Source organism: Prionailurus viverrinus, chromosome C1 (assembly GCF_022837055.1).
Source record: "Prionailurus viverrinus isolate Anna chromosome C1, UM_Priviv_1.0, whole genome shotgun sequence".
NCBI classification, from domain to species: domain Eukaryota; kingdom Metazoa; phylum Chordata; class Mammalia; order Carnivora; family Felidae; genus Prionailurus; species Prionailurus viverrinus.
In genome coordinates, this window is record NC_062568.1 from 162067626 (window position 1) to 162189521 (window position 121896).

Here is a 121896-nt window from a genome sequence, read left to right on the forward strand (position 1 = left end):
AAAACTGCCTACTTATCACAAAAATAGGACAAAAAGCATCATCCACATCCTGCCACTTGCCCTTCCCTAGTTCATTTGCAGACATAATACCTACAGAGTTAGCATATTTATATCATAGGTACAATTTGGGCAGCTGATATATTCCTTTATGGCTGGGTGGCAAATGGATTTCATCTCTTGTCCTGACTCTGTTTAGCCTACCTGGGCAGCTGACTTAAAAGATCCTAGACTCAGCAGGTAAGTGTGGTGGGACAATTCGTGTTTTTGCCATTGACTCATGTTATGGAGAAAGGACAGTGTGGGAGCACACAGACATACTTGCTTTTCTATATTGTCAATGTTTGTGGTAGTTGTCTGATAATATCATCTGTACCAATTCTTCCCATCCCTGGGGGCATGGAAGTCGAGTCTATTTCCCATTGAATCTGGGCTGGCTTTTTGACCAGTTTTGACCACTAAAAGGCAGTGAAAGTGACACCGTGACTTCTAGCCCTTTGAGGTTTGTTTTTTTTTTTTAGTTTATTTATTTATTTTAAGGTGGAGACAGAGAGAGAAGGAGAGAGAGAATCCCAAGCAGGCTTCTTGCTGTCAGCACAGAGCCTGACATGGGACTTGATCTCACAAACCATGAGATCATTACCTGATCCAAAATTAAGAGTCAGACACTTAACTGACTGAGCCACACAAGTGTCCTAGTCCTTTGAGGTCTTAAAGCCTCTTGGGATCTAGCCACCATGTAAAAGAAATTTCAGTTGGACTAGATGGGAGATCCCATGGAGAGAAAGAGAAGCCCAGTCAGCCCCAGATGTTCCAGCCACCTCAGTGTAGCACCAGGCACGGGAATGAAACTACCTTGGTTACATAGCCCACACCAGGTTCCTAGCTAAATGCAACCACATGAGTGACCCCGTCAGTATGACATGCACCAGAAGAATTTTCCAGTAGAACCCAGCCAATCCACGGAATCATGAGAAATAATACAATGTTGTGGGTTTGACCACAATTTGGGGTATTCTGTTACATAGCAGTAGATAACACATATGACACGATTATTTTACTGGCTGATTTTCCTAATTGCCACTTTAGACCATCAAGTCACCTCTTGCATAACATATTCCCTGACCCTTCTCCACCCAGATGTAAATTGCAATTCTCTATTTTGTGTCCCTTCTGACTCTTCAGCTGTCTCCTCTCCTGGACTGTGGATTGCTGGAGGCCACTGTCTGGATTTCATTCATATGTGTACCACCAGCTGGCATAGTGAGTGGTAAGAGCTCAATAAGTGTTTGATGAATGAACCCAATTAATAAGTTTACCATTGCACTGTGTCTTCCCTCTGCTTGCACTACTGCCTCCCCTCCCCCATGCACTGGCAAGTCTCCCTCACTTCACCAAATCTCTTATCAGCAAGGACTTCCTCTACCGCCATATTCAAAATAGCAACTTCCTCTATCCCTCTATAGCCTTTTATCACTTTTATTTTCCTTGATAACCTGTATAACTCTCTGAGAGCTTATATACCTATTTCCGGCATGTCTCTCCCCATTAGACCGTAAGCTCATGATGTCAGAGACTTGTTTTATTCACTGCCATGCCCCAGTACCAAGAACAACACTTGACATCTAGTAGGTGTTCAATAAATATCGTTGGATGAATAAATAACTTAATATATGTATCATAACAAGAACTACAAATTTTGGTAGTTTTCTCACTTTGAATTTGGGCTGTCCTGTATTTCAGCTTTGAGCCTTTGTGGTAGGCATGGTTAGCACACACCAATATCCAGTTCTCTCTTCCTGCCTGGGCCTATAGAAGACTAGTCATCCCAACAATTTTGCAGTTAGGTGTGGCCATGTGAGTAGATCTAGCCACAGGAAGTGAGGGGAAGTGACAGCTAGCACTTCCAGGCTGAAGCACAGCTGAGAGAATGTGTTTTCTCCACAAGCTCTCACCCTGCCTTATGTTGAGATGATGGGGACACCAAATCAAAGGAGTGTGGGACTGTGGAGACACTGTATGGAGAACAGCTGCCCTGGAGAGTCGCCCATAACCACAGGGGACTTTTCATGAGTCAGAAATAAACTTGTGTTAAGTCACTGAGATTTTAGAGTGGGCTGTTAGTACAACAGCCTAGCCCAACCTGATCCAAAAGAGCCTATTTGGTTCAAATTCCTTTAAATCTGAGAAATAGATGAGGCACATGTGTGGGAAGGAGGGAAAGAATGAGGTGTTTCCATCACCCAACTACTAATCTACAATTTCAAAGCACAGAAGTGCAGACACTCAGAGAAGTGTCTGCTCTGAGCCAGGCACGATGCCAGATCCTAAGCGAGGCACTGAGGAAACAGGGACCGATTTGACCCTATCCTTCTCCTCACAGAGCTCACAGACCAGTAAGAGAGACAGGCATGCTACTAAAATATGATGGAATATTGCATGGGTATAGTTCTACTATGTACAAAATGCTCAGAGCACACAGAGGGTGGGACAATTCTTTCTGCCTGTTTCCGTATTAAGGTCACTCTGGGCTCAGCTGAACAGGCACTGTTCCTAGAATACTCACAGGAGCCAGAACAGGTCAGACTATGTCTGGCAGTTAAAGTGGGCAAACAAGAAAAGGTGGCAAAGTTTTCCTTCCTTCCTTATCATCCCTGATGTTGTCTCCTGCATTCTGGCTCTCCTTTCCCATGTGGAAGGCCTCCCCTGGCTCTGCATGTCTTCCCTGAGGCCTGTCCCCTAAAATCAAAGCTCTAAGCTGCTGTACTAGTGAGGATTCTCCAGAGAAACAGGGTGATTGATTGATTGATTGTAAGGAATTGGCTCACGTATGGAGGCTGAGAAGTCCCAAAATCTATAATCACATTGTTGGAAACCCAGGAGAACCACTGTTGTAGTTCTAGTCCAAGTTCACAGGCTTGAGAATCAAGACAGGCAACAGTGTAACTTCTGGCCTGAAAACCTGCAGTCTCAAGACCCAAGAAGAGCCAATGTTTCAGTTCAAGTCCCAGGGCAGCAGTCAAGCAGGAGTTCCCTCTCACTCAGCTTTTTTTGTTCTATTCAGACCTTCAATCGATTGCATGAGGCCCACCCACATAAGAGAGTGCAATCTGCCTTACTCAGTCTATTGATTCAAATGTTAATCTTATTCAAAAAGAGCCTCACGGGCAAATCCAAAAAATATTTGACCAAATGTCTGGGCACCCCATAGCCAGTCAAGCTGACACATAAAATTAGCCATCGCAGCTGGTGACACTTGTCCTGCCTGCTTTCCCATTGATTTACGGTCAGTTCACCTTAGGAAGCAAAAAGGAGAGGAAGAGAATCCAATAAAACATTGCACAATGACAATGAAAATAAATCTCATTCATTTAGTGGCTATGGATAGCCAGGCATGTTAGACACATGCTCTCTAATCTTTGTAACAACTCTGCAACATGGGAAGAATGAGCCTTATTCTCTAGAAGGAACTTCAAGGTCAGAGAGGTTGAGTACCTGGCCCAAAGTCGCACTACCAATAAGTCATTGTATCTGCTAGTGGCTCTTAGAAGTCTGTACAGCACAGGCTTCTATCTCCTGCCCTGTGATCCCTGCCCAAGATCCTGACTTTCACATCTGTTCTGCCTGCTCTGGAGCCCTATGGTTATAGTTTCCTTCCTATGTATGTGCAATAGTGAAGTAAAAAATCCCAGCTACCTGCCACTTAATAAAAGGATGTGGTCATGTCAGCATGAAGACAGAAGGGCAGTAGATCAGCTGATTGCAAGAGTTTCAGGAACTCATATTCCCTGACTTCTCCCAGCAAACTCACCTTGCTACTTCTGCAAAGTCATTAATGGAACAGCTTCTGGCCCGGAAGGTGCCTTCCAAGGGCACCCATGGGAAGACAATTCAGAAGCTAGTGCTCTGATGACAAGGGTCTTCTGTATCTGTTGCCCTTGAGCCTGGAGACCTCTATCATTTCTGCCTAGGTTAGTTTTATAGACTCTTGAGGAACCATGAGGCTGCCACTTTAAAACAGCTCCTTACCCTTTATTCACTGGTCACTTCAAGTATGTGATCCAATTGCTTCTCCAATTGGAAACAATTAAGGAGGAGGTAGTGAAGTCAGCCAGCTGGAGTGCAGGTGCAGGTGGCCTCAGGAAAAGTCAGAAGGACTGTTGTCACTGTACCTTTGGGTGCACAACGAGAGGACAATGAGTCAAAACATAAGCATAAGCCAATGTCTTCACCCGTTCTGGCTGCTGTAACAGAAAACTGCATAGTGGATGGTTTATAACAACAAAAGCTTATTTCTCAGAGTTCTGGAAACTGGAAAGTCCAAGATCGAGGTTCTGGTGGATTCGGTGTCTGTTGGGCCCATTTCCTGGTTCACAAACAGCTGTCTTCTTGCTATAACCTGACATGGTTAGAGGGGAAGAGAGGGCCCTCTGGGACCTCTCTTTTAAGGATACTATTCCCAGTTCACGAGGGTTCTGCCAAAGGCCCAACTTCCAAATATCACCACATTGGGAATTAGGTTTTAACATATAGTTTTAGGGGGCACAAATATTCAGTCAATAGCAAGCAAGGAGCACAAGATCTTTAGGAACAAAACATTTTTAGTGTTCATCTTCTGCTGAGAAACTGTTAGCCCAAGAACCAGGACATTTCCTTGGTTACAAAATTAAACTCTGTGAGGGTAAAGGGCAAGATAAACATGCCATTCTAAGAGTTTCTGAGGACAAACCCAGCGACTGTGTGTGTGTGTGTGTGTGTGTGTGCGTGTGTCTTTAAAATAGTTCTTACCTACAATTGCAGTTGGGCCAAGACCAGAACGCTTACTCTAAAATCCACACAAACACCATGCATCCTCCATTTCATCCAACGTCACCTGTACAAGAGGCACGTTTAGTATAAGAAAACACTTATTCTTCCCATCTGAAATACAAGATCTTGGGATTTCACAGGGACCTTTTGAGCAAAATCTATAACCAGTGATTTTTCAGTCTTTGTTTTGGACTCCAAACAAATAAAAAAAATAAATATTGGTGTTTCTACCAGCAACAATAACTCATTATGGCGTAGACATAGGGTTTTACTGCAGGATGGGAGGGTGGGGTGAAGAGAGGACATGTGTGAACTAAACAAGCCCCTCAAATGATTTGGATGCACAATGGAGAGATAATTAGCGTGGACTTCTACATGACACAGATCCTAATAGGGGACTGCCTAGTCCAGCTTCGTAGACCAGACAGATCTCACTTTATTTCTTCTTTGTCTAATTTAAATTTAAACAAATATTTATTAATAAGACAATTAAAAATAAACTTGAATCTCTTTGGATCACTCTCTGTTTTCTTTTTATCTTTTCTAGAAAATGAAACCAGCCAGGAACTGCATTTGCAGGAGGACATGGACTTTGGAATCAGAGAGATCCAAGCTTGAATTCTAGTTCCTCTCGAGGCAGGGCACTAAATCCCTTGAACCTCAGTTTCCTCATCCTTGGACCCAGATAATCCTATCACCTTTTAGCATTTGAAGTGTCTTTTATGCAACAGACACTCCCTAAATTTTTTCTGGTCTGCTGCTTCTCACTGTAGGTTACCTCCCAAGTACATTTCTAAGAATTGGCCTGTTGTATATATTTGTCATTTTTAATAGCTCTAGAGTATTCCATTGTGATAATGTCAAAATTTGCCCTGCCATTTCTCCAGTGGCATTTGGATTGTTTCTATTTTCCTTTCTTATGAATTGTACTGCTATGAACATCTTTAGACAGATTACTTTTTTCTCCTTATTTCCGTGAAATAAATTCCCAGCAGTAGAATTACTGGATCGAAGAGTAGGAACAGCTTTGTAGCCCTTGTTATTTATTGCCAGATGAATTTTCATCTTCTAAGAAACTGTCATCTGAGAGAGCCCAGCATATGTGGTAGATATTACGAACGGTTTCCATCTGTCACTGCTGTTCCTGTCACAAGACGTACTGGAGAAACCATTCCCAGACTCTCAAATCCCATGAAGGGCACTAAGTGGTAGGAAATGTGGAGTAAATAGAGAAGAAATATAAAGACCTGGAATGTGTACAGATGCAGGGCTGGGAGAGTGAAGGTTGATCAAGTTCTCTGCATTTAGGGATTAGGATATGACAAGACCAAGTACTTTTGTCTGGACATAAAGGGTGCTGGGGGACAATTCTTCAAATAAGTTCATGTTTACTCTTTTTATTCTATATACATTTATGAGTACTTACCTAACTTAACTCACCACCGGCATTTATGTGGTGTCAGAACCTGCCCACCCCACCCCCACCCCCGCCGCCCCCACTCACTTTAAAGTTTGAGAAAGGTGAGAGGTGAAAGTCTGGCCCTGCTTACCAAGGGCTTCTTTCTACTAAGATACTGGAAGAGAAGAGACTTGCTTAAGAAGCTAAGGAAGCCACATTAAGGGTATGAGTAGAGCCTAAAATCAGAGGCAAAGAATAAAACTGAGGTACAGAACACAAACAAGAGCTTCCCTGGGATAAGCAAATAAAAGAGAAGCAAGAGTGACGGGGACATATTTGGAATAAAGGAGGAAACTGGACAGGAGTAGGGGTGGAGACGGGGGTAAGACAATAGTAAACCAAGGCAATTTCTTAAAGCTTTTTAATAGTGCTATTCAAATCTCAAATATCTTTGCCAATGTTGTTTCCTGCTTGATCTATCTATAACCAAGAAAGCTGTATTAAAATAGTGAAGGATTTGTTAATAACTCTTTGTAGATCTAACAAAGACTTTACATATTTTGAAGCTATGCTCTTAGATAAATGGGTTTTCAACTATCTTCCTGATAAATTGAACTTCATAGTATCATGCTAAATGATTATCTTTTTAAAGTTTTCCCCTCAAAGTCTATTTTAATTTGCATCAATATCACTAACCCTGCTTTCCCTTGGTTAATATTTTTCCTGTTATATTTTTTTCTAGCCTCTGACTTTAAAACTTGTCTGTGTTCATACATTATAATTGAGTCTTTTATGGAAAGCATGTGCTAAATTTTGGTTTTATATAGCCTGAGAGTCTTTGTGTTTTAACAAGAGAGTTTAATCCATTTACATTTATTTGGATTACTGATTGATTTGCATTTATTTCTACTCTCTTATTTCTATTTGTCTATTTTTTTCTATTTGTCTTTTCTATTCATACCACTTTTACTGTCTTATGCCCACTCTTCTTACCTTCTTTGGATTAATTGCATTTTTTTCTTTTATCCATTCCTATTCTTTTCACCAAAGTTAAATAGTTCCATTACCTTTTTCTCAAAAAATACCATGTGCTTAGAATGCCTTAAATCTGATCACCCACTTCTCCACACTTACACACTATTTTTGTCCATATTATAGTTCTATTCTCTTTGCCCCAAACAGACATTAGACATTATCATTATTTTGGAAATTAAATGTTTTCTTGGTTTTGTCTACAAATCTACCAAAATCTTTACTCACCCTTATCTTTCTTCAAAAACATCAATTGCTTCCAACCACACCCATCCAATTCCATTCTCTTCATGGATGTTTTCTCCTTATTACCCAAACACCTGACCCATCACTGTATGGAAGTACACTTGTATACCTTCTCAGTTTACCATGGGGAAAATTTTAACGATCACACTGCCTCCTTTTGCCAGGAAAACATATGCGCTTTATCTACCATGAGTGATGGCATTCTTATTGCCAGCAATCAGCTCAAAAGTTTCATGTTAACATTTGCATTCTTGGACATTCCAGGAACTGTCTGCTGTGGGTCAGATTTCCTGGAAAGCAGACTCTGATATGGATATTAACATATAATAAACTTACTGGGGGAATAATCTCAGAATAAACACAATGAAGGGCATGAAAAAGCAGAATTAAACTGAGGGAGAAGTTAGGGTATTGAAACACTCACAGCAAAGTTCTCACCTAATCCTGGATGGAGCTCTGGAGCTTGGATGGATCTTCAGTCTCTCAGGACCCCTCAGAAAGGGGGTGTGACCTTGGACGAGAGCAATGTTCACATAAGTTTCAAGTCAAAGAGAAGGAGAGCAATGAAGCGACAGCTTGAGGATGTGGTATGGTCAGGAAGAGATTTCTTTATTTTTTTTTAAGTTTATTTATTTACTTCTGAAAGAGAGAGAGTGCGAGCAGGGCAGGGGCAGAGAGAAAGGGGAACAGAAGACCTGAAGTGAGCTCTGTGCTGACAGCAGAGAGCCTGATGTGGGGCTTGCACTCACAAACCATGAGATCATGACCTGAGCCAAGGTCAGATGCTTAACCGACTGAGCCACCTAGGCACTCCAGGGAAAGATTTCTTTAAATGAAAGAAATGTTAGCACTTTTTAGGTTAAAGGTAAGGAACTAGAGGAAATGGGGTTTTCCAACCATCAGGAGGCCTGGCAGTGGGAGGGAGGCCCTTTGCTGAGACACTATGGCACCGTGAGAGAAACAGCCTTGAAAACTCTGGACCACTAGGGAAAATAACTCTGTGTATGAGTGCAGATGTGCATGTTTGAGAGTTACTCATTAAACAATCGTGAGAATGGAGAGGTATGCCTGAACCTCACACAGATGGGGAGATCTTGAAGGGAACCAGACCTAGAAAAGAATCTATGCTTTCAGGAAATATACAATTTAAAAAACCTGTTGAACTTACTGAATCACTATTTCCCAAACTTCTATGACCACAGAACTTTTCATTTTTCTGGAATATCTGTTGATGTGTCTCATAGCATTCCTCAAAACATAGTTTGGGAAATAATGGGCCAAGTAACAACCTCAAGACCTTACTCAGTCTTCCAATGACCAATTCATAAACCAGGACATAAATTGAATGAAATAGAAGGCTGATTTTAAAAAAACACAACTTTTTTATTAACGGTGTTTCAATTTGGAAAACATTTACAGAGTGTCTATTATGTACTAGAAACTGCTCTGCGCCCTAAGGACATGGAGATGACAAAGGCAAGAAGGGCCTTCCTTCCACGAGCTGGCAGCCTGTAGGGGGTCTCAGGTGGTCTCTAAATAAATGTTACACTGAGCAGCAGACCCCTTGATAGGAAGACAGACCCTGGGTGACCAGCATAGAGTGACCTTGCGTGTTCAGACATCGCCTGGACACCTCCCCTTTGTGACGATGGCTCTGAGGAAGGAGAAAGGCACAAACCAGGCCTTGGTGAGGTGAGTTCTGGAGAGTCTGCAGAGTGCAGGGGGAAGCCAGGAGTTGGGGCAAGGGTCCACCCAGACTGATATTGTCATTATCTGCTCACATAATCCCAGCCCAGGCCGGGTTTCTTAATCTCCTGGAGCTTCTGTCTCATTTGCAAAATGACGATAGTAATAATTCATCCTCACAAGGTCTCCATGAGGATCAAACAGGAGAAAAGGGATGTGAAAAAATTACGTAAACAGTAAAGCACTCCACAAAGAGGGATCTTATGACTTACTTATTCCTTCACAAAGTGCATTTCAAAGAAAGCTAAACAACTCCCCCAAACTTTCCACTCTCAGGGCTATTTTTATTTTGTGATTTTCCAAGCCTCAAAATGAAATTGAAAAAAAAAAACCCAAAACCTTCCGCGGCTGCTTTTTATATGGTAGTTTATAAGAGTCAGGATGAAATAGAAATCATGATAGCACAAGGCCCCAAGTTTACATTCTCAGAGGGAGGCCAAGGGCTGGGAGTGCTGATGACTTTAGAGAGGGCAGCTGAAATCACTAACGCCAGCCCCGCTCTAACCAGCCTATGTAGTTTTAAGTGGTCTAATCAGCCCTGCTTTTCACAAACACAAATAAATAAAAATTGACATTACATCGGGCAACAATATGGCATGCCCTGTGCAATTAGAACCAGCTGAGTTTATGCACCCCATGGTTTACAGAGAAGGCAGCCATGCACTGCGCTCTGGGGACAGATGTCTATGTGGCTTCTTAACACACATGTTCCAGAGCAGTGGTTCCCAATCCCTCGGGGGGATGCAGACTTCTTTCAAATGGCTCTGGGGATCCATATGTTGCAACAGTCATGTCAATAGACTAGCTAAATATTGGCTCCCACATATACGTGGGCAAAATTTTCAAGCGTGCATGCATCTACTATAGGCTTTGTTCTTCAGGTATTTTCTCAATTAACTTATACTAAAATCACAAGACTGTGACATGGGGATGAAGTCTTATGTTAACAAAGGGTTGTCATGCTCAAAAAGGTTGGATCCCATTGCTTTAATGTGACAAAAGCCCCAGAATTTATTAAAATCAAATTTGAGAATGCTGTGGTACATGGAAACAAGGAACAACAGGGGTCGGAGAAAGAACAGGTACCAAAATTTGTTCTGGAAGTTCCAAAGCCTGGACCTGCTCTTGGAGTCAAGATTCTTCTGCACTATTATTCCTTTTAGGCCATATCTGGTCCTGGAGCCTTGCCTTCCTCCAGAGGGAGTTCCCAACTGCAGTGAGAGTGGTCTCCCTAAAATGCATATCTGAATGTGACACTCCCCAGCTCCAGAAACTCCTTACTACCCTGGGCACAGATGGCTCACAAGGCTCTGGCCAAGACCTGCCCCACTGCCCTGCCTCTCAGACCTCATTGTCCCTTCACACTCTCCACTTAGCCACTCAGCCCCCCTATTGATATACCCCCACCTCACCTTCTTCATTTATACGCATTTATACCCTCAGCCCCCCTCCTCACCTTTGCCTGAATAACTTCTACTCTCCCAATTTCACATCTCAGTTTGGAAGGTTTGCCAGAAGCTTCTGCCTCAAAGCAGGTGTGCAAAAAGGAAACTTCATTTAGAAAGGAGTCAGGAGGCCAGCAGGAGAAAGCACTCACAGCCTCCCATTCCTTGTCATTTGCAAACCCAATAGGAAGAAACCATCTGGGTGAGGTTACCACTTTAGTATCCCAGTAGGAGGAAGAAAATTTTTCCTCCTCCCCCCTTCAACAGCCCAGCCAATAAGAGCCTGTCACAGCTCAGCCAATGAAAAATCACTGTGCTTCAAACTCCCAGTTTACTCCAATGGACTTTTTGTTTATAACAACCAACCTTCCCCTCTTCCTCTATAAAAGAGCCATCCTCTCCTTTGTTCTGTGGATTTGCCTATGGTTGTGTCATAGCTTGCATTGTGTATTGTACATTATATTGTAATTCTCAGTTATTCCCAAATAAACCCTTTTTTGCTGATAAATAACTGGCAATTTTATTTTTTTAAGGTTAACAGGTCTGTGTTAGTTAGCTCTCCTATAGATATAGCTTCCTGTACCTGTGTCCTGGAAGCATGAAATGAACCTGATTCCTTAACCATTTCTCCATTACCAGACCTTAAACTTCATGAGGTTGGGGTCTGAGCTTTGTTCCCTAGTGTAGCAGAAGGTCAATAAATAGTTACTGAATAAATGTGTTTCAGCACTTAGCCCCATCACATCACCTCACATAGTCAACCACCTACTCCACAAGCCCAGAGGTCCTGGGCACAGGTACTAGCTCTTGTTGAAGAACAGAGTAAAGGCTCTCAGAAGGTTTTGACATTGGTTACAAGCTCTTTGAAAAAGAGATGCTCTAGTTGGGGGGAAAAGTTGACTTAGTGGAAAAGACTGAAAAAGAGACCACTACAGCTCTCTCTCTCTCTCTCTCTCTCTCTCTCTCCTGAGTCACTCACTGATTGAAAAACTACTGATATTCTCTCTTGAAGTCCTAAGATGCTACTAAAAATGAAAGTTTCCAGTTTACCCAACAAGAGAGGGGCAGAGCTCAAATAAGAACCCAGGTCTCCCAACGCCAAGTTGCTTCCTTTTTGCAGAATGCCACGGTGCTTGAGCCTGTGTGCACACTTCCCTGGAGAAATTGTACCAGCTCCCAGAAGTAGCATATGTGCCCTTCAGCCGGAGACTGCCTTGGTAAATACGTATTGCTCCTTGACTTGCAAAGCAAATATTTACCCAAAACCCACATAGCGTGGAGCATAAATTCCTGACAGCCCTGGGCAGTTTCTAACTCACTTATCGTTTATTTTTAATTTGTTTTTTAGTGTGTATATTTTCTGCATTAGACCTGGAATAAACAAGAGTTCAGAGCAGAAGGCTAGGGGAACTGAAAAGTGGTTTTTACTAAAAAACCCTAGTCCGTGCCTATTACCTCTAAATTCCAGTTTCTGACAAGTCCATGAGTGAAATCAATCAAGTTTAAGTGGAGTCAGTGCTCCATGTAAGGGTGGTCTTGAAGGCAATGCGACATGCCGAAGAATTAAGGAGACACAAGTAGCTCAGAACATGCATCAGATTGAGACTCGGGATATCTGGGTTCTGGTCCTGCTCTGTCTCTAACTACTTGGTGACACAGAGCATGTCACTTAACCTCTCTGAACTTCAGTTTCTTCAACTGTATAATGTGACTAATGATGTTCTACCTAATTGACTGTTTTCTCAAAAGACTGAATTGAAGGTGAAGTTTAATATGTATCCACCAAGTATTTATCAATGGCCTACGAGGAGCTTGGCAGTTCTAGGAACTGAGAAGACAACAGCAAACAAAATGAAATTCTGTCTTCAAGGAGCTTTCACTCAGTGTGGGGCAGACAGATGATAAACATAACCTAAGGAATAGGTCTGATGCTAAGCTCTAAGAGGAAAAATCATCATGATAAGGAAACAGAGGATGATGGGGTGGGGTGCCATTTTATAAAGGGTGGTCAGTAAGAGGCTCTCTGATAAGGCAAGTCCTGAAGGAAGTGAGGGAAGAGAATCTCAGGCAGGAGGAAGAGTGAGAACAAGGATCCAGTGGCAATGCTTGGAGTGTTCAAGTAGGAAGACAAAGGTTGCTAGAGCAGAGTGAGAGAGTGGAGAGGGATAGCATATGGGGTCAAGGGGAAAGGTTGGGGCTCCCCAAATTTAATATATATAAGCATCCCTGGGGGCACTGGGAAAGGTTGTCTGAGATCCCCCCCCCCCGCCTTTGTAATAAACAGTAGCCCAGAATCTTGCATGTGCAAAGGATTCCCTAGACCACAATCAACACCATCCCAGCCTGACTCAGAAAGTAAAGCACTTCCTAGTCACTAATGAACATGTTCCTAGTCACACTACCTCAGCTCATGTAAATTACATGGTATAAATTTTAGCCCTTCTTTAGATATGGACGCTGTGTCTTAGAATCTGCAGTTCATCTGCAGAACTTGACATTAATTTGGACATTGTTAGATATAGGCACGAGGGACTGAGCCACTTCTGCCTTTTTTCATGAGGCAGGCTCTGGTTCTTTGTGTGAAATCTGGCAGAGGTTCCCAGTTTTGATCCCTTGCCTGCCAGTATCTTGCCTGTCTGTACTTCCCAAGAATCAGAGAAGTATATTGGGCCTGAGTCTTGATCATAGCCTGGGAGCAGTTGGAATCCCTAGCAGGTAGAGGGGAGTCATCAGCAGGCATGCATGGGCCGGGGTGGGCTGGCCAGGGTGGGCCCCGTAGGAGTGATGCAATAGGCCAGCCCAGGGCTCCACTGTGATGAGGGAAGGATTAGACCTGGTCCAAGGATCACTGAGTAGGGCTTGGAGGGAAGGGAAAGGAATATTTGTACTAAGTACCTACCGCTTCTAGGCAGTGGGTTAGGCTGTTTTCATGCACAATCTCATTAAATCCTCACTAACCTGCAAAATAGAATTACATTAGTAGTTTATGGAAGAGAAAAGTGAGGTCCAGAGAGGCTGGATGAGTTGCCCAAGGCCACATAGTTATCAGAAGGTAATTGGGGGGATTAGAATTGGGGGGATTAGAATTCACTGACTCCAAAGATTGGCTTCTTTCTAGGCAAGACACCACAAAATTGCTTTGAAATGAATGACTTTATCATGAGCAGTTCAGCAAAGACCTGTCTGGAGATGGATAGTTGAGGCAAATCCTCCTCTTTGCCATCCCAGTGGTCTGGAGAGATGGCCATATTCTCTGGACAGATTTAGGGTTCAATAGAGGAGAAGGGTCCATGTTCCCTAAGGGCTCTGTTAATCTGGCCCTTTAAAGGGGATGCCCATCTCTTTACCATCAGAGCCCTCATCCTTGGTGTCCCTTTAGTCTGGGCAGGGCTTCTGGCACTGGGCACCTATTCCCCTTCACATCGACCCAGCACGCAGCTACCCAGCCAGCCCAGCTGGCTGACTCAGAGATGTTGGCCTAACTTTTGTGTCTCCCCCTGTCTGAAACACTGACTTGTTTTATAACCATCTGCCTCTGCTTCCTTCTTCCTTCTTGGGCTTGTTGGCACTCACTCCCATTTGCGGGCACCCTTGTTAATGGAATATCATCTGCAAATATGGGAATCTCTGCGCCAGCCCCACATTGTTGATATCTCTGGAGTCGTTTATAAAAATATCCCTGGCATTCCCTGCCCGACATGGTTCCATGTCATGCTCTACTTGCAGGCAGCTTTGCCAGCTTGATAAGGAGCCCTTTATTTGCCCTTTAGGGAAGTTATGACTCAGATCACCAGCTTTCCTTCCCTTTCTAGAGCTCATGTTATCCATAAAAGGGGCCATTATAAAGGTCATGGAGAAGATTAATCCCAGTCCTGGCTTTTAACGTTAATTTATTTTTGGGACAGAGAGAGACAGAGCATGAACGGGGGAGGGGCCGAGAGAGAGGGAGACACAGAATTGGAAACAGGCTCCAGGCTCCGAGCCATCAGCCCAGAGCCTGACGCGGGGCTCGAACTCCCGGACCGCGAGATCGTGACCTGGCTGAAGTCGGACGCTCAACCGACTGCGCCACCCAGGCGCCCCGGTCCTGGCTTTTAAATATTCTCTTCAGGACAATAGTAACTTCAGGACAACTACTTTGATTTGGAACCAGTTAGCTTAACTGGAGATGGGTTATCTTAGTGACCTGTCTACACATCTTGGGACTGGCTAGTTTAGCAAGACGCTAGATTGCTCAGCTGAAATCTGGTTAGCAAAATCTTGGACTGGTTAGCTCATATTTGGATTGGAAATTACAGCTCAGGGGTTAGTTAATGTATTTTTCTAGCTGATTAACTCAAGTTTCAATAACACTGGGCTTTGGAAGAAAGAGTCTGATCTTTATCTCTCTGAGAATAAGTCAGCACCACTCCTCTAGGTTCATTAACCACATACCTCAGGACTAACCCCCAGTAGCAAACATCCTGGGGCTGAGTATGAATGGATCCCTGAAACACATCAGCATGAAAGGAGGAGCCACTCCAAGTACAAGCCCAACCTTTAGCTCATATTTAGGAAATTGGGTCTCTATTATCTTTGAACCTCAAGCAAGGCACAGGTAGAAAAGTGATGGCAAGCAAATGAGATAAAGTTCATCTCCGCATTTATTCAGTGGTGCTTACTGAGCATCCAGCCTATTCTAGAAAGTGTGCTAGGCACTGAGAATACAGACAATACAGTATTGTGCACACCATTTGATATTTCCCAGCCTCCCTTGCAGTTAAGAGTGGCCATATGATTGAGGTTAAGTCAATGGAATGTGGGCAAAAGTGATGTGCAACACTTCCAAGAATGGCCTATGAAGGCTTCTCCACAATCCTCCACTGTCTTTTGTCTTGTGTTTGCCAGCAGATGCAGAAGGTACAGAACGGGACTCAGAGATCCTGCAGAGCCATAAAATGAGGAAAACCATAAAATGTATGGAGACTAATTTCCTGATCACTGCACAAAACAGAGGCCTCTCCTAAGCCACTAAAACTGAGGGATGGTTTGTTACAGTTTTAATCTATCCTGACTGATGCACTGCCTTTCATATTATACTCATCACTTTCTCAGACGACTTGGCCTCTTTTTGTTCCAAGAAAGACAGGCCATCCAGAGAGTTCCTTAACTTCCTTCTGCTACATCCTTGACTTGTCTATGTGTCTTTACCCTTGCTTTCCCCATCTGCACGACCCTAGAGGATGGATCCATCAACCCAGGGGCTTGATTCCATTCCCTCATCTGCTTTGCACCTACATCTTGTTGACTGTCCTCTGCCCCCCCACCCCAATGCATTGAACCCTCCTCTCTCCTTAAAAAAAAAAGAGAGTCCCACCTAGAAGCTGGGTAGTTGAAGCAAGTCATCCTCCTTGTCATCCCAGAAGTCTGGACAGATTACCAAATTCTCCAAATAGACTTAGGGCCAATGTTCTTTGAAAGCCCCATTCATCTGGCCCTTTGAAGGGGATGGTTCTTTCCCTAGATAATGTTTGTAAGAGAGGGCTGTTTATCCATCCTGTATCTCACTAAGACAACTGACCTATGTCTCCAACCCTTCACGATCTGATTTCTGGTGAATAGGCCAGAGTTACTATTTCTACCTTATCGGTCATTGATGCCTTAACCTGCAGCAATCTGGCTTCCTCTCTTGCTGTTATCCTGATACTTTCATGCAAAGGTCACTAATGACCTCTAACTGTCAACTCCGGGGAATTTTTCTCTGCCTCTTCCCGCTTAATCTCTCGAAAGCACTTGACACCTGACCAGCCTCTCTTCTAACTCACTCTTGTCCAACATTTTCAACTCTTCTCTCTCCTGGTTCCTTCTGATGCCCCTAAATGGAGGAATGCCCTTATGTTCTTCCCTCTGCCAACTATTTTCTCTCGAGATCCTCTTGGTTGGAAAATAGGGCTATTACCACTAATAATAGTGATAATAACTAGCATTTATTGAATACAAATGTCAGACAGGTGCCAGCATATCACATGTGTTATCCTACCTCATCCTAGCAAGCACCCTCTGAGGTTGGGGTGCTGTAACCCCATTCTACAAATGAGGAATCAAGGCAAAAAGCTGAATTAAGGAACTTGTGCAAGGCCACTGGAGATGGAACCAGACGAGGTCAGTTCCTGCCCATAGGTGTCTTTTCTCCACATTTGAAAAAGGAGCCCCCCTTCCTCTGGGCAGATGCAACCCCGATCCAGAGAGCTTAGTTTGGCAAACACAGAGGGCATTTAGCCCCAGTTGCCTCCTTAGTGAAGCCCCCACACACAGGGCCCAAAGTGCAGGGCTGTGCCAGGCACTCATGGAGGTGACCCTCATACCCTTGGCTTCTCTGACTCCAGAGATGCAGTGCCCCTAACAGCGTCCTCTGTCGTTGACCTCACAGGGCGTTGCAGAGATGAAAACTAAATTGGTCACAGATCTAAAGCTCTTGGCTCGGAGTTGGCATGTGAGGAATACATTATATAAGAGAGTTACTATCATTGTCATTAGTATTCCTATCACCATTCTCAACCACCTCCAAAGTCTCAATAAGCAAACTCATCAAAGACTTAATTACATCCACTGTGCCAAACAGTATGCTAGGTGCTCAAGTTACAAAGGAGCAAAACACTGTTCCTGCCTCCTGGAATTAAAAATCCAGCAGAAGAGAAAGGCACACAATGAATTAAAGTAAAAAGTAACAAGTGCTATAACAGAGGTGGTACAAAGTGTTGTGTGAGCAAAGAGGAGAGAGCACGATGCCAGCCTGGGGAAAGGATCCACACCGAGGCAGCTTTGCTGGCACCTTTGAAGATCAGGGGACATTTCACAAGCATTTGGATCACTAGGAGGGGCAATCCAGAGAGGGGAAACTGCATAAACAAAAGCATGCAGGTGGGCAGTTACTTGGTATGTGTGAGTTGGAGTTTGTACTTGGCAACGGGAAGTCATTGAAAGTATCTAAGCAGGGCTGTGACATAATCAGATCCTGGTTTTAGAAAGAAAGCCTAGCACCTAAAACCATGTTTTGCACATAGTGGTGCTCAATAAACATTTGATGGATGAATAGATGGATGGAGGAATGAAAGAATGAATGAGCGACTCTAAGGAAACCCAACTTTGCCTCCTGGTGTAAGCACTGACATTCCATGTGAATTTCAAAGTCCTCTGGGGTTGTGTAAACATGTATGCTCATGTATTTATTTTAATCCACTGTGGAACAAACTTGGACTCAGATGGAGAATGTTAGCACTAGAAGAGTCCCTAATGAAGAATTGTTCCTGTCCAACCCTTCCAGCCCAGAAGCTGAGGCCCAGAGAGGGAAGTGGTTTATTGAAGTTATTTGTCTCATGAGCCAGTCACAGTTTTGGTTGGCTGTCCCTCAGTCTAATGATTTTTCTGAGTTTCTTTCTTTTTTTTTAAAGTTTATTTATTTATTCTCAGAGAGAGAGAGAGAGAGAGAGAATCCCAAGCAGATCTCATGCTGTCATCACAGAGCCCAATGTCGGGCTCAAACTCACAAACCATGAGATCATAACCTGAGCCAAAACCAAGAGTCAGATGCTCAACCGACTGAGCCACCCAGGCACCCCTGTAAGTTTCTGACTTGAGAGGTTCTCCATTCGGGGACCTTACCCTCTGTTAAGCATACCTTTTATATTTCTACTCCATGCCTTGCTTAGATGTCTGTGCCCTGCCTAGAATGCCTCCTTTTCTATTCTTTCCAAAGACTATCCTTCAAGGCTCTTTTCCTCCAGGAAGACTTCCCTGACTACCTTGGCATGAAGTAATCTTCTCTTCCACTAGCAGTAGTTCTTGAATATTTATTATGTGCCAAGAATCATGCTCGGCAATTTATACCCTTTATTACACTTTATCCTTACAAGAACCCTATGAAATATGGATTATTGTTATCTGCAGTTTACAGAAAAGGAAACTGAGGCACAATCAAGATAATAAAAGCTAATTATGTACCAGAAGCTGGACTAAATACCTTTCATGGATTGCCTGCGTTGTTATATGGATAACAGCACTGTTATTATAATTTCCACTTAACTGATTAGAAAACTGAGGCTCAGAGAGGTGACCTTGTCCAAGTTGCCAGAGATAAGGAGCTGGTTCCAGGATCAAACCCCGTATTCTGTCTCTATAGCCCTGTTGGCTTCCCAGTGAGGTTAGGACTTATGCAGGGCCAGCCCCCAATTCAGCAGAGCCGAGGTGCCCACTGACCTGAAAGCTCACACTGCATCTCCTGTGCTAGCCAGTCTTCCGTGTCCCAACTATCCACCCGAAGCACCCATGTGGCTCTTTCCATTGTTATTAAATAGCATGTCTGCTCCCGTGTTTTACTCTAGCTGGATTGCAAGTGACTTCTGGATAGAGAATATGCCTTGGAGATCTGATTATCCCTCAGGACCCCCAACAAATTGTCACCAACACATGGGAGCTTATGCCCTATTGGTCAGTTGATCGACTAATGAGACAACTCAGCGATGGAAATAAATCTTGCACCTTCTTGAGTATGGAGAGGTTTGTGGAAGGCAGCACCCCAAAGCTATACTGCAGAAACAGTGGTTGCATATCCCATTTACTTTCCATACCCTATAAAGTAGATCCCAGAACAAAAACGTTCAGCTTATTGTGATGTGCTCAGTTTGTAAAAATCTTAAAATTTCTATTTCCTTTGAAGGTGGATTGCCTTCTTTGAATGCCACACCATAGTTGCTAGAACACCACCAAGTAGTTGCTCTCTAAATATTGCTGATCAGGGGCCCCTGGGTGGCTCCCTCGGTTAAGCGTCTGACTTAGTATCATGATCTCATAGTTCAAGAGTTCGAGCCCCACATTGGGCTCTGTGCTGACAGCTTAGAGCCTAGAGCCTGCTTCAGATTATGTGTCTCCCCCTTCTCTGCCCCTCCCCCACTCATGCTCTGTCACTCTCTCTCTCTCTCAAAAAACAAATAAACTTTAAAAACGTTTTTAAAAAAATAAATATCGTTGATCAATTGGTGCATAAGGACAGATTATATCTTAACACTGAGGAATAGATCAGGTTTTTATTAGGTTTTTGGTCCCCTGGACTCGTTATTATAGCCTAAATCCCACTGCTTTCACACTGGACCTGATTTCTTTATGTGAATTTCCTTCCTCACTAACATAAAGACCTACTCCCTGAGAACAGACTGTAAAGTTTTGAAACAGCTTTCTATGAGAAAAAAAAATGTATATATATTTTATTGCCAGACTTTGTTTTTCCAGCTTCTCCATGAGGTTAGATGTTTCCTGTAGGGTTCCTTCTCCAGGACAAGCCTTAATCCATCGTGTTGTCGCCCCCTACTGGTGACAAATGGAGGGTGACTTGCTCTGTAAGGTTAGGGCTTGGAGCTTCTTGCCTGGAGTCCGGATGCCTTTGCAGCTAAGAACATTTTGTTTTCGATAGTAAATCTGCCAATCAGAGGCAAACGTGCTTCACCTAAAGTTTTCCCCCATTCTCAGAGCCCTCCAGCACTAACTGTACAATAACTCCTACTTTCAGTTTATTGTGATCATATCCTATATTCTCATTGCTCAGAGCTCCTTCTGAAGAATTCCATTTTGTTCATCTTTGTTTCTCTGCACCTAGCACAGGACCTGAGCCATAGAAAGTATTCAATAAAAGTTTGTTACACACGTGTATGCATAACCAAATGAAAGCACGAAAAGAAGGGAGGGAAGGATGAGGGAGGGAAGAAGGTGGGAGAGAGGGAAAAAGGAAGGGCATTTTTTAAAGACTTTGTTTAAGTGTATTTATTTTTGAGAGAGTCCAGGGGAGGGACAGAGAGAGCAAGGGAGAGAATCCCCAGCAGGCTCCTCACTGGCAGTGCAGAAAAGAAGGGAGGGAAGTTGGCAGGGAGAGAGGGGAAGAAGGAAGGGAATTTTTAAAAATATTTTTTTAAGTTTATTTTTGAGAGAGAGAGAGCAGGAGAGGGGCAGGGAGGGGGGGCGGGAATGAGAATCCCAAGCAGGCTCCACACTGCCAGTGCAGAGCCAGACCTGGGACTCTATCTCACAAACCATGAGATCATGACCTGAGCTAAAATCAAGAGTCTGACACTTAACCAACTGAGCCACCCAGGCGCCCTGAGCATTTTCTAAGCCTCTCAGTTCTGTGTGAACTACAGAGAGCCACATTTGGTTTACAGAATCATTTAGTTATCAACAAGTGCTTCAGAATTTTCATCAGCAGGTTCTAAAATTAGGGTAAAACTGTGTTTTTCCTGTTTCCCTTTCTCCTGTAGTTGAGCAGAATCAAAAGCTTGGTGTTACTCAAATTGTGGTCATTAGACTCTCAGGGTCACAGGCTGTACTTTTCACTTTTTTCCTTGAGGCTTTCAGTAATTGCACGGCAGCCGAGGCATTTTCTCTTTTCCAGAAGGAAGAGGACACTAGCCCTGCATAGCTGTGGTGGACATTTGTAGGTCTGGTGTCCAGCATCAGCCCCTGTCTATTAGGGGACTGCCTGCTGGAGTAGCCTGTGAGGGGCAGTGCCCTGCATTCCCCCAGTCCCCTGGCAGCCATGGTCCTAGTATATAGCCCGATATCAGCCAATTTATCATTCTTGCCCTTGATTTGGACTCCTGAAGGGATGGTGCAAAAGGAATGGTCATTAAAATCCTTTTGTAGTAGCAGCTCTTGTGGGGAGCAGAGGGGTATCTTTGGCCACGGTGGCCATGTCTGCATCAGGAGGCAGTGAAAGAGTCCCAGCTCTTGATAAACAGCGGGGGTTAGGGTTCTGGCTTCTTGGCCCTCTGGAGCTGTCTGGCTTCTAGCCTCTCTTCCAAGCATGGTCCTCCAGACTTTCTGAGAAATCTGTGAGCCCATATAGTCTTCCAATCAATTTCTCTTTTGACTCAATGAAACAAGAGTCAGTTTCTGTTACTAGCATCTGAAAAAAAATTTAACTAATACAATAGTAATCAAAGGGAAAAGAGAAATCAAAAGGGAGAAAGAAATAGAAAAAGAGAGAAAAAGGAAGGAAGGAAGGAAGGAAGGAGGGAAGTCCTCTGAGCAGCAAATGGGTGTGTAGCACATGCTCAAGGCATAGTAAGTACTCAATAAAGTTGGATGCAAGGAAAGTCCCTTTATAAAAAATTAATGTAGTAGAAGATGTTTGTTTGGTAGTCTCCTAACTCGGTCCCCATCTCAGTTCTAGGGGTCTTTTAGGGGCAGGGAAACTCAAGTCAACTATTAACTAGCCCTTGCTACTCAAAATTGTGTGGTCCACAGACCAACAGGAGCCACCTGGAAACTTGTAGAAATGTGGAATCCACCCCCCTCCAAACCTACTGAATCAGAAGCTGCCTGTAACCAGGCCCCCAGTGATTCATACACACAATACAACTTGAGAAACACCGATCTGAGATCATGATTAAGTGACTTGCCCTCTCAAGCCTCAGATTTCTCATCTATATAATGAGAATAACAATCAATAAGACCTAACCCATGTATAAAGTAGAAACATATGAAATTTTGGTATTTAGCCATTTTGACCTAAAGAAATGACAGTTCTACATGGTTCAATCTAATACCCTGCTCTTAGGATTAAATAAAATTATCCATAGAAAGTGTTTACCACAGTGCTGGTAAGACCAGGAAATATGTCCCCAGCCTGAGTTCTGGCAGAATTTTTTCAATTCATGTTTCACACACTCAGTACATTGGAAGTAAACTCCAATAATTCTTGGATAGAAAGGGATAAGGTGATGAGTTAATTGACATAGGGTGAAAGCAAATGATTATTTTAATTCAACATTATTTCTCATGCACCTGCTCTGTGCCAGTCATTCTGCCAGTTGCTCAGGATACTGAGGACACCCCAACAGCCAGGGTCCCTAGGAGAGAAAGACACCAGACATATATTCAGCCATATATTCATGCAACAGTGGAAAGTCACTTACATACATTCTCTCATTTCGTTCTCACATAACCACGAGGTGGGAATTAGCTCCATGTGTGCATGAGAACTAAGGCTGAGAGTTTAACAAATGTCCAAGGCCAACAGCCAGGAGGTAATAAAACTACATTTAGAATCCAGACACGGTTAGCTAACCATTGAGCTCAACTGCCACAGTACGTCACCATGGTGGATTGGAAGCTTTCTTGAGAGCTTTGACATCTTCTCTCTCAATCCCCTTGCCTCTCCTGACATCCAATTCCAATTTGATAAAACATTGCCTCCCACATCAAATGGCTCGGGGACTGGACAGGGACAACTTGTAATTCTGGGACAAGGATGCAAACACAACATCAGTCTGGCGGGATTTCCTGGAGATCTGTGCAAGGTGTTGTAGACCTCCCTGAGTATCTTTTTGCCTCTCCAGCTTCAGATGCTTTAGAATTTTCAAGTCTTTTCTTTATTTCCAATACATTGGAGTCCCAAGACCCCCAAGCAAAGTTGTATCCAAAAGCCTGGAGCATGAAGAGTTACCACACCTGGGTACCCTGCCATTTCAAGTTGCACCCATGGGTTACATCGTCAGCCTTCACTGTGGCCTTTCCAAAACAGATGCAGTGTGGATTCATTCAGCTGGTGGAAAAATACTGAGTGCCAGCTGTGGCCGGTCACTGTGCTGGGGCTGACAATACTGCAAGGTAGCAGATGCTGTTGGTACCTGCTTTTATTCCCTCAGGCCTTCCCATTTCAGAGTGAGCTGATCCAACAGACACCCATGCTTTAGGGTTTTTTAATTTTTTTTTTTAACAAAGGGAATTTGCTCTGCCTATATTCAAGGCAGGACAGACACGTCCTGGAATCAACACCCCCTGGAGAAGCCCTGTACCAATGATTTGTGGGAGATGGCGTATAAATACTCAGCTACTAGGCTCCTAGAGCAGGATGAATCTAAGCCAGGTATTCTACATTAGCTCCCAGTGTTCCTCATTGGAGTCAGGCTCTAGCTTCCCACGATGGTGAGGTGATTGAAAATGCATTCTTCATTTGCTTCCTTCCTTTTCCTGTCCAGCCTCCCCACTCCCCTACTGGTGCTGGGATCACCTCCTCAGTAAACTGTCTACATTTTCCTGGTGTTAAAGATGGCCTCTGGGAAAAAGCCAATCAAGACAAACTGCATGAAACTCACACCCTTGCCCGCTCAGGCAGCAAACACTTGTTATGCCTTTCAGATTATTATTCTTTGGTTTTATTCCAAGTTATTAAATGGGGGTTGCAATTTCCTATGGATAAATATTATGAAAAATTATGGTTTTCCTATGAATAAATACTATTTACAGAAATAACTCAATTACTAGGACTGAAGCAGAATCAATGTTCAGGGAAATTTGACAAAATTCTGTCCCCCCTTTCAGAATTTGTGATTCTCTCTTCAGTTTTCTTTGCTGACTTCCTGAAGTGGACTTCTTAAAGAGGGACTTTAAAGGATTTTTTAAAAAATGTTTTAATGTTTATTTTTGAGAGAGAGAGAGAGAGACAGAGAGTGAGTGGGGAAGGGGTAGAGAGAGAGAGGGAGACACAGAATCCGAAGCAGGCCCCAAGCTCTGAGCTGTCAGCACAGACCCCGACATGGGGCTTGAACCCACAAGCTGGGAGATCATGACCTGAGCTGAAGTCAGATGCGTAACAGACTGAACCACCAAGGTGCCCCATAAAGGATTTTTAAATTTAGATAAAAAAATAAGTCATAAGTTCTCAATAAACAGCACTAACAATTCTATGGTTTTTAGAACCTCATTAGATTATGAGTTTCACAAAAACTCAACAGTAATTGGCAGGGGAGAGCAAGGAGCATTTTTCATTCCTGGTGATGTCATCTCTCTTAGTAGAAGCAGAAGCAACTTACATTTTGCTAATTTAGTCCCTTGTGAAGATCAGCATCCTGACTGGCCACTGCCTGTCCTACTCCTTGATTCAACTCCATCTGCCCTCGTGGTTCTCTGCCTTCCTTTTGGTGTCCTTAGCTCTGGCATTAAGAGAGTCTGATCAGCAGGAGCTCTGGATCTCCTGGGCCAAAGGTCAAGGTAAGTCCTGCACATCAATCAGACGTAGGACATGGCTTCAGCATCTGCCTTTCTCTCCACCCCACCCCTATCTCTTCCTTAGATGCTGGGTGGGAGCTTTACCGCTGTCAAAACAATCTGGCAAGGGCCACAATGACGGCAAGAACCCCAGGACATGAACACGGGGATTCAAAACAAGCATGCATGTGGGAGCTCTGGCCTAAGGCAGGGGTCTCAAGAAACTTCTGAGCAGATTTCTGGCTTCTTTCTTCTTGACAACTGAGAGAAGTGGGAGAAAGATTGACTTGAATTAGATCTGACAACTATGGAGTGTTCACTACGCCCTTAGCACTGTATTGAAACCCCATGCAGGGGGGACGAGTGTAAGGTGTGCTCTATATATTTGAGGAATTAATAGGCTTCTTACCAGGGAAATGACTGATTTATACACATTAAACTATTCGTTAACAGCCTGAATCTGAGTCAGGTGTAGTACAGACTTTTTGTCCAATTTTTTAGAGAGGAAGGGGCAATGGGAGAGGAAAAGAAATCACTTGTATTAAGCATGTACCACCTGCTATGTAACTTACATTCAGTTTCTCATTTAATCTTCCAACCACCTTATGAGGTAGATATTATCATTATCACTATTCTCATTATTGTTATTATTTCCAATTTACAAATGAGGGAGCCAGAGACTCAGAGGGAACAATTTTTTCACATAGTTATGGAGGCAGCAGATCTGGGATTTAAGCCCATGTCTGTTGAATCCCAAGTCTTGTGTTCTTTAATGTTACATCCAATCCAGAGTTGCACTGAGCTCATTTGGATTTGTAGTGAGAGAAGACTTCAAGGAAGATGAGGGACTTGAACTGAATGTGAGAGCTGGGTAGGATTTGGATGGGCAGAGAGGAAGGGGAAGTCGTTCCGAGTGAGAAACAATAAGAGAGGCAATGTGTCATGAGACATTAGCACCTAGAAGAGGGCCTGGTACATGGAGGACTGTAAGATGGATGGATAGATGGCTAGCTGGCTGGCTGGACAGATGAATGGCTAGATAGATGGACAGACAGATGGGTGAGTAGTGGATGGATAGATGGAGGGGTGAGTGGATGAGTAGGTGGGTGGGCATTATCAATATCTCAACTTGAAAACCAATGTCGTCCCTCAAATGTGTCACCTCAAAGAGTCTGTGGACATATTCCCCGGAGGGTTCCGACTGCCTTTAGAGTTAAGATGGTGCGGTAGTTAAGATTAAAGACTTTGATTTGAATTTATATTTCACTATTTCCTAGCTTTATGACTTTGAGAAATTTTCTTAATCTCTCTGGCCCTTGTTTCTTCCTCTGTTTAATGAGGAAGATACCTTATAGCATTCTTTGAGGGATAAATGAACCAATGCATATAAGGCTCTTAACATAGCACCTGGCATTTAATAAATGATAAATAAATCTTAAAAATAAATACATACTGTGAATCTGATTAACCTGGGAACTTTTTGTGGCCAGAGGCCTACCTAATAAGCAAAGCCTATCATTTGTTGAAACCATTTTCAGGGAGGCAGAAGTAGTTTACAGTATGCTAATTAAGGCTTCTAAACAAACACACGACAGGCCAGAAAACAAAACTGCAGGCCATTCAGCTTCTAAAATCCAAAAGACAGTTCAGCAGAGCAGGGACTTCACATTCAGAGACTTCTAAGGTACAGCTATTTTGAAATGGGAAGTCACCCATTATTTACTTTCATGACAAATCCATGGCTTATGAGTGGGAAAGAATCATATCACTCTACACAGCCCAACAGGCCATGGTAGCCAGAGGGTGGTCCCAGTGTGGAGCCACAATAGAATTACCCAAAGTACAGGACGTGGCCATGGACAGATTTAGGGTTGTACAGCTTGAAGCTTATAAATCGGGGAGATCTTCTTCAAGAAAAACAAGAAGAAACTATATAACTATTACACATTTTAAAAAAACACATGATCCCATCAACACATGGTAAGGGTTCTTTCCAGGGCCTGGGGCGGGGGGTGGGGGGAGCCAGTGCAAGTGAGGGAGTCTGAAGTTTAAGCTCCATTAGCCTTGTGGCGCCTCTGCCTCTGGCTGTAGGAGGTGTGACCTGCCTCTAAGTGGGACTGTGTTTGCCCTCAGCAAATATTATCTAGTTTGGATATAGACCTACAGAGCCTTAGAACTGAAATATTACCTCAGAAAGTAGCTATCTAGCCCATTCATTTTACATATGGGGAGACAAAAGTAAAGTGTTTTGGTCAAGGTCACACAGACTGGAATAATTAGAGTCTAACAATCAAATGAGTTCCATGAGAGAGACTGCACCTTGGAAAATTAAGTATGCCAATCTGTTAACCTTTTATAAATGGATATTTTCCATACAAATCAGTACCTATTTTTTTTCACAAAAGGGAGAAGCATAGCAAAAATATATAAACCTATAGGCTATGCAGGCAATTGAGAATACCTTTTAATAATATTTTTCAAGACTGTGATGGGGAACCCTTCTTTGTTGCATGGAACCATTCATGCACACAAGAACTTTGAAGCACTAACTTAATTTGGGAACCCCTGAAAGAGAGCCCAGGGCAAGGAGTTTGATGCAGGAAGTTTATTTGGGAGGTGAGAAAGAGAGCAGGAGGCAGTGAGAGAAGTGGGGAGGAAGACAGAGGAGGAGGTAACGCTAATGGAGGGTGTGAGCTACTTTCTGCTATGGGCAGAAACTTCTGCTGGGGACTCCCTGAGGAAGTTTAGAGAATACACCTCAGGATAGTCCCACTAGAAGATTGAAGGACTTTTTTAAATTTTATTTTAATGTTTTTATTTATTTTTTGAGATAGAGAGAGAGACAGAGCATGAGCAGGGGAGGGGCAGAGAGAGGGGGAGACACAGAATCTGAAGCGGGCTCCAGGCTCTGAGCTGTCAGCACAGAGCCCGACGCAGGGCTCGAACTCATGGAGTGTGAGATCATGACCTGAGCTGAAGTCGGACGCTCAACCAACTGAGACACCCAGGCGCCCCTTTAATTTTATTTTATATATTTTTCAAATTTTTAACTAATATCCTACACCCAACATGGGGCTTGAATTTACAACCCTGAGATTGAGAATCACATGCTCTACCCACTGAGCCAGCCAGGCGCCCCCAGAAGATCAAAGGCCTCTTATCCATCAATTCCCATTCCCTCTGTTGAAGTTTGCCCCAGAAGCATGACCTTCCTAGATCTTTTGGGTTCTGCCTGTACCTTTTTCTTTTTCCTCTCTTCTCCCCTTTCTTTTCCCTTCCTTTTCTTTCCTTTGCTTCCTTTCCCTTTCCCTTCCTGTTCTTCACAAAAGCCCTAAGAAAAACTCAGCTTTGCCCACCACAGAACTGCCCACCATAGCAGCAGCTGAATCAGAAGCAAACTAAGGAGATGTGGCATGGGGCACTGGAAGTGTTTCTACACATAGCAACTATTTCCAGCAGCCATTGTTTGTCTAACCGAATATTTGTTTTAACCAGGCTGACCTATCCACATGTTCCAAAGAGGCACGAACATACATCTCAAAGCCATGAATCAGTCATTTAATAAATGTTTGTCCCATGCCCACCATGGTCCCAGTATTGTTTTAGGAAATGGATATAGAGTGGTGAACAAGACAGATTTGTCTCTTCTTCATGAAGTTTATACTCTGGTGAAGGGAAGGGGATAAAGAAAGAAATGAATAAACAAAAACACAGTAAAATTATTTGCTAGTAACAAGTACTCTTCATGCTGACAATTGCAAGATGGTAATGGGATATGACTAGCTACTTCAGAATGATTGGTCAGGGAAAGCTTCTCTGAGGAGGCAACATTTGTCTCAAGAGAATATTGGCAAGGGGGCCAGGGAGGGAGGGGATTCTGGAAAGAGGAAACAGCTAGTGCAAAGACTTAGTTCAAAAGGAAGTTAGATGTGTGAGGAATCAAGAGAGGTCAGCGTGGCAAGGGATACAGGAGTACTGATGCATAGGGGCACTTGTACCCCAATGTTAATAGCAGCACTCTCAACAATAGCCAAATTATGGAAAGAGCCTAAATGTCCATCAACTGATGAATGGATAAAGAAATTGTGGTTTATATACACAATGGAGTACTACGTGGCAATGAGAAAGAATGAAATGTGGCCTTTTGTAGCAATGTGGATGGAACTGGAGAGTGTTAGGCTAAGTGAAATAAGCCATACAGAGAAAGACAGATACCATATGTTTTCACTCTTATGTGGATCCTGAGAAACTTAACAGAAACCCATGGGGGAGGGGAAGGGGAGAAAAAAAGAGGTTAGAATGGGAGAGAGCCAAAGTATAAGAGACTGTTAAAAACTGAGAACAAACTGAGGGTTGATGGGGGGTGGAAGGGAGGCGAGGGTGGATGATGGGTATTGAGGAGGGCACCTTTTGGGATGAGCACTGGCTGTTGTATGGAAACCAATTTGACAATAAATTTCATATATTGAAAACAATAATAATAAATAAATTAAAAATAAATTTAAAAATTAGTTTAAAAATAAAATCTTATCGGAAAAAAAAAAGAGAGGTCAGGGTGGGAAGTTGAAGGGGCAGTCAGGAAGAGACCATGTGAGGTTTAGTGGGTAGGGCTAGATGTTTGGAGTTTATTCTCAATATGTTGTGAAGCCTTTGGAGGGTTTAAACAGGGGAGTAACGTGTGGTGACTTTGTCTTTAAGAGTTCACTTTGGCTGCCTTGTGAAGAAGTGAGCTGAGGCAGAAGCAGCAGCACCATTATATGGAAGCCATTGTTGTAATCTGGATGGGGGATGGGGCCTTGGGTTGTGGAGGTGCTCATAGAGAAAAGTGGAGAGTTTAGGATATGTTTCTGAGGCCAAGGTGATAGCACTCTTAGATCCATCAGATAGGAAAAACTGAAGGATAATGCCTAGATTTTTGGCCTGGGCATATGGAGGCCTGGGGATTATTTAGTGAGACGGGAAAAACCAAGTGTACTAGTTTGGGTTCTCCAGAGAAGATATAGATACGTGTCTATATAGATAGACACAGACAGAGATGAGATGATAGATAGACTGAAATAACCAGAGAGAGAGAGAGAGAGAGAGAGAGCACAAATTACTATAAGGAATTGGCTCACACGATTATGGAGACTGAGAAGTCCAATATCTGCAGCTGGCAAGCTGGAGACCCCGGAGAGCTGATGGTGTGGTTCCAGTCTGAGTCCAAGTCCAAAGGCAAGAGAAGACTGATGTCTCTTTTGGAAGATAGTCAAACAGAAAGAAAGAATTCTCTTTTTTTCCAGGATGAATACTTTTCTATAAATGAGGGAAAATAAGCCACATATTTTGAAGAAAATATCACTAAACTTTACAAAGGACATATCTATAACAAACTATTTCTATTTTTTTTTGTTTTGTTTTTTGTTGCTTAGTGTATGGGGAGCTAACATTGTTTCTTGTATCAGGTCAATGTCTTAGATGATCCATTCAAAAAAAAATCACTTAGTCTAACCTGATAAAATTGGTATCTTTCTTGGGGCACTTGGGTGGCTCAGTTGGTTTAGCATCAGACTTCAGCTCAGGTCATGATCTCAGGTTCAAGCCCTGTATCAGGCTCTGTGCTGACAGGTCAGAGCCTGGAGCCTGCCTCAGATTCTGTGTCTCCCTCTCTCTCTGCCCCTCTCCTGTTCACACACTCTCTCTCCTTCAAAAATAAATAAACATTAAAAACATTAAAAAAAAATAATGGGGTACCTGGGTGGCTCAGTCAGTTGAGCGTCCAACTTCGGCTCAGGTCACGATCTCACAGCTTGTGAGTTCGAACCCCGCGTCAGGCTCTGTGCTGACAGCTCAGAGCCTGGAGCCTGCCTCAGATTCTGTGTCTCCCTCTCTCTCTGCCCCTCCTCCGTTCATGTTCTCTCTCTCTCTCTCTCTCAAAAATAAATAAACATTAAAAAAAATGGTATCTCTCTCGTCCTAATGGAAACACCAGTGGCACACACTGAAACCATATTTCTGGATCTGACCATGCCAGTTTGGGCAGGAGCAGCAAGAATAAGAATTCTAGCCACATTCTCACAGATGAGTCCAGTACAGCTGTGGGTGATAGCATCTTGCTTTCAGGGTTGCAACAAGTCAAAATAGAAGGAATTCTTTCTTACCCAGACATTTTTAAATGTTTTATTTATTTTTGCTTAGAGAGAGAGAGAAACAGAGTCAGCAGGGGATGGGCAGAGAGAGAGGGGGACAGAGGGTGTGAAGTGGGCTCTGCATTGACAGCAGCAAGCCTGATGTGAGGCTCGAACCCACAAACCATGAGATCACAACCTAAGCCAAAATCAGATGCTCAACTGACTGAGCCACCCAGGTGCCTTACCCAGACTCCAGACTGAATGAGGCCCACCCACACTGGAGAGGGCAATCTGCTTTATTCAGTTGACTGATTAAAATGTTTGTCTCCTCCAGAAACACCCTTATAGACACACCCAGACGTAATGTCAGGACCAAATATCTGGGCACCCAGTGGCCTAGTCAAGTTGACACATAAAATTAACCATCATACCAGGGAAGAAATAATCGGGTCACCATAGTATAAAGGATCAAGATTTCGGTCTGTACCACATAATATGAAATGCCTAAGAAACACTCAAGTAAATGACAAATGGACAGTGGGATATAGAAGCTTATAGTTCCGGGTAGAGGCTTGGGCAGGAGATGTGAATTTGGAATTCACTGGTTTACAGACAGTTTGAAGTCAAGGAAGTAGACAATACCACTTAGAGAAGAAGAAGAGTCTAAGACAGACTCAGTCTGTTAAGTGTCCAACTTAGGCTCAGGTCATAGTCTCCCAGTGTGTGATTTCGAACCCCACTTCGGGCTCTGTGCTGAAAGCTCAGAGCCTGGAGCCTGCTTCAGATTCTGTGTCTGCCTCTCTCTCCGCCCATCCCCTGCTCGTGCTCTGTTTCTCTCTGTCTTTCAAAAATGAATACACTTAAAAAAAAAGAGAGAGTGTAAGACAGAGAGCCCTGGGCACTCCCCCATACTCTATATACATTAGTTTTGTGGGGTTGCTGTAACAAAGCATGGAAACAGCAATGGCTGCCTCAGCTATGCAGATATAACTAGATTAAAGATCTTGAGATGGAGAGATTATTCTGGATTATACAAGTGAGCCCTAAATGCAATCACAAGAAGGGTATTTGACACAGAGGAGAAGGCATTGTGACCACAGAGACTGGAGTGATGTGGCCACAAGCCAAGGAGAGATGGCAGGCCTCAGAAACTGGCAAGGCGAGGAAGGTTTCTTCCCTGGAGCCTCTAGAGGGAGTGCGGCCCCACAGACACCTTGATTTCAGATTTCTGCCCTCCCCGACTATTGAGAGAATACATTTCCGTGGTTTTAAACCACAGGTTCATGGTGATTTGTTACAGCAGCCCCAGGAAATAATACACGGTATGACTCATTGCCCAGTGCTCGGCCCAAAGCATACCGCAGCTCTGCACAGTTGCTCTGATGGCTCACTGTCATTGTGGTCTTCTGCTGTGTCTTGTCTCCATCATCCCTGTCTGCTCACAATTCCTGCTCCCTCACGGCACAGGCTTACACTTAGCCCATCCATGTCTCTCCCATTCCTGTCTGTATTAGAATCTTCTAGCTTAGACAGCCATGGCTTTTTTCACTGCTCTTTGTGGTTCACATTTTGCCCCAGGGCACATCAGTTTGCTGGACAGTGGAGAGGTTGGCTGTGCCCTTAAGTCAAGTGCCCCTCTGTGGCGAGTGTCCCTGGCCTGACAGAGATGGAAGATGAACGGATGGTGGGTCACTGGAGCACATATCTCTCCCTCAGGGGCTATGGACTGTGCGTGTGGCAGAGGATGGGGTTGCCAGATCTGGCTCAGCTCAAACGTCTGGAAATTTTTAACCAAAACAATAGGAACTTGGTTCTGAGGCAGCACGTGTATACCGAAGGAGAAAATGATCCTCAAAGAACTAACTCTTCCTAATGAGGAATTACCAGAAACTTAGAGGTGGGCCAGAGTCCTCATTAAATATGGGATTCTTCCTCCATGTCATGTTTATGTTCAGTTGTGGGGCTACAGCTATTTGGACAAGGGAGAAACTGATCTTTTTGGTTCAGCTTTCCAAATGAACAACACTTGTGTTGACATCACTAAAAAATTGGGTGGCTGAATGAGGCCAGTCTACTTAGTGAGCTTCCTGGTCTACTGACCTCAGCTTGGCTATACTCCAACACAGAGCTTCCAAGATCACCTGGGGATCCAGTGGGACTGGGGCAAAGAGTCTGTGTTTCTAATGAGCTCCCAGCTGATGCTGCTGTGCTGGTCTAAGCACTTAAGTAGCAGGGCTCTGGGGCAGATTGGTTTCTGAGGACTCAGTTCCACGGATGTTTGTAGGTGTGCCTTGAAAAACATAACTAGATCCAATAATTTGGGGAAACAGTGGGTAAAGAAAAGTTCATCAAGGTCCCCATTTTCAGGACTTCTTGCCTGCCTACATGCCTGGTGCTGCCAGTGGGGATCAATTATATGCAGTGGTTCCCAAATTTATTTAACCACAGCATCTTCATCCCCATATATCTCAAAGACTAGGATGTTATAAAGTATACCCCTGGAAATGCTTTTCTGGGAACACATTCCTTACCCCTTGCTTTTGGCTCAAGACACCAGGGGGGAATCTTTAACAACAGGAATGAACAGGAGACTGTGTTCGTGGCTTCAGAGCCAGACTCTTCCTTCAGGCAGAGACTTAAGTCAGAGAGGTTAACGCTCTGAAGACTGGAGAATGTGTACAGTGCGGTGGCTGGAGTGATACAGACCTGCGTTTTAATCCTTGCTCCACATTTACTAACAGTACGACTTTGAGCCAGTCATCCTCTCTGAACCTTGGTTTCCCAATCTGTAAAATGGGAGTTCTGGCATATTCCTGTTTTGTGAGGTTAGGGTGAGAAATAAATGCATGTTGAGGACTCCATATGTTGCCTAGTACATAGCAAATGCCCAGTGGAAGCTCTTAGTATTAGAATGATGCAAAAATGTCACCACATTTCACATGCACCCCATTTTTTTACTCCAGTTTTTTTTTTTTTTATTTCAAGAGAGAGGGGGAAGGAGACGGCGAGAGGGAAAGAGAAAGCACAAACATTCTGACTTGGAAGGGAACTTGTGCTTTGAAGCTGACAAGTATAATTTGTCTTGAGACTGCCAAGCTCTTGGGTTGAGCCTTCATATTGGAAAAAAGAGACAAGTGAGATTAATCTGGGGCCTTCATTACTTACTCCATCTGGCCTGGCTTGGCACAGCCCCTTCCCTCTACAAACCGATTACTCCTTCAAAAGCCTCAGCAGAGTGGCCTCTAATGGGTTCTGACACGGCAGGAATGGGGCTCACGCAGCACAGAGATAAGGGCCCCAGCACCAGGGCCAAACACTTCCAGCACTACGGCCCAGATGCTCCACCACAAAAGAAAGAAATGAACTGAAAAGGAGCCAAGGCCTCTGGGCCCGGGGAGATCTCAGGATTCCTGGGAGACCTGGTTCCCCACAGCGGGAGCAGCAGCAGCAAGGCTCACGTGGACGGGACTGGTGATGTGGATTATCTGACTGGGGTGTGTTCCAATGACTATGGGCACTTTTTAATCTGACTTTACAGTCACACTGGGGATAGGAAAGTGCTTGGGGGAAGTGAAGAAGGTTGTTGTTTTTAGACATCCGCCAGTGAAAAACTGTTGAGGTGTTCTCGCATTTCCCCCAGGTGCATGTGGTCCCACAATGATGGCAGTGGGTGGGGAGTGGAAGGGGGAAGGGAACTGATGTTTCCTAAGCACCTACCATGCTCCAGGCAGGGTGCCAGGTGGTCTGGATTCTGCTGGCTCCACCACTCTGCACAATCCTGAGAAGTAGACATCACTACCCTCTATTGAGAGAAGCTGAGGTGTTTATTCTGGGCTACCCAGTAAGCGATATGAATTTGAACTGAGGACTGTCCACCTGTGGGTCCATGCTGGTCGCTGGGCTATTTTGCACACTCAGTAGCAGCCTTTGGATTTGAGAGAAACTGTAAGGTCGCTGTCCCACAGCCTCAGGAGGCACAGACGCAGTGTCCTGAGCCTTCTCTCCGAGGAGGTTGTAGGGCACAAAGGCTGACACCCTGGGGAAGGTGGAGCTCCTGAACAGAGCAGCATCCCAGATCGATCCATCGGTGCATCAGGAGCTTGTTTATCTCGGACCGGGGCACTGCCAGTCTCTGAAACAAAGCTGTGCTGCAGAGCTGCTGTCAACAACAGCCCTTTCAAAGGGCCATGGACTTTGGCTTCCAGGACAGGAGGGTCAATGTCCAGCAAGGTAGCTCCCATGCCTCGGAGAAGCGACTTTAGAGGCTTGATGAGCCACAGACTGTACAACACTGCCATCTCCTGGGAGCAAGGCCCACTCTGGCCTGGCCAGGTAGAAATCTGGCTCAAAATACCTGATTAAATCAATCTTCCCCCAAGGAGCCTTTTATAGTCCCATTATGAATCAGGACCCCCCTTTTTTCGTTAGTTACCAAAGCCCACAGAGACTGAAAGCATAGGCTTTCAAGTCAAACAATGAACTGTTCATTTTTTTCCTTTGGCAAATATATTTTTTAATGTTTTTTATTTTGAGAGAGAGATGGAGCAGGAGTGGGGGAGGGGCAGAGAGAGCAAAAGAGAATCCCAAGCAGGCTCTGTGCCATCAATCAGCACAGGGCCCGACATGGGGCTCCATCTCACGAACCAGGAGATCTTGACCTGAGCTGAAATCAAGAGTCGGACCTTTAACCTACTGAACCACCCAGGTTCCTCTCACTTGGCAAATATTTACTGAGCACCTATTTTATGCCAAACACTGTGCTAGGCACTGAATACACAAAAATGATCAAGACAAATGGTCCATAACTTCGTGAAGCTTATATTCCAACAAAGAAGATGAACTGTAAATAAGAAACAATCTTGTTGTAAACAAGGAATGTGTTCATTATTACTGTGATGAGTTTAGAAGGAAGAGCACAGGGTGAGCAGGAGTACTTAATGCTGAAGGGGAGACAAGGACTCTGGTCTAGTCAATCAGTCAGGAAATCCTTCCCTAAGGACATGATCTATATGCAGACACCTGAAGGATGTATAGAAATATGAGAAGCAAAATGATCTAGGAAAACAACATGTGTGAAGGCCCTCAGACAGGAAGGAGCCTGGAACATTTGAAAAACTGAGAGTGGGGCACCTGGGTGGCTCAGTCGGTTAAGCAGCCGACTTTGGCTCAGGTCATGATCTCGCGGTCCGTGAGTTCGAGCCCCGCGTCGGGCTCTGTGCTGACAGCTCAGAGCCTGGAGCCTGTTTCAGATTCTGTGTATCCCTCTCTCTCTGACCCTCCCCCATTCATGTTCTGTCTCTCTCTGTCTCAAAAATAAAAATAAACGTTAAAAAAAAATTTTTTTTAAAAAAAGAAAGAAAAACTGAGAGTTCTATATTGATGGGCCATCAAGATAGAAAAAAAGTGTATGTGAGGAGAAATAGGCAGTGACCAGATCACACAGGGTCTTAGAATGCCTTGTAAAAGGTTTGGCCCCATGTTGGTCAAGTCTCTTTGTTAACATATGACAAAGACCCAATGCAAACTAATTTAAGTGAAAAGGCAATTTATTGGTTCGTTAAGTTGGGAAGTCTGGAGTTAAAGCATCAGGTAGGACTGAATCCAGGAGCTCAAATAGTATCATTAAGACTTTCTTTTCGGGGAACCTGGGGGGCTCAGTCAGTTAAGCATTTAACTTCAAGTCAGGTCATGATCTCGTAGACCATGAGTTGGAGCCCTGCATTGGGCTGTATGCTGACAGCCCAGAGCCTGGAGCCTGCTTCAGATTCTGTGTCTCCCTTTCTCTCTGCCCCTTCCCTATTTGCACTCTGTCTCTCTCTCAAAAAATAAATAAATTTAAAAAAAAAGACTTTCTTTTCAACTAATTGTCTCTGTTTCTGCATTTCTTATTAAGTAGGCCTAATTTTCTTCTGCACTGACAAATTCTGTCAATCCTGTAGGAAAATAGTAACTGATATTCACCAGGCCTACATCTTCACAACCCAATGGTCCAAAAGAAAATGAAAGTTACTCCTCTATCTCCATTTGGAAAATAAAATCAGGGCAAGACTCTGATTCACCCAGCTTAGGTCACATGGCTACCTATTAGACCAATCACTATGTTCATGGGGATGTGTCACAATGATTGGCTTAACATGGGCTATATTCCTTCCACTGTAGCTAGAATGGGGGTGGGAGGTGAAGAAAGGAAAAGGGAGGCCACCATGCCTGACCTCCCCAGGGCCATATGGAATATAGGAGGAGTTTCTCCCATGGGAAAGTGGTGCTTGACTGCAGAAGAGAAATGGGAAAAATGGCGGGATATATCAAAACACTGACAAAACAATATCATAATTGGCAGAAAACTATGAGAAACCACTGAAGGGCTGTATACAAGTGAAAAACAAGGTAACATTGTGTTTGTTTGTTTGTTTGTTTGTTTGTTTGTTTGTTTGAAAGACCACACTGGATATTGTAAGGTTAAAATGGAAGGGACAAGAGTGGAAGCAGAAAGGACTTCAGATTCTAGGCAAACTGAAACACTTCCCCACTACCTAGAAGTTATCTAGAAAAGCTCAACAAACAATAGCAGAGATCATTTTAAATGCACAACAGAACTTGCCAGAAAGTATGAGAATCCTCATGGGGCAAAGACAAAGAGGAAGCTGAAAAACAGGGTTAAGTGAGTAGCTGAAGCAACAGCTCCCCAGGAAAGTTCTTCCAATCTTAGGTAACCAAGAGACTTATATTTTAACAGTCATGTGGTGAAAGGAGAAAGTCTTGGGCCTGCATGGATGGGTATTAGATCTGAGAACCTTCTTCCCCCTATACCCATACCACACATAAAGCTGGACATGATAAAATAATGGACCAGGATAAAAAATGCACCCATTGCCACAGAGAGATAGTAGCATGTGTGTCTTGGCCTGGTCTGTGGATGGAAAAAGCCATCCCCTTTGAGACTTTATAAATATGAGTTTTCTCATGGGTTTGGGGTTGAAATTCATTCCATTTGCATAGTCCTAGAGTCTTCAACTTTAGAAAAGGCTCCAGACTTGTCACACCCTTGTGGTACCTGGGAGAAACAAACACAGAGCTTCTCTGGGGACCCTCAATCCAGGATGCACCCAGAGGGAAATCCCACTGAGCATATGCTCACAATCCCATGCTGAGGTTTTTAGCTGTCCCTTTCCCCCATGATCTTCAACCGGCTGCAGGCCACTAGGGCATTCCTGACCCCTTCCCAACCTGTTTCTGACCTTCCTAGTTTCTAACCTCAAGATTCCTCTTCCTACCATGGCCTGAACGGAGCCAGCTATAGCCCTGATATTTACATCAGTTCTTGAGCTGGGAACAGCTACCTCCCTCTCAACATAGCTATGGAACATAGTTCTATTAGTTAGGAAGCCTCCGGCTGTCCCCAGCGGGCAATTTTTCTCTGCCTCTTAGACCTAGCCTGGCATTAGGATGCTACATCCTGGTGTGACCCCGCATGCATGATGCCCCAGTCATTTTGCCCTGCCCTACACACTGGACCATTACAGAGGGAACAAGGGAGAAAGACATGACAATCAGGGGCATGCTCTAGGCTGGTCTTCATCCCAGTTTGTGACATCTCATGGAGGTGGTGTGGCCTGGTGGAGCCTGGGCTTCTCCTGGCACCAGAGCCCTATTCCTGGCCAAGCCTGAGTCTGGCAAATGTTAGACAGTGGGTGTGAGAAGCCACTACTGACTCTACCCACCTGAATTGAGGAGTGTAATCTCTGACCGTGCTCTGGGAACCCACTTTCTTCTTACACCACAGCCTGTGGCAGTGAGGCCTGCTATACGGAATGCTGGCACTGACTTCTGAGGTGGAAACCAAATAACTACCTGACTTAGAAAAACAGGTCCAACACACCAGTCTTTGTGAGAAGAGAAAAGCCACAGAGCAGGCCAGAAACACTAAGGGAGTTGGTTGGCGGCTCCACCCTGCCCTGCAGTGGGGAACAAAGGGCTGCCTGCCTGTTTTCCTGAGAGACAAAGGCCAAGCCTTCACAGCCATTGCCAGGTCAGGATTCTCTACCTGGGCTCCAAAAGGCCAGGAAAATAACCATGTCGAGGCACCCATCCCAGGCATGTTGAGAGTGTTGAGGGTGGTGACAATAAGCTCCATGAGCTCACACATGGAGATGTGCTTTGATAACAGCAGAGGGCAGAAAGGTTGGTTCAGGCCCTGGGCTATGCACCTTATATAGATGCCTTGGGCACTCCATTCCTTCAGCCCTCACTGCACACATACATCTGACCCCCTGCCTGTTGCAGGGAATTGCCATTGTTTGTTTTACCTTTGTTCTTGAGTAGTATATGGCTTCCAATGTAGTGCAGTGACTGGGCACATAGCATAGGCTCCATAAGTAGCCACAAATGCATTCGAGACCTTCATTTTCTTGCTGCAGACAGAGGAGGTTAGACCCTCTCTCTAAAGGATATTCTTTTGCATACAATTTAGGAATGCAGACTCAAATACCAGCAACAAGAGTTCAAAGTCTGGCTCCACCATCCAGTATCTAGGACTTGAAGCAAGTTATTTAACCTCCTTATGTTTCCCATATGTAAAATGGGCATATTACAGTACTTACCTCATGAGGATGTTTGTAAGAGTGAAGTGAGGTCATCTTTGCAAAGCACTTAGCATTGTGCCAGGCCCATAGTGGGAACTTGGCAAACATCAGACTCTGAGTTTTTTTTAGCATTTACATATATTTATTTCATAATTCATTTGTGCATTCAATCATTCATTTAAAAGCAAAGTGGATTCAGAGCACCATAGCGACATAAATGAACAAAATAGCCTTCATACTGGAGGATCTTGTGGTCTAGGGGCATTTACTTTGTGTTAAGAGCTCTAAGAACACAAAAGGCCACATATCATACAATTCTATTTATATGAAATTCTTAGATCAGGCAAATCCATTGAAACAGAAAGTAGATTTGTGGTTGCTAGGGGCTGGAGGGAATGGAGTGAGACTGCTAGTAGTTACCAGGTTGTTTTAGAGGGAAAGAAGGTGTTCGACAATTGGACAATGGTAACAGTTCACCCTCTGCACAACCTTATGAACACACTGGAAACCAATGAATTATACACTCTGAAAGAGTGAATTTCATGGAATGTGAGTTATAACTCAATTTTTAAAAACAACACTCTAGAGTCTGACTGCCTGCCGCTTAAAGCTACTGGACCTTGGACAAGTTATACAACCTCTCTGGGCCTCGGTTTCCTCATCAGTAAAAAGGGGATAATAATAATCATCTAATGGAACACTGAGGAAAATAACTCACTCACCATGCTGACTTTATCGGTGCAATTTTATTACTTCCCCTGGAATGGGAGATCTCTCCCAATCCTTTCTCTTCTAGTCTGTATGTTTCTTTACATCTGAAGTGAGTCTCCTACAGGCAGCGTGTAAATGGATCTTGGGTTTTTATCCATTCTGCCACCCTGTGTCTCTTAGGAGCATTTAGACCATTTACATTTAAAGCAATTATTAACAGGTATGTACTTATTGCCATTGTGTTCATTGTTTTCTGGTTGTTTTTGTAGTTCTTCTCTGTTCCTTTCTTCTCTTGCTCTCTTCCTTATGACTGATGACTTTCTAGTGTTATGTTTGGCTTTCATTCTCTTTACTTACTGTGTATCTGTTATAAGCTTGGGGCTAATAGTGACCATGAGGTTTATATAACATCCTAAGCATACAGCTTACATCTATATTAAGCTGATGGCCACTTAAGTGTGAACACATTCTAAAAGAACTTTTTTTATTACCCTCCTCCACATTTTATGTATATATTGTCATATTTTATATCTTTTAATTGATAACTTTCTTACTTCTAATTATGGCCTTTCATTTCCCACTTAAAGAAGTCCCTTTACATTTCATGTAAGGTCAGGTTAGTGATGATGAACTCCTTTAACTTTTGTCTGGAAACTTTTGCTCTCCTTCAAATCTGAAAGATAGCCTGGCCAGGTGGAGTATTCTTGGTTGAATATATCATGCTACTCCCTTCTGGCCTGCAAAATTTCTGCTGAGACATCAACTGATAATCTCATGGGGGTTCCCTTGTACATAATTGTTCACTTCTCTCATTCTGCTTTTAAAATTCTCTTTATCTTTAACCTTTGACACTTTAATTATTGGGTGTCATGGTGTGAGCCTCCATAGGTTCATCTGGATGTCTGTTTCCTTCCCCAGCTTAGGGAAGTTTTCAGCTATTATGTCTTCAAATATGTTTTCTGCCCCTTTCTCTTTCTCTTCTCCTTCTGGGACCCCTATAATATGAATGTCTGTTTACTCAACATTGTCCAAGAGATCCCTGACCCATCCTCATTTTTAAAAATTCCTTTATTCATTTGCTGCTCAGCTTGTGTACTTTCCACCGACCCTGTCTTTCACATCACTGATCCATGCTTCTGTATCCATATCTACTACTGATTCCCTCTAGTGCACTTCTCATTTCAGTTATTGTATTCTTTAACTCTGATGTTTTTTTATATTTTCTCTTTGTTGAAGTTCTCATTGGGTTCTTCCACTCCTCTCTCCAGCCCAATGAGTATCTTTATGATCATTACTTTAAACTCTTCATCAGGTATATTGCTTATCTCAGTTTCATCTAGTTCTTTTTCTTTTCTGAGGTTTTGTCTTGTTCTTTGGAATATATTCTTCTGTCTCCTCATTTTGCTTGACTTTCTGTGTTTGTTTCTATGAATTAGGCAGAACTGCTACTTCTCATAACCTTGAATGAATGGTCTTGTGTATGGTCATCCCCAGTCTAGACTGTGTAAGCCTGGTGGCTGGAGCTGTGGCTGGAGTGGGCTGGGAGTTCTAGGACACTCCATGTGGGGCTGCCCTGGTGGGACAGCTGGGGCTTTAGTGGGGGTGGGCGTGAAGTGGTCTCAAGGCTTTCAGTAGAAAGAGTGTCTTGGCAGGAGAGCTGAAGCTTCAGTAAGTGCAGTGAGATACCCCAGGGGGTTCTATGCAGGGGGCACCTAACAGGACCACTGGAACCGAGCCAGGAATGGCTGGGGGTTCCCAGGGTACTCTACACAGGGGGTGCCCTGGTGAGGCAGCTGGAGTTGAAACAAGCATGAACCTGGAGCACTCCACTCCAGGGATGCCCTAGAAAGCTGTCTGGAGCTGAAATGGTGTTGGTCTGGAATGTTCAGGGTTCTTTGCACCTGTGTCACTTTGGCAAGATGGCTAGAGCTATACACTAAAGAGGTATCCTGAGGAAGCAGGCTGGCAATGGTGCCCAGTCCCTACTCCCATCTATCAAGGTCAAAGGGAATGTAAACCATGGCACTTGCTAGCCCCTCTGACCAAGAGAGAGTTCTAGCAGCTCCTTGGCTTTTGGGTTCTAAGGATGGTACCTTTATATTCTAGTTGCCATTTTAAACCATGTTTTTTTTCCTGTCCCCCCCAGGGTCTTCTTACACCACCATTTGGGACCAGAAGACTCTTTACCAGTGTGATTTTAATGTGATGTATTACAAAAAACTTCCAAATTGCCAAGCAGAGAATGACAAGAGTAAGATCCATTTAAAGAAAAAAAAAACTTTTATAAACATATTGCCTAGGTTATGTCACATCACACTTAACGTGATCTAATGGGAAATATCCAGAGCTTTGAAACCTATACCACTCCATAACTTAAGCTCTAACTTCCAAAGAAAAGCAAGCAAAGGCTTGACCTGATGATCTGGAAAATTTTACTCTGAAGTTAAATTTTTCAAAAGGAGGAAAGCATCTGGGCTTTAAAAAATAATGCCTTCTTGAAGTAACAGCACCTTGAATTAGTATTTCAAAATATGAAATTTTCAACCATATTTAGTCAATTTTTCTCTTATATTCCCTGGGACAGAAGGTAGCATAAGGCAAGTACCCATTGTTAGCTCTAATTATTACACTGCAGGAAGTTCTCTGCAAAAGGTGTGGATAGATTAAATATGAATGAAATAAGTGCTGAAGAAACATGAGAAAGAGAGGGACCAACTGATGGTGGCAAGGAGTCTTAGGTCCACAGAGCATTTTATTCATTCATCGGTGCATCACAATGATGGAGATGAAATCTGAGAGGTAGTGATGAAAAGCAAGGACTTGACTTACTATGTTTTAGCTGAGATCTGTCACTTATTACAACTGTGACCTCAAGCAAATTACCTAAACTCTCTGCACCTCTGCTTTTTCATGTAGAAAAAGGGAATAAAAATTACATGAAAAGTGTGCAATTAAAAAAAAAAATCCTGGCAGCCTACTGAAATAAGGGTCAGAGCCAAATTTAAATTGCACTGAGGTAATAAAGAAATGTGAATTTTTCTTGCTTGAGTTTATGGACTCACTACATATTTACCGAGTCTCTTCCATGCACCAGGCATTGAACCAGACTTTGGGAATACAATGCAAGACACCATTTTTCTCCCTGAGACATTACTGTAAGGAGGTACGAAGTATTGTGGTCACCCAGAAGAGACTTACTCCTGGCTAGGCAGATCAAGCAAATTTGTTCTTGTCTTACCTCAAATTCTTAACAGAAATCCTGATTACTCTAGCTCATCCTTTTGAACCAAGCCACAGGTCATGTGATAGGTTGCTGACTCGAGGATTGGCTGCCCTTGAGTCAGGTGCTCACCCCTGGTCTAATCAGCTGTGGCCAGGAAATGTGATGGTGGCTCATGGTACAAAGTGTGGTCATACCCTCTCCCCCATCAGAAGCTGGTTTCTCTTAGAAGAGGAATGGGGCACAGCAGACCACACTGGGGCACAATAAGGAAAAATTTTCCAACAGATCTAACAGTGTGTGCAAAGTCGGGCCAATGTGGAAAAATATGAGATATTTGGGAAACTATGAAGATGGGAGGATGAAGAAGTGGATTGTAATTGGAGATAAACCTGGAAAGGGAGGTTGGGGAGGAGCTAACTGGGCTGAACATTGTCCCCTTGCTATGGAAGTCAGGACATTCTTTCACTGCAGGACAGGAGTGAGGGTGGTGAGAATCATTATCCCACAAATGCTCACCATGGGCCACTCTGGTTCAGAGTCATACTGGACCCAGGAACGGGAATCCCTGGTCACTGTTGTCAGAGGTCCTCTTCCCACCTATCCCCCCCCTCCCCCCACCAAAGAGTCATTTTGAAGGTAATCCTTTTTTCTCTGGAAATTGCTAAACGATAGAAAAGAAAATCTGCCTTGAGCATACAGACAGGAACATAAACCTGAATTCAGGGGTTCTGAGAGGAGCTGTTCTTAGGATGCCAAGCACTTTCCCCACAGAATAACCAGTACCAGACTGATTCAGGGAGATGCGGAGATGTGGCAAGCTCCCGAGTCTTTCTTCCATAAATCAACCACATTGCAAGGGGTGATCTACTGATGACACTTAGGACCCCTGAACTTGGGCATTGACCTCTTCCCAACTATAAGTTGTGCATATATGTGTCTCTACCACTACCATCCATCAGAAGAAAACATTATTATCAAAGTGTAATAAAATTTTATTATCAGTTTATCTTGCCCAAACCATCACTAAAAAAAATAATAATAATCTGAAAAAATAAATTTATTTTTCAATGGAAATAACCAAGGCCTTGGTTCTAGCTCTAGGTTTTACCTGGACTTTATAGTCTGATCAACTCAGGTTCAAATCTCAGTTCTACCACTTGCTAATTTCAAACTCAGGCAAATTACTTAATCTCATACAGTCTCCATTTGCTCATTTGTAAGACGGAGCTAATAATTCCCATCTTTCAGGTTGGGATAAGGATTAAATGACAAGGTGTATATAAAGTGATTAAAGGTATCTGGTACCTAAGAGGTGATCAATATACGTTATTTGTAGTAGTAATCTGTATGATTTGGGACAAAGAATCTGATTGCTAAATGTCGTGTTCACTGCAAATCTGTTACACGGCACAGCTGTGAAGATTAAATGAGACAGTGAGTTGAAGTGCTTGGAAAAGTGCTATACAAACTTTAGAATTCATGAAGTCACATATGGAGGACTGTTACAGCCAAGGCAGCAAAGTGGCAGATGGGAAGAGTCAAAATGTAGAAAAAAGCTGGGACCATGACCTTAAGATAGTGAAATCAACCTCTAGTCCACTTCTTAGTTTAAAAATACCACTAAAATTATTTTATTAGTATGGTTTAGGCTGTTTCTGAAATCAATTGTGATTCATCTCATTTAACAGTAATTACTAATTTTCTCCATATTGTGAACATATTTTTCATCAATTTACAGACCGGCTGTTCTGTAGGCTTCCACACCCTAGGTGAAGTGTTTGTTAAACATTGTAAAGGTAAGAAAGTAAGAAGATTCCCAAGTAGCAAATAAGTTTTTATTCATACCCCCACTGCAGTGATTAAAATTTTTCGGTAATTTTCCCCCTTTAAATTTAAATTTTAGTTAACACACAGTGCAATTGTGGTTTCTGACTACTATTTCTTGTCTAGTGTATTGTGTTGAGTTTTCTGGAGCCCTGAGCTTAGTAGAATCAGTGCTGCAATCAATTTGTCATGTCTGTCATGGGTATGGGAACGTGAGATGGTATCTGGAGCCCTGAGTGTAGTAGGAACGGTGCTGCAATCAATTTGTCATGTCTTTCATGGGTATCAGAATGTGAGATGGTAACACGTGTCTATACTCAGGTAAGTGATGGATGCCCCTGGTGATAATAATTTCTAAATTAAATTCATTTTCATACTCACATGACTCAGAATGGTATATTCACTGGAAGAAAATCTGAAAATTGTGACAGATTGTATTTTCCAAAGATGCCTACAAGAGCTCCTGTTGCACATGTTCTGCTATAAATGACCTTGCCACCCACACCCCCTGCAAGAATAGGTAGGATGTAACTCACCTACCCTTGAATCTGGGCTGGCCTGAGTTGGTCACAACCAGTAGGATATAGCAGAAGTGATGCTACATGTCTTCCACAGCCAGGTGGGAAAGGAAAATATAGCTTCTGCCTGACTTTCTCAGTACACTTGCTCTTGGGAAGCTCCCTTTTAGAAGCTAGCGCTGTGCTGTGAGAAACTCACGGTTAAAGAAGTCATGAGCCAGAGAAGCAGTCAATAGTTCCCAGTGTCTGGGAGCCTCCAGATGATGCCATCCCCTGGGCATGTGAGTTATTCCCCAGCTGTTCCAGTCTTCTCAGTGAGGGTCCAGACACTGCAGATCAGACAAGCTTTTTCCACAGTGCTCTGATTTCCTGACCCACAGAATCCATGAGCATAATAAGATCGTGCAAAAGTTTACCACCACTAGATTTTGGGGTGCTCTGTTATACAACAATGGTAAACTAGAAAAAGAATCCCAAACACCCAAAGGATGGACATGGCAGGTCTGCCTTCTCCCTCGTCGTGTTTGTGAGACTCTGTAAGACCCTGTAAGCTCCCAGAGTTTCCATCTCTTTATCTGGGATAATAATAGCCCTTTTAATCACAGTACGAAAAATGAAGTCAGAAAGGAACGGAGACAGAACTTTTACAAAATAACACTGTCGTGAAAAGCAAACAGATCGCTACTCTTAACTGGCTTTTCTGTCGGCTGGACAGCAGCCCTCTGAATCACAGAAGACATACTTTTTGGAAAATAGTTATTAGCCCACACCCACAAATCCAGCTTAATAGATCTAGGTAGAGTCTACATGTGGTGAAAAACCAAACCAAAGCCCTCAAAAGGTCCCCAGGACAAGCAGACAGACATGAGACACAGTCTTGCTGGCAGTGACCTCACTCCTTTTGTGTAATGACATGCCAAACTGTAAGAATGGGTCTTGCTCTCATAATAGGAATAGAAGAGCCTCTCACTCTTCCCCAAGTACATGCTGTGTGTGCCAATGGTGTGAGGCCCGGGGCTGGTGTACCCACCTTGCCTGTCATGGCTTTCTTTCCGTGAATCTGCTCAGAGGCAGTCTTCAGGGCCTGGGGCTGCCTTTGTTGACTCTACTCCTTGAAGAAAAATAACTCCTTTCTATATTCAGGCTAATTTGGTAGAACTCTTCCCCAACTATACCCCCAATTAACGTTTGTAGCAAGGAGAGATAAAATACTTTTTAACATTCAAATTAAGTTTTACTCAAAGTGACCATGACACGTGTATCTCCCATCTGCTGCCAGTAGCCATCCTGACCCTCTGTCCTGGGTGCTGTCTCCCTTTCAACCTCTAATGCTTTATTATGAAAGATTTCTTGGTTAGAAGAACATTCACAAGCTGGGAAAGTTGGTCAACTAACTTGTCACCTGCAAAATGAAGCTACTCGTACTCCATGGGCTGGGTGGACACAGGGGGGTCACAGCAAAAGTCGCATTCTGCCACGCGACTAGATTCCATTCACTCTTTCCAGAAACTGTTCACTGGACTTTTACTATGTGGTGGGCATAGGGCAAGATCCTGGGTTAATACTGACAAAAAGCCAGTCCCCAGGAGCTCGCAGGACAGTGGGAGAAATGGAAAGTAAACAGGCTATTAATATAGGGCATGGTAAGTGCTGTGAGGAGGGTTCTATAGGAATACCTGAAAAAGTGCTCAAACCAGACTTTGGAGGCTCAGGGAAAGGTTCTTGGAGAAGACAGTATCTAAGGAACAAGCAGGAATTGGGGGGATATCGTGGAGGGTGGGATGGAGGGGAAAAGGGATGCAGGCAGACCGAAGAGCAGCTACAGAGACATGGAGCCATCAGAGCACAGGACTTCCAGAGAACCATGGGTGGTTCTATACGGCTGAAGTACCAGCCATAAGGCCAAGGGCAGAGGACAAGGAGTTGGTGGGGTAGGCCACAGGCAGGACGTCTGGCCTTATTGGTGACACACACAGGCACTTGGACTTTACATTTGAGAGAGCACTTAGCTGATGACGAGGGGAATGGATCAGAAGGGGCAAGAATGAAGGCCAGAGGCCATGAGGGAATCTCTGCTGTAATTCAGGCAAGATGCAGTGACTCCAAGCATAACGGTTGACATTACTCACATCATTACTCTTGCTGGGAGTTCAGAACATGAAAACATGAGGGGTATGTCTCCTACACTTTGTAATATGTTTTCTAAAGGATTCTTACACAGTAAGGCCAATATTTGTCTAGTAGATGAAAAAGAAACGCAGAAGAATGCAGCATGGATGAACTCCGAGGCAGAGGAAGCAGAAGGACCAAGGCCCCAAGGCCTGGCCTCCCCCGAAACACAGTGAGCTTAGCCTTTGTTTTCATTCTCTGGGGCAAGGCCCATCCCCTGTATGCCTGGCCATTTTCTGGACCTGGGGAACATCCCTGACATGGAATCTGCTTCTCCAAAGTGAAAGCAGAAATGTCAAGAGGGAGGGGGAAAGTGAAATTTCAGAGTTCAGCCCCAAACAGTTCCAACCCAATTTTCTCACTGTAATCCTCACCACACCCCAGAGAAAACAGGCCTGACTCACAGACCACATCAATCCTGGCAGGCGGGGAAGCTTGGCAGCAGGCCGCTGGCCAGCCTCTCAGGGTCCCATCCCCCAGCATTCCTGGTGGGCGCATGTGTTGGGGTGTCTCTCTGGAAGCCAGAGGGAGGAAAGGTGGCCCTCACCCATGCTCACCCCCACTGCTCCATGGCTCCAGTCACCTCCTTCTTCCTCCCCTGAGCTTTTAACTCCCAAACCCGTAGCCACGTGGGGTCAGGGAAAACAGCTGAATTATGATCAGGGATGAGGAAGAAATTTATAAAGTCATTCTAGGGGCCACAGACCTGGGAGTGTCTGCAGCTGATTCAACAGATGGAGAGGCAGAAAAAAGGTCATGGAAAGTAAATGAGATTCTCGGTCAAAATTCCACTTCCATCACATGTAGCTGGAAACCAGGGGCAAATGACTTGAGCTTCTGTTCTGCTTCAGTTATCTGAATTCTAGAACCGGAATAATAACATCTTGCTTGCAGGGTTACTGGAAAGCTTGTAGCCCAGCATCTGAAACTGAACAGGTGCTCAGAAAATCTGGAGTCTAACATCAGGTATTGCCTACACAACTCATAAGGCATTTATCCTGTTCAGTCTTCTATTTGTGCTGACTTCATTCCCTTTGCTAGTGTCACAGGCAGCTGGAGCGTAGCAACTGTGTGTCACACATTCCTCCCTTCCCATGGCATCTCACACTCAATGTGGGTCAATACATATCTCCTGGCTGACTAATATAACCAAGTATCAAGATCCCAGGGCCAAAGGGAGGGCGAAGACAACAATGGCAAAACGAACTTTCTGGCACTGAATGCTCACGGTATGACCCTTTAATAAATAAAATACAGGGGCATTTGTGCAAGTGCAAAAAACCTTTCTTTCACCTGTTAGAAGCAGCGAGTCAATAGAAGGGGCAATACAAAACACTGGCAAACCAGGCAGGGCTGAGCTTCACAGACTGGGGGCATGTCACTGCCATCCAGCAGTGAGACAGTGGGCAAGTAACTAGACTTCATCTGTAAAATGGGGATATCCAGAGCATCTACCTCATAGAGTGATTGGGAGCATGTAAAAAAATATACACAAAACACTCAGAATAATGGCTGGCATTTGTTCGACAAATACTCCTCTTCCTCACATCTGGGTGAAAGCTCAGTTCCATCTGCTGGACTAGACCCTGTTGCTAAATGGCAACACTGGAAATCTCACCCCAGATGGAGACCCTGTCACCTGGAACGGGGGGAGTCCACTCTGGGTCGGGGAGGGGTGCAGAGCTGGGCTGCCTCTCTGGAATAGTCTGTATGGTAAGGTGACTTTGTGGAAATGCCCTGCAAAGCATAAATGCATCACAAGTATTAGTGTTACAACTTTTGTTTTTCTGATACTTAATAATCTAGAAAAAATAGTATAAGCATAATCCCAGTTCCCACTTGCTGGACAACTTACCATGAACTAGATAAACTGCCCACTGCTTTTCCCAGGTCCACTCACTGAATGTTCTCAATGACCCTATAAAGTTGGGACTACTTTCATCTCAACAATTTTTTTTAAATAATTTTTTTAAGTAGGTTCGACGCCCAATGTGCAGCTTGAACTCACCACACTGAGATCAAGAGATCAAGAGTCGCAACTCTACCAACTAAGCCAGCCAGGCGCCCCTTCATCCTAATTTTAAAGATATGGAGAATGGGGCGCCTGGGTGGCGCAGTCGGTTAAGCGTCCGACTTCAGCCAGGTCACGATCTCGCGGTCCGTGAGTTCGAGCCCCGCGTCAGGCTCTGGGCTGATGGCTCGGAGCCTGGAGCCTGTTTCTGATTCTGTGTCTCCCTCTCTCTCTGCCCCTCCCCCGTTCATGCTCTGTCTCTCTCTGTCCCAAAAAATAAATAAACGTTGAAAAAAAAAATTTAAAGATATGGAGAATGATATTCAAAAGTGACTCAAAGTCTCCAGTGGGATTCAAACTCAGGTCTGCTGGCTCCCAAGCCTATGCTTTTAACTATCACATTTTACTTATGGATTAAATATATGTGTTTTAAGATGAGGAGGATGCCAGTGGGCTTAAAATATCCAGCCAAATGCCAGTAATCCTACTGACGTATTCTGAGAGCTCTACTTCTAGCCCCTCAATAGGCATTACGGCATCTCAACACCATAAAGCACACGGCAGTGCTTTGCTATTTAAGATCTCCTGAAGGGGAGGCTGGGTGGCTCAGTCAGTTGAGGGGCCGACTTCACCTCAGGTCGTGATCTCTCGGTCCGTGAGTTCAAGCCTCGCGTCAGGCTCTGTGCTGACAGCTCAGAGCCTGGAGCCTGTTTCAGATTTTGTGTCTCCCTCTCTCTGACGCTCCCCTCTTCATGCTCTGTCTCTGTCTCAAAAATAAATAAAACGTTAAAAAAAAAAATTAAGATCTCCTGAAAATCTTGCTTTCCTTCATCCAAATTAACCATGTCAAGTTTATTTTACCCACTTCCGATGGATCCAGGGCTCAGTTGACCCTGCTAAGATCTGAAATTCCAGTTTTCGAGCATTTCAAGGATTTCAAACTTAGCACACAGAATATTTTGTTTTCTAGCTAGGACATCAAAACAAAATACAACACCTTCCTTTAAAAAAGAAATCTATTGGGGCACCTGGGTGGCTCAGTCAGTTGAGCGTCCGACTTTGGCTCAGGTCATGATCTCGCAGCTTGTGAGTTCGACCCCTGCCTCGGGCTCTGTGCTGACAGCTCAGAGCCTGGAGCCTGCTTCGGATTCTGTGTCTCCCTCTGTCTCTGCCCCTCCCCCGTTGGCATTCTGTCTCTCTCTCAAAAATAAACAAACATTAAAAAAAAAAAACCTTAAAAAAATTTTTAAAAAGAAATCTATTTTCTTTCTGAAATTGAAAGAGCATTTTGCTGTTAAGAAAAAAAAAGACATCAAGAAAGAGTAGCTTATTTTGCTTTAATATCCCAAAATATTTGTGTGACTGGGACTATGTTGCAAACCACGGCAGAAATCTGTAGACAAGTACGTCTCACTCTGAGGAAAGAACTGACTGGAGAGAAGGCACCAGAAATTGCATTTTGCTGGATCACATGTAAACAGTTAATGGGGAAAGAATTCACAGAAGAGAACAAAAGCTGCAGTGTCCTGTCGTTGGTACATCCTAAGGATGAGAAATGGCCTCACTAGCTGATGCTCAACCTCCATCTCACATTGTAGTCAACAGAAGCTGGTGCTAGGGAGACAAATACCCACACAGCAGCAGGGCCTAAGGGCACAAAAAGGAGGTGGCATTAGCATAAGCCCCTGGGTCCTCTTTTCCTCTTTCCCACAAATGGCGGTGTCGCACTAATGTGCCTGCCATTCATCAACAACTGGTTAGTGGAAAAAACGAATCCTAAAAAGCCTGGGTGAATACGCTTTGCTTCTGTCCATGCTCTTCAATCAGATGACTTGGAGGGTCCGGGGTGGAGGGACGTACCGCATCTGGCCTGTCTTCTTAGGTGATAACAGTGGGTGCAGTGCGTCCCGTCCTTTCTTGGAGCTGGGACACCTTCAGAGCAATGGAAATAAGGGGAGCCAACATGACCTGAGGGAGACACAAGGAGAACCTTTTCCATTACTTTCTCTAGACACAGATCCATAGCTCCAGCCCTCGGATTACCTACAAGACCCACAAGTCTGACGGCCTACTCCCTACTCCCACATCCCAAAGACTCTGCAAGTCTAAGCACAAAGATGTGTCTTTCCCCTAAAACCTGCTTCCAGCATCCCTATCTCAATGACTTAACACCACAGTCCATCAAATAAAGCCAATGAACAGCTAAGAGTTACTCTTGACCCCTTCTTCTCCCACATTCCCCTTCTCCAATCTATCAGGAAGCCTATGTGACTTTTACCTTCTAAGTATCTTTCAATGGCCGCCATTTCTCTCCACCTCTCCCAGGGCCACAGATCTTTCTAAATCAATGTTCTCTTTCTTACTTGGAACAATGGTGCTTCTGCTTCCATTTCTGCATCCTCTAATTTGTTTCCTACACTGTATCCAAAGAGATCTTTTCAAAATGCAACAACACTACCTTCCCATCTACCTCTCACTTGTGGGGGGGGGGGGGCAGAGGGAGAAGAGAATTTTACTGTTACAGAATAATATAAATATGTTATAAATATTATTTATAAATATAAATATTATTCAATATTTTTTAAATTAAAAAATATATTTATCTAGCTAAACTTCCCATTTTACAGATGAGGAAACTGATATCCAAAAAGATGAAGCGATTTCATCAAATGTCTCAACGGCAGAGCCAACAGTAGTTCATTTCCTACTGCCTACTGTTGCTTTCCCTAATCTTAATTTCCACCAACTCATTATTCCTGGGTGAAGGCAACAGAAGCAACTTCACATGCTGACCACACTGCTTGCCATTCCCCCTGGGGCTCCCACAGTCCCAGAAAGTGTTGAGGCTGATGCCCAGCAGCTCCAGATTAAGGAAGGCATCTCCTGGCTGGAACAGTGGTACACCTAGGTATTGTGAGCACCTTATACCCTTCAGAGCCTCCCACCTCCTCCCACTTCCCTCCTACCCCCTGAAGACTATGGTTCAAAGAAACTGATCTTTCACTCATTCTTTGTATCGACCATGTGCCAGGTATTAAGACAAAGAAAACAATTCCCTTCTTCCTTTCCTTTTGCTCTGTCATTCTGTGGGTCTACAATACAGACACCATTGCCTCTGTTAAGTTTTAGGGATACCTATAGCACAGCAGAGATCTGGCAGTGATTGAAACTGGAGTCTGGCCACTGTAAAAAATATAAAAGTGAAGCATCCTCTCACCTCCCTCCTTTTGTAATAACAACAACTATCAGAGCCACGGTTTCTCAAAAGCTCATCCTATGTGCCAGGCACAGTATTTATAATTTTGCATCCCTCACCTCCTCAAATCACTATAATGACCCTATGAGGCAGGTAGGATTCTACCAGGAAACCAAAGCTCAGAGCACTGAAATGACTTGCCCACAGACACACAGCTACTCAGGCGGCAGGAACTGAATTTAAAACAAGATCTTTCTAACTCCAAAACTTATGCTCAAAACCGCTATGCCAAGGTTTTCCAAATGAGCTTCCTAGGATTTTAATTAGGTGTCAGAGGAAAAAAGGCTTTGTGGAAAAATAAGCATGGTGAGATGCCACTTAAACAGGTGTCTTCACCAAAAGCTTTCTCAGAGCCCTTAAGGCACACTGCGTATTATGTGAGGAAGGGCTTAATGTACCACAGCACTTCCTAAAAATTTTGGCTATGGAACTCTGGTTGGGGGAGCATTTGTCAAGACCAGTGCATGAGGAACAAATGAGGTGAAAGTCCCCTGTGTGCCAGTGTCTCCCCCCCCCCCCCGGCTCCTCCCCTTGGGTGGCTGTCCTCCAAGTTCTCTGCCCCACCCCTGGCCCCAGAGTCCCTCCTCACTCTGACATACTTCTGGAGACTCTTCAGGTAGGGCTGGGAGCCCAAACCACCAGGCTGCAAGTCTGCAGGTTCTTCATAAAGACCTTTATTTCTGGGTCATGAAACTGTCTGCCCCACCACCTAGCGTGTGCTCTGCCAGAACAGGCAATGAGACCAAGCAAAGTGGCAAATGACCAGTGACAGATCAGAACATTGGAGGAGGGGCTGATTTGAAGATTAGTTGTCCTGAATCTGCTGCTTACTGGGCATGTAACCCTATTAACTGCCACTTAACCTTTCTCTGCCTGTTTCTTTATCTGTAGTAGGGGTAATAATAGCGTCTACCTCATTTGAGACTTAAATGAATCAATCCAGTTGGGTAATGGGTTTAGAACAGAGCATGGCAAATAGAGAGTACTGATGTAATTGTTAGCTAGGACTGCTGTTAGGATGTACTGAAGGAGACATGGAGAAAAGTGAGCACATGTGTTTGGCCATTTGAGAAATGGGTTGTGATGACACAGACTCAGTGCAACCTCTATCATTCCCTCCAACAGAAAGAAGTAGCCTGGGCACAAGGCTTGGGCATTACCTGGGGGTCCTGGTAGATCTTGGCAATGTCCTTCTCATAGCTGTCGATATATAGTCGAACGGTGGCCCCTGCACTCCCAGTGCCGCTCAGTCGAAAGATGATGCGAGAACCATCTGCAAAAATGAGCCGCAAGCCCTGGAGAAGAAAAGCAGAGATGTCTTCCCCACATGCTGGAAGGGAAACTGAAGGCTGGAAAATTACAAGGGGTTCATTTTGGAGATCTAATTTCACCCATACGTGATCAATTGGAGGATTAGATTCTTGATAAATGGCAGCAGTTAAGCCCCATGAGTCTGCCTTGGTCAGCCTGTCACTGCATCCAGCCAAAGGGGGCTGAGCTCATCAGGGGTGGGGGGGTAGAAGCATTCCCAGGGTCAGTGGGAGATCTGACCTGGGGCGCAGGGATGCTGGATGACACAGGCCTGCCCTCCCCACCTCTCCCCACTTCCCGTAATTTATGGACTAACCATTCCAGTTTGAAGCCTGATAAATAAGTAAACAAATAAGCCACTAGATGCAGAAATCTGATCCCCAGATCAGGAGGAAAACATGGACAGAATGGGCTGAAACCAGAGCAGATGAGATTCCAGACAGATGAGAGGAAGAACTCTTTGCAAAATACTGATGGAGAACCTCAAAGAGAGAACAGGAGGCCCAGATGGCAGAAGCCAGCTCTTCCCAACCTATCAAGCAGGATCCTGTGATCAATCTCCCCACCCATGACTGAGGACTCAAAGCCCGGTCCATGTTGGCGCCATGCCAGAGCCATGTCCCTGACCCCCTGCTGCCCTCTTTCCCCGCCCTGGCAGCGTCTCTCGTCCTCAACAATCTTGCTTCAGGGGACCTGTGGTTGAAGACTAGGGTAGATACTCTGTGGCGACAGGTAGGAAGGTTTGGCAAGACAGTTATCTGAGAACTCTCTAGTCTTTGTGAGCCTGTCATTCTCCCATACAAAGAAGAACTTTGCATAAAGCCAAAGACCAGCCAGAGGGAAAGACACCGCTCCTCACCTGCTACTGGTCACCCAACCCCATCGAGGGCTTAAATGTGCCATTTAGCAGTGAAGACAGTAGATGAAATGCACACAGTACATTCCTGACTCTGTCGTCACAGGGGGGATACAGCTAACTCCCGTTTACCATATCTTGCTTTCTAGAAACATATCGGGTTGGTCTACCCCATCCAGACCTTCAACGTGAAGCTTCTAAATTCTTTTCACTTGATGGCAGATGCTATATCTACTCCACAAGATTCTCCCTCCTACCTGGTCTTTGATCTAAATGCCCAGACTTTCTGATTATAGAATGCAAAGCTGCTGAGTTCCTCCTCACAGAGTGCAGAGAGCAGCACACGCACTCATGCTGACATCCTTCAGTTCCCCTCCTCCCTCCTCGCAGGTGCTGGGTACATGGCAGAGTTGGGGTTTACTTTCTCTAAATGCCCACTTTCTCTCTGAAGGCTTCTCTATAAAATCTTCTACTCTGCTCGGCCATCCCCTGGACCCCACCCTCTCCCTTTCCACAGCCACCCTCTACTCCACCCTGGGCCTCTCTTTCTAATTATCCCAGACATCACTTACAACCATCCACACTGGACCCAGAGTTCTCACAGGGGCTGAAAAGGCATAGGGAAGAAAGCCCACTGTGCTCCTATTTTGAGGATGGGAGACTCCTGGCACTGAGGGCCACTGTGACCATGCTCCATCCACCCATCCACTATCTGCTCTCCAGAAAGGCACTAAATCAATCCTGCAGTACATCTCCTTCAAAGCTGTCAGATGCCTTGACAAGGACCAGGCCAAAAATCTGGGTCTGTCAGGAAAAAGCAAACTGGGGAGCTGTAACAGAATGTTCACCTCCTTTATTATCTCTGCTTCTCAATTATTAGTGGGAAGTCCATCCTGTGACAATAGAACCAGAGGAAACAGGACGCCAGGCCCTAAGTGTTTGTGAGAAGCCTTGAGAAGGGCTGACCTAGCCTGCAGCCTTGGGTCCCTGGCACCCACTGAGGGAAACCCTAACAGCTCTGTCTCCATCCAGACACAGCCCAGGCTCTCAACTGTGATTATCTAGATGAGCGCTGCTGTGTTAGGATTGGCTGCATGTCACATGCTATGGGTAGTAATAGTTAACATTTCTAAGTCTGGAATGCCTCGTCATTTTTTTTTCTTCTTTTTTTAGAAACTAGAACATACCATAGGAACGTCTATGATAACGACACTCTTGCGGCTGGCATTGTGCTATCATCTCTTGAGAGAAAAAGGGATTGATACCTAAGGCAGCTGTTCACCTTTTCACCTTTAGATTCTAGAGCTTCTTTCTGCACACGCCTTCAACACAATGCCTTACGTGGGATTCTGGAGGCTGTAAAAATCCCTCTGGAGCTGAGGCTAAGAATCCCAGGAGGAGGGCATAGGGAAGTGCATAGAACCAGGGCAAAACCCATTTCCCTACGAGTATGTTTGCATGTTGTGTGTGACCCAGCAGAGAACTGTCAACCCCAGGAAAACAAGGCAGCAAAGGAGAAATGATCGAGGGGCTTTTTTCCTTTTTCTCGTGAGATTTCATAGATGAGGCTCTGAGGCCTCTCTCCCAATTCACATAAATCTGTTCCTACCTGATTCCTTGAAATGCTTCCATCCACTGGATCACTGTATTCAAAGTTGTCAATTTTCTCCACAGTGTAAACTTTATCACCCACTGGGAACTGTTTCCCCACGAAGGAGCGATCGGATATCAGGGCCTCCAAATCCTTCATCATTTTGTTGGCACCCTCAGCTTCCACCTCCTCATAGTCATACCTGCAAGAAGTCACAAAGGCGGGGCCCCAGGCTGACTTCAGATCACAGTAAGTAGATTACCACTTTCTTCATCATTTGTTTGGCTGTCCCCCCAAAACCACCTAACTTCAGAAGAAGCTGGCAAAAGGCTGACCTTGTTCGTCTCTGGGGAGGGAGCAGGTCGGGGATGAAAGGAAGGCTTTGCAGGATTTCAGGAAAGGGTTAGGAGCTTCTGAATAAGCAGAAGACTCCCATCTTGGCTTTTGTACAGAATAAGCTCTCAGAAGCTTCAAAGAAAGGCTTTTGAGAGATTCTATCTAACATTTAATCACCACATCCTGAGGAGGTAGAATTAAATGCAATGTTATCTCTAGAGAACTCTGCATCAAGGAGCATATGACTCAGGCACTTCCCTTCCAAACTCCTAGAGCTTCTTTGGGATAAATGCTGGGCCAGCTCCCAGTCTGGGACCTGCCTGAGGCTGCTGAGATTTTGGCCAAGGAGAGTTCCAGTCTCCACAGGAGCTTCCTAAAGTAAGGCCAAGTTTTCACTGACCAGATGGAAGGAGTCAAACCCTAACTCTTTACATCTGAAACACCTCTGTCCTTTCAGTGAAGGTGGATTCTGGTCCAAAGTGCTTTGGCTTCATCCCCACAGAGGAGGCCTGGTGTGGACACAAAAGGGTCAAAGCAAAAAAAAAAAAAAAATCACAAAAGAAATTCTATAACTGTTATTATTACTCCAAGAATTGTTCTGGACTTCTTTCTTATGAGGTTAAAGACTCTTACAGGTGGATTTTTCTTGACCTAGTAGCACACACCCTCTTGAGAGAGTTATTTTTTAGAGGCTCAAGACAGCAGAGTCTATATTTATTTGTGATAGTGAAACAAATATGATATGTGTAAGATGACACCTCTGAGACATGAGAAATACTGGGGAATTAAGGCCAACCTGTTCTGGCTCCAGATTCTATGAATCAAGGACAAGAGTCTCCTTAATCTTGAAGTCAGCTCTTTCCCCTAGTTAAAATGATAAACAGCAAGAAATTACAGCCAGGTGTTTGTGCTTTACATCTGTGACCTTTGGGTGTTTGAGGGAAGTGTTCTATAAATCCTAGGCACAGAGGGGTATAATGGAAAGAATCTGGGCTTTGGCCATAGAGCACGCGATGAATCTAGCCCCTATCGGTTACTAACTGTACAGCTATGGGCAAGTTGCTTCATCCCTGAGAATCTCAGTTGCCTTATCAAGAACTGCTTTGAGGCTGATACGAAACAATGCAGCTGAGGCGCCTGGCACTTTTGTTAAATAAATGAGGGTACAGTGGAGTCTTAATTAGCCATAAATGTAGGTTCTAGGGACTTTATTTGAAATACTTATATAGCAATTATTTTACATTGATAAAAATATGTTAAAATGGTTTTTAGATGGAGACTTTTAACTGGTTCAAGAGTGACCCTTTCCTTCTCCAAACAAACCCTCCTAATCTTATTCCACTCTGGCTACTATTCACTTGTTAACTCATCCATTTATTTATTCAAAGCATATTTACAGGGGCACCCGGGTGGCTCAGGCCATTAAGTGTCCAACTTTGGCTCAGGTCATGATCTTGCAGTTCATAGGTTCGAGCCCTGCATCGGGCTCTGTGCTGACAGCTCAGAGCCTGGAGCCTGCTTTGGATTCTGTGTCTGCCTTTCTCTCTGCCCTTCCCCAGCTCATACTCTGTCTCTCTCAAAAATAAATAAACATTCAAAAAAAACTCAGGGGCGCCTGGGTGGCTCAGTTGGTTAAGCGTCCAACTTCGGCTCAGGTCATGATTTCATGGTCCGTGAGTTCGAGCCCCGCGTCAGGCTCTGTGCTGACAGCTCAGAGCCTGGAGCCTGTTTCAGGTTCTGTGTCTCCCTCTCTCTCTGACCCTCCCCCATTCATGCTCTGTCTCTCTCTGTCTCAAAAATAAATAAACATTAAAAAAAAAAACAAAAAAAAAACTCAAAGCGTATTGACAGTGTCACTACAAGTGAGGTGTTTGGTGATACCATAAAGAACAAAAACAGAAATGGTCCTGTCTACATGACACTCTAGGCTCTAGAGAGTTCATGACTGCCATTCTGAATTACCACGTTTTTCTGGTTGTTAGAAAGTAGAGATTCTTGCCTTGGTTTCCAGGTACTGTTCCAGTACCACGTGACAGCTATTGCTTATACCTTCCTCAAACAAATAACTTTAGGAAGACAGCAATGAACTTCTCCAAGGTTGATAAAGGGATTCTGATTAAGGACGCTGAATTGCTTAAGGTTAAATTCTTACTGACTATCCAGAGATCGTGGACTATTCAATCCGTGACATATTTTTTAAATTCTCCAATTTAACTCACCTATTTTATAGAAAAGGCAACTGAGGTCCAAAGAAACTACATCTTTGCATTTCTTACATAAACAATTCATCTACTCTCCTTTTTCTCGTATTTCCTATGTAGGAAATATGAGAAATTCTAGGAAAAATTTTGTTAGATTTTTACACTTACCAGGGGAAGGCAAATTGGAATTAGTGAAAAGCACTACTCAAAAAAAAAAAAAATTAATGCTTTTTAAAAACAGAAGTGTGCATGGCAAAGAGGAATTACTAAGTATTCAAAGTATTTTGTTCACTGCTGAATCCCCAGTGCCTGGAGGAAAGTAGGTACACAGTCAATATTTATTGAATCAATGAAAGAAGTATTGACAGGTATGCAACCTTTGGGGACCTATTTTAATGAGTCAGAAAAGTTGATTTAGACTAGGCATAATTGTTTCCATAATTTCAAAAAAATAAAGTTTCCATACTTTGAGTGCCACAGAGTTTATAAAACACTTTCGGACTCCTATTTCATTTAACCTACTCAATGGCAGACTGTTATTTCCATTTCTACAAATGAAAGAAATGAGTACAGTTTTCTGTTAGAGAGAGGCTAAGTGACTTCGCAGTGCACTAAGGGGCAGAAATAAAATTCTAATCCGTTCTTCTGAATTCAAATTCAATGCAATTATCATGTCTACCTGCAGGTACATTTAAAAATTTTTTTAATTTAAAAAAATTTTTAAAAACTCTTTAGAGAGAGAGAGCATGCATGAGTGGGGGAGAGGGGCAGAGGGGGAGAAAGAGAAACTTAAGCAGGCTCCACACTCAGCACACAGTCTGACACAGGCCTCGATCCTATAACACTGGGATCATGACCTGAGCCAAAATCAAGAGTCAGACGCTCAACCGTCTGAGCCACCCAGGCACCCCATACCTGCAGGTACATTTAAAAGGCTTAGAAAACATTCTTTTGAAATATGTTAATTAAATTTTTTAAGTCTCATTCTTTATGGCTAACATAAAAGATGTAATTTCTTTGGACGCTGACTGAATTATTTTAAAGTCCTTCAATTTGCAGAGGCTGGATGAACTAGGGTTTTATTATCACTTGACACAGGAAAAAATTTGTACACATGAGAATTCTCTCCACCCACTTCCCCACCCTACCTCTGTACTCCAGCCAGGCTGTGACTTACCTGGTGAAGAAATTCCGGCCATACTTTTGCCAGTGATCTTTGAGAATGTCCTCCACACTCTGTTTGCGGGTGGCTAGAATGGAGAGCCAAGCAAGGACAGCCCAGAGTCCATCTTTCTCACGGATGTGGTCAGAACCTGGTGGGAGGACAGCAAACATCTGTGAGAAACGTGATTTCTCTAAAACATTTGGGAACGAACTCAATAATAAACATGTAGACCGAACCAAAACAGTCACACAACTTTACTGAGGAACTTGAATACATACTGAACAAAGTAACATAATATTGAAAAGAAGTTGATGCTTCCCAAAGTAATTTAGATATTTACAGCAAATGCCAATAAATATGTCAGCGGAATAGTTGGTAGAATTTGATATATCATTTATAAAGTATGAATGTGAGCAGAAAAAAAAATCTTAAACAAATAATGGAAGAACATGGCCATTATAGATATTCAATAATTAAAAGTCTGGTAGCTTAATGGAACAAAAGAGAGTATTTAGAAAGAGACCCATACACATATGCGACTTGAATATATGATAAAGGTATCACTTCAAGTCTGTAGGAAAAGAATGGATTACTTTTTAAATAATATTTTGGTAACTAACAGTTGGGGAAAAATTCAGGTTTTTTTCCCTATAAAACACTATACCAAAAAGATTTCCAAATGGATTAGATATTCAAATACAAAATTGGAAAAGCTTTAGGGGTGCTTGGGGGCTAGGTCAGTTAAGCGTCTAACTCTTAGTTTCAGCTCAGGTCATGATCCCAGGGTCATGGGATTAAGCCCGCATGAGGTTCCACACTTAAGCATGGAGCCTGCTTAAGATTCTCTCCCTCCCTCTGCCCCTCTCCCCCACTCATGCTCTCTCTCAAAAAAACTTGAAAACCTTTAAATCCTAGAAGATACATATATATATATATATATATATATATATATATATATATATAAAGATACATAGAGATATAAATATATAATGTAAATAATATAAAATATATATATTTTAAAGTCTTAGGGATAGCAAGTACAGGTAAATTCAGAATTCATAAAGGAAAAAAAATCTACGTATGTGTCTACTAAAAAAAATTACCATTTCAGGGGCACCTGGGTGGCTCAGTCAGTTAAGTGTCCGACTCTTGATTTTGGCTCAGGTCTTGATCTCACAGTTTGTGAGATCAAGCCTCACACAGGGTTTTGCACTGACAGCCCAGAGCCTCCTTGGGATTCTCTCTCTCCCTCTCTCTCTGCCCCTCCCCAGCTCATGTGTGCACGCATGCATGCTCCCTCCCTCTCTCTCTCTCTGAAAATACATACATACATACATACAGTTTTTAAAGTTGCCATTTCTATCAGCAAAATCACTATAGATAAAAGCAAAAGGCCATTGGCAAACTTAAAAAAAAAAACACATTTGCAATATAAAATAGATGTTTAATACATTCAATATAGAAAAAAAATTATATATCAACAAGAAAAAAGTAAAACCTCAATAGAAATACAGACCAAGGATATAAATAAACAATTCACCAAAGAATAAATACAGGTACCCAATCACATAAGAAGCCAGCATTAATTTTTTAAAAAAATAAAGTTAAAACCACAATGAGAAACTGCTGCTTGCTTCGCAAATGCCACAGATTTCAAAATGAGAATACCTAGTATCAGGGGACGTTTAAGGGAAATGGGATTCCAGCATGCTGCTACAGGGAAAGGTACAATCTTCTGGAGAGCAATTTGGCAAAAAGTATCAAAGCCTTAAAAATGGACCTACTTGTGGATCCAGCAACTCCAATCTAGGACATCTTTCTTTAACCAACAGAGATTTGGTTAAATCAACTGTGGCACATCTGTCCCCTTCTGAGGTACTTGCTAAAATCTTTCTGAAACCAACAAGTTGTTTCCTCTGCATGTGTTCTGGAGACCCTTTCCAAGAGCCCGATGTGGGACACAAGTCTCCTTTTTAGCCTTTAACTTCCTTATTCTAAAACGAAACAAAGCAAAACAAAACAAAACACCACTCACAGATATTAAGTGCTACTTTCTGACTTCTGAATAGGACTCAATACAATCCCTCTCTGATGGTGCTTTGCATATTATCATGCCTTGAATTCTTTATGTGCCTGTCTGTCCTTGATTTCCCACTGAGGCTTATTCTTCTTAAAAAGTCAGAGTATCTCACAATGCTAACTATGTAGTAGGCATGAATATTCTTCCCCTTTTCATCCTTTTAGACTCAACTCAAATGTCCTCTCCTCTCTGGGACTAGTTCCCAGCTTCCCTAGGCAGTTATGAGCTACTTTCTCTTTCTTCTCCTATAGCGACCTGCTCAAAACCTCTGCTGTGGGACATACTCCTTGCTAATCTATTTATGAGCCTTTCACCCCACTTTTCCTGTATATCCTAGAGACATCTCTTATTTATCCTTAAAACTAAGTCTGGTGACTAGCACAGCACATGGAATAGGTAAATAACTGTGAAGGAGTGCATGAATGAGTTAATTAATTAATCTACTCCAATACTTTCTCTTTCTCCTTTTGGATCATAAAAACACACAACTTTTTTTTTTTTCCCAAAAGATCTTCTCTTCAATAAGATAACCACTTTTAGAAACAATAGTTCTCAGAAGCTGGATGCTGACAAAACCGGAGATACTAGGCAATACTTTTAGCGCTTTATGTAACAAATTTTTCGTTTACCTAATTTTATTATCTATGGACTTTTATTCGCCTGTATTGCTATTTCAAGGAACAGAAATTAGCTCTCTGGCCCTCACAGCATTTGCAAATGATGTTATGGTAATTGCTCACCCTGAGCAGCAAGATTTTGGCAGCTTCCCCTATACATTTAGAATTCATGACAAAAGTATACAGCTTTGCAATTATTTGTCTATGCTTCCAGGGGGTATTTTTCTTCCTTCCTTTTCTTTTCCTTACTTATTTAGTTATTTATTTAGGCTAGCCTAAAAGCATAGGGTTCCTTTGTGCTTTTCCTGTTCTAAGTAAATAAAATAAAATCTAAAAATCTTACCCAACTCTTTAGTTATTTGGAGATAACTAAATGACATACCTAATATTCTCAACAAAATATCTGCCTTTGATAACATACACAATTATTGTATTCCATTTGCACGCTCCCTGGTCTTTCTGGAAATTCTGACTACTCTCATTAATCATATTTATCTAATCAAAACTCTGGGTAACTCTATGGGGTGCCTGGGTGGCTCAGTCGGTTAAGTGTCCAACTTCAGTTCAGGTCATAATCTCACAGTTCATGGATTCGAGCCCCACATCGAACTCTGTGCTGACAGCCCAGAGACTGGAGCCTGATTCAGATTCTATGTCTCCCTCTCTCTCTCTGCCCCTCCCCCTCTGGCAATCTGTCTCTCTGTCTCTCAAAAATAAATACATGTTAAAAAAAATTTTTTTTTAAATACATAACTCTAAGTAACTCTAATGCTCAGAAAATCTGGGCACATTCATTTTCTTTAGGGTTCTAATGAATGATGACAAGCTCCTAGTGAAAAAAAAAAGACAATGATGTGTGGGTGGGTATGCAGGTGTGTATGTTTCTAAAGCTGTTGCTTTTGCAGTCATGGAGGTTATATTTCAATGGAAAATGCTTTATATTTAAGAGTCACAAAACCAGAATCTGAAACACTGCTACTTATTAGCTGTTTGAATTTGAACAAGTCACATAACATTTCTGAGCCTCAGTTTCTTTGTACAATGGGGATAATGTCACCTTTCTCACACAATTTTAAGACTTTAGTGTGACAGAAAGTAGCACTGGTCTATGAACTGTTGAATACTATATAAATAAATGCAAAATACCATCATGGATAAGGGAAAAATAAAAAACTTTTGGGGAAAATGAATGCTTTCCACTACCTTATTAAGTTTTCAAAAATGTCTCTTAACTACATACTGGTGAAAAAAATGGAATAGAACCCAATATGCTTTTTTCTCTGGGCAATGGGATCACAGTGTTTTTCTCTTCTTCCTTATCTAATTTTCCGATTATGAATGTGAGTTACTGGTATCATTTGTTTCATTTTTTAAAAAGTAAATGAAGCCAAGCTCCCACAATTGTGAGACAAGGGAAACACTACCAGCAAGCACCACTAGTCCTCGCTGACACAAAAGCAGTGGTGGGTCTCTTTGTATTTGGTCCAGCTTAGAGACCAACTGAGTGCATGGGAATTCTGCCCCTTCAGCATCTTCAAACACCTGTCACTTAACTTCGGCCTAATCAGCACCTTGTGATAAGTATAAATTCAGCTCAGTCAGAGCGGACTCCAGGTTTCGGCCAAGAAAAATGTCAACCCTTGCCGAGGGAGCCAAAAGCTAACAGTTTAGGGATTAGGTTGCATCTACCAGTATAGGCATCTCAGGAGTGCTGGGCTCCTCCTGCTTCTGGCTCGTGACGGGTCTGAGGACGGGGAAGTGGCAAATAAAAAAGAGCTACGTGGAGTTGTCTGAAAACACATGCATCGGTCTCATGTCTCTCTTTATCTCTCTCTGCCCATCTTTATCTCCCCTTTGGTCTTCTAAACACGCTATTTTCTCTGCCTGAAAATTTCCACTCCAAACATACCTATCAGCTTGGCTAACATCGCCTGCAATGACTTTCAACTTCCCCCAAAACCAGGATGCCCTTCTTGTTGCCCTTCAGGCTCACCTCTAGTCTATCATACCTTGTCTGTTCTTACCCTACCTGGACTATGAGTTGTATCCCTAGCTGGTGCCTGGTACATAGCCAGTTCCCAGTAAGAGTTTGCCCAAAGAATGCTCAGACCCCCGTTGACTGGATGGGAGGTTCAGCAGACCTGCTCCATCTTGTCTTTTTTATGGCACAAATGAATTTACTCTGAAAGGGCTGCTAAGCTGCTCAGGAAACCACTTCCAGATTCCTTGAGCCTGTGGGGGCTCTCCTCCAGCAGCCCACAGACTTTCCATTTAGCAAGTAACCCTCTTCTGCCTTGTGACTGTCCCTGGAACTATTTCCTTTGGGGGAATATAGTAAGTGCCTGATAGGCAGGAACTGTGTCTTAACCCAAACTCCATTTTATGCTCAACGAATATGAATCAGTGCCTATCATGTTCCAAGTCCAAGGAAAATACCAAGATGCATAAGACATGTTACCTGCCCTCACAAATAAGCACAGACATACAGGTGAGGGAAATAGACATGCAGGTAATAGTGTAACTGAGTTACTTATAATTAGGGCATCAGCCTAGTTTTAGTAGGGTACTTGATCTGGCAAATCTCCAGAGACGGGATGTTCTAACCTTCCCACGGGGACTTCACCTACAGGAAAATGTACTCCAGAGCTATGCAAATTAGAATATGCTGAGAACCAGACAGAAAATCAGATCTCTTTTACCACAGGTTGGTGCCCTGACTAAAAGCTCCCAGGGCACCCTGTACTTCACCTCTGATCACTCTGCACACTTGTAAGTACGTGGCCAGAGTCTGACTTCCTTCCCCAAATGCAGACTTTTCAGAGCCCTGTACAAGGTCATGCTCGGCATTGTGATCCTTTAGCCTAACTCAGTACCTGGTTCACAAAGATCAATAAACATCTGAGGAATGAGTTGATGAAAAGAAGCACAAACATGAAAAACTCTTCATAAGAAATTAAAATTAAAAGAAATTTGCAAAGCAAAGTACAATGTTGTACTTCTAGTTATCACTCCCATAGGATGCATCATTGCTAGAACCTTTTAAAGATGAAAGAGGAAAAAAATATTTCTAATCTCTAGACCTGGCCAGATCATAATTTACTGGCATATTTCCTTATGATACCAGGTTGATCTTCAGCTGGTTTCCTATCCCTGTTTCCCAAGCCCCCCATTTTACTGAAGAAGAGTTTCAAAAGCAGTGACATTCTATTCTATTTGGTGATTTCACTTTCTATTTCCTTCCCAGTTTCCGAACAAATTCAAGGTGGGACAGAACTGACCACTCTGCCCTCTGCCATTGTGTATAAACGTGCATATCATCATCCTCAGTTAGGAGGAAAAACAACTTTGCATCATGAGATCAACCAAAAACAATAGGTTGATGCTGTCTTCCGCTGGTGCCCATTTCTGAGTCCCTTTATCCAAGGCATTTGTAATGCTGATGACTGAGGAAGTGTTCTAGCCTCTGTGGCTATGATAATCGTGTGAGACAGCTGCTGTTTCTCCACCATGGACAGGCTAATATATGCTCGGTAACATTAGTAATATTATGGCTTGTGCTCTGAAATGCTGGTGGCTTGTTTTATTTGGTGAGCCAGTTCTTCTGAACTCCTTCGTGCCTCTTTGCAAGCAAACCTCTTTTCTTTTATAAGAGCTCATCTGTTCTCACAAAGACCTTGGGTCCCCGACTCTGGACTATGGAGTGGGAATGGTGTTAAGTTCCCACAAGAGTGACAGACTGCTTCAAGAGGTAAGGTGAAGATTCCCCACTGAGGTGGGTGTTTAAGCAGAAGAGAACCAACTGCCAGTTATGATTCCAACAGATAGGAAATCACATCGGATGGCTTTTGAAGTCTTTTCATGTCCACCTCCAGGATTCTGTTTGTCTAAATGGAGGATGCCAAGTGAATTATGTGCTCAGTCACTCATTTATTCACCAAGTGTTTGCTGAGTGCCTATTCCATGCTAGCCTTTATAGGAGGCTCTGGGAATATGATGTACAATAAGACACATGTAATTCCTGTCTTCATGGAACTTAAAGTCTAGTGGAGCCTAGATATTAATCAAGTAATTGTAAATATTTTTAAAGATTACAGCTGCAATATGTGCAACAAAGGAGAGAAATGTGTAGTGCCATGAGAGCCAAGAAGAAGGGGTTGTGACCCACAATGAAGGTTAGGGAGGCTTTCCTAAGAAATTGCCTCTGCTCTCGCCTGGAAAAACAAAAATAAATGACCCTGTACTCAATGAAGCTACAGAATTTAAACACTGCAAAGCTTGTATAATCACTAATGTCCGCCCTAAGAAACTCTGTAAAGAAACTGCTGGAAGCATTCACCAGAGAGGGACTAGCAGGTGGAAATTAACTCCTTTATAAACAAGGAGATCGGAAGTTCAGTTAAATAACTTCAGCTGCCACTCATTCACAGCAGTGGAGACCCATAGCTATGCAGGTTGGTTTTTAAAACGTTTATCTCAGAAACATTACAATTTTCTTTATTTCAAAGAGAAAGAGAGTTTGTGGATTATCTTCATGATGCATTCTCTCTTTGCAAAAAAAAGATATCAAAGAGAAGATAAAATCACAGTTGGCCCTTAGCATTTGAATGGGTTAATAAATAAATAAATGAACAAGCTTTAGCAAGAAATCATTTACAATCTAATGTGTTCAAAGAAATCAATCCCTCAAAGGTAACATGAAAGACGAATTTTCTTGACAAATTCTCCTGAGTAAAAACTTAAAGAGGTTTAATTATCTACATTATATGAGCTAAATAGTATTATGAAATGACCTGAAAGCTAATATAAATGAAAGTTGTTTCCAAAAAAAAAGTCCAGGGCCCAGTTCTCTAGAAATAATCATCCTACTCTAATCTTTATTTGTCAGTTAGGTCACACATGGATTTGGGCTCAGTTCTGGACATGATGTAAGAGAGGCGCTCATGAACTTGGAAGCATCTAGAAGCTGGTGCTGGGTATGTAAACAATGTGAAGTGAGGAACGACCAGGGGAACTGAGGATGGGTGACTTGGAGAGGAAAGGACCAGCAAGCTGCCTTCCAGTACGTGCAGCCCTGTCACATGAGAAAAGCCACTTGTGCTATGCTGTCTCCAGGTTTGTTCCCAGCCACTCTATATCAGGGACTCCTACGTGGGTCCAGGGCTCAGACCTACCTTGCCCAGTGCTTCCCACATGGGTCTGTGGGGCAAGATGTTACTGGATATACCACAGAGAGAGAGAGGGGGGGCGGGGAGAGAGAGATGCAGCTAACTATGTTTAGATAAAACTGTACAAACAGGATTCCTTATAGTAAAATGTTTTGGAATCTTCAAATGTTAATATCATTATGAATATCCAAGACAGAGCTGCATTCCAAGTTTTCCAATCTCTGTTGAACTCAGAGCCCTCTCATGAAATCAGTAACCTTCCACATAGCCCAACACCCTGGAAACCCTTGTTCTAAACTTTTCTCACTCTCACAATGCTCAGCACTGGTATAGGTACAGGGTGTTAGGAAACCAAAGGCTAAGATGTGGTCCCTGCTTTCGAAGACACCTTTAACCATAAAGAAGAATGGCTGAAAGCAAGCCTGCACTTGATAACACTGGGTGGGAATTTCATAGAATAAGACCACCTCACAGGTTCATGGGCATTCATCTGGTATCCCATGGAGTAATGTGGCATCGTCCATATTTATGAAGTAGGAAAAAACTAGGCCAGTGGCCTTGATTTCTCTGACCAAAGATGTAGAACATAGTAAACCATCAAGTCTCTGTGGACGGCTGTTCAACCCCAAGACTCATCCATCTTTCTTAATACCCTCCAATTCTACCAAGTCAATTCATTACCAAGGAGCATTCCACTCCCTCAAGGATATTAAATTTCTTAGATCTTTGTAAATAGGTGTCTCAAATTTACCAGCTCATTCTATCTACTTACCCCAGGACTTGTAGGAAAAGAAATAAAATCAGCAGTTTATTCTCTTTAACCCAGTATGAATTGCAACTCAATTGGAAGGCTTATAGAATGCCAGATTTTGATCTTTGCTTTGTTTTGGTACTGAAGGACCAAGAAGATTAGTCCTTTTGTTTCACAATGTTGCATAAAGAGACGGAGAGGAGAAGAAATGCAGCCAGTGAAGTACCTTGTAACCTGACTGGAGACCAACACTTGGAAAAGGGCCATAGGCCTGAATGGTGTTTAGAAAGGTGAGAAATTGATGTAGGTTGGATGAGGTAGTAGAGAAGGTCATGTAAGTGGGACTTCAGGATAATATTTGGACAGACAAAGAGGAGGAGGGAGAGCACAAAAAGTGGGGTCTAAGAGTCTTGAAACATTCCCCAGCATACCACACTCCCCTTTTCCAACATACTACAATTTATGCAGACATCTTCATGGACAAGGACATATTTTTAATTTCTTGATCACCTAGCAACTTAGTTCCACCCTAATGATCTCCTCTCATTTAACCTTAATAAATCATAACTTGTTGCTATAGAAAACTCGGGCCCATTGAAGAGAAAGATTTAATGCCATGCTGACACCTCCTCTTACAGAAAGACGAAAAACTGACTCGCTGCACCATATTTCTTCCCAGAAATGAAAACATTTATAAAAGTTTCCTTGACCACGGAGGAAAGAAACACATGTTTATCACTCTGTTTAATCTCTACAGACTCAGTGACCATGCTGCCGGGGAGGCCCCCAAACTTCCTGTCACGGTGGATGTGATCCTCTGAAAGTAAAATTAGCCCTCCTCAGCTAAGCATGCTCACTGCTTTTCCAATGTGTACACTTCACCAGGGTTGTTATAAATAAATTGCATCTTGATTTAGGACACATCAGCTACCGTTGCTATTTCAGTCCTGCCTTAGCAAGTCTGTGCTTTCCCTGCAAGTAATGTTTACAGGAAAGAAAATGGTAGCACAGGGCCACGCACTTACCGGTCCCAAAGCTCTCCTCCCCACAAAGGGACAGTTTGCTCGCATCCATCAAATTCCCAAAAAACTTCCAGCCAGTTGGGGTCTCATACAAAGCGATCTTTGTAGCATTAGCCACCCTTCAAAGGCATGAAATCAAAGTTACATCACAGCAGGACTGTTAGCTTAGCTACGTGAGGGATGGAAAATAGCAACCGTTATTGTAATCAAGGGTCCCATTTAGCATTGCTCAGAGGTACACATAATTCTAAGATTGGTGGAAAATCGTAGGAGAAAACTTGTGCACAATGGACTATTATATGTGGAATCAGAGGAGGGAGTAAAAGAGGAAGGAGAAAGAATTAATTCAGGTCACTAAGTTTAATATTTTAGAAGAAGCAACAGTAGCGAAATGTGCAAGGCTACTTTTTTAGGCTATTTAATGTTTTGGTTAGAGACTGCATCTATACCCATTCCATAAAGAACAAAAGAATGATGTTTTGATGCACTTATAATCACAGAATCATAGAATATTGAGTTTAGGGGGTCACCATTTTACAGAAAAGGAAACAGGGTCTAGGATGTTATGTGACCAGCCCAAGGTCACACAGCCAGGATGACCAATGGCCTGCTATTCAGGTGCCCCGTCAATGCTCCTTTCATTTCACCAGAGGCCCAGAAAGGACAGGGTGCAGTAGGTCTCCCATTTGTAGTGACTTCCCCACACTGTTCCTTGGTCCTCTCTCGCCTCTAACACATCTTTTACTCCTATATATCTGTAGACTATTTAAAACCTTTAAGTGATCTCTTTTTAAAAGATTCGTTTCCCTCTGAAAAGTAAGACTAATCTACATTTCATTCACTGTTTTAATAAGTTCTGCCTTCCAGAATGCTTGCCTTATTACTAGCAAAGTAATGTCATGTTTAGATTCTAACATCTGAGGAAAATTAAATCCATAATTTTGAAAGTGAAAGTACAATAAACCTTTACCTGGGTAATGAGATATTTCCATTGTGGTTCTATGTGTATTATCGATTTTTTCCAAAAATTAGAATTAAGCTGCTCTTGGATGACATAGACGTGATTTCAGGATCTGCTAGGTCTAATTACAACAGCCTGGCCGAGATCAGCTCACAACTTCAGATGCAGGATGTGGAAGCAGAAGCACCAGCCTCTAATTCTAGCTCTGATTTAGCTGTGGGGTCCTCGACAAGACAGCTAACCTCTCTGACCTTCAGGTCCCTCTTCTTTAGGGTAAGGATTGCTGTGGCTCTGTGTAGACTAGAAATCACTCTATGAATATTAGTCATTACCTTCTTCTTAGCTGAAGGAAAGTCAGCACTAATTCTGTAACACACACATATGCGTGCACGCACACATACACACACACACACACACACACACACACACACACACACACACACACAGTGGGAAACTACTACATGGCCCAGCTGGGCCAATTAGGAGCCACAGTTCTGGGTTCAAATCCTCACTCGGCCATTTACTAGCTGGGTGACTTTGAGCAAGTTACTTAATTTCTTTGTCCTTTTGTTTTCCCACCTGTAAAGCAGGGCTATAGATAAAATTGACCTCGTGAGGTTGTTCTGAGAATTAAATGACTTCAAACATAAAATACTTAGTGTCTCACACAAGGCAATGTTCAATAAATACTAGTTATTACTATAAGAACCTACATGTATCCATTCTGCTTTCTTCTCTGACCTTGACCTTTTATTCAGTCACTCATTCCTTATCCATTCATTCTGCAAACATTTGCTGGGTATCTAACATGTTCTAATTAACATTCTTCCTAGTCCTCATTTATTATTTCTTATATTTTTCAATTGTTTTAGATGTGATCTCACAAGCCACCTCAAAGCCTTTGTAAATGAGGGGATATGTAATAAATAAACAAATAAACAAATAAGCAAGTCAGAGATATCAAGTGTTTATTGTCACTGGGTCCTTTCTTTCTCATAAAAACTGAATTTTCTTTGATTTTCTTTAACTATTTGAGCTTTCTATCTATTTGGATTTGGGATAAATGAACATTTGTTGTGTTTGTGCATGGATGGGCATCCAGCCAGGGATGGATGGGGAATGTTTCTTTATACACTGATCTTATTTCAGATTGCTCTCTCACTCTGACTGTGTGCACACCTGCTAAAGGACAGTGATGATTCTCTAGAACGATGTCTTTGGTGCAACAGGGCTGCCATCTGTGCATTTCTTCATTAACATTCAGTGGTTCATTTCCTAAAAAGGTGTCTGTATGGGGGCGTGTGTGGTCTACTATGTGCCAGGCATACTATGGACAGGCAAAGTTTAGGACAGAGAATAAGACAGTCTTTTCTCTGTAGAAGTTTACAGTCTAGCAGGGCAGACAGTCAAGCAAACAAGCTATCAGAACAGGGTGGTAAGTGCTGGAATGGAAGAAGTGCAGTGTAGTAAGGAAGCACAGAGAGGGGGATATCTAATCCAGAAAAAGCCCACCCATTCCTTCATAAAACAAACACTTATAGGGGCGCCTGGGTGGCGCAGTCGGTTAAGCGTCCGACTTCAGCCAGGTCACGATCTCGCGGTCCGGGAGTTCGAGCCCCGCGTCAGGCTCTGGGCTGATGGCTCAGAGCCTGGAGCCTGTTTCCGATTCTGTGTCTCCCTCTCTCTCTGCCCCTCCCCCGTTCATGCTCTGTCTCTCTCTGTCCCAAAAATAAATAAACGTTGAAAAAAAAAATTAAAAAAAAAAAAAACAACACTTATATCTGGAATATAAAAACAAAACAAAGAGACTCTTAAATAGAACAAATTGGCAGTTCCCATAGGGGAGGGTGGAGGGGGGAATGGTAAAAGAGGTAAAGGGGATTAAGAGGTACAAGTCACAGAGATGAAAAGTACAGCACAGGGACTATAGTCAGTACTACTATAATAACACTGCATGGTGACAGATGGGGATGACACTTATTGCGGTGAGCATTGAGTAATATACAAAACTGTTCTATCAATGTGTTGCCCACCTGAAACTAACAAAACATTGCATATTAATTATACTTCAATTTAAAACAATTTAATAAAACAAACATTTAGCACATACTATGCATCAGATGCCCAGGCTGCAAGGGAAGGAAGACAGTTCCAGACACAGAAGAGCCTGGTGAGGGCCAAGGGACTGGAGAGACCTACCGGTCCAGGGCCCCACTGGTGGGCATGCTGCGGGCAAAGCCTCGGACCCCAGTTTGCTGGAAATATGGAATGCTGAAGATGTTGGCAGCAATGACAGCCACGGAGTCTGAAGGGTTGACAAAGAACCCGTGCTTGCCCAGAATCATGTTTCGATCCTTTGAGAGAAGGGGGATTCAAAAGAAGAGCTTTTAATCAAACTGCTGGAAAAACAATCTTACATGGGGAGGGAGGGAATGGGAAAGGGTAGTAAAACTCTAATTTATAAAACTTAAAACTGATACCTTTATTCCTACTGGGTTCTAAACACTGGACTTTGTTTCTAACGGATCTATACAGTGCCACTGCACCAAAGGCATCCCCATGCCAAAAAACTAAAACTGTTTTCAATTAAGTGTATGCACAAACTCCTTCTGAACAAAAACTCTGTTCTCCCTCCAGAGGCCAGCTGACTTTAACCTCCCAGACCTCTTCCAAACTCTGGAATCCATCACCTCTCTCCCAGAGGAGAGAAGAGATCGAAACAAGAGAGAAAATGTTGGCTATTCACATAGTTTGGTGGGTCTACCAGACATCTTTTGAGGAACAAAGCAGACTTCTTCAGGAAAGGGCACCTAAATCACGGTCCCACCATTGGATACAGGACCCAGAAAAACATGCTGCCACCTTCACTACTTCCTTGATGCCTGGTATGCAGGAAATACTCAAGTAACTCAGCATATGGAGGGAAAAACTCTCATCACACACTGCTGCAGAAAGATACATTGCAAAATAGTCTCTCCAGGGATCCTTTTCATTTTTCAAAATTTTGATATGGAGAAATTTGATTTTTAGGAAGAAATGGATTCTAGCTGAATTTAAAGGACAAGAGCAGTAAAAATATTTTTTCAGCTAAGGAAATAGATGTAGTGCCTCTCTCTGAGATACCAAGAATACAAAACCACTTAAATTACATCTATCCTTTGTCTGCTATGTATTCACCAATGTACATAAAACAGCCTGCTTAGTAAAAGTATTAATTGTAGAGGAGGAATAAAAGGTTTATTCTCTCATTATAATTTTATCATTCAACCAATGAGAATGAACAAATGGATATATTATAAGGCCAAAATGCTTTCCAGGGGTTGAATAAACCTAGGATGGGTTTCTAGAACCAGACCAGCTCATGAAGCACCATTCCATCGTAACTGAGCCCTGATCACCCTGCCACTCTTAGAAAATCTGAATGTCTAAAATTAAGCACATGGGTTACATTTCAAGGACTCATTTATGTTCAAGAGGATCTTCTAACAAGTTAGCCCTGACCCTATGGTGCAATAAGGACTCCTCGACTATCACTCATTCACCGAGCCCACAAGACCTGACAGAAGCAGCCTGCTTCTTCCTCCTTTGTAGGAACAAAGGGTACTGGCCTATACCAGAGTTCACTTCAATGCACTTGTACCCACCCCATCTCCATCAAAAGCAGCCCCAAAGTCGTGCTCTCCTGTCTTCATGGTCTCCACCAGGTCAGCAGCGTAAGTGAGGTTGGGGTCAGGGTGGTGGCCTCCAAAGTCTTCCAGAGGAACACAGTTAACTGCTGAGTTCGCAGGGGCACCAAGTTCTTCGCAGAGGATCTTCTTCACATACGGTCCCACGACTACGTAAAATGTGAAATGAAGAATCAGAAAATAGAACTTATTAAAGTATTAGAAGACTGGGGGAGGAGGTGGAGGTGTTCTAAGGAGAATGGCATGGACAATGAGAACATGAAAACCATATTCAGGGGCCAGTGGAAAGGTAAGACTCACTAGGATAGAAGGTTTTGCAAAAAGAAATAATGAGAGATTCGGTTGGAAAAGGTGGGGCTAGTTGATGAAGGAGAATGGGGCAAGGGAGGGGAGTTAACTTCTATGAAGGCCCTACTATAACCCTTTGCAACCATTTTCTCACTCTTTCAAAAACAAAAAAAGCTCACAATGTGGTAGCGCTTAGTGCTTAAGAGCTTGGACTCTGGAATCAGAATGCGTGGATTCAACTCCCAGCTCAGTTAATCACTGACTGTACAACTTTGGTAAAGTTATTTAATCTCTGTGTGTCTCCATCTACCCTATCTGCAAAATGAGGATAATAACAGTAGCTACTTAACAGGGCTGGTGTGAGGATTCAATGAGTTAATAAATATGAAGCCCTGAGAACAGTACCTGGCACGTAGGTTATAAATGTTTGCATTATGATTATCACCTCTACTTTATAGATAAGAAAACTGGTCTGAGATGAAGCCATTTGCCCAAACTTACATATCTAGTAGGAGTGGGAGCTGGGATTCAGAGCCCTAATCTCTTAACTGTATCCAGCTATAGGACAAACTGGTTAAAAACACAAACAACAAACCAAAACAACAACAACAACAACAACAACAACAACAACAAAAAGAGGGGTGCCTGGGTGGCTCAGTTGGTTAAGCGTCCGATTTCAGCCTAGGTCATGATCTCACTGTTCCCAAGTTCGAGCCCTGCATCGGGCTCTGTGCTGACACCTCAAAGCCTGGAGCCTGTTTCAGATTCTGTGTGTGTGTGTGTGTGTGTGTGTGTGTGTGTGTGTGTGTGTGTGTCTCTCTCTCTGCCTCTCCCCCACTCATGCTGTATCTCTCTCTGTCTCAAAAATAAATAAAACATTAAAAAAAAATGAAGAAGAAAGAAAAACAGAACTACCAACCACAGGAAAAAAAAGGTCACATACTTTTATGGTGACATTTTATTTTTTTTTTTAATTTTTTTTTTTCAACGTTTATTTATTTTTGGGACAGAGAGAGACAGAGCATGAACGGGGGAGGGGCAGAGAGAGAGGGAGACACAGAATCGGAAACAGGCTCCAGGCTCTGAGCCATCAGCCCAGAGCCCGACGCGGGGCTCGAACTCCCGGACCGCCAGATCGTGACCTGGCTGAAGTCGGACGCTTAACCGACTGCGCCACCCAGGCGCCCCATATGGTGACATTTTATACAACTACCAAGAACCTTCATCTCTAATATGCTAAGAATGTGTTTTCATCAAGGAAGGTACTGACACCCATAGAAGCCACAGAGGTCAGAACAGTGGAGAATATGCTTCTCCAGTGATTGGGGCCACATGTTAAGGATACTATGGACACACCACAGAAAAAGGTCAAGGCAGCCAGGGAGGTGAAGGATATAGAAACTGAGGCGTTAAAGGAATACCTGAATGGCCAGGAGAATGAAGTATACTTCATGACCAGCTTTTCCTACTCCATCTACCACCACAAGCCCTTTCTTTTTATTTATTTATTTTTTTATTTCAAGTTTTTATTCAAGCTTCAGTTAGTGAACATATAAAGCCTATTCTTAAGCCATTCTCCTCATTTTTCTAACATAACATCTTTTAAGCCTTCATGTCTTTGCTACAGCCATTGCCTCAGCTGGAAATGACTACCCTAGATCCTTCTTTCATGAAAGAGTTGGTTGCCAACTTCTTCCAGGAAACCTTTCTTGATATGGCTAGTCAAGTTATGCCTTCTTCCACACCCCAAAGAGAATACTTGAAATTTTATCTAACCCTCATTTTGTTGGCCTGGCGGTAGTTTTTGACCCATCCCATCTCCCCAGGCATTGCAAGCTCTTTGAAGGAAGTCTTCTGCTGAGTCCCAGCCCACCACCCCCCTATGCACACATGTAGTAGGTACTCAATACATACTTGTTGAATACTTTGAAATGACAGAATAGCTTTTGTCTAAATAAGGAAGTAGACCCATTCTATGAGATTCCAGAGGCAAGCTAGGACTCAACAGTAAAGTTCCAGGGATAGAAGATTTCAGCCCACAGAAAGAAGGTTTTTTGTTTTTGTTTTACAGAGAAAGGGGGAAGGAGAGTGAGTGGGGGAGGGGTGGGGGGAAAGGGAAAGAGAATCTTAGGCAGGCTCCATGTCCAGCACAGAGCCCAATGCTGGGCTTGATCTCGCGATCTGAGCAGGAATCAAGAGTTGGATGCTCAACTGACTGCCACAGAAGAAGGTTTTCTGTGGTTTTACAGGGTAACAGGAGGCCCTGAACAACATCATTGAGAGGGTTCAATCACAGACAGAAAGTTTTCCCCACTAGGGAAAATCCTTCCCACTCAAAGATTCTAAAATTCTAAATTTATTACAAAACAAATAAACAACATAAGTGCTTGGAATTCCCATATTCCAACATGTGAGACAGTTTCATGGTTCTGATTCACAATGATGGCTGCTATCTCTGCTGACCTGGCCATGCACCCAGAGAGGAAGAAGAGGGAGAGATACCCAACTGTTGTTCTGGAATTTAATCCTCAGCTTGCTCTTGTAGGCTCTGCTCTTCTAAGAAAAGGTACATGTGGGGGCAGCTGAGTGGGGTATGGGACTCACAAGCATGTTTACTTCATCTAGCAAATGATACCTCCCCCTCGGAATAGATGGGGGTGTGCAGGAAGAATGTAAGGTATCTTCTGAGGGGAAGGAAGAGTCCATAAAAACAGTTGCATGTTATTCAAGGCCTGATACTTAATGTGGAAACTCCGACCTTTGCACTACCTTACCATGAGGAATGTCTCTCCTATTTTTGCTGTGTACAGTTAGATTTTCATCTATGTGAATAATGCTCTGAAATGGTTGCAAAATCACTATTTAAAAACCATGAAACAGGGGCGGCTCAGTTGGTTAAATGTCCAACTTCAGTTCAGGTCATGATCTTACAGCTCATGAGTTCGAGCCCTGCGTCAAGCCCTGTGCTGACAGCTCACAGCCTGAAGCCTGCTTTGGATTCTGTGTCTCCCTCTCTCTGCCCCTCCCTTGCTCACTCTCTCTCTCTCTCTCTCTCTCTCTCTCTCAAGAATAAATAAACATTAAAGAAAATCAATAAAAACCGTGAAACAGTCTTGAGAAAAGGCTTGTTAAAGCATCACGATATGCAAGGTAAAAAGCAGCTCCATATCTTTGAGAGAAGGGAAGGGAAGAAAACTGGCTCCTTACCACCATGCATGGCATCTATACGAATCTTTAGTCGGTTTGGACCAGAAAGCAGTTCCTTCAGTGCGTTGAAATCAAAGATGTTTCTCAGCATTGTAGCATAAGCTTCCACAGAGTCCACAATTTCCACTGTGAGAACAAGCAACATTAAAAGATGGGGGAGCCAAACACATGAAGAAATAGTATCCTCTGAAATGATTCTACTGCTGTAAACCCACAATAGCTATTTTAAAAGGACAATTATTGAGGAATGTGTTCCAATGTGCCCGGGCTGTCACATGATCTCTTACTCAGTACCAACCATTTTGCTGAGAGGTAAATGTTATTAGTTCTATTTTATAGACAAGAAGATGAGAAAGCTTAAACTCTGAAAGGCTGAGTAACTTGCCCACACAGCTGGGATGGGGCACACAAGAGATTCGGACAGGGGTTTGCCTGGCTAGAAGCTCAGCTATGCTGCCACATTGACTCTTTGCCCATCACCATGAGAAGTGTATTTTGGTGTCATAAATAACAGAAAATGTAAGGCCCACTTTTCTTTCCTTTTTCTAGGCCCACTGCCATAAGACTTATTAATGGTAAAAAGCAGAAAAAAATTTTTTTAACAAACCACTTTTCACATGCACTGCTAAAGGAGTAAGACAAATATAAGAACTTAGTCTTGCTGCCCTCGTTGGATGTCAGGGCACATCTGAACATTTTCAAAACATTAAGAGTTTAAGAAATTTCCTACTGGTGTTTTCCAAGCCCTAAGAATGTCTTCAAGATGTTCCAAGGCACCGCTTTATCTTTGTTAGGACGCGACTGCCAGCTCTCGATGGGTAGGTTCAAACAAAGAAATGTTTGCCATAAAATGGCAATCCAGAGGAGAGAGTACACGTTGGAACAGTCAAAACGTAAGTTGCATTACTAACCACCTCACCCTTGTTGTGTTGATATGAACAATGTTATAAACCTTTACTCCAACAATTATTAATACCTTGGCATTCTACCCCTGCTGCCTAGGCAGGGAGTTTCAATTTAGCCCCCTGAATGGCTTACTTTGATTTCACTGAAAATTAAGGCAGGAAAAATGAAGAATCAAAGCCCAGGCTTTGGAATCCTTCACACCTGAGTCTGAATCTGGTTTGCCACTCACTCACTATAGGACCTTGAGCCTGAGATGTAAGCTCTTCTCAACTTTTGTTTCCTCATAGGGAAAAAGTGAATACAGATAGTGCTGCCTTCACAGGGCTCTCTAAGAATAAAGTGGGATAATGCTTGTTGAGAGTTTGGCACGTAACAAAAGCTCAATAAAAGTTAGCTATGAATGTAATCTTACAGGTCTTCTAGTCAAGGCTATTCATTTAATAGGTATGGAAGGCAAGGCCTAGAAAGTTGGAAATGCTGCACCCAAAGTCACACGGCTGATTCCTGGCAGGGCCCAGAGAGCCCAGGTCTCTAGGCTCCTAGACCCAATTCCAGACCTGCTAAACAATGCATGCAAAGCTTAGTGACCACAGTCTTTCCAAAACTGAAGATCTACTTTATTAAAACTTGGAAAGTCCAACTGCTTAAGGTGGAAATAGGGGGGCAAGAGGGGAGGAAAGTCAACATGCCTGTGAATGGTTTGAACTTGTTTTCCAGGTCAAACTGCTGCTTTCCCAGAACTCCAAGGTCTATTTTCAGGTCAGGGCAAATTGCATATTCTTCAATTGTCTTGCTGATTTGGAAGATTTTATCAGTTATTGCTTCTGGAGCAGGACCTGGAAATCAAACAGCGAACCATGGGGTCATTTTGTGGGACTGACATGAAAATACAAAGAACACGGAGCTCGTCAACTCCTCTTCACTCACACATTTGCCATTTCATCATTTAGACAGCAAAGTATCAAAATTGTCTAAAAGAAAAATACCATGTTAATGATGATTTGTGCATGGCTTCTCATATTCAGGGACGACAGGATGAGAAGCATTCCACTTTCACCAAAACGAAACAAAGAACCCCCTTGTTAAGGATCAGAACCAGAACACTGGCCTTCCAAGGCCTTGGTTATTGGTTTATCCTAATGAACATAAATGGACTATCCTTCAAAATGACAGCAAACTCACCTCCATTGGAAATATTAAATTTGATTCCAAAATCTCCATTGGGCCCTCCCGGGTTGTGGCTGGCTGTCAGAATGATCCCACCAATGGCTTTGATCTTTCTAATGATGCAGGATACAGCAGGGGTAGAGAGGATCCCATTCTGCCCAATAACCAAGCGACCAATCTAAGAGAAGAAATCCAGACATACACTTTAACACCAATAAACCCAGAACTACTGCACAGAAACAACAGAATAGGCAGAGGAACAAAGAAGTGAACCAGAAAAGATGTTCTTTAATGAACATCCACAGCTTGGATTACTATTATTTTATTACAAAGTAGAATACCGTGTTGAATAACATTATTATTGAAGTAGAATCAGCATTGCTGAACAAGGCCATCCTTTCAGATAGTTTTTGGGGACTTTATAGTTTTAAAATAGTATATGGTCTGGGGGAGCTATAAGGCTCTGGCAAGAAAACACAGAGCATTTGAAACACAGTCTTTCCAGACCAGGTTCATAATTTTCCCTGAAACATTGTTAGAAAACCCACATTTTTATCCAGTTCAATCACACTTTCAAACCACACTGGGGGAGGATATAAATTTAGCTAGTTAAAGAAATCCTACCCAAAGAGAAGCCTTTTTTGTAAACTAAAAAAAAAAAAAATTTTAAGTAAAAAGGGCAAGCTTTACATTGAAGAGTTTTACAAAATCTGTCTCATAAATTTATCTTTCCTGTCAAGACTTGATTTTGATATGGTGGTCTCCCCAAAGCAGGAAACACCTACCTATGTGAGGGTGTATGTGGATTGCCTGCTGGCCCTAAGGCAGAAGGTGCTGGGGGTTATTACTGAGTAAACCAGCCAGAACCACCCACAGGGAAGGGCTACAGGTGGCACTTCACTGCATTCTTAACTTGCCTTCCCTTATCTCTCACAGATGCTATCAGCATGGCTCCTAAATCTTCCTTCACTAAAATGTAATTTATATTTGTTTCAACATGACCCACGTTGGGAAAGAAGGAAGAAGTTCTATCAGTTCCTTGAACATACTTGGAGAAAATGCAGCCACTACATAAATAGATTTATAAAATGAGGAGTCTGTGCCCTCCTTCCATTCTCCCTTCTGAGAGAAGGGACAGGAATGTTTTTGAATTTTCCATTTGTTATTTCTTTTGGCCCCACCTAAATAAACATGCTTGAAGAAATGACTTATGGTGGAAGATGTGTCTGATGATACCTGGAATCCCTGGTAAAGTTTGTCTGGGACTGTTACCTTTGCCACACTATAAGTTACTGAAAACTTGACTGCCTTATCACCAACCCCTCCACTGTCAACCACCTCCCAGGAAGTAGCCTGGCTCTCATTTGTCCATCTCAGAACAGTTTTTGTTACACTAATACATTTGTTATGCCCTGCCTCCCTCAGGAAGTGGTAATGACCAGGGTAGGTGCTATAACTAGTCTCCTCCATAGACTAGAGGGACCAGCAGATGGTGTGAAATCAATATTAATGATTATCACTGGGCACAGAGTGCTTTCTAAAAACCCATGGCATTTTCAATTAATTCCCATATATGTTCCCTAGTACTGTCGTATAGATGAAGAAGCTGAGGTCCAGAGTTATGATGCTGCCCATTTGTCGATTCTTCCATCCATCCAAAAGCAATCACAACAAGTGCTTATGGAAAGGTGGTATGGGAGGCACTGGGATAGACGACAGGACACGGTCACATGGCAAATTAGTGGCCATAGCTGGGAGAAGCACTGAAACCTGCCTCAATACAGAGAGAAGAGTAACAACTCACCCTTCTAGCACTTTCCAGGTGTGGTTCTGATAAAGTGAGAGTTTATGGTGGAGTAGTTGTGTAATTTTAACAGGAGGGCCTTAATTAAGAAAGGCAATTTAATCAGTCAGAGTGGCTGGTGGAGTTATCTGGAAATTGTACTTGCGCATCAAGCATACTGACTTTTACTAGGGGTTTATATGTATTTTGCGTGGAAAGGGAGACTGATAAATGAATCTTAAGCTGTACCACCCAGGTCACCCCTTATTCTACCATTCTGTATGGTAAGATCTGCAGTCAGTAATGGTCCAAGACTGAGGGGATAATACCAGGGGTAAGAGTAGGAAAGTCAAGAGACAGAAAGGAGGTCTGCAGTACCTTCTTTCTCTTGAGCCCAAGAAGAGGTACGGCTGGTCAAAGTCTCTCCTTCCAGAGAAGACCCTCTCCTGTGAATCACCCTCAGGAATATTAATCCTCAACCTGATACTGAGGAGATATTACCCACCTTCCTTTAACAATGTCTAGAGCATTGCAACAGCTCCTGACTCAATCCCCCCTTTCTCTCTCCCACCTGTACCTCCCTTACTCTGCTCTGGCTGAATCCATCCTTCCAACTCAGGACCACCTAGTTCATCTGTTTTAAACCATAGTTCTTACTATGTCCTGCCTCTACTCAAAAACCTTCCCTGTAGAATACAATCCAGAAATTCCAATTCTAGCTATTGACACGAAAGAAAGCAAGGACTGAAACAGACAACTTGCACACCCAAGTTCATTGCAGAATTAATCACAATAGCCAAAGGCCCATCAACAAATGATGGTATATGCATATACAAAATATGGTATATACATATAATGGAATATTACTCAGCCTGAAAAAAGAATGAAATTCTGATACATGCCACAATATGGATGAACCTTGAAAACACTATATACTAAGTAAAATAGGCCAGACACATATAGACAAGTATTGGATGATTCGATTTACATGAGGTACTTAGACGAGGCAAACTCATAGGCAGAAAGTAGAACAGAGGTTGCCAGGGGCTGAGGGAGGGGAAATGGGAAGTTATTGTTTAGTGGGTATAGTGTTTCAGAGGGGATGAGAAAAAAGTTCTGGAAAAGGATAATGGTGACGGTTGCAGAATATTGTGAGTGTAATTAATACCACTGAAGTGTGCACTTAAAAATGGTTGATACACTAAATTCTGTGTTATGTATACTTTACCACAAAAAATAAAAAATTTTAAAAACAGAAAAAATCTTCCCTGGCTCCCAGTGTCTACCAACTTAGAGATCACTCCGTCTACCCGGTACTGAAAGTCCCCCATCAAACAGCTCTTCCTGCCCTTCCTTCCCCTTCTTGCTACTCTCTCCCTGAATAACAGAACTCACACTGCCAGGCTGGATACCTCGCTGTTTGCCCAGCATTTGACAGTCAAACATAACAGGAGCAAACTTAATTTTCCTTGCAATTAAAATAGGGCCTGGTGTTTTCCTATGTTTCACAAAACAAAAACAAAAAGAAAAACAAGTTCCATTTTCTTTGCCCTGCTAGTCATATACACATATTCTTATTTCTAAACATATCTCTAAGTGTAAAGCTCTGGAAGCCAAATGAGATATCAGTATTGTAAATGGGGCCCCACCAATGTCTTATTTTATACATTAAAATTTCCTATACTTTTTAGCTCCCAGAAGCGTCATGAAAAAAAAAAAAACTCTCTTGTAAATGCAGACAGCTCTATGTAAATAAAAACAAAAGGAAACTTCTAACAAAGGCAAATTATATTTTACAATCCATAGATGCACAAAATGAAAGTGTAATAAAGAGAAAAAAAATGATATGATTTCCATTTTAGCTCACAAGGCTGAAGAGTCTTCTGAGAATCAGCCCAAGGGGGAAGTGGGTATCGACAGAGGTGAGGAAGGCACACTGACTCCTATCAAAATCTGTGGCAATACATTATCTTTCCTTTACATTTCCCCCCTAACGCTCTGTCCACAATCAAAGGGACATTAAAATAGTCAGAAATGAGGATATGTTAGAAAAAGAAGAAATCGAACTATCTAGGATTTGATAGGTTTTATCAGATCAAAGTGCTTTATTGGTCCACTCATGTTTTAAGTAATCCAGTTCAGTTGCATGAGTGCTTTAAATGCAATACTATTTTAAATAAAGAATGCCCTTGAGAAGATTTGAAAATATTGCTTGGGCTGCCACAGCTCTAACAAATAGGCAGTTGCCATATTTAGTCAATTATTATCACTTAAATGCATTATTTAGCAAACCTTCAGATCGTAAATCTGAGCAAGTCTATAGGGTCTGCTGAATTACACATTCCTACCACCTCTTCCACATCCTTCAGCTCCACACAAAAATGAAATGAAGCCAAATATATCACAGCAAAGGGGACAGTGTACCAGATCCACTCAACAATCTAGATATATGCGGAGAAATAATGTTCCTTTCATTCTTTCTCTAAAGATTAAAAGCATCTTAATACCGTTCCCTCCACAGCTCTCCTCAAAGGTGAAATTTATAGCATGTCACATTTTATCTTAAAAATGTGTATGCTTCATAATAACTTCATATTTGAGTGCTTTATCAGCAATTTTTACATGAGAGGCATTCAGATTCTGAAAGTGGGTATGAAGGAAACTTTGCATTATAACTACAATCATTTTTAAATTTCATTTGGTGGTGTGTTTTTGTTTTTAATTTGGGTTTTGCAATCATACCTGTTCGGCGTATTATTGAAATAGACTGACGATGAATGTCTAACATATTTGGTTGCCATGCTAAATTTTTATGTTCTCAGAACCAGAATCACTCCCAGAAAGGAAATACAACAGATTTTTAAAATTTATGAGTTCTGAGGGGCTGTGTGCTCCAAATTATTGCTAAGTATAGCCTAAAACACTAAAAATATATTTTTGGTCCCACAGAGGAATCTGCAGAGCAAAAACAGCAATGTCCTGATGCCCACCTTACAGCAAATCAGTGGGACTGTGCAAATTGTTAGATTATCAAGATCAATGCTTTCTGGCACAAGATTCCTTCTGATTTGGTTAATTCAGGCAAGGCAGTTTTTCACAATGCAGAGCTGTTAGCAGAGCCTCCTTATATTATAGTCTTACAGGAGTTATTAACTCTACCCTGCTGCACAAATTCACTGCACACAGGGCTTCTTTGTGTCCAAGGTCATTATAAGCAGGTTCCCCTGTAACAGGTCCTCTTGGTAGGCTTATACCTAACATTTTCCAATCCCCTCCTGGCATTTCTGCATGACTACCAGGATCCACAAACAACAGCATGCCCTGGCTTTTGTTTTCCTGTTTGACAAGTGACTGAACTTCAACAAGGAAGCCATTGAAAGAAAACAAAATCCTCCTCTCTCTACTACTCATTGGAGCTTTCTTACATAGGATAGGGTACCCCTCGGGACTAGTTAGAATGTAGATAAGAGAGCTTAAGGCTGGGGGTGTGCTTTAAATGTCTAAAAGGCAACAGGTATTTTTTCAAGCAAGAGGCACAGAGTACAACAAAGAGCCGAACTTACATTCCCATATCCCAATGTGACTAATGTAATTTCAGGAGTAATATTACAAAACACATTCTCTGAAGTCACAATGAAACACTAACTGGATGTTAGTAGAACTGAAGTGTATATAACATACAAATCTGTGTACTCTTGTATATTTCTGCAAAATGAAGAAAGAAACATATGTGGAGAGCCAGAAACATAACAATACTTATATACCAACCCCATTAGCGGCCGCCATCTGCACTATTGTTTCTATCGCCGATTTATTAAAATACCTCCCATCTCCACCAACTACCAGTGAGGATCCCTGGCGATCTTTAAGGTCTATGGAAAAAAATAGACTCTGGATGAAATTCTCCAGATAACATGGCTTCGCCTCAAAACAATAGGTTTTCTTCCGTAATCCACTAGTTCCTGGTTTCTGGTCATAGTAGGGAGCAGTAGCAAAAGTCAACAGAGGGAGAGGACCTTCTTCCATTTTTCTGTATTTTCCAGAAATCCATTCATCAAAATCACTCATCTTTCATTTTCACCACTTGGCTCAAAGAGGGTGTCCAGAAAGCAGTCAGGGGTCCTCAAAATAGTCTGTCTGAACCTGAAGCTGCAACAGTGTCATCTGAGTAAGTAAATAGAGGTCGTGCCTGGATGAGGAAGCTGGGTTAATTCCTTGCTGTCGTCACCCCTTGAGAAAAGTTAAGGGCCACACACCCACCCACACCCACACACAAAGCACAACTTCCAAGCTGTTTTGGTGAGGACACTTCTGCCCACATAACCACGTCAAATACCCTTCAATTATTTTTGCTTCATTTCCCCATTAGGTAGCTCCAAAGGATACTGCTTGTGGCAGACGTCAGTCACAAACACCAGATGGCTGCCAGACTCCACTCTCAGAGCCCAGGCAGCGATGGAGCAAGTCCAGTCCCAAGAAGCAGGCTCGTTGTTGAACAGGACACCCTGGTGTGGCTCCTTACAGCCCTTGAAGCAGAGTCTCTCTGGGCACTCACCACTGAGAAGGCCATCTGCTGCTACAGTTGTTCGATGCCATGTAGCAAGTTAAAGGTCAATCTTAAAATGGAAGTGAGGGATCTCGGTTACCTCTGGTTTCCTTACATCACATCATTTTGATACCCAAGCAATTTTTTACGTCTTGCATGCAATTCCAATTGGAAGAAAAACAGATTTATTCATTGCCCACCAAGGATTTAACAAAACAGTATTCAGCTCTTCTATCAAGAAGAAAAGATACCTACAAATATGCCCTGAATGGTCAACAGCTTGGTCATTCCCTTGACCTTAGGGAAATGTGGGGATGGAAATGCACCAAATCCTTGAAAATGTGGGCAAAACAGGGAGGGGGAAAAATGTATACTTTTCTGAGTGCACGAGGTTTGATCAGGTTATTATCTGGAAAAATAATATGAACATAAGATTACATTTTGTGTCCTCATTTTCTCAGTTTTACACAGACGTGGCTTTTAAGAACACATTTTCAGTGAAGCAGGTTAAGTCCTTTCTTTGCATTTGAAGAACCTAAGATGTCTGAAAACATTCTACCTGAATAACGTTATTATCCAACCCCCATCTGATCCTTAAGATTTTATTAATAATCTACTTAAATGCATACACGTTCTTTACCTGGTTCAGCAGAAGCTGACAATTACAGAGCTCCGCTGTCAAGGTTTTGGTGAACTTGCTAAGGATGTTTGAAAAGTCAACCAGCACCAGTTACGCCACATGTTTGGAGAGTCTGACATGCATTACAGTCCAGGTTTTCAAGTGAAACATGAATAACCCCTTGATAAACAAAATCCGAGGGGTGCCTGGGTGGCTCAGTTAGTTGGGCATCTGACTTTGGCTCAGGTCATGATCTCACAGTTCATGAGTTCGAGCCCCGCGTCGGGCTCTGTGCTGACAGCTCAGAGCCTGGAGCCTGCTTCGGATTCTGTGTCTCCCTCTCTCTCTGTCCCTCCCCCACTCACACTCTGTCTCTCTGCCTCTCAAAAAAAAATAAATAAAAATAAACATTAAAAAAAAAATCTGAGTATTTTTCTGCTAATTTGTCAAGCCAGGACCAAAAGCCAACAAGACTGGGAGCAGCAGACTGTCCTAAGGCAAGAACATCCCTGTGGTTCAGGGGCTGCTCTGTGCAGGGCCAGCAGAATGAACAGGCCCAGGAGCTGGAGCCCACTGGCAAGGAAGCCTGGTCTCCTTCACGTGACAAATGGGGTTGGCCCACGTGCAGGGAAGACCTCGAGACAGAACATTAAAAAATTCACAAGACCATGTCTATTTAGTTGAAGACCAGTCAGCCAACAGACACTTGTTACAGTTTATTTTGGGGTCTTAGTTTTTAAAAATAAAATTCTCTAGAAATTAATTTATGAGCCGAGCTTGCTGTATGAACAGTAGTTTACATACCTACTGTATTTCAACTTAAAATAAATGCATGCTTGATTCTTTTTTTTTTTAAAGTTTGGTGCTAAGTTTTCTGGTTTTAGGTTCGTTTGCAAACTATACCAGCATATGTGTCTTGACATATTTAATAACAAATCAAGATTTATGAAATAGCAACCCAATAATCTTTTCATTGGGAATAATAGAGCAACCAACCACATAATTGGTAGTTTTCTTAACAAGAAATCCCAGGGTAGACTTAGGGGCATTTGGTCACAAGGGTGCTCCGACATCCCCAGCTGAAGCTTCTCTGCCCATATATTCCAGCATGTTCTCTGCTGGTGGTCTGCCACTCTCTCAGTGCAGCTCTTTCTGAAGCTGGAACCAAGAAAGTATCACTCTTCTGGGGTTTTTTTCCCCATGCATTGATTTTATTTACAGTTTCTGGTTAATGCAAATCAATTTCATAAAATGAGAAGTTATGAAAAATCAAGGCATAATTATGCAAATTCAAAATAGATGTTCAATGCAAAAATTACAAGCATAAAAGTGGGTTTGTTCACAGCATGAGATCCAACAGATCTTGCTTCAAAGGATAGGAATCATTTGTTTTTTTTTTTTTCTTGAAGACTATGGCCACGTCACATGCTAGAACACCTCAGCTTACCAGTGAGGTGTTTTCTCATAGGAACCACAACGTGTTTCTAAAAATGTTTTTTTACACTGTAAAGTGTCCTAAAAGCCGCACTTTTCCAGAATCAAACCCGCTCTTGCACCTAGCACCGGTTGCTAACCATCTAAAAACTGATACAGAAAATATTCCAAATGTAACTATTCTGATTCTTAAAAGTAAAAAACTTTTACAAGGTAGTTTAGAAAGAAATATTGCAAACCAGTAATGCTGGAGTTCTTCCAGTCTGAACCTTCCACATACTAGATACGCCACCTTAGGGTTGATGTCATTTCGGGATTTTTAAATCTACCTCCCCTGTAGATCATCTTCATATTAAAAAAATATATATTTAACACCAGAGGAAACAGAAGTGACTGAGCACCAGGGGATCATATATGCTGAACCTGTGGAATCCGGTCACTAGGTGAACCCACTATATCCCTCTTGCATGGAAATATCTATGTGGGCACATAGACCTTTTTACCTTCCTGTGTATGAGCCAGCCTTCCAGCGAGGCATGGACCGGGGAAGATTCCCTCTCTCACGGCTCTTGCACATGTCAACGAATACCCAGCAATTTAAGTGTACGCTGAAGCTAAGCCCCCAGAGGAAAGAGTTCTATATCCCAGAACAGAGAATAATGTTGTCAGCAACTACATATGCCTGGCACAGTGTTTGTCAATATGCAAAACTAAAGCATCATAGCCCTTGCCCTAGAAAAGCTTCTATTCTAAAAATGGGCCGGAGCCGTAATTTTATGGACACTGTAGAACTCAACCCCATATAAAAATATTACCAGAGGCAGCAATGCTAGATGGACTGTGAAGTGTGGTAAAAAAAGAAGGGGCATTAAGAACATGAAGCTTCCTACGACGCTCAGACTAAGTGGGGCAGCTATTAAGAAACTCATTTGTTTTAGCTCTCCAGCAAAGGTTGAACTTCATCTTCGGAAACGTTACTGTCGAGCATAGCGAACCCAATTTGGCCTAATGAATTCGCCTGCATCGCCAGTACTCCCTTCACAATGACACAAATTACATTTAAACCATATGGGGGATTTAAGGATTACTCCCTTCAGACAAGGAACTTTCGTACTGGTCTTGGGTCCAATCAATTTCACGACGGCAGAGTTATGAACCCCTTCGCTCCCAGGCTCACAAAGACTCCAGCCCCCATTCTCATCTGCAGACACCTTCCTAGCAGAACACAACAGAGACTGTAGACTGACTTGCCAATCCTTTCTTCGCTCTCTCTTTCTTTCCATCAGTTAAGTACTTATTGGGTAGCTAACTACTATGTCCCAGGCTTCCTGCGAGGGCTGGACCCAGCCCCTGAACAGGTTCACCTCTTCACACCAAGAGCTCTTCTTTAGCTGATGCCACAGTAGTGGACGTGGGGGATGGGCTGTCCACAGTGGTGGAGGCTGTCTCTAGGTGTAAGCACGAGAAAGAATGCTACTAATTGGGCTAAAAGCAGCAGGGATCATCACACCCCCAGCCTGAAGCCCTGCACTTGTGACAGCTGCAGGTGCCTGCCTGAGTGGTTGGGGTGTGTGACCCAAGTGATGGGAAACACTCATTGATTTCTCCCACCAACAGTAAGAAAGCATGTAGTAAATGCCGGCCCCAGGCAAGGCAGTGCAGGACGATGCAAAGACCACAGGTTTAGGAGCCAGATACAACCAGGGCTCAAATCTTTGACTTTAAACTGCATGAGAAATTCAATCTTGAGCAAGTTCCTTAACTGAACTGAGCCTGTAAAATGGGGACAGCTTTCAAGGTTGTCCTGAGAACTGAATCAGGTTACATATGTGAAAACACTTTGTGCTGTGTCTGGCATCTAGTAGATTATCAGTGGCTGTTAACCCTTCCTTCCCATCCTCAACCTCCCCGTCTCTAAAATGGGATAATAATACCTGCCTCGCAAGGTTTTTGTGATAACGACCCCACCAAATGTCTATGAAAGTCTTTGTGAACTAGAAAACGATGTAAAGATATGAACTTTTTTTTTCATATTTGGGAGGTGGAGGAGGAGAGAAAAAAAGTGCATGGGCCTTTGTTCTTAACAAGTTCATGTCAGGGAGAAGCCATCACAGTGTGGGAGCCATGGCCCTGTCCCAGAGGTGCACGCACAGCCCTATGGCTCTTGAGAGGTTGCAGGAATGGGGTGAGACTGCAGAAATAGTTGGGGCAAGATTACAAAGTCTCATGAACCACACTAAAGTTTATTTTGTAGCTGCCGGAAGCTATGGAAATTTTTAAGCGAAAGGAATCTAAACTGATATGTTTCTGGAAAGTTGGCTGGCTGCCAGTGGCACATCAAATAGCTTAGAGGAGAGATTGGAAGATTAGCCAAGGTCGCAAAAAAGGATTCCTTCCTCAGCTGTGGTGGCTCTGAGGATCCTGCTGTTCCTCAGCTGGCTTCCTGTACAAGACTTCTACTTGAGGGGCACCTGGGTGGCGCAGTCGGTTAAGCGTCCGACTTCAGCCAGGTCACGATCTCGCGCTCGGTGAGTTCGAGCCCCGCGTCGGGCTCTGGGCTGATGGCTCAGAGCCTGGAGCCTGTTTCCGATTCTGTGTCTCCCTCTCTCTCTGCCCCTCCCCCGTTCATGCTCTGTCTCTCTCTGTCCCAAAAATAAATCAACGTTGGAAAAAAAAAAAAAAAAGACTTCTACTTGAATACTTCCAAGCTTTGCCTGTTAAATAAGGAATTTTAATTTATTTTATTTTTTAAAGTTTATTTATTTTGAGAGAGAGAAAGCACAGGCGGGGGACGGGCAGAGAGAGAGGGAGCGAGAGAATCCCAAGCAGGTTCTGAGCTGTCAGACAGACACGGCACGGCGCTCAATCTCACGGTTCACGAGACCATGACTTGAGGTGAAATCAAGAGTCAGGCACCTAACCGACTGAGCCACCCAGGTGCCCCGTGACAAAGAATGTTAAAAGTAAATAAATGCATTTGATTTACAAATTTGAAATGTTCATAGGAGTTTGAGCAAATGAGTTTATAACTAAGATCACATGCACACACACACACAAAAACCTACCAGCTCACACTGACAACCATGTCAGCGGAGGAGAAAGAAACAAAGCAGATGTGCCGAGATAAACAGAGAGGGTAGGCAGAGAGTGGCTGCAGGGCTTCCTCCTGCCTCAGGCTCCTGTGAGACCCAACTGTCCACTCCACCCCCGGCTTTCAGGAGGCCCCTCTCTAACCTTATGGAGCCACCCTCTTGGCAACTCACTGCAGTCGGCCTCGCTTCCTAACACGTGCTACTACTTGCCGCTCTTCACTCTGTTGAGTGGGCCTCAGTGGTGCCTGGCTCCCATCTGGCAGCTCGGAGGCAGGCTCCACCGGCTGGCCCATCCAGGCAAGAAGAGGAAGAGAGCAAAGTCCTTCTCTTTCTCCCTTTCATTTAAAAAAAAATTTTTTCATGTTTATTTATTTTTGAAAGAGAGAATCACTTCTCGGCCTTTTGGCTAAGATCAAGTGTATTTTTGAAAGAGAGAGACACAGTGCAAGCAGGGGAGGGGAAGAGAGAGAGGGAGCCACAGAATCGGAAGCAGGCTCCAGGCTCTGAGCTGTTAGCGCAGAGCCCGAGGCGGGGCTCAAACCCACAAACCGTGAAATCATGACCTGAGCCGAAGTCGGACGCTCAACCGACTGAGCCACCCAGGTGCCCCCCTCTCTTTCTCCCTTTGAGCAAACTCAGTCAACAGTAAGGAGACAGAATATCATTTACTATTAGGGTGAACGTTGGGCAAAATACCTAAGTTCTTGGTGCCCCACCTTCTCATATTTAAAATAGCGACTGTAAATAGTACTTACTTAGACTTACTGTGATCGTTTTGCAATATATACAAATATCAAATCATTACCTTGTACACCTACAAGCAATATGATATTACAGGTCAACTATACATCAATGTGTGTGTGTGTGTGTGTGTGTGCGCGTGTGTGTGTGTGTGTGTGTGCCAAAACCTGGGAATTATAGATCAATTTAAACAATGTATCCTTGGGGCACTTGGGTGGCTCAGTCAATTAAGCATCCAACTTCAGTTTGGGTCACGATCTTGCAGTCTATGAGTTCAAGCCCTGCATCGGGCTCTGTGCTGACAGCTCAGAGCTTGGAGCCTGCTTCAGATTCTGTGTCTCCCACTCTCTCTGCCCCTCTCTCTCTCATGTTCTGTTTCTCTCTCAAAAATAAATAAACATTAAAAAAAATTTAAACAATTCATCCTTTAAAGAGAGTTTAAAAAATAAAGAAAAACTAGTATATACTGCATGGTTTTTGCATAAAGATACAATGACTTAATAAATGTAAAGAACTTAGCATGGCTGTGGTGAGCCCTACATAAGGGTTAGCTTTTTTAACTGCCCCAAACCCATCTGAAACTATGTAGCAGTGTTCCATACCTATCAATGGGTATAGTGTTTTAACAGAGTTAGGAAATGTCCTTTAAAGAAATGGAGAAGTTACATTAAACTATAAAGAAGGTACAAGGTCTGAAGAATTCCAAGGGCCATGTGGCTCAAAGCTGTACAGAATCTCAGGTTCAAAAAAGACTCCTGAAGCATATTTTGACATCAAAAACAAACAAAACCAATGCATCAGAGCGTACACATCTTTTAGCATCTGTCTGTCATCCATCTGTTTATTCACCCACGTATCCAATATCTACTATAAAACTGACTTGCTCCATTCATTTTATCAAACATTGTGCACCACGGGAGGACAGACTCCAGTCATTAAGAAACTTTTGGTCTAAAGAGAGAGATAGATAAATCAACAGATTGTTTTTTTAAAAAAGGGGACTAAGGGGCACCTGGGTGGCTCAGTCAGTTGAGCGTCCCACTTTGGCTCAGGTCATGATCTCACAGTCTGTGAGTTCAAGCCCCATATCGAGCTCTGTGCTGATGGCTCAGAGCCTGGAGCCTGCTTCCGATTCTGTGTCTCCCTCTCTCTCTGCCCCTTCCCTGATCATGCTCTGTCTCTCTCTGCCTCAAAAATAAATAAAACATTAAGAAAAAAAATAAAAAAAAAAAAAAGGGAGTAAGATGGGGCACCTGCGTGGCTTGGTCGGTTGAGCATCCAACTTCGGCTCAGGTCATGATCTCACCATTCATGAGCTTGAGCCCCACATTGGCCTCACTGTTATCCGTGTGGCCATTTCAGATCCTCTGTCCCCTTCTCTCTCTGCCCCTCCCCCGCTCATGCCCTCTCTCTCTCTGTCTCTCTCTCTCTCTCTCAAAATAAATAAATATTTTTAGAAATTAAAAATTAAAAAATTAAAATTAAAAAATGGAGTAATAAGTGCTAATCTGGGAGCTCAAGAGGGATTTATGAGCTCCTGAAGGAGAAAGAGAATATAAGAAAGACATTCCCTACCTCCACAAATCCCATCCTTAATTCATATGATTAAACCTAAAAACAACCTTTGAAGTTGCACAGGGCTTCCTACATATTACTCACTATATACTGCACTGTAAAGAGGGCTCCTGTTTTATTAGAAATTACCAGTATTCAACCATTTTGACCTATAAAAGAGGCCATTTATATGGCTCATATAAAATTTTTATATGTATCTTTTATTTCCTTTTTGGAACACCCTCAAGAAAATTTTCATTTAACTCCCTTAAGAGTATTAATTTGGAGCTAAAAGAGTATCTTTCCATATTCTGGATATTACCAGAAACTATTTATGAAAACCCCTTGGTTTAAAAAAAAATTAAAAATTAATCAATTTAAAAAGTCAATCTAAAGAACTGCTTTATTTTCAAATTCATTCATGGTTGTGTGTTTCCCTCTTGTGGTGGAAAATGGAAAAACATGCAAGATTTCTCATGACCTCACAAGGGGGCGCACTAGCTGGCCCAGCGGCATCGCACAAGTCTAGGGGACCCCATTCTCCTCAAATATAATGGGAATCATGCACCCTGGAGTTTTGTGGCAGACAGTGGTTGGCCCTCTACGAAATAACTAAAACGTGGTGGAATTTCTGGACTTTTAAGAAGGGTATGGTGAGGTTGTTCTCGGTCTCATTAAGGTTTTTTCCAATTACATGGCCTGGTGAAACGAGGATGTCCAGCTGTAAAGGAAGTAAACGGAGATGACCACAAAAAGTGGATGAATTTTTCTGTGGAATCTTTGTGAGCCTAAGTTTCTGTAAAATGGGGATAGTAAAACTTCCTTTAAAGGTTCTCAAAGTATGTGAGAAAAGGCATGTAAAGCGTTTACCACAATTGCCTGGCAATACAGTAGCCACTCAATAAATGCTATCTAAGCTACCAAAAATAGAAAGACCTATTGATAAGGGCTGATCACATCCTTCTAATACAGCCTCTGATCTCTAGAGCAAGGGAGACCAGGCAGGAAAAAATTAATGCTATAGGGGGGTCTGGGTAGTGAATATGTATAAGGGGCCAGGGAAAAGGTGATGGAAGGGGAATTTATAGCCCCTGCTCTAGGGCTTTGGAGTCAGACAGGCCTGGGTGTGAATCCTGCCTTTGCCACGTTCTGGCTATGTATGGTCTTTCTGGGCTCAGTTTTCTTATTTGTAAAATAGAGACAATGACACCTGCTTTAAAGGTTGTTGTATATAGGAAATAATCACAGTAGGTCGGTGTGCTGGGCAGTGTTCCAAGTGCTTTACAAGCATTAACTCATGAGATGTTCACAACAACACTGTAAGATCAAGGCTGTCATTCTCAGCCCGTATCTTACGGACATGGACACAGATGACACAGATTTATCATCTGCCCAAGGCCAAACAACTGGGAAATTGTGGAGATGGGTCTTAAACCCAGACAATCTGGCTCTAGAGCCCACACTCAACCATCATGCTGTGCTGCCTCTCACTGTAATATGTGGCCATGTAAATGGTAAGTACTCAATAAATAATAGCTTTGTAAACAGCGATCTAAAGAACTATGGGTATTTTCTCCCCTCTGAACATTTATAGGAATTCCTGGGATGAACAGCATCTCAAGTGGGCAGCAAGGTACTCTCTCCTGCCCTTATGGCTTAAGTGCAAACAGGCTTCAGAGAAATAAAAAGTTGGACTGCAACATAAAAAAGTTTGGGAACCCTCAGACTACAGCTGTAGATAACTCTATTAAAAATGTCTACCAGGGCGCCTGGGTGGCTCAGTCAGTTAAGTGTCCAACTTGGCTCAGATCATGATCTCATCGTTCATGGGTTCTAGCCCCGCATCGGGCTCTTTGCTGTCAGCACAGAGCCTGCTTTGAATCCTCTGTCTCCTGCTCTCCCTGCCCCTCCCCTGCTCTCTCTCTCTCTCTCTCTCTCTCAAAAATAAATAAAAGTTTTTTTTAAATGTCTACCTTGAGGAATATGGCATAGTGGAAATCTGGGTTTGAATCCCAACTCTTGATAATTTTTAGTATGTTAGTGATCTTGGGCATATCACTTATCCTCTATTTCCTCACCTGTGAAACAGGGATATAAATACCAGGCTCTCAAGAGTTGTTGAAAAGGGGGCACCTGGGTGGCTCAGTCAGTTGAGCATAGGACTTTGGCTCAGGTCATGATCTAGCAGTTCATGGGTTTGAACCCTGTGATGGCTCTGTGATGCCAGCTCAGAGCCTGGACTCTGTTTCAGATTTTGTGTCTCCCTCTTTCTCTGCCCCTCCCTGACTCACACTCTGCCTACCACTCTCTCAAAAATAAATAATAATGAAACATTAAAAAAAAAATTTTAAAGAGTTATTGAAAAGATTGGGGTGACTGGGTGGCTTAGTCAGTTAGGCATCTGACTCTTGGTTTCATCTCAGGTCATGATCTCCCTGTTCGTGAGTTGGAGTCCCGAGTTTGGCTCTGTGCTAACAGTGCGGAGCTTGCTTGGAATTCTCTGTCTTTACTCTCTCTCTCTCTCTCTCTCTCTCTCTCTCTCTCTCTGCCCCTCCCCTGCTCGTGAGCGCTCTCTTTCTCTCTCTTTCTCAAAATAAATAAACTAGAAAAAAAATTGTTGAAAAGATTAAATGAGAACGTACAAAGAGCTTATAGCACAGTGCAGAGCACTACATGTAGGTTCTCATGCAGGCTCAATAACAACCTTGCGATGCAGGGAATCTCACTGTTTCCCTTTTACAGATGAGGAAACTGAGGCTTGGAGAAGTGAAATGACTTACTCCACATCTTGCAACTAATAAATTGGGAAGGCAGATTTCAATGCCAGCTTTAATGCCAAAGCTGATGCTTTAGCTGTTCGTTTCCTTTGGGTAACCAAACACATTTGAACTTGCAGAAAATGAAAAGGAAATAGATCCCAGGTGACTGTCAAAGGGATACTGCCCAACTGCAAAGTATATGAGCTTTAGTGGACTGCACAACCCACTTGCACTTGGTAGGCAGAGCACAGGTTGTAGGTTGTAGGTTGAAAACTCCACCAAAAAAAAAAGCTACGTTGAAATCCTAACCCCAGATGCCTGTGAATGTGACCTTATTTGAAAAAAAAAATGGTCTTTGAAGATGTGATCACATTAAAATGAGGTCATACTGGATTACAGTAGGCCCTAAATCCAGTGACTGGTATCTCTGTAAGAGGGAGATTTGGGGACAGAGACACAGGGGGAAGAAAGCTACGTGAAGACAGAGGCAGAGACGAGCTGGGTTGTACCAATGACTGCGGCCACCACCAGAAGGTGGAAGAGGCAGGAGAGGATTCTTGGAAGGAGCATGGCCTTGTGACGCCTTGATTTCGGACTTGTGAGCCTTCAGAACTGTGAGAAAACAAATTTCTGCTGTTTGAAGTCACACCATTTGTGGTATTTTGTTACAGCAGCCCAAGGAAACTAATATAAATTTTTTAAAATACAAATAAATATAATTAAAAACAAACAAAAAAAGGCAAGCCCAGGTCCAGGGACAGCTGATCCCTCTGCATCAGAGTGGCTGGTCTGAGCCAGAGGCCCTTGGAGAGACCTCTCCCCACACTGCCCCAAAGTGTTTGGTTCTTACCACTAAATAACACGGTATGTACCATGGCTTGGAATATACAAATAAGCCTGCTCCCCTGCTCAGTGATGAGGAAAAGGACAGCACATTTTGTAACTTTGGTACCTGGAATAAAGTGGAGCAGACAGTAGCTTAAATATTTGCTGGCTGAACTGTCAAAGGAAGAGCATCCTGTGACCTCTCTGACTAGAGTTTCTGAGGACAGAGGTGAGCTTTTCCGGGCAGTCAGTCACCCAGTACATGGTCTCCTGTCCTAAGACCAACCTCAACTATAAAATTACTCCCAGCATCAGACAACTTCCCAAACCACAAGGCATCCGCAACAGAGCACACTCTGCCTACGTACTGGCATCTTAGGTAATTTCTACAGCACACAGACTTGTGCAATAACAATTAGGAACAGAGCTAGAAACTGCAATAGTGAAGGAAGTAGAGCTGGTTAGCCTGGGTGGTTGAGGCCCAATGTTTGGGCTTCTTCCAAGAGGAGCCCCGTATAATTACAGGCAGAAAGACAGAGAGGTGCTCATTCCTGGAAGCAAACTTCAGTGTAGGCTAGGAAAGTGGTAAGAGAGAGACAGAGACTAAAGCTAACAAGAGAAAAAGAGGGTCATGGCCCACCCCACCCCTTCACTAATATCAGGGTGAGATCTATAGGAAACAGTGTAGCTACAGTGCAGGTCTAATTTCTTTGGTAAATTTTTGTTGTCTGTAAATGTGTGATTTAACTGAGTGAACTGTGCATCATACATTCTATGATATGGATTTAGATCAACCAACCCAAGTTAAAAGACTTGCCCTGATGAAAACATTGGGTCACATACAGACTGCTGTATGCCTTATATTCTGGTGGTTAAAGACAGTCAGCAAACAGAGCTCTGACGTGTTACTGGACAAATACTGTGGCCCAGTCCTCCTCATAAACACCTTTTTAGGGGCGCCTGGGTGGCTCAGTCGGTTAAGCGTCCAACTTCAGTTCAGGTCATGATCTCACAGTCCGTGAGTTCAAGCCCCACGTTGGGCTCTGTGCTCTCAGTTCATAGCCTGGAGCCTGCTTCGGATTGTGGGTCGCCCTCTCTCTCTGCCCCTCCCCCACTCATACTCTGTCTCTATCTAAAAATGAATAAACGTTTAAAAAAAATAAAATAAATAAATAAACAAATAGCTTTTTAGGTTTGCTAACCTAAGTCTCCATGATTCTCCCTTCCTACCAGACTCACAAGATAATTCTTAGACTGTATCTTAGGTTGGCCAGCGTGTAAAAGAAAGCATCAGGGGTTAAGGATCCATGTGGTCCTTAATTCACCACTGGCCACCTTGCCACCCTCCTCCCTTTCTGCAGTAAAGGAGTCACAAAGACTTCTATTTTAAAGTCTAAGCCTGTGGGCTTACTTCTCACAATGGCCTCCTTGTTTTGCCCATACTCCCTCCATGCAGAATGCCTTCACTTTTTCCTGGCTTCCTTTTCATCATCCTTCAAGACTTGGCTCGAATACATCTCCCCTTGGAGGCTTCCTCTGACCACCTCTCCGCGCCTCTCTCCCAAGGGCTCCCAATGACACCCTGAGGAGGCACTTGTCACACTGTATGGTAATGCCCACTGGACGATGAGCTCTGCGGGATGCCAGAGACTGTCTCAATGCACCTGTGCATGTCCCAAATGCACAGCAGGATACTGAGCAACGACAAAATGTTCAGCAAATGTCTGAGGGACAGAACGCAACCCCTCAAATATTCAAAAGAGGCTGCTTGAGCAAGCAGTTACTTACTAGAACTGCGACGCTAAAACCCTCATGGGTAGCAGATCTGGTGCAAACACCGAACACTGAGCCTAGCACTTAAGCTACTCAGGGACAGTTTTACTTATTTGGGGTTACTTGGGTTATTTGGGCTATTTGTGTTATTTGGGCTGGCTTCTGTGTTCTTTTGATATGAGATAACTAAGTATCAAGCTGATAACATATTTCTAAAAGCCTAAAGTTATGTAGAACAGATCCCCCACCCCATGCCCTGGGCATGAAACATTCTCTGTAAGAAAAGACATTTCAGTTCTGAAATTTATTGGCCAGCAGGTGTGGAGCATCTTGATAGGTCATCGACAAAGCTAAGAAGTAAAACTGAAATGTGGGAGCTGGCTGGGGACCATCAACAAAGAAAAGTTTAAAGTATCTGTATTTCTTTTTTTTTTTTTTTTAAATTAAAAAAATTTTTTTTTCCAACGTTTATTTATTTTTGGGACAGAGAGAGACAAAGCATGAATGGGGGAGGGGCAGAGAGAGAGGGAGACACAGAATCAGAAGCAGGCTCCAGGCTCTGAGCCGTCAGCCCAGAGCCCGACGCGGGGCTCGAACTCACGGACCGCGAGATCGTGACCTGGCTGAAGTCGGACGCTTAACCGACTGCGCCACCCAGGCGCCCCAAAAGTATCTGTATTTCTGATCAGAATCCCACTAGCAATGTGCTTATCATGAGTATGGTGTGAGGCTTTATGCTCCGTGACTTCCTACGTATATCTTATTATTTCTTAAACACACCTCTATGACATTAATTTTATGCATGAGCAAAAAAAAAAAAAAAAAAGTTCAACCAGTTTGCCCAAGATTAAACTGCTAATAAATAACATCCAAGAATCAAATACAATCTATCTGACATGAAAAGCTATACTGCCACAAAATTCTAATGTACAAGGGGTCATTTTGATATCCCACTAAGATCCTCAGAATGGCATGAGATCTTTACTCTCTGGTTATCCTTTAGCACATCTAGGTTTTGGACTTTGAGAGATGCTAAATAACATTGCATGTTGAGATTTGTTTTGGCAGGAGGCTTACATTAGTCCAGGGGGGTGACTTTCCTGAAATAACAGTGGAATTTCAAAACAACCATAATAACACACATTTGGCTCACATCTTAACCATTCCCAAAACCTTTGTGTGCCTGTTACTTAATTTAATTCTTATAAAACTCTCCGATAGGACAGATATTAGAATGAATCCCATTTCACAAATGAGAAAACTGAGCTTTACAGTAGTTAGGCAGACTACATGATATTGTACAGTAAGTTGTATAACTGAGATCTGAACCCAAATTTTCAATTCCAACCCACTACTATGCACTAAAGTTGTTTGGTAAGATTCTGGGAGCCACCACATGGCCTGTCTCCCATCTGGTATTAGGTCAGAAGTCTACAAAGCACTTTGGATTATGGAGCTCTGGAATCTTCTCAACAACTATTACCAGTAGTATACTTTTTATTTTATTTTTATTTTTTTAATTTTTTTTTAATGTTTATTTATTTTTGAGACAGAGAGAGACAGAGCATGAACAGGGGAGGGGCAGAGAGAGAGGGAGACACAGAATCGGAAGCAGGCTCCAGGCTCTGAGCCATCAGCCCAGAGCCCGACGTGGGGCTCGAACTCACGGACCGCGAGATCATGACCTGAGCTGAAGTCGGATGCTTAACTGACTGAGCCACCCAGGCGCCCCAGTAGTATACTTTTTAAACTAGGACAACAAATTAGCCACATCCACTAACCCAGTGACTGCTCTCTGCCTCTGCCCTTACTTTACTCTCAGATAAGGCCTCCCTCATGGTTCCATACTTGCCCCAAAAATCACCTCATTGGGGAGAAGACAGCCTGGTTCTCCCCGTCCCCCTCCAGGTGGGGCTGGTTGCTCTCCTCTATGCTCTCATGATTCCCCGAACTTCTCTCCTCCAGCTGACGCAGGTTGAATGGTAACTACTTCCACCCTCTCCCTGCAAAGATATGTCCACCCAGAACCTGTGAATGCAAACTTGTTTGATAAAAGGGTCTTTGCATATTAATTAAAGATCTCGATATGAAATCATCAAGATTTGAAATCATCAGAGATCATCTGAGTTGGCCCTAAATCCAGTAACAAGTACCCTTAAAAGAGACAGAAGAGAAGACAGACACAGAGAAGGCCACATGAAGGCTCATGCAGCCACGAGCATAGAACACGTGGAACCACCAAGAGCTGCAAGAGGCAAGGAAGGATTCTCCCCTGGGGCCTTCAGAGGAAGCAAAGACCAGCCAACACCTTGAGTTCACACTTTTGGTCTCCAGAATTAGGAAAAAAATAAATTTCTGTTGCTTTCAGCCCCCCAGTTTATAGTCAACTGTCAGCAGCCATAGGAAACCAACATACTAGCATTTGCACCATATTTTTGTTAACTACCTACGGAGGTTGCTCTACTTGCATGAGTATCCTGAGAATAAAGACTCTGTCTTATTCACCTTTGTACCCCCATCTCACACAGTGCCTACACCTAGAGAGGGCTCAACAATGTTTGTTGAATGAACAAATCCATACAGTCCGGCATATATAGGCAGCACACAGCAATGCCAGCATACATTTCTTGCAGCATCTCATCAGCAGCATGACATTAGCCTGGGCCAGATAACTATTCCACAGGTCCACCCTACGATCACCATCTTCAACTCCCCACTGCTGGCTCAGGACTCCAAAAAGGTAAAGGCCCCAAATCAATGAGCCTGTGGAGCCTGTGACGGAGAGTCACAGCCACTGTGAACCTCTGCCTCACAGATCAAACTCAAGGGATAGTGTATGGATAGAGAGCGAATAAGACATCTATGTGGTGGGTATGGTGGCAGACACAGAAGACCTCCCCTCTGCGCCCAAATGGGCTCAGCGTTTGGGATAATCATAACAATCATTAGAATCACCCAAGTCTTCTGTTTAGCAAAGACAATGTCAGGCACTATGTAAGCGCTTCACAAATTATGCTTCATCCTCACATAAATGTTTCCAGGCAGATATTATTATTACTCTTTTTTTTTTTTAATTTTTTTAATGTTTATTTTTTTTTTCTGAAATTTATTGACAAATTGGTTTCCATACAACACCCAGTGCTCATCCCAAAAGGTGCCCTCCTCAATACCCATCACCCACTCTATCCTCCCTCCCACCCCCCATCAACCCTCAGTTTGTTCTCAGTTTTTAACAGTCTCTTATGCTTTGGCTCTCTCCTATTCTAACCTCTTTTTTTTTTTTTCCTTCCCCTCCCCCATGGGTTCCTGTTAAGTTTCTCAGGATCCACATAAGAGTGAAACCATATGGTATCTGTCTTTCTCTGTATGGCTTATTTCACTTAGCATCACACTCTCCAGTTCCATCCACGTTGCTACAAAAGGCCATATTTCATTTTTTCTCATTGCCACGTAATATTCCATTGTGTATATAAACCACAATTTCTTTATCCATTCATCAGTTGATGGACATTTAGGCTCTTTCCATAATTTGGCTATTGTTGAGAGTGCTGCTATGAACATTGGGGTACAAGTGGCCCTATGCATCAGTGCTCCTGTATCCCTTGGATAAATTCCTAGCAGTGCTATTGCTGGGTCATAGGGTAGGTCTATTTTTAATTTTCTGAGGAACCTCCACACTGCTTTCCAGAGCGGCTGCACCAATTTGCATTCCCACCAACAGTGCAAGAGGGTTCCCGTTTCTCCACATCCTCTCCAGCATCTATAGTCTCCTGATTTGTTCATTTTGGCCACTCTGACTGGCGTGAGGTGATACCTGAGTGTGGTTTTGATTTGTATTTCCCTGATAAGGAGCGACGCTGAACATCTTTTCATGTGCCTGTTGGCCATCCGGATGTCTTCTTTAGAGAAGTGTCTATTCATGTTTTCTGCCCATTTCTTCACTGGGTTATTTGTTTTTTGGGTGTGGAGTTTGGTGAGCTCTTTATAGATTTTGGATACTAGCCCTTTGTCCGATATGTCATTTGCGAATATCTTTTCCCATTCCGTTGGTTGCCTTTTAGTTTTGTTGGTTGTTTCCTTTGCTGTGCAGAAGCTTTTTATCTTCATAAGGTCCCAGGAATTCACTTTTGCTTTTAATTCCCTTGCCTTTGGGGATGTGTCGAGTAAGAGATTGCTACGGCTGAGGTCAGAGAGGTCTTTTCCTGCTTTCTCCTCTAAGGTTTTGATGGTTTCCTGTCTCACATTTAGGTCCTTTATCCATTTTGAGTTTATTTTTGTGAATGGTGTGAGAAAGTGGTCTAATTTCAACCTTCTGTATGTTGCTGTCCAGTTCTCCCAGCACCATTTGTTAAAGAGGCTGTCTTTTTTCCATTGGATGTTCTTTCCTGCTTTGTCAAAGATGAGTTGGCCATACGTTTGTGGGTCTAGTTCTGGGGTTTCTATTCTATTCCATTGGTCTATGTGTCTGTTTTGGTGCCAATACCATGCTGTCTTGATGATGACAGCTTTGTAGTAGAGGCTAAAGTCTGGGATTGTGATGCCTCCTGCTTTGGTCTTCTTCTTCAAAATTCCTTTGGCTATTCGGGGCCTTTTGTGGTTCCATATGAATTTTAGGATTGCTTGTTCTAGTTTCGAGAAGAATGCTGGTGCAATTTTGATTGGGATTGCATTGAATGTGTAGATAGCTTTGGGTAGTATTGACATTTTGACAATATTTATTTTTCCAATCCATGAGCAGGGAATGTCTTTCCATTTCTTTAAATCTTCTTCAATTTCCTTCATAAGCTTTCTATAGTTTTCAGCATACAGATCCTTTACATCTTTGGTTAGATTTATTCCTAGGTATTTTATGCTTCTTGGTGCAATTGTGAATGGGATCAGTTTCTTTATTTGTCTTTCTGTTGCTTCATTGTTAGTGTATAAGAATGCAACTGATTTCTGTATATTGATTTTGTATCCTGCAACTTTGCTGAATTCCTGTATCCGTTCTAGCAGACTTTTGGTGGAGTCTATCGGATTTTCCATGTATAATATCATGTCATCTGCAAGAAGCGAAAGCTTGACTTCATCTTTGCCAATTTCGATGCCTTTGATTTCCTTTTGTTGTCTGATTGCTGATGCTAGAACTTCCAGCACTATGTTAAACAGCAGCGGTGAGAGTGGGCATCCTTGTCGTGTTCCTGATCTCAGGGAAAAAGCTCTCAGTTTTTCCCCGTTGAGGATGATGTTAGCTGTGGGCTTTTCATAAATGGCTTTTATGATCTGTAAGTATGTTCCTTCTATCCTGACTTTCTCAAGGGTTTTTATTAAGAAAGGGTGCTGGATTTTGTCGAAGGCCTTTTCTGCATCGATTGACAGGATCATATGGTTCTTCTCTCTTTTTTTGTTAATGTGATGTATCACGTTGATTGATTTGCGAATGTTGAACCAGCCCTGCATCCCAGGAATGAATCCCACTTGATCATGGTGAATAATTCTTTTTATATGCCGTTGAATTCGATTTGCTAGTATCTTATTGAGAATTTTTGCATCCATATTCATCAGGGATATTGGCCTGTAGTTCTCTTTTTTTCCTGGGTCTCTGTCTGGTTTAGGAATCAAAGTAATACTGGCTTCATAGAATGAGTCTGGAAGTTTTCCTTCCCTTTCTATTTCTTGGAATAGCTTGAGAAGGATAGGTATTATCTCTGCTTTAAACATCTGGTAGAACTCCCCTGGGAAGCCATCTGGTCCTGGACTCTTATTTGTTGGGAGATTTTTGATAACCGATTCAATTTCTTCGCTGGTTATGGGTCTGTTCAAGCTTTCTATTTCCTCCTGATTGAGTTTTGGAAGAGTGTGGGTGTTCAGGAATTTGTCCATTTCTTCCAGGTTGTCCAATTTGTTGGCATATGAGTTTTCATAGTATTCCCTGATAATTGTTTGTATCTCTGAGGGATTGGTTGTAATAATTCCATTTTCATTCATGATTTTATCTATTTGGGTCATCTCCCTTTTCTTTTTGAGAAGCCTGGCTAGAGGTTTGTCAATTTTGTTTATTTTTTCAAAAAACCAACTCTTGGTTTCGTTGATCTGCTCTACAGTTTTTTTAGTTTCTATATTGTTTATTTCTGCTCTGATCTTTATTATTTCTCTTCTTCTGCTGGGCTTAGGCTGCCTTTGCTGTTCTGCTTCTAGTTCCTTTAGGTGTGCTGTTAGATTTTGTATTTGGGATTTTTCTTGTTTCTTGAGATAGGCCTGGATTGCAATGTATTTTCCTCTCAGGACTGCCTTTGCTGCGTCCCAAAGCGTTTGGATTGTTGTATTTTCATTTTCGTTTGTTTCCATATATTTTTTAATTTCTTCTCTAATTGCCTGGTTGACCCACTCATTCGTTAGTAGGGTGTTCTTTAACCTCCATGCTTTTGGAGGTTTTCCAGACTTTTTTCTGTGGTTGATTTCAAGCTTCATAGCATTGTGGTCTGAAAGTAAGCATGGTATAATTTCAATTCTTGTAAACTTATGAAGGGCTGTTTTGTGACCCAGTATATGATCTATCTTGGAGAATGTTCCATGTGCACTCGAGAAGAAAGTATATTCTGTTGCTTTGGGATGCAGAGTTCTAAATATATCTGTCAAGTCCATCTGATCCAATGTCTCATTCAGGGCCCTTGTTTCTTTATTGACCGTGTGTCTAGATGATCTATCCATTTCTGTAAGTGGTGTATTAAAGTCCCCTGCAATTACCACATTCTTATCGATAAGGTTGCTTATGTTTATGAGTAATTGTTTTATATATATGGGGGCTCCGGTATTCGGTGCATAGACATTTATAATTGTTAGCTCTTCCTGATGGATAGACCCTGTAACTATTATATAATGTCCTTCTTCATCTCTTGTTACAGCCTTTAATTTAAAGTCTAGTTTGTCTGATATAAGTATGGCTACTCCAGCTTTCTTTTGGCTTCCAGTCGCATGATAAATAGTTCTCCATCCCCTCACTCTCAATCTAAAGGTGTCCTCAGGTCTAAAATGAGTCTCTTGTAGACAGCAAATAGATGGGTCTTGTTTTTTTATCCATTCTGATACCCTATGTCTTTTGGTTGGCGCATTTAATCCATTTACATTCAGTGTTATTATAGAAAGATATGGGTTTAGAGTCATTGTGATGTCTGTATGTTTTATGCTTATAGTGATGTCTCTGGGACTTTGTCTCACAGGGTCCCCCTTAGGATCTCTTGTAGGGCTGGTTTAGTGGTGACAAATTCCTTCAGTTTTTGTTTGTTTGGGAAGACCTTTATCTCTCCTTCTATTCTAAATGACAGACTTGCTGGATAAAGGATTCTTGGCTGCATTTTTTTTCTGTCTAGCACCCTGAAAATCTCGTGCCAATTCTTTCTAGCCTGCCAAGTTTCAAAAGAGAGATCAGTCACGAGTCTTATAGGTCTCCCTTTATATGTGAGGGCACGTTTATCCCTTGCTGCTTTCAGAATTTTCTCTTTATCCTTGTATTTTGCCAGTTTCACTATGATATGTCGTGCAGAAGATCGATTCAAGTTACGTCTGAAGGGAGTTCTCTGTGCCTCTTGGATTTCAATGCCTTTTTCCTTCCCCAGTTCAGGGAAGTTCTCAGCTATGATTTCTTCAAGTACCCCTTCAGCACCTTTCCCTCTCTCTTCCTCCTCTGGGATACCAATTATGCGTATATTATTTCTTTTTAGTGTATCACTTAATTCTCTAATTTTCCCCTCATACTCCTGGATTTTTTTCTCTTTTTCTCAGCTTCCTCTTTTTCCATAACTTTATCTTCTAGTTCACCTATTCTCTGCTCTGCCTCTTCAAGCCGAGCTGTGGTGGTTTCCATTTTGTTATGCATTTCGTTTAAAGCGTTTTTCAGCTCCTCGTGACTGTTCCTTAGTCCCTTGATCTCTGTAGCAAGAGATTCTCTGCTGTCCTGTATACTGTTTTCAAGCCCAGCGATTAATTTTATGACTATTATTCTAAATTCACTTTCTGTTATATTATTTAAATCCTTTTTGATCAGCTCATTAGCTGTTGTTATTTCCTGGAGATTCTTCTGAGGGGAATTCTTCCGCTTGGTCATTTTGGATAGTCCCTGGCGTGGTGAGGACCTGCAGGGCACTTCCCCTGTGCTGTGGTGTATAACTGGAGTTGGTGGGCGGGGCCGCAGTCAGACCTGATGTCTGCCCCCAGCCCACCGCTGGGGCCACAGTCAGACTGGTGTGTGCCTTCTCTTCCCCTCTCCTAGGGGTGGGATTCACTGTGGGGTGGTGTGGCTCGTCTGGGCTACTTGCACTCTGCCGGGCTTGTGATGCTGGGGATCTGGCGTATTAGCTGGGGTGGGTAGGCAAGGTGCTCGGGGGCAGGAGGGGCAGGCTTAGATCGCTTCTCCTTAGGTGATCCACTTCAGGAGGGGCCCTGTAGCAGCGGGAGGGAGTCAGATCCGCTGCTGGAGGTTTGGCTCCGCCGAAGCGCAGAGTTGGGTGTTTGCGCGGAGCGAGCAAGTTCCCTGGCAGGAACCGGTTCCCTTTGGGATTTCGGCTGGGGGATGGGCGGGGGAGATGGCGCTGGCGAGCACCTTTGTTCCCCACCAAACTGAGCTCTGTTGTCAGGGGGCTCAGCAGCTCTCCCTCCCTTTGTCCTCCAGCCTTCCCGCTTTCCGAGCAGAGCTGTTAATTTATGACCTCCCAGACGCTAAGTCGCGCTTGCTGTCGGAACACAGTCCGCCCGGCCCCTCCGCTTTTGCAAGCCAGACTCGGGGGCTCTGCTTGGCCGGCGAGCCGCCCCTCCGCCCCGGCTCCCTCCCGCCAGTCCGTGGAGCGCGCACCGCCTCGCCGCCCTTCCTACCCTCTTCTGTGGGCCTCTCGTCTGCGTTTGGCTCCGGCGACTCTGTTCTGCTAATCCTCTGGCGGTTTTCTGGGTTATTTAGGCAGGTGTAGATGGAATCTAAGTGATCAGCAGGACGTGCGGTGAGCCCAGCGTCCTCCCAAGCCGCCATCTTGCCGCAACTCCTATTATTACTCTTTTTATACCAAATCTACACATGGGGGAACTGGCTATGGCGAGCTGTGTGACCATGTTTTTCTCACAGATTTGACTATGGCCAACCGCGTGGCCCAGCTCAGAGAGGAGGTTTGGCTTTTGTAACACGTGCCAACCTCACTCCCATTTCCATTTGGGAAATGAGTGTAGGAGTACACTCATTTCCCTTTTACTTCATTTTTAAACATACTTCATTTCATTCTGCTCACAGAATGCATTTCTCAACCTCCCCATGAGGCAGTGTAACATAATAGTTTCATTACTAAAGCAAAAGATCCTTCCCCATCCCCACCCAGTCAAGCCATCTCAGCTCCATTTTCTGGCCTCTTTGCAACCATGAGATGACCTCTTGGAGTCAGGCGGGCACAATCTTAACATCTAGGTCTCTAGTTTCTGTGGCTTAGAGCTGACAGGACTCTCATCCTAGGTCAGGGCCATTCGGTCTACTTGTGTTTTAACAAACCTTCTCATTGTGCACAATTTCTAAATGCCTGACCAAAGTATGTTTAGATGCCTACCAGAATGGAAGAGAACCATATCCCTAGGCCACCGCAGGCATCTGCCGAAGGAAAGCAGAATGCCAGAATCTTCCTCAGCATGAACTATCTTCTAAGACCTGCTCCACAGGGCAGCGTGCTTGAACAGCACAAAATATGGGAACTCATTTTTAACAGTTATGCCAGAGTATTTTCATTTAAATTAATGTTATCTCCTTCAAAACAATCATCTTGGGAAGCAACATATTTATTCAAACAGTGCTCACATTGCACTAACATTTCTGGAACTCTCTCAGCAACTGTCTTAACAGTCTGTGGCACTTCCTTTGAAAGTCTTCAGTCATAACAAATTTAATCCTCTGAGAGTAGATTTGAACTTTGAAAAGAGACAAAAATTGGTTGGAGCCATGTCTAATGAATAAAGTGGGTGATCAAATCTTGTTACATCGCTTTAGGTGAAAAATGAGGCATGACTATAAAATAATGTGACTGGTTTTCCTAGGTGACCCATAAACCGACTGGCTGAAAAATAATTCCCATAGAGGAGTTTCAAAATGCTTTGAGCACTAGACGCATCACTGGAATAAGTGTACGGTTCCCAGAGTGGTGATTTGGCAGGGTACAATACTAATTTGGATATATAAGTTCAAATATGTTTGCAAAAAAAGAAATCTGATTGCTTACACTCATGAAAATGAAGAAGCTATTCTCCTGGAGAAATTTCTCCTCCTTTTTACTGACAGCCTGGTCTGCTTTGGACAGGGAGTCTGCTGAGAAAAATCCATGGAGGATTATCTTTTTTTTTGTATCAGTCCTCCCCCATTCAATCAAAGGCTCTTTGAGAAAGGGGACTTCTTCAACTCTGTGTCTCCAGTGCTCAGGACAGCACACACAGAAGCATGAGACACTAATTCCACCATTCTTGACACAAATCCTTTGACTTTGCTTATTGTGTTCCTGGAGCTTCACTTGCTAAATGTAACTTCTTCTGCCTGGCAACCCAAACTAGACTGTGTAAAATCCACCCACCCAAACTTCTAATGGTTGGTCAGGGCCAAAAACATAGGGAAATAAGAGGGACTGATTACTAACACAAGGGGCTTCATTTAGGGCCATGGAAATAGTCTAAAATTAGATTATGGTGATAGCTGCATAACTCTGTAAACACATTAAAAGACATTGGGGCACCTGGGTGGCTCAGTCAGTTAAGCGTCCAACTTCAGCTGAGGTCATGATCTGGCAGTCAGTGAGTTCAAGCCCCACATCGGGCTCTGTGCTAACGGTTCAGAGCCTGGAGCCTACTTCGGATTCTGTGTCTCCGTCTCTCTCTACTTCCCCCCCCCCCACTCGCACTCGGTCTCTCAAAAATGAATAAATGCTAAAAATAAATAAATAAATAAGAATTTTAAAAAGACATTGAATTGTACACTTTGGGTGCCTAGGTAGCTCAGTCAGTTGAGCATCCAAATCTTGATTTCGGCTCAGGTCATGATCTCACGGTTGTGATATGGAGCCTTGCATTGGGCTCTGCCCTGGCAGTGTGCTTGGGATTCTCTCTCCCTCTCTCTCTCTGCCCCTTCCTTGCTCACGTTCTCTCTCTCTCTCTGCCCCTCCCTTGCTCATGCTTTCTCTCTCTCAAAAAAAAAGATATTGAATTGTACACTTTAAATGGGTGAATTGTGTGATATGTGAATCATATTTCAATAAGGTAGTTTATTTAAAAAGTCCTTCACGTGGGGCGCCTGGGTGGCGCAGTCGGTTAAGCGTCCGACTTCAGCCAGGTCACGATCTCGCGGTCCGTGAGTTCGAGCCCCGCGTCGGGCTCTGGGCTGATGGCTCAGAGCCTGGAGCCTGTTTCTGATTCTGTGTCTCCCTCTCTCTCTGCCCCTCCCCCGTTCATGCTCTGTCTCTCTCTGTCCCAAAAATAAATAAACGTTGAAAAAAAAAAATTTAAAAAGTCCTTCACAATAGGAATGTTTGTGCCTTGATTCCTTTCTAATATGGCGGTTGGAATAAATGATAGCTTCTCTTCCAAAAATCTAGTTCTCTATATAAAATTAAGTTTCTGTCTTCTTCTATATCTCTATCACTTGAAAATGACTGCATGGTTTTCACCAGATTTGGAAAGCATGTTTAGGACAGTGAGGACTATTGAGTGTCCCCCAATATCAATTATCCCTTTCATTTTGCTTGACACCCCCAATGGTTAGTCTCACACACAGTACCCAGAATAACATGGGTATTTCCCAGCCCCCCTTGCTGTTAGAGGGCTTAGACCAAGTTTTGGTGCAGAAGACATGAATAAAATTGAAGATATGCAGTCTCTTTGAAAAGTGTGCCTTCCTGGGGCACCTGGGTGGCTCAGTCGGTTAATCATCTGACTTCAGCTCAGGTCATGACCTCACAGTTCGTGGGTTCAAGCCCTGCACTGGGCTCTGTGCTGACAGTTCAGAGCCTGGAGCTTGCTTTGGATTCTGTGTCTCCCTCTCTCTCTGACCCTCCCCCGCTCATGCTCTGTCTCTCTCTCAAAAATAAATAAACATTAAAAATTAAAAAGAAAAAGAAGAAAAAGAAAAAGTGTGCCTTCCTCCCACTTCCTCCCCTTCCTCTTGCCCAGAATGACCATATGGTGGTAGGAAGCCATCTTGGATCATGCAGATAAGGGCAATTCACTAGGGGAGGCTGAGGAACAAAAGAAAAGAAATAGAGGACCCTTTACAAAACAGAGCCACCCACAACAGCCCAGGACTGTCCACACCCAGTCTATTACAGAAAGGATTCTATTACTATGATCTTTTATTTTGTTTAAGTAACTTGTTTTCACAGACAAATCTATATGTTAACTAGTGATAAAATCTGATATTCTGTACCAAAACAGAATCTAAAATACGCAGCATCAGCATACCTTTTATGCCATGACAAAACTATTATCACTGCTACCTTGGAAGGCAGACCACTGGTCAACCAAACCCAGGCAAACAGGTGAGAGAATTCAGAACAGAAGCATTTGTTGGCTGCTTCTTGCCACAACAGAGAGGAGCTCAGGCAAAGACTAGCTAGTCCACAGGCAAAAATGGAGGTTATAGCTCTGCTAAGGATGTTTTCTTTAACTATGGTCTGCAAACTGTGTTGTCCAAGTCCAGTATTTGTAGCCTTACAGAGTTGAAATGACCACTACCTATGTTCCCCAGCTAAGGCAGCTTATACATGAAGCAGTAGGTGTAGAGGAAAGGGCTGTGGACTCAACTCTTTCCCAGGATTCCCTGCTGGACAATGAAAACTGACCCACCAGCAAAGATCGAATTAAAGAGACCGCCTTCTTATTTAGCCTAGCTTTTCCTGTCTCAAGGCGGCTATCATGATGGAGACATCAGAGGAGGAACAGAGCAGAGGCCAGAAAATAAAAGCCAAAGTTTTCAGGCTTAAAACTCTATCTACGTGAGAATTTTCACTGTGGTTATCAGTACATGGAACTGATCAGAAGAGGCCAGAAGAAGCCTAATAAACTTTTGAAGTAATTATATAGTGAAACAAACCACACTAACTTGGTCTGCAAAAGCAACTCCTGCCTTCCTACACCCCCCAACTTTTATCAGCAGAAAGCAGGATGCAAAAGCTGTGCAGATCCCAAACTCTCAGAACCTACAGCCTAGTGTCTAGGGCTAAATCAGCATGGAAGACAAAGAATAAGAGAGTCCCTCCTGTGGGCACCTGGGTGACTCAGTGGTTAGGCGTCCAACCCTTGACTTCGGCTCAGGCCATGATCTCACAGTTCATGAGTTCAAGCCCCTCATTGGGCTTCACGCTGACAGTTCAGAGCCTGCTTGGGATTCTCCCTCTCTCTCTCTCTATCCCTCCCCGCTCGTTCATTCTCTCTCTCTCTCAAAATAAATAAACCGAAAGAAAGAAAGAAAGAAAGAAAGAAAGAAAGAAAGAAAGAAAGAACAAAAGGAAGGAAGGAAGGAAGGAAGGAAGGAAGGAAGGAAGGAAGGAAGGAAGGAAGAAAATCCCTCCCGGAGTGCAGAATCAGGGCTCCCTGTGGACCTACTCTATTGTCAGACCAAGGAGTCTGCACTCCCAGCCAGCAGCAAAGTGTGAATACTATGGCTGGCGATCGCTCTACTTCTATAACTACATCACTCTATATATTTATTGGAAGGAATTAGAGGTGACACCCCCAAGGAAGAGTGATGTGCTTCATGGGCGGGAAGAACAGTGGGCATGGCTGTCTGCATGCCCAAAGAAGTGGCCCATGGCAGAGATTTCTACTTGCAACTTCCTTTCTTAAGATAACAGAACCACCCCTTTTTAGCTGGCCACATGCCTCTCAGTATAAAGTCTGCACCTTTTTGTCCTTCTTGCAGGTAAGTGTGGCCTGTCTGGAAAATCTAATCAATGGATTGTGAGCAGGAGTGAGGTGTGCAATTTCCAGATTGTTTAAAGGGAAGGAAAAAAAACAAAACAAAACACTTTGCTCCACCTTTTTCCTGTGCCCACTGGCTGAAATGTGGATAAGGGTGTGGGGGCCACCTGTAACCAGGTGGGGCAAAGGCAACACCTTCAAGATGGCAGAGCCATATGATTGAAGGAAGTTGGGTCCCATGGCTCTACCATACTAGTCCTGGTGTGCTTAGACCTAGACTATTCCACGAGAGAGAAACTTCCATTTTGTTTCATCCACTGCTGTTTGAGTTTCTGTTACCAGTTGAACCTATGTAATTGTACACATTATTTGAGTTAAAATACAGGCCACTGGTGTACATCAAATTCACTTTAAGGCACCGTTAAATGTCATCTTCCAGGACCTCCAAAACTGAGCGATGATGGGACACCAGGCCTTGATAGGGAACTCTAACAGAGACTTCAAATATGAGCCAAGCAGAAAGCCACAGGGCACAATGCTGTGTAGTGCGTGTGCTGAATTATGATGGCTCTCCTTCTCAAATGTGCAACTCTGAGTAGCAGTGGGAGTGTGCAGTGTAACAGAGAGGGGAAAAGAGTCTGACTTAGATCAGTGAAGCCAAGAAAGAGAGGCTCCTGAACAAATTGCTTAAAATATTTTTCATAACAAAGGCTGTGTAAGGGCTAAGTGCCTGGCTCTATAAAACAGTCTTGTCCATTCCTCTACTTAGCTAGCTCTTTCAGCTATGCACCCTCCTCTTCTGTTCGCACACTATCCACTCTTCAAGACACAATTCAAGTTCCACCATTTCTTTCCCCAGTCCAGAATGTTCTCTCCCTTACCTGCACTCAGCACTTTTTCTAATTCTGTTCTTTGCACATATACTTATTTCTTGTGTCTTATTTCCCCCACTCCTGGATGGAAAAGGACAGTATCTCATTTATCCTGGTATTTAATACCAATTCAAATAAACAAAGTGTGAACAGGGGGAGAACAATCGTTCATAAGCCATCATAATTAAAGGACTTTTTTTTTTTTAATGGGAGTCATAGCATATTAAACATTGACCCAAAGATGGTTCTCTGCCAAGTCTTCCTTGCCCTAGCACATCAGATTTTAAGGAAAGGTAGCAAGGTGCCTCTACCTAACACCAGTTACCTCAGAGTCCCAAAACATCCCCCTTCCTCCCCAGTATTCTTTCATTTCCTTCTCAGAACTATATCTAGAAACATGTCCCTTTACCCGTGCTTACAGCTGGCCTCATGAAAGTTCGGGAAAGGGTGATTCATCCCAAATGGGAGATAGTGGAGTTCCTCCAGTTAAGACAAAGTTCTCAAAGCCCCACTGGTTTGATCTGAGAACCTGAGACCCTTAATCTCTGTGTCATGTATTTGATGCCCATTTTGGTGCAAGCAGTACCTGACCCTAAACAGAGATCATTTGTGGGGCGCCTGGGTGGCTCAGTCAGTTAAGCATCTGACTTCGGCTCAGGTCATGATCTCACGGTTCGTGAGTTTGAGTCCCGCATCGGGCTCTGTGCTGACAGCTCAGAACCTAGAGCCTGCTTTGGATTCTGTGTCTCCCTCTCTCTCTCTTCCCCTCCCCCTCTCATGCTCTGTCTCTCTCAAAAATAAACATTTAAAAAAAAAAAAAAGGATGATTTATTTAGTGCAGGGGTTCTTAACTCAGGATCCTTAGAAGAAATCCCTGGGTAGAATTCAATGGTGTCCTTGAATTTGAATGGCAAAACAAACAAAAGCTTTATTTTCATTAACCTCTAAATGAAATTTAGCATTTCCTTGACTTATGAATATAGGCAACAATTATTATTATTACCATTACAAATACTACCAGGGACTGTATCATCAATAGAAATCACAGATATTTTCATATCATATTATACTTATCTAAAATTACTGAGATTGCAGATGTATCAAAATATCACTTATCACCACTCTAAAGTAAGACAGTATTAGACTTCCCACTAAATATTGTTACTTAATGTGTCAGTCAGGAAGCATACAGATCTTGCTGCATCACAAATTTGATTAATATTTTGATAATTGAATTTCAATATAATAATTCCTTTGTAATCCTGTATGTTTTGTTTTATCTATTTTTTTTTTAAATGTGTATTTATTTTTGAGACAGAGAGAGACAGAGCATGAACGGGGGAGGGTCAGAGAGAGAGGGAGACACAGAATCGGAAACAGGCTCCAGGCTCTGAGCTGTCAGCAGAGAGCCCGACGCGGGGCTCGAACTCACGGACCGTGAGATCATGACCTGAGCCGAAGTCGGCCGCTTAACCGACTGAGCCACCCAGGCGCCCCTGTTTTATCTATTTTTTAAAAAGATATATTCTAGTAAAGAGTCTGGAGACTAAATAAAGGAATTAACACACAAGAACCCCTGTGGGTTGATGAAAGAAAACCAGCTTACTCACAAGTTCCCACGCAGGCATTTATTTATTTATTTATTTATTTATTTATTTTTGCTGAAGATAATGATGAACTATCGTTCAAAATATCCAAACGTTCTGGGGCGCCTGGGTGGCTCAGTCGGTTAAGCATCTGACTTTGGCTCAGATCCTGATCTCATGGTAGGTGAGTTCAAGCCCCATGTCAGGCTCTGTGCTGACAGCTCAGAGCCTGGAGCCTGCTTTCGATTCTGGGTCTCCCTCTTTCTCTGCCCCTTCCCTGCTTGCATTCTGTCTCTCTCTCTCTCTCAAAAATAAAACATTAAAAAAAATTTACAAAATATCCAAACATTCATTTACTTGGGAGTTTGAACTCTCCCCAATTCTTAATACTGGTCACATGCAGACCATTGGGCCCAAGAGCAATTTTTAGAGACCAGGAGTGGTTTGAACTGAGTTGTCTGCTCTGGTATCTCTTAAGACGTCTCAGTTACAGAGGCCCGTAAATTCCTTTCTCACCGTGCTAATCTGAGTTAGGTCTTTGCCACCTGCATGCAACTGGCTTCTAACATGGAGTCCCTCTATATTGGTTGGGGCCACTGAGGGTAGAGGAAGGTGGGGGACAATGATAGTATTTATGAAAGGTGGGGAAGAGATGTTAATATCTGCATCCGGTTGGGCCTGATTAGCTTAGTGTCCCCAGATCAACAGAACACTGATAACACAAAGTCCTGTCCCAGGCCCATTGTAAGGTTTCCCCAAAGTGTCAATCAGCTTCCAGGTGACAAGAGATTACAGGTACTTTTTTTCTTTAATTTTTTAAAAATGTTTTATTTATTTTTGAGAGAGCGAATGTGAGTAGGGGAGTGGCAGAGAGAGAGGGGGACAGGGAATCAGAAGCGGGCTGTGTGCTGACAGCAGTGAGCTGGTGCAGGGCTGGAACTCACGAACCACGAGATCATGACCTGAACCAAAAATCAGATGCTCAACCGACTGAGCCACCCAGGTGCCCCAACACTATAGGTACTTTTAAACTCATTTCATTTAATCCTCACAAGAACCTCTATGGGTATGTCTCATTGCTTCCAACCTTTACAGAAAAGTGGGGGGAAGGGGATCAGAAGTTAATTAACTTGCCCAGCAGTGTCCAACTCCTATATTTTTATTCTTTTCTGTCTAGTATTCTTCCCCTGACAAACCCACCTTAGGAATTCCAACTTTAAGCCTCAATTCAGCTACCACTTTCAGTGTTCTCAGACTCCAGAAATAAACCTCTTAGTGTTTTCTGATACCTTAGGGCACATCTTGCTAATGGATACACAGAATAAATCAAGATAAAGCAGAGAAGCTCACACAGTTCAAAGCTATAGCGGCAGACGTTGAATGTAGGGGAAAGCGCTTGGTGGAGCCACTCTCGCTACTGGGGATGGGTCCCTGCTACCTCTCTAATGACCCCCTGCACACCATATGCTGACCTCTACTTTCAGTTTTCACCTTTCTTCATAAGAGCAAAAGTCCTCTTCAGATTGCTTTGGGTTTGCTGTTTGCAAAAGCAGGTAATTAAGGTAGGTCTTTCATCCAGGTGAAGTGGCCTAACAGGAACTTTCAGAAAGGACGGCACACCCGTACAGCCCTCCATGCTGTTCCCCCTTCAGTACCTGGCACACACCTCCATCGTAACACCTAATGCACTGTGCTCTGTTTATTCTTGTCTACCTCCCCTTTTATGCTGTTTTTGCTGAGGACAGGAATATTTTCTATCCCAAGTACTCAGCACAATGTCTGATACAAAGTAAGCACATAATAAATGTTTGAAGAGAATAAATTTATTGCTCACCAACTATACACTGGCTTTAAAGGCTGGAATACACTTAACTTGAAGTATATTCCATACTGTTCACAATTCAGGGCAACTGAAACCAGGACTCACTGAAATCTGCACTATCTGCAGATACAGATAAAAGCAGACTCCATCTTAAAGAAGTTTACTCTCTAGAGGGGAGTGTCACATGTGAAGATAATTTCACTGGGATTTCATTAATCTATTCTAGAAGTATCTATAAGAAAGGAGCACTTAATTGGGGGGGGGGGGATGAAAGTGGCAGACAGAGGTTGTTGGGGAAAGTTTTCTGAAGATGTTATCTGAATTGAATCACACCAGAAGACAGGAGGAATATATTTACATCCCTGGTGAGGAGAGAGACAGAGACAGAGACAGAGACAGAGACAGAGACAGAGAGAATAAAATCAGAGAGCAGCAGCTGAGGACAAAAACTTAGGAAAGAGCTAGGGTGTACACAGCACAAGCAGGTCATGAAGGAACTCTCAAAAAGTATGAGTAGAATCAGGAGAGTGATCAAGGCAAGGGAATGAGGACTTTAAAAGTGCAAAACCAGGGATGCCTAGGTGGTGCAGTCGGTTGAGAATCCGGCTCCTGATTTCGGGTCAGGTCATGATCTCGTGGTTTGTGAGTTCAAGCCCCACGTCAGGCTCTGTGCTGACAGTGCGGAACCTGCTTGTGATTCTCTCTCTCCCCCCTTCTCTCTGCACCTCCCCAACTCATGCATATTCTCTCTCTCTCTCAAAATAAATAAACTTAATAAAAAATTATTTTTTTAAAAAAAAGTGCAAAACCAGCAATGCCAAAGGCAATAAGAAGGCCAAATAAGGCCTTAAAAAAAGTATTCAATGGATTTAGCAACCAGAAAGTCATTAGTAACCTTGGCAAGTGGTGAAGGAAGAAGGAGCCAGACTGCAGGGAGGTGGTAAGTGAATGGGTGAAAAATCAGTGGTGGCAATTGGCCAAAAAGGGGAAAAGCAAGAAAGCAGTAGCTAAAAGGGGATGAGGTTTTAAAAACATATATATATATATTTTTTTTTTCTTTTTGGTCTCAGCCTAAATTTTTCTTTCCCATCCTACACTACTCCCAAATGGACAACTTTCCTCAAAAATTCCCACTATGACGTAAGCTCCTTAAGTACGAGTCTTGTGTCTGAATTGTCTTTTTATTCCACACATTTTCTGTATATGGCATAGGTTCAGTCTTTTTGAATGAATGAATGAATGAAATACATATTCAACACAGGTGATAAGGAAATGAAGGGATCTATTGGGTAACATCTGTTTTTGCTCTTAAGGGAATTTGTGGTTGTCTGAAAACTCAAGAGCATATTCTATTCAGAGGACCTTCTCTCCTTGATGCTTATAAATGCCTGACTCAGGGAGGGAGATGTAGATTGGGGCCCAGTGTAGATTTTACAGACTAGGGAAAAATAGTTCCTTATAGATTTAAGGGTCCCTTCCTTCACAGAAGTTGTAATTGGTAGGTCTATATTAGATTCTGGGTGCTGCTTTTATGGTTCCTCTTTAACCTGCCCAGGCTTCAGTTTTCTCACTGGCAACGTGAAGATGCCCATAATAGCATTGACCTCATAAGGCTGCAGCATAAATGAGATACTGCACATTTAGTGCTTTTCGTGGTGCGTGGCAAAATGACACTTATATGTTAAAGATAAAGTATTACTAAAATGAATAAAAATATCACTAAAAGAAATGAGTTCCAGAAAAGCTAGGTATAAGTCAAATCTTATTTTAAATACAGAAAGAGAAACTCGTTAGAAGATGTTTTACAAAAGTGAATGAATAATCAGCTCCAAGTTGCCTGTTTTATAAATCCACCTTTTCATTCATAAAGTTTACTGAAAAATCTTTCAGAGTTTCACCTATCCAAGTGGACCTGCCCCTGAAGTCAGTTAACGTTCCTTAGCTGGTGGGGAGGGTGCGGGGGCGAGGGGCGAGCCAAGGGGTTGCATTAATTTCCTGGCCAGCCACGAAGGCTTGCATAAGAGCACCCTTGGGTATGCAGTTTCTGTTCTCATGAAAATTCAGCTCCAACTCCTCGAAGAACAGATCTAGAAGCACCATCTGGCAAAGACTAGCGTTTTCAAAAGCCTGCGTCCCAGCAACCAGGCCGTGGAAGGGCGGGAGCTCAGTCCCAACGCAAACTAGGATGTGGAGAGAGAGAGCAAGACTTGGCAACCTCTTCTCAGTCCTGCCGGTCTCACGCACCAGCTGGGCGGGCGCTCCCGCCAACCATGCCCCACGGCGTCGGGCTCCCAGCCAGTGGGAAGCGCCAGTCTCAGACCAGAATAGCAAGCAACTGGGAGGGATGGGAGGGGGTTCTGAGCAAGGCAGAAGCCGTCTAACCTTTCCGGGTGAAGGCGACTGCACTCAGAGTTGTAACTGTATCTTTAGCCACAGGAAAGGTTAATGTAAATGTCAGAGGCCTCCGCCGGAGGGGTGGGGAAGGGAGGAGGCGAGAGAAGGGCGGGGCAAGAGGCGGAGGGTCGGGCCTCCCAAGGTCAAGCCCTGCTCACCCGTCCCCGGAGAGTCGACAAAGCAGCTCCGCGGAGCCCCGAGGACACCCTTCAGCACCCTGCGACCTCCGCGGGGCCTCCAGGCCAGGAAAAGCCAGAGCAAAGGAGTTGGGTGGAGACTAGGGCGGCACACGGAAGTGGCCGGGCCCGAGCGCGGCTGGGGGCGGGCGACTCCAGCGGCACGTCGCGCACGGCCCCGCTCCTGGCGCACGCCGCGGAGGAGCCGGCGCGTCCCTTACCCCGTTGGCGGCGGCGATGCGCACGATGAGCTGGATGGCCTCCTTCATGTAGAACCTGCCGTCCCCGCCCACCACGAGGGTGGCCTCCTGCCGCTGCGCCGGCTCCACCGTGGAGATGATACTCTGGATGAAATTCTCCGCGTAGTTGGCGCTGCTCTGAAACACCTTCACCCGCTTCCGCAGCCCGCTCGTGCCCGGCTTCTGGTCCGGGTACGCCTGGGTCTTCACCGTCACAATCTTCACCATGGTGGCGACTCGCTTCTTGGGGCCGGAGCGGACTCTGCTAACCGCGGGGAGGCTGGAGCTGTGGCTGCAGCTGCTCTGGGGTGAGGGCGCGGACGGGCTAGGGGCAACGCCAGCTCTCTCGCCTGCGCTCGGCCCTCCTCCTTAAAGGGACAGGGGACAGGGCCCTCCCTCCGTGGCCAGCCCCACTTTGCAGGTACAGGGGGGCGGGTAGAGGAAAAGGAGAGCGCCCACCTCCAGGCCTCCAGTGAAATGGGTGGAGCCTCTCTGATTTCCCCTTCCCACCCCACCCCGTCAGCCAATCCACTATAAAATGAAATCCGCAACTCCTTCCCTACTGGGAAGGGCAGAACGTGGGGTAGGGACTCGGTCAGAGGGCAAGTGTTGGAGACAGGGTGGGAAAATTGCAGAGTATAGTAATTTCCTGTGGTTTGGCCAGAGTATCTTATGTAAATAGCTTTCTGGAAACCTGTTCTAAGAGATAGAAGTGGCAACCTTAGGTAGATTTCATGACTCCTTATTTTTTTATATTCTCTGTCCAAATATTAGTTTGTGTCAGAAAAAGGAGTCAGTTCCAAAAGTCGTATTCCACCTACTACTTTCCATGTATTTACTGATGGACCAAACCCTTTACTTCCCATTGGTTAGGGTGCCTTTACTAAGAACTAAAGTTTATTGAATAGAATGTTTCTAATCCTTGCTAAAGTACAAGTTTTATTTTTCCCTATTTTATGCTTACAAAACGAGATTTAAAAAATTAAATGGCTTGTCACGGCCATGGAGATAACTATATGCAGGAGGCCAACTCAGGTGGGTGTTTCTGCAAAACCAGGGCTCTTAACCTGGTTCGCCTGCTAAGTCACCAGATTTCATAACTAGGAAATGTACAGGGAGGCCTTAATATAGGTACAAATATAAGGTAAGGCTGAGTATAACATAATTCATCATCAAAATAAGTCAGTTATTTGTGTAATAAAAATTGGGTGAAGAGACCAAGAAGAACTGAGGTGGCCAGAAAGAGTTCATGGAGGATACAGAGTGAACAAAAGACCCTTGACTGTTAAGTAGGAATATTGATTCTTTCCTTTTGGTTTAGCATTCCCCTTGATTTGGTGAGAGTGATTGTCTTCTCTGCTCAGAAAATGTGTCA

The 121896-nt window shown here is 43.2% G+C and overlaps 1 protein-coding gene across 3 annotated transcripts; it reads right to left on the bottom strand.

The window, feature by feature from the left end:
- Positions 1-49030: 49030 nt before the first annotated feature.
- Positions 49031-120994, bottom strand: PGM1 (phosphoglucomutase 1). Of its 3 annotated transcripts, none has more exons than XM_047872550.1 (12): positions 120504-120994; positions 80420-80582; positions 79927-80073; positions 78332-78457; positions 74795-74985; positions 73350-73504; positions 70193-70308; positions 60567-60702; positions 56871-57054; positions 54255-54389; positions 51699-51806; positions 49031-49564 (listed from the first exon to the last, which is right to left on the bottom strand). In XM_047872550.1, the coding sequence occupies exons 1-11, from the start codon at positions 120747-120749 to the stop codon at positions 51717-51719; spliced, it is 1689 nt and encodes a 562-aa protein (XP_047728506.1). In that variant the 5' UTR covers positions 120750-120994; the 3' UTR covers positions 49031-49564; positions 51699-51716. The 3 variants fall into 3 exon arrangements, with proteins under 3 accessions (XP_047728506.1, XP_047728505.1, XP_047728504.1); XM_047872549.1 differs by lacking the exon at positions 49031-49564 and adding an exon at positions 51156-51485; XM_047872548.1 differs by lacking the exon at positions 49031-49564 and having other exon boundaries at positions 51156-51806; positions 120504-120993.
- Between the last annotated feature and the right edge of the window lie 902 nt (positions 120995-121896).

What these genes read in the sequence shown, in the direction of transcription:
- PGM1 (XM_047872550.1), bottom strand. Translation starts at nt 120,749, where the DNA reads ATGGTGAAGATTGTGACGGTGAAGACCCAGGCGTACCCGGACCAGAAG. An exon ending in TATAGATGCCATGCATGGTG is followed by an intron (nt 74,986 to 78,331) that starts GTAAGGAGCCAG and finishes CATTTTACGTAG; the next exon opens with TCGTGGGACCGTATGTGAAG. An exon ending in GGCCGGAATTTCTTCACCAG is followed by an intron (nt 57,055 to 60,566) that starts GTAAGTCACAGC and finishes GACTTCTTGCAG; the next exon opens with GTATGACTATGAGGAGGTGG.